General features: G+C 38.5%; 2 protein-coding genes across 2 annotated transcripts; one reads left to right on the forward strand and one right to left on the reverse strand.

Annotated features, from left to right (window-relative positions):
• Window positions 1-28,819: 28,819 nt before the first annotated feature.
• Window positions 28,820-91,804, reverse strand: PDHX (pyruvate dehydrogenase complex component X; the record flags this gene model as incomplete). Its single annotated transcript, XM_082000759.1, has 11 exons — window positions 91,562-91,804; window positions 79,621-79,704; window positions 73,544-73,644; window positions 61,337-61,542; window positions 59,741-59,839; window positions 54,706-54,889; window positions 52,280-52,427; window positions 43,379-43,437; window positions 38,979-39,137; window positions 35,334-35,398; window positions 28,820-29,084 (listed from the first exon to the last, which is right to left on the reverse strand). The coding sequence occupies exons 1-11, from the start codon at window positions 91,701-91,703 to the stop codon at window positions 28,820-28,822; spliced, it is 1,512 nt and encodes a 503-aa protein (XP_081856885.1). The 5' UTR covers window positions 91,704-91,804.
• Window positions 91,805-92,284: 480 nt separating this feature from the next.
• APIP (APAF1 interacting protein) lies at window positions 92,285-107,690 on the forward strand (the record flags this gene model as incomplete). Its single annotated transcript, XM_082000923.1, has 7 exons — window positions 92,285-92,320; window positions 98,514-98,614; window positions 101,462-101,510; window positions 102,830-102,947; window positions 104,111-104,246; window positions 106,811-106,978; window positions 107,510-107,690. 7 exons carry the CDS (start codon window positions 92,285-92,287, stop codon window positions 107,607-107,609), a joined length of 708 nt encoding a protein of 235 aa, XP_081857049.1. The 3' UTR covers window positions 107,610-107,690.
• Window positions 107,691-144,179: the final 36,489 nt, after the last annotated feature.

Raw genomic sequence — 144,179 nt, forward strand, 5'->3', positions numbered from 1 at the left:
GGAAGACCTGCAGAAAGTGGGATCAATCATTTAGAAGACAGCACTTTCACCTTCTCCCACCAAACATTATGCCTGCAAAGAAGAAAATAACATATTTATACCTTTCATTTGTAGGAGACATCACTTCCTTCTGCAAAACATGCTGCAGGCAGGAGGGTTATGTCTACTTTCACTGATAAATATTGGTCCAAGACTTGAAAAGGCAGAGCACTGATTCATTGTGAAACAGCAAAACCAAGAAATGAACGCCTACAAAGAACCAGCCCAAAACATAGGCTCATATTTGCCTCAAGGACAAACCAGGAAGGATGCAGGTAGTCTCAGCTCAAGGCTGTGATCGTCAACAATCTTATCTCAACATGTGATTCCATGTCGACCTATGGTTTGTGTCAGTAAAATAATTTTGATTTCTGCTACTAAATATATTCAGAAAACCCAAATGCAAAATTCACTGAGATCACAAGAGCTAAGAAGTGTGATCAGATTTCTTATCATTGATGGGAAATATTGATTACTGTTCCCCTAACACTGAACAGTAAGATAACCTTTATTAAATGGGAAGTAATTAATAAGGCATAGACTTACTCCTGAGAACCATGACTCTAGGACACCCTTCCACACTAGCCTCTCTGGCTGACTGTCTATGTTTTTGAATGTTGTGTTCTTGACTACATAGTGGCTCACTCTCATGATATAGGGAAAGATAACCAGGTGCCAGTTTACCCTCTGGTCTATCTATGGCTTTTTTCATGGAAGGATGAACTCTTGTCAGAGGCAAGCACTGAACCAGGGCCTTCTACTTTCTGAGCAAGTCTAAGCGTCAGACTTCCTTTCAGAGGAATGCGTGCTAAACACCCCACCATGATTGAACCAGCATCCTGACTGAAAGGACAAATTGGCCTCTGAACTCTAGAAGGGTGTTTCTTACTGGGAATTTCAGGTTTTCATATACCTCAGGTCATGACTAAAGTAAAATTCCAAGCCCAGGAAAAAGGCCAGATTTAAGAATTACTTCTCTACTGGCCTCTATCAGTCTGCCTTGAACAACCAGGTTGGCTTCTAGACCAATCCCCCATGCACTGCAAGACACAACATCCATAGGTTCCTTTTTTCATCTGAGATTTCTGTCATTGCCTTCCAAGCTTTTCAGTAATTCTGACAGCCTAAAAGACTCAGAAATCCTAGAGCATGAATTAGGAATATAAATGCTGGCACTGGGACAGCTGTGTGCAAAAGATATGTGGGAAAATCTCTTTTAAAATCATGCACCAAAGTCTTTCAGTCTCTCTCTTCCTTCTGAAAGAGAGAATGAATTGGATTGGCCTGTTTGGAATTGCATATTCTCTCAAAATCTGTAAGACAGAGTGTTGCAAGTCAAGAGGTGCTTCATTTGCCTCTTCAAAATGTTCAGATTCTGGCTGCCAAGAAAAAATTACTTCTGAATGCAAAGTTCACTGGGCAAGACCATTACAGTCATAGTAAGAACCTGATGAAAACCTGTATTCTTCCATCATCTGTAGCTAACATTTAGTCCACAAGATTTCATTGGCATTAGAAACCTCCTTGCATACAGCTCTGATCACAGAGTCTGTGAAGCCTCACATCCTGTTCTCCTCATGAGGGCTTCTTCTTCTTTATGTCTTTGAGAGGGAAAAAACCCAGAGTTTCTGAGCTTTGTCAGCTCCTATGCAATATTCTATTTCCCTCTTCGGTTCATACCCACATCAACCAGCAGCTTCAGGTGAGAAATCAGATAACATTGCTAGATGTTATCTGATCTCCTGATTATGACCTTATAGATCTAATATGGCAGCAGGAAGCACAATATACATGCAGACAGACATCAGCAAACATTGCATTACTGTCCGTGGCTACTATTTAGTAGGTGAACTTAGGCAGCATATCTCATCCTTTAAATGTAAAAGTTCTGTTTGTTTAAATGCAGCTAGTCCAGCATGACATTAAGCCAGTGGAAGTATTAACTCATCTCTATTTCTATGCCCATGTTAATACTGAGCTGCAGTCAACATTTCAAGTAGTTACTTTCAAAGGAGGTGTGATATGCATAAAGAGGAACTATTAATGTTCTGCTTTCTTTGCTTATAGCAAAACTTACTGGTTTCACTCAGCTTCCCTTCCTACCTAATTTTCGTGCCATGCCAGGGTGAGGCCTTTGCTTTCAAAAAAATAAAAGATTCTTCCATTAAGTCTTTAGAAATGTGTATGGATGATCAAAACAATCACCAAAAAAAGAAAGTTCTGAAAATTACCAAAGACATGTCACACTAACTGACCTGTAGAGTTTGGTGTTGTCAACTGATGACCTATTCTGTGTACAGAACAACTTATAGGCTAGATCACCATGCATGAAGACTACAATTTGCTGAATCGTTAAAAGAACAAAACCAAATTTAGATAACAATCCAAATAATTTCTATACAAAAAGGACACACTGGTATTCCAAAGAGTTTTCACCATTTAAACTAGTGATTGTGATAATTCTGTCTTTTCTTATACACTGCTAGAGATTTGCATAGATAAATTATGGAATGAGGTGTCACATCTGAATGAGTTTACTCTCAAAAAGGAGTACGTTAAAATACTATGGCATAGGCTGAAGTGTGAGCTAGCAACTTGTACAAGGTATGTATTGAAAAGGAGAAATTCACTCCTGTAGCAGATGCAGCCATTAAACCATTTCAGATTGAAAAGTCAGTTGCTGAATGGAATTTGATTCTCAGAGCCAGCTGCATTTAGGGAAATATGACGTTATTCACCTCTGGAAGAAAATTACACAAGAAACTCCCTGAAGTAGAAAGCGAGCCACACACCTCCCCAGAACTAATCAGGAGAGTTTGCTATGCAAAAAAATTGTATTAGTTATCAGACTTTTGAATAATTAAGTCTCATGGGCCAGGGTGTAATCACTGGAAGATTCCCACCCTCTCCCCACCTCTGTGTATAACTTTGAATTGATTCCTCATGTGTCTCATTCCTGTTTTACTTCAGCTCATCTATCATACCACACTACTGAAAACAGGATGCAGAGGTGAATTGTTATTTCCCAGGTTAAGGTGTTAGACTATAAAGAAGAGACTGGAGCTCCTGTCTTACTGAACTTAAGCTCTCTGTGCCTGAATATTTTTGTACCCTGAAAAGACTCTGCAAAGATAACTTAATTTAACTTTATGCTCAGAGTCTGGGAGCCACAGAAGAAACTAGACAGAATACCAGTCTAGTGTCATGTAGGTGAAGGTCACAGTTTTTGATCAGTCTGCAGACCTGCCAGCAGACCAGCAGGTAGGTCATTGGCATCAGACTTTTAACTGAGACCATTGGGTGAGCTGTAACACAATGGAAGGATGATAACCATTTCCTGTGGATCAGAATTAGGAAAACAGTGCTTTGAATGAGAACAGCTTTGCAGGTTTAGAAACAGACACAGTTGTCAGGAACTGAAGACAGGTGTCAGAAAAGAAGGTAGTGGAGAGAACATAAAACAATAACCACAGACTTGCATGATTGACTAGATAGAGAAAAACCTGAAGATGCTGTAGTGTTACTGTGGCTAACTTCAAGGCAGCTGCATTCACAGCAAGCTGAAAAAACTTATTCATCTTGCACCTGCTAATGGGCTCAGGTGAAAGAGAATGTAGGCCTGAACTTGGGACTTTGCCATTATCACATTTGTATTTGAAAAAAATCCATAATTAAAAAGAAAGCTTGAAACATTTGGCTTTATAAAAATATGCCTTAACAACAGAAAATCAGTGAAGGGAAAATCCCACTATGAGTTGTAGCATTGTCTAATAATGCATAAAAAAAAAAAGACATCCTACTCTAGGCTAAAGCCACCCTGCCATATAAATATGGAAAAAAAAAAAGAATGCAGACTCTAAAGTAGATGCACCACTAGAAATATTTTTTCCAAAGTATGGTTGTGATGTTAGATCACTACTAGCAGATATGTCAACCGTCCCATCAGGGAGAAAAGAACAGTATGAGCAATTCTTGCCTGTTCTTTATCCAAAAAAATCCTCTCTCAGCATTATTAATTTTGCAGAAATGTTTTGGTTAAAACAGAGAAGAAGAAAAAAAACCACAACAGGCTAGAAATTGTACAGCTTGATAGCTGAGAAACTCAGGACCAAAGATATGCTCCCTTTATTTTTATCTTATTTGTTTATTATTTTCATTTATTTTCTAAGAAAACTTACACGGCAAAAGTAAGCATCCTTGACATGGTGGCCTTGTTTCTATTATTGAAATAAATATTACACTACATTTCTGGTAAATCATACAGCTATAATTGACTTGTATTGCAATAAGCATGTTCCTTATGCCTCTCTATATCATTGTCTATAGCACATCCCCAGGATTAACAGACTTTGTGAGTTGTAGGAAAGTCAGTTCAGACACTGATGGTTCTTCATGAAACAGCTCAGACTTTCAAGCAGTGTAGAGGAGTCCAATAAAAGAATGTCTTGCCTGGGGAAATACAGTACTTTTTCTAACGGCAGCTGCCATTGAGTCATCAAGCAAAACTAGTTAGAGAGAACCTCCTTCCCAATGCCTTGAACTTCAATGATTCAAACACACCAAGAACATAACGTATTGCTTCTTTTCAAAAATTAACCACAAAGCCCAAAGAATATTATGAAAAGAAAGAATGTAGCTAGAAACTGTATCTAGGGGTGAAAAACCAGATGGACTTGTGATGGACCAGCTGATGCATAAAAAATGCAAAATAGCTAAAATATTTCCCTTTTTATAATAATATTTTTGTATGTCATAATAAGTTAAAAGTCCTTTTTTACTTAGAGCATTCTAGAAAACATATTTTGGGCAAAACCTCCATAAACCTACTAGCTAATGAGAATGCTATTTAAATTGATTCTTCAACAAAGTCTTTTTACTACATATTGCTGAATATGTAATTAGAACAAAAATTTAGGCTGAAAGCTCCCAGATGAAGTCAATGGAGATGCGCAGGCTGAGACCAGTGGAGAACCAATCCTTTGTGAGACTGTAAAAAGGGAGTTAAACACAACAGCTCAAGGAGTGCCTCAACCTAGTGTAGACAAACTGTATTATCTACTTCAACAAGTCTAAAAAATAGTAAAAATAATTAGTGTAAAAAAGAGATCATAATATGCTTCCTATATAATGAGATCACAGCAGTGACTGGATACTACTATCTTGTTGTTATAGTAATGAGCGTTTTCAAAATGCATAGTTTCTATGTTGCAGTCCACACCCAGCAGCTTTACCAAGAAATATCCAAAACTATATTTTCATGCTAATAAATAGCATGCAAGCAAATATCTGTTTGGAGAAGAGGGGAGGGTTTGCTTTGGTTTGTTTTTTTAAGTGCAGTATCCTCCAAGATGATTCTCAGAAGCTGCTCAACAGCGTGCAGTAACATGGCACAGTAATTTGAAACAATCTAAACTGAAGTTGTGTAAGGAGCTTTCTAGGGAGGCTGGAGGCAATTAGTCAACCTGGAACGTTTCCCACAGTTCACTATACATTCCTTTCCCAATCTTCTGCTTTTTCCACTATTCTGCTGTGACCATCTTTGTTAACTTTCCAGCACAGTCTTAAATCCAGTCAATGTAGTATATTATACAGGCTTTGAAACTATTCAATGCTACTATTTGCACTGTGCAGAGAGACAGAACGTTGCCTCTCCTTTCAGATGGGACACTGTAGTTAAAATCTTGGTCAGATGTTCAACTTGGAAGAGAATTAAAATTAACATTCAAGTGTGAAAGACCTAATAACCCATGGAAACAACTGGATAAAAAAAATACCATTACTAAAATGGCAGAAAAGCCAAGGATAACTACTTATTTTTGACATGAGCGAAAGGTCACTTGCTTCTATTCAAATGCTCTCATATTTCATACAAACTATAAATTTGAATAGGTGGTACTTGACTAATGGTAAAGCTGAAGCCTAAAATAAGAGTGGGAAAAGAGACTTAAAAAATTAAAACAGAAGAAAATGAGAATGGAAAATTGAGAGGCACACAAAACAGAATGATGGGAGAACCAGTGGAAGTGAGTGTGCTGGGAGACAAAATTGAAGAACAGAGAAAGAAAAGAAGATAAATGAGACACACTAAGGGGAAGAGCAAGAGGAGGAAAAATAAAGAAAAGAGATCAAAAGATGAAAGCAAGACCATGAGGAAAGAAAAGCACAAGATAAGGCATTGGGACTGAATAAGACAAAGCAAACATCACCTGGAAGACCCTGGTCTTCCTAATGGGTCACCTGCCAGTTTTGTGAACACTAATAGCTTTATATGTTCTACTAAAGGTGCAAAAACTTCTACTAAATCTACATTTTTTTTTCCAAATTAATAAGTTAGCTGGCTGATTACCAAGTGAATCTGCCATTGTAAAACTGCTGTCACCGTAAAACACGTTAATCTCTACAACAGTGAAGATGTGCAGTCTACTAACTAAATTACTGTAAATACTTTATATACTGTCTATTGTTGACTAGCAAGTAAATACTGTATACAATGTATGAATATACATGGCTACATAGTACACCCTCTCTCAAGGGTTACCCTCACTTTAGCACTGACTGTCACTCTAAATCTGTACCAATTTTGCAATGGCTTTGTGCAATAAAAAGCTTTTCAAAGTTAAATTTCCAGAGGCTGCCCTAATCATGTCAGAATTGAATAAAATCGCTGGAGAAGGTAAAGGCAGAGAATCCTTAAGTACAGTGTTCTCATGGTGAATACAAGTGCACAGCAGACTACACTACAGCAAACAACTTTTGATCAAGACCACCTGGGCAGGTATCTTTTCTGTTAAAGTCAGGTTAGATGGGTTGCTAGCATTTAGCATTGGCATCAACATGTGATACTATGAGCAGAAACTCATTTCTCATTTAGGTTCAGTAGCTGTTGGAAATGGAAAGGGAACAATGAAGATAAACCATGGTGGTGGTGTCTATAGCTTGTTAAAAAGGATTGCAAGCAATGATCACTTGGAAGAATCTTTGTTTCTTAAACCATGCACAATTGCGTATCAGAGAAAGAAGTATATCTGCCTTTGCAGGTTTAACAGGCTTAATAAACCCGTATCACTCATATCTTTCTAAAACGTTTCATCCAAATGATAAAGGCAAAGAAAAGTTCTTGTATCTCTTGAATATGTCTGAGGCATAAACATGTGGTCTGATTCTTCTGGGATTTTAAATAATCACAGAATCACAGAATCACTAAGGTTGGAAAGGACCTTCAAGATCATCAAGTCCAACCATTAATCCAGCACCACCATGTCCCCTAAATCATGTCCTGAAGTGCCACATCCACATGTTTTTTGAACACTTCCAGAGATGGCGACTCTGCCACCTCCCTGGGCAGCCTGTTCCAATGCTTGACCACCGTCTCGGTGAAGAAATTTTTCCTAATATCCAATCTAAACTCCCCTGGCACAACTTGAGGCCATGTCCTTCTTGTAGTGAGGGGCCCAAAACTGAACACAGGATTCAAGGTGCGGCCTCACCAGTGCCGAGTACAGGGGCATGATCACTTCCGTACTCCTGCTGGCCACACCATTTCTGATACAGGCCAGGACGCTGTTGGCCTTCTTGGCCACCTGGGCACACTGCCGGCTCATGTTCAGCTGGCTGTCAACCAGCACCCCCAGGTCCCTTTCCACTGGGCAGCTCTCTAGCCACTCCTCCCCAAGCCTGGAGCATTGCATGGGGTTGTTGTGGCCAAAGTGCAGGACTTGGCAATTGGCCTTATTAAACCTCATACAGTTGATCTCTGCCCATTGATCCAGCCTGTCCAGATCCCTCTGCAGAGCCCTCCTACCCTCCAGCAGATCAACACTCCCACCCAACTTGGTGTCATCTGCAAACTTACTGAGGGAGCACTCAATCCCCTCATCCAGATCATCATGAAGGGTATTGAACAAGACCGGCCCCAGAACCGAGCCCTGGGGAACACTACTTGTGATCAGCCGCCAGCCGGATTTAACACCATTCATCACAACTCTCTGGGCTCGGCTGTCCAGCCAGTTCCTCACCCAGCGAAGAGTAAACCTGTCTAAGCCACGAGCCGCCAGTTTCTCCAGGAGAATGCTGTGGGAGACGCTGTCAAAGGCTTTACTAAAGTCCAGGTAGACAACATCCACAGTCTTTCCTTCATTCACTAGGCGGGTCACCTGGTCATAGAAGGAAATCAGGTTGGTCAAGCAGGACCTGCCTTTCATGAACCCATGCTGGCTGGGCCTGATCCATTGGTTGTCCTGCACATGCCCTGTGAGCACTCTCAAGACGAACCGCTCCATGATGTTCCCCGGTACGGAGGTTAGGCTGACAGGCCTGTAGTTCCCGGGATCCTCCTTCCGGCCTATCTTGAGATGGGTGTCACACTGGCAAGCCTCTAGTCATCTGGGACCTCCCCTGTTAACCAGGACTGCTGATAAATGATGGAGAGGGGCTTGGCAAGTGCCTCCGCCAGCTCCCTCAGTACTCTTGGGTGGATCCCATCAGGCCCCATAGACTTGTGGGTGTCCAGGTGGCTTAACAGGTCCTTAACTGCTTCCTCCTGGATTATGGGGGGGGAGGTATTCTGCTCTCCATCCCCATCTTCCAGCTCAGGTGGCTGAATACCCTGCAGATACCTGGACTGGCTATAAAGACAGAGGCAAAGAAGGCATTAAGTACCTCAACCTTGTCCTCGTCCTTGGAGATAATGTTCCCCGCCATATCCAGTAAGGGATGGAGATTCTCCTTGCCTCTCTTTTTGTTGTTAATATATTTGTAGAAGCATTTTTGGTTATCCTTTACAACTGTGGCCAGACTGAGCTCTAGCTGGGCTTTTGCCTTTCTAATTTTGTCCCTGCTTGACCTAACAAGATCTCTGTACTCTTCGTGAGTTGCCTGCCCCTTCTTCCAGAGGTGATAAACTCTCCTCTTTTCCCTGAGGCCCAGCAAAATCTCCCTGTTCAGCCAGGCCGGTCACCTTCCCCACCAGCTTGTCTTGCAGCACATGGGGACCGTCTGCTCCTGCGCCTTTAAGATTTCCTTCTTGAAGACTCTCCAGCCTTCCTGGACCCCTTTGCCCTTCAGGACTGTTTCCCAAGGGACTCTCTCAACCAGTGACCTGAACAGGCCAAAGTCTGCCCTCCGGAAGTCCATGGTAGCAGTTTTGCTGACCCCTCTCCTTACTTTGCTCAGAATTGAGAATTCTATCATGTCGTGGTCGCTAAGCCCAAGACGGCCTCCAACCACCACATCTCCCACCAGTCCTTCTCTGTTTGTAAACAGCAGGTCAAGCGGAGCACCTCCCCTGGTGGGCTCCCTCACCAGCTGTGTCAGGAAGTTATCCTCCACACACTCCAGAAACCTCCCAGATTGTTTCCTCTCTGCCGTGTTATAGTTCCAGCAGATGTCTGGTAGATTGAAGTCCCCCACAAGAACAAGGGCCAGCGAATGTGAGACTTCTGCCAGTCGCTTATAGAATGTCTCATCTGTCTCTTTGTCCTGGTTGGGTGGTCTGTAACAGAAAGACATTTCCGAACAGACACTAAAATGCTTTGGAAATATTTTCTGTTCATTTACCCACAGAAACAGGCCCATAACCTCTGGAATGAGTACCATATATTCATGGCGGTGTTCAGAGGACAAGGCATCTCAGGAAGTTCTCCACTGATTCCTGGAGGAAGTTACCGTTTACCCAATACAATACTTACTGCTAATGCATTACACAGAAGGCAACAAAAGAGCTGAATTATATCAGCAGCCAAAAAAGAAAAACTGCAAAATAGCAAACCATTCAGTCTAGATTTGGTATCTGCACTTAATAACTTGTTGCTTTCCTCTGAGCCACGTCAAAATAACCTCTCATAATGCTCTACAATGTGATGACAGAGGGCTACAACACTCACAGAGTGACACCATTTTATGGAGCAGAAAAGAGGTGCAGAATTTTCTTTGGAATTGAAATGGTTTTATTTTTATTAAGTACACTGTAGTCAAGGAGACATAGTTTCCCATCATCACCTGGCTGGCATCCAGTGCACAGATTGTCTTTGCTGGATACTTGAACTAGGCCAGACAAGCCACTGAATAACTTCATCTTTATCCTGCTGATAACATATGCACCCAATATAGTCCACATAAGAAATCCCAAAGACTTGTTGCATTATATACTCACAATGGCTGGAGCGAAGGCAGCTGTATAAATGTTAACCTTTACTGTGGATAAAACCCATGATGCAGAAGAGGCATGGAAGGTAAGTGCCCTGTTCTGCAGCTTCACTGAACAGTTACTGAAACAGACAGACAAGGTTGGCTGTGAGTCACTGGACAACTCACTTCTTCCTCCATTCACCAGACTTGCTCTGCTTGCTACACTGCCAGCAGACCTGCATCTCTAGTCTCTAGTATATATTCCTCTTCTAGGAAACTCTGTAACCTACTTCAGCATGTTTTTTTTTTGTGACCTTCTATCTCACCTGCCAGCTCTCCAGACATGTACTCCCTCTCCAGACAATTTTTCTTCCTTGGAATATAATAGGAATTGCATGCCTATCTATTCTAAAATGAGGCCTAATTACAAACTTAATTACATGACTGTTTGTTTGAATTACAATTATGTTAATTAATTGTTAATTCTTACTCCAACTAATCAGCCGCAACAGTACTGGGAAAAATACAGCATACGGCCTTTTATAGCAATTCATTTGCCTTGGTGTTTGAGATCAAAGTCATTTTTTTGATATGTCATGCTCTTGGTTTAAGACAACAAGCCCAGTGTGTTGTAATCAGCATCAACATGTACTGGCATCTCTTGCTTTTTTCCCTACTGTTTTCCTGCTGTAGCATCAGCCTACTATTCACTAAGGAAATGTTTTATTGTGTATGTGCAAAGTATTTAGAAGATGTCTAGCTAATTATTCTTAGGTTTTGGAAAGTTATGTATGCTGGGAAAGGTCCATGTCCTTATAGCAGGATTTTCTTCTTTGTTTATGTCTAGGTTGAGGGCTTTTTCATTTAAAAAAAATCAAAACATGCATACAGAGGAAGTAACTATATTTCATATTAATTTACTGTGCAATACAGTTATCCTTAGGAGCACTACTTAATTTTTATTTCCACTCTAAACACTCAATAAAGGAGTCCAGTTGTCTTCTTGGCTGGATGTGTTGGATATGAAATCAGAGCACACTTCTAATTTACTGTTTACACACTTCTTATCCAGTTTTAGTGGCAGTTACGTGTTTCTCGGTTACTGATTTTAAAAAGTTTCTGTATTTTCTTTCATATGTCTCACTAAATCAGTTGGTAAGAACCTGGTAAGCAGGCAGTCCTTGGAAATCTGGGGTGAGACTGTGTCTGCAATTTGGAGTTTCCTTAAAACGCTTAAAACTCAACAGTCATCTGTAAATATTTAGCTTTGTGCCAGGAGTTACTAGACAGAACTTTCCTCCTCTTTGATTCATGATCCAAATCTCCAAATTATAGATAACAGTAGTTGATGCTGAAGATTGGATCAGATTTAATTAAAAGTGAAGACTGAACTTCAGTTCACTGCTAGAAATTATATGAAATCTATCAGAAAGATAATCAAATCAAGCTATTCTCCAGCAAGTCCTTTGTTTCTCACTTTGAGGGTAGCTTGCAAGCTGATTTCTCTACCTGTGTATAAGGCAGCTCTCTGTCAGGAATGCAGAAGTTGTATGTAGCATCTGTATCTTTGTCTTCAGGACATGCACAGCTACTGATGTTATTAGAAATATGTCTCCAAGTCTAAGGAAGAATTGATTCAATATATCATACATTGCAGTGAAAGTACAAAAGGTCCTGTCAAAACACAAACATTCAGTTAAAAAAAAAATCATTCAAGTCCATTCTCTAGGGAAACAAGAAACAGCAAGTAAAAACCTAGCAGTGGTTTCTCTCCAAGCTTACTCAATGATGTAACTCAGTCATGAGAGTTTGTTGTTTACATGCAGCCTCAGTGTTATTTTACACACCTTTGGATATCCTACCTGGTCTCTAGCTGCCACTCCTGAAGAGCAGCTATTGTCCCCTATTGTTTTAGCTTTTTTTTTTTAAAACCATGTGTAAAGGGCCACCAACATGCAACTTGGGGGTAAAAAAAATTAAATCAGTAAAATCAAATTATTAACCATGCTAGCTTCAACAATCATGTATTTTATATATCTCTCAGTAAACAGCTTCTAACAAAGTGATTTGGCAACAGTTACAGGTACCCTGCTCTAAACTGTAAAACACAATAAGTGCTTTACATTAATGAGTCCTGCTTTAGTGAATCTTGAAGAATTAAAACAGTTTAGAGACGGACAACGGAATTCTTTAGAGTGGGTGGCAAATCCTGCTGGATTACAGTGGACAGCGAATAGTTTACAAAGGAGGAAATAAAGCAATCTTAATTAAATACTTCCTCATGCTTCACAGGTTTTCAATAGTTAGCTCAAAAGAAACCATTCAAAGATTTTTCTGGATAGGCAAATGAATACAACATTCACAAATATATGTATATAATAGTCACAAATTTTTACTTAAAGCCTCTGCTTTTCTCTTTTTGCAGAATCTGTGAAAATAAATTTTAACCAGTTCCTGACATGGGGCAGGTAAGCAGAGAAGAGAGATTCAAGGGAAGCAGCACTAGAGCAGGGATTATTCAAAGCCAGCGGGAAGATGAGCTAATAGCTGAGAAAGGATGGCAATCCAAGCTTACAGAAATGGAGGCATCAGGGCTGTGTTTTTTTTGCCTTAAGGATATGATTCACAAATTGGCTGAGATTTCAAGACTTGTAACAAACAAGAGCAAAGTGCCTCTAGAACACCTCTACCACAGTCAGAATAAGCTCCACACCAGGAATACCCAGCCTTCACTTTTATGGTGGTGGAGAAACTGTTACCTTAAATGTACAGGGACAACTGAAATCATCACAAGGAAAACGTAAATCTACTTCTCTGGTAAAATTTCTCTCACCTTTAATCTCTGGAATCTTTATAATGTCCTCAAGAAGATAAACTAGATCACAGAATAATAGAATCATTTATATTGGAAAAGACCCTTACAATCATCAAGTCTAACTGTAAACGTACCACTGCAAAGTCCACCACTAAACCATGTCCCTAAGCACCATGTCTACATGTCTTTTAAATACCTCCAGGGATGGTGACTCAACCACTTCCCTGGGCAGCCTGTTCCAATGCTTGACCACCCTCTTGGTGAAGAAATTTTTCCTAATATCCAATCTAAACCACCCCTGGTGCAACTTGAGGCCATTTCCTCTCGTCCTATCACTAGTTACTTGGGAGAAGAGACCAACACCCTTATTGCCACAACCCCCTTTCAGGTAATTGTAGAGAGCGATAAGGTCTCCCCTCAGCCTCCTCCAGACTAAACAACCCCAGTTCCCTCAGCTGCTCCTCATAAGATTTGTGCTCCAGACCCCTCACCAGCTTCGCTGCCCTTCTCTGGACACGCTCCAGCACCTCAACATCCTTCTTGTACTGAGGGGCCCAAAACTGAACACAGTATTCGAGGTGTGGCCTCACCAGTGCTGAGTAGAGGGGGATGATCACCTCCCTCCTGCTGGCCACACTATTTCTGATACAAGCCAGAAAGCTATTTGCCACCTTGGCCACCTGGGCACACTGCTAGCTCACATTCAGCCAGCTGTCAACCAGCACCTCCAGGTCCTTTTCTGCTGAGCAGCTCCCCAGCCACTCCTCCTCAAGCCTGTAGCATTGCATGGGGTTGTTGTGACCCAAGTGCAGGACCTGGCACTTGGCCTTGTTGAAGCTCATATGATGGGCTTCAGCCCATCGATCCAGTCTGTCCAGATCCCTCTGCAGAGCCTTCTTACCCTCAAACAGATCAACAACCCCACCCAACTTGGTGTTGTCTGCAGACTTACTGAGGATCACTTGATCCCCTCATCCAGATCACTGATAAAGATATTAAACAGAACCAGTCCCAATACCAAGCCCTGGGGAACACCGCTTGTGACTGGCCACCAACTGGATTTAACTCCGTTCACCACAGTTCTTTGGGCCCAGCCATCCAGCCAGCTTTGTAGCCAGCAAAGAGTACACTCACCCAAGGCATGAGCAGCCAGTTTCTCCAGAAGAATGCTGTGGGAAACGGTGTCAAAGGCTTTACTAAAGTCTAGGTAGACTAACATTCGCAGCCTTTCCCTCATCTACTAGGTGGGTCACCTTGTCATAGAAGGAGGTCCAGTTGGTCAAGCCGGACCTGCCTTTCATAAACCCGTGCTGACTGGGCCTGATCACCTGTTGGTCCTGTACATGCTGTGTGATGGCACTCAGGATGGTCTGCTCCACAACCTTCCCTGGCACTGAAGTCAGACTGACAGGCCTGTAGTTCTCCAGATCCTCCTTCCAGCTCTTCCTGCAGATGGGCATCACATTTGCTAACCTCCATTCAGCTGGGACCTCCCCTGTTAGCCAGGACTGCTGATAAATGACAAAAATATGCTTCATCTTTCTGCTGTATGGTCAGTTATTTTCTTTGTTTTCTCACAATTTGATTGCTTGAAAGAGATGAGACTGAGCGCCAGGAGACCCAAGACACCTGAACCCAAAGGGCATATGCTTCCTCACTGATATTTCACAGTATCACTGAAAGCCAAAGGCAGCTTTTTAAGATGTAGCTGGAGTTGCTATCCTAATCTTTTCAGTCTCTTGACACCTCTGTGGACAGTCCAGCTAGTATTTTCATTTCACAATTATGGATTCTATTTACATGTAAGCAAGAAGAGTTACTAAGGAAAGGATAGTTAGAAATTTAAAACTTTTAACTCTTTCTGATAAAGTTTAGTCCTCACAGACTTCAAAAAAGATGGAGTTTCCTTTCAAGTCTAAATATGCTTTCACTGTAATCAAAAAGATTTTAAAAATTATTCTATTCAAACTTACAGGATCCTTAAAAAGGTCTTTTTGTAAAGGAATTTCAGAGATAACATAAGTTCTTCGCAATTCATGGTGAGGTGAGCCAAGGCTTTCTGGGATTACTGAAAAAAAATGATTAAGCATTGCCAGACAAGAAATTCTTCAAATTTTTTAAACTGACACATAAATGACTTCTCATTTTAAAAAGTGGTGGTCAGTACTAAAATAATCTTGAGATATATTTTATATAAATCTACATCTAAATTAAAACTTCTGCAAATGAACTTCTTTGAAACGTTCATAGCAATTCTAATGAAAACATTTTAAACTATAGATATACATCCACAGTTTTGTGAAAACATCAGCATATTTGTAAATGTTTTTGTTTAACTAGGCCACTAATTCTTTCAGTACATTGAAACTAATTATTTTAAATGAAAAAATAAACTAATTATTTTAAATGAAAAAATTAGGTGCTGTTCTCACCCAGTTGAGAGTCTAGAAAAAGGCCATCTCTACATTTCCTACCATGTCCTTCAGTGCCATGAGGATCTACTCCAGAATACTTATCTAGCAGTTGCTCACCTTAAGCAAAAAAATTGCAATCTATAATTGTTTGCTCTGCTGTTCACATATGAAACTACAGTCAAGCATTCTGAATAACCACAAGAATAACAGCAAACCACAAGAAAACATTTATTTGTAATATCACAAAAACTTCAGAAGAACCCCCTAAAACTTCCAGAGTCAGAAAAACATATTCTAGAGTTTGTAATTAGAACTAGTGGTTGGTATGGCAAAGAATTCCCACTTAACAAGACAAAGCTAAAATTTTCTGTGTTCAATTAATCTGAAAACTGAAAAAAACCCAAAACCAAACAAACATCTCCCCCAGACTTTAGGTATGTAAGAATCCAGAGTTATTTTGCCACTGAGTACTCTACAGAGTTTCTGTTTTCCTGTCCTAATCTTTCTTGTTTCTGTCACTAGTTAAGCAAACTGTTATCTCAGTGGAGCAAGCATTACTAATACGGCTATTGAGGTTTTTTTCAAAAAAAGATGGCATTTCCTGTGGCATTGATGTCTGTCTAGTCAATTCTGAAATTAAAAGCAGATTGGTAATTACCATCCACAACTAGTTACTTTGTTATAAATGGTATACACACACACACTACTGAGTCAGGTATAGTGCACATCCACAAGCAGACAATCACCACATTAAACAGCTTAAAAATTAAATAGGGCTGAAGTTTATAAAAGTGCAGAGAAAATAATGGCTTAACCTATGCCTCAATCAGTCCTAATACCATGTGATTTCTAGAATATCCCTTTCTGGATTTCATAGATTTATCAACAAACTTAATAAAGTACTCTGCAACAGTTGCAGGTTTTGCTTGTTTAGTTGATTGTCTTTTTATTTTTTAACAAAAATAGATGTTTAAAACCTCCCCAAGAGCACTAGACACATTATGCCCACACAGGAATATTCTTTCCACCACCACATCCCCTCAAATACTCTGAAGAGGTATGTATGAGGGAAAGCTGCCTTCTCACACAAAGACTGCCTCATAGATTCTCCACGGTATCTCTCTTGAGCCAAGAGTATTAGCTCCCAGCTATCATTTCAACTGTCTCATCACTTGTGTTTGAGCAACAGACGCAATGTTGCAATTACTTTCTTTAAATGTAATCAGGGCAGGTTTCTCATAGGCCTTCCCTAATGTTGTACACACATACATTGACACACAGACATTAAAGCAGAAATGTTGAAGTCTCAGCAGGGGAGTTCAGAAGCCTGTCTCTCTGTTCATCCTGTAGCCCAAATCTGAAAGGCTTTGACAAATGTGGTTGAAATAGCAGCTGGCCCTCTTTATCAGTCCATCTCGGCACACACAGAGATATACATGTGCACATGCACACATGCAAAGTATACTCACATGTTTTAAAAGGACGTCCAAGAAGTCAAATTCCCTTTCTTAAATATGTTATGGAATATTAAAGTGTTTAAATATTATTTCCTTCAGAGTTTGCTTAAGACAATCACATGGACAGAGATCATCTTCTTATACATTATGGTTTAAAAAAAAATCCAGGCATTCTTTGATAATCAATAAAATAGATATAATGCTATACAGAGAAAGATGTTCAAGTACAGGTGAAAAAGGCTACTTTCTTTTGACTTTCTTTCATCTTTTCTACACTGCACAATAGGGACTGTCTTCCAAAATAAAGATGTCTTCCTGCAATTGATGAAATGCAGTCTTTTGCCAAAACACCTCTCTCTCTCGGCTCAGATCTTATATGAATTGTGTTTAAGACAGTCCTGATAGGTCAATTGAGTTTTATAAGTCTGTAGCAGCATCGGTGCTACTGATAAAAATGTAATTGCTAATCTCCAGGTAAACAGTGAGTATTGACCTTCATAAGCAACGTTCTTCCCTCCTAATACAGATAAGGGTGTCACAGACTAAAGATTAACATAGTCATTATGTCAACACACAGCAGGGAAAAGCTGTCTTAACACAGTGATAGTTCTGTTGTGGTAAAACTGAACCCTTTCCTTTGACTTACAGTCAATTAAACCAGCTGCATTGTGGCAAAAGTCATTGGAATGGAACTATTAACAAAAATCTTGTGAAAGGAGCCAATAATTGCTTTTCTTGTCTTTTATTAGTATTAGCTATTTCAGTAAGAGGGCCTAGACCTTCTGTTTGTGGCCTTCCTCTGCAGCTGTCAGAGTGGTTGAAGCCTGTCAGATAGCGTAAAAATATATAGGAAAAGCAGCAAAGGAGGTGCCTTAGAGCATTGTGTAGGATAATTTAACACATCCCAAAATGTCTCTTCTGCTCAAGGCTGGGAGTCACTCAGAATCATCAGTCATTTTTATGAGCTTGAGTAAAACATCACCTGCTTTGAAGACTATGATAGCTAGATTAGGTTCAAAATAAGAATGGACAGAGGAAGGACACCTAATTGGCCTGAAAAAGCTGTAACTCTTCTATACCTGTCAACAGGGAAATGCAAGATGTTACAACATCTGATAAATTTCTGTAGGCACAACCAATTAATTTGTGAATTGACTCCAAAATATCTCTGTACTTAACTTGTCTCTCTAAATACTCTTGGGGGAGGGGAGGAGTGTGAATATTATTTTCATTTGAATCTGTGTATTGATTGTACTATAAAGTGAATAATAAAGGTGCTCTAGAATCCTTGCCAAAATGAGCAAGTGAGTAAGCAATGTATTGCATTCAGAATATTTGGTTGAAATTTACACTATAAGCCATAAGTTTCACACTTCAGAAGAGATTAAGAAGAGTTTCTTTCTTGAACAACCAAGGGGTGTTACAGGTCTTATTTTCCATGCAAGGAAGAGGAAACGGCATGATGCTGTCTGCTGAAACCTAGAGAAACTCAGTGCACGCTGCTAATGGAGACTGGGACATGATACAGCAAGTATAAGCATCTGCACTAGCAAACAGCCTCTGTGGATATTTAAGCTTATAATTTATTTGGCAGGGAAGAAATTAAAAGTGCACTAAAATTGCAAAATGAAACATAATTACATATATTTTCTTAAGATAGGCAGCTGAAACAGGAATTGGTTGATGACTAGGTTGACAGAGATTATCCTACAAGGTTCAACTGCTTGGATCCCTGCAAAGTAAAGTGAACAGCATGGTGTAATGAATGTTACATAGACAATGCAAAAATCATGAAATTGTAGGAGAGAGATCTGCTGCAATTCAGTATATTCTTCATACAACAGTGAGCAGAAATAAAAATGTTCACAGCTGCCCTTTCTTCCTATCTAGGCATAGGCCACATGAGAGGAACTTCTAGGTATGAATGAGACTCTTCATCTCTAATCTTTAAGTAGATAAATAGTGGTATTCATTAACACAGCATGAATCATTTTCCTTAGTACAGGTAACGAACAAACAGAAAAGTCTGTCATTTTCCAGCTAGTTATTTCTCATAATGACACAAATGTTTATCTTGCCAGGTAGGACAATTACTGTGGATAGAGAGAAGAACAATATAGTTATTGTATCTGCATTATTTTCCACTGTGATATCTACAAGTCAAAGCAAAACTGATGTCAAAGGGAAGGAGTGCAAACTGAATTCAAGCGAACCGTGATGGCTTTTCACTGATATGGGTCAGGCAGATTTTGTACAGTAACCATGCAAAGTAGCCAGTCAAGCTTCCTGCAAATGATTTGCACCCCAGTTTAATCCACACATGGGTCTTCACCGAAATCCTGAGTTTCTGAGTTTCTTGGAACATTACTGGTTAGCATGTTTCTACAAATCTCTAGGAGGCTACCATGAACATCCTCCTACTTTACTCAAGCATGATTACAAAGAAAGAAATCACAAGAGGTTATAAGTTTAAAACTTATGGTTAACTAAGAACATATTGAAAGGTACTTTCAACTGATCAGTTTTTTCTCCATTTAATCTATTACAGATGTAATTGCCATACCAACTTACAGGAATGTGCTCTCTATGCCTTGAACATTTTAGGGACAAATGGAATAAAAGATCATTGAATATGAGTCAGCAGTGTGCACCCAAAAGGGCCAACTGTATCCTGGGGTGCATCAAGCACATCATAGCTAGCTGGTCAAGGGAGCTGATTGTCCCACTCTACACTGCACTGGTGTGGCCGCACCTGAAATACTGTGTGCAGTTTTGCGCGCCTCCATATAAGAAGGACATTGAACTATGAGAGTGTGTCCAGAGGAGGGTGACCAGGATGGTGAAAGGTCTCAAGGGTAAGACTTATGAAGAGTGGCTGTGGTCACTGGATCAGCTTAGAGAAGAGAAGGCTGAGGGGTGACCTCATCAAACTCTACAACTTCCTCAAGTAGGGCAGTGGAGGGGGAGGTACTGATCTCCTCTCTCTGGTGACTAGCAATAGGACACAAGGAAATGGAATGAAGCTGCATGAGGCGAAGTTCAGACTGAATATTAGGAAAAGGTTATTCACTGAGAGGGTGGTTGGACACTGAAACAGGCTCCCCAGGGAAGCACCAATCCTGTGTCTGGACAAGGAGTGTCTGGACGAAGCTCTTAGTCATATGGTTTAGTGTTAGGTAGTTCTGCGAGTAGCAGGGAGTTGGACTAGATGATCCTTATAAGTCCCTTCCAACTTGAGATATTCTATGATTCCGTGATCCAGTTCTGCAGGAAGTGCCATACAATGACCAAGGTTTCTGTCTGATCCTAATTCCAACAGATCAAGGCAAGTTAGTGTTTACTAGTCCTTTTTTATCCATGTCAGGTTCTTTCTGAAATACTTCAAAACCAAACACCAAGCCATCAAGCTGTAGTTTAAATTCAAGAATATCTACATACTAAAATAGTTCGGTGACTATATTTGTGTTTAAAGAGATCCAGAATGTCAGAAAACCAGGCTGCTCTGTCTGCCCTCTGCGGGCAGAGGGTTTGCATGGCAAGGTTTTGGTAGCGGGAGGGGCTGCAAGCGTGGCTTCTCTGAGAAGCTGCTAGAAGCTTCCCCTGTGTCCGATAAGAGCCAGTGCCAGCCGGCTCCAAGACGGACCTGCCTCTGGCCAAGGCCGCGGTGGTAGCGCCTCTGGGATAACATATTTAAGAAGCGGGTCGGGGTGGGGGGGAAGGGCGCAATGGCAACTTCAGCCGGAGAGAGGAGTGAGAATATGTGTAAGAAACAGCTCTTGCAGACACCAAGGTCACTGAAGGAGGATGGGGAGGACGTGCTCCAGGCACCGGAGCAGATTTCTCAGCAGCCAGTGGTGAAGACCATGATGAGGTAGGCTGTCCCCCTGCAGCCCATGGACCTTCATGGTGGAGCAGATATCCACCTGCAGCCCATGGAGGATCCCATGTTGGAGCAGGTGGATGCCCAAAGGAGGCTGTGCCCATGCTGGAGCAGGCTCCTGGCAGGACCTGTGGACTTGTGGAGAGAGGAGCCCACACTGGAGCAGATTTGCTGGCAGGACTTGTGACCCTGCAGGGGACCCATGCTGGAGCACTTCATGAAGAATGGCAGCCCGTGGGAAGGCTTCATGTTGGAGAAGTTCATGGAGAACTGGCTCCTGTGGGAAAGACCCCACACTGCAGCAGGGGAAGAGTGTGAGGAGTCCTCCCCCTGAGGAAGAAGGCACAGCAGAGATAACGTGTGATGAACTGACTGCAACCCCCATTCCCCATCCCCCTGTGCCGCTGTAGGGGAAGGAGGTGAGAAAATCAGGAATAAAGATAAGCCTGACAAGAAGGGAGGGGTGGGGTCAGAAGGTGTTTTTAAGCTTTGGTTTTATTTCTCATTAACCCAGCTCTCATTTGATTGGTAGTAAATTAAACTAATTGCCCCAAGTCAAGTTGGTTTTTCCCGTGACAGTAACTGGTGAGTGATCTCTCCCTGTCCTTATCTTGACGCACAAACCTTTTGTTACGTTTTCTTTCCCCTGTCCAGTTGAGGAAGGGGAGTGATAGAGTGGATTTGGTGGGCACCTGGCGTCCAGCCAAGGTCAACCCACCACATGGCTCTTCTGTATTTCAGTTTTCTCCTTACAACAAGTCTTTCATTGACTGAAATGATCGAAAACAGTGGCACCATCAAGGCTTATACTAAGCAAATCTACCAGTGAGAAGTACATCAGTACCTTGAATCTCGTTTCTGAAGAATGATTCAGTAAACAGCATTATGTACAGAGATTAATAGGCTGATTAATACACTTTCTTGGAAACAAATTTTGGATAAATATGCATATTTCCATTAATTTACTAAATATAGGAAAAGAAAAAAGAATATTTCATGCACTTTCCTGTAGAACAATGTTTCATTTTTCATGCTACATTACTATAGTCAGAAAGGAAAATGACAGGAGGCACACTGAAGACACCTCTCTATTGTGCTAACATCCTTTAAAGCTACTGCAGCAATGCTCATCTTCCTTGCATCTTGAGATCAATGTCTTGCGCATCTTAGATACACTCCTCTTTTCTGCAAGAACAATATCTAGCTGGCATATTTTTTAAATGATTGCTAGGACTTTAATTAAAATGACACATTCTCAAAGGATTTGGCCTTGCCTTTTAAAACCAACAGAAATCTCTACTAAACTCTGTCATTTGTCTGAATTAAAAAAGGAATCATTTGTAAATTAGAAGTTTCTAAAACCTAACCTAGTACACAAAGACTAAAAGGGAAGGAACACTACATTTACATTACTTAGGAAGGGTTATCAAAACAATCTTATTTTATTGGACTATCATTTAGCTAATACTTGGAAACTAAGGAAAATTAAAAGCCATCATCATCATAAGCATATGAACAAGAACATACACTTAACAAGCATATTTTTCCATCTTTCTTACTTACAAGCACTATGTGACTATTCACATATAATTCAATACCTCTTTAAACAAATGAAAGGAAATTCAGACAGCAGTCTTCAAACAGGTATTGGGGAACAGGAAATTGTAGGTGCTAGGACGCTTCTTAAATGATAATGCTTGATTGCTTATTAGCAAAATTCAGGATAAAGGAAATAATAGCTATTTATTCCTTATAGCTAGCCAAAATCTACCCTCTTTTAGTCTAAAACCATTACGCCTTGTCCTATCACAACAGGCCCTACTAAAAAGTCTGTCCCCATCTTTCTTATAAGCCCCCTTTAAGTATTAAGACCACAATCAGGTCTCCCCAGAGCCTTCTCTTCTCCAGGCTGAACAACCCCAACTCTCTCAGCCTTTCTGCACAGCAGAGGTGTTCCATGCCTCTGATCATTTTTGTGGCGCTCCTCTGGACCCTCTTCAACAGGTCCATGTCTTTCCTGTGCTGAGGGATCCAGAGCTGGATACAGTACTGCAGGTGGGGTCTCACCAGAGCAGAGAGGCAGAATCACCTCCCTCCACCTGCTGGCCATGGTTCTTTTCATGCAGCCCAAGATACAGTTGGCCTTCTGGGCTGTGAGTGGACATTGCCGGCTCATGTCCAGCTTTTCATCCACCAGTATCCCCAAGTCCTTCCTGGCAGGGCTGCTCTCAATGCCTCCATCCCCCAGCTAATATTGATACCAGCAGTTGTCCCGACCCAGGTGCAGGACCCTGCACTTGGCCTTGTTGAACCTCATAAGGTTCACATGGCCCCACTTTGTCAAGCTCATCCACGTCCCTCTGGATGGCATCCCATCCCTCAGGTATGTCAACCGTACCACACAGCTTGGTGTCATCTGCAAACTTGATGAGGCTGCACTCAATCCCACTATGTCATTGATGAAGATATTAAAGAGAACTGGTCGCAACACAGACCCCTGAGGGACACCACTTGTCACCTATCTCCATCTGGACATTGAGCCGTTGACCCTTACCCTCTGAATATGACCATCCAACCAACTCCTCATCCACCCAACAGTCCACCCATCAAATCAATCTCTCTCCAATTTAGAGAGAAGGATGTTGTGGGAAATTGTGTTAAAGGCCTTACAGAAGTCCAGATAGATGACAACATGTGTCCTAATCCTATGAAGGATGGTCTTTTGCTATGCTATGCACTTGGAAATCACTTGAGAGTCACAGTATTTTCATTAGAATTCCCTCCATGGTCTGCATCCTAATAATTTTTTTCTAAAAAAGAGCACTTAAATTGCAATAACATTCAGTTTACAATCCTGCACTCAAATTATATAGGATCATCCAACTGTGTGAGACGGAGGGCCATCGTATATATTAGTCTGAAAATGACACCACCATCACTACTACATGTTTCAAAGAATGCTTGCTGTTGACCTAGCACTACTGCAACAAACAGTTTTGTGGGTTATAGAAAGGGGTAGCTTGGTTAAATACCAGAAGAAAGCCTGTCTCTCATGACAATCCATTTCCTGAATTCTTTTCTAGCTTAAGCAGCTGTATGGACTGCATGGCGTCTGGAAACAAATCAGAGGATTTTGAACACATAGGCATTACGCTCCTTGAAAAACACGTCAATGATGTGCATTCTTGTGAATTCTTAAGACCATACTTTTACATTTTAGGAAAAGAGGGGAAAAGTCATCACCAACAAACTAGACCCAAGAGACCTAATTAAAAACAAAGATAAAAACAGTAGAATTAAAAAATAAATCATAGTACGAGCTACCAGTTCAGTAACCTATACATTTTTTAGTGTCATGTAACCTGCTTGATTATGGAAGACTACCTCTTTGGGAAGAGGACTCTGTGGCATGGCTTCCTGCTGCAGTAAGACAACTTTGGGATATGTTTCAGCTCTTCAGTCACCAAAGCTTTTAAATGTGTATGCTGGCATGTTTGCTGCATCTCAGCTGTGCCTTTTCCTATGCAAAGTTTTTAATTCTATGCTACAGATTTTCATATCCTTGAAGCAGTGGTTGTGAAAGATACTGGACTGTCTACTTACAAGAGCAAGATTATTCTCCATAAAAGTCTGCAGCAAAAATTACAGAAACTAAGCTTCCCAGTGGCTGCTCCTTCACCTTGCCCATTTTTGGTTAATGTACAAGTAGATTAACCTTTCTCCTATTAACCCATATCTGAATCTGCCAGGACAAACTCAGTGGTACTGAAAGGGGCTTGCAGTAAGTACTTCTGACAGAAAGAGACCAACTCTTCTGACCACTTTGTCATTGTACAACGTTGTTTACTATGTGCTTTATTTTCACTGCTTTCAAAGAAATTACAATAATGCACAACATTTTCAGTGGATTTTAGGGAGGAAAAGTATTTGTTATGGTCTGATGTAAGTCAGGACAAAAGCTCAGTGAAAAAATGTTAAATCATACAAGAAAAGCCAAATAAGTAAAAAAAAAAAAAAAAATCAGTTTCACACATATAGGTCATCATAAGAAGATTATTACGTGATCAATCCTAACAGCATCTTTATTTTCCATCACCTTCTGGCACAAATTATTGCATATGAAAAACACATCAAGCATGACATTTAGTTCCAGCAATTCTGTATTAGTTTCCCTCTAACTCACTCTGCAATTGCATATACTTCAATGTGATCAATATGCAACTTTCCATGCAATACAGCACATAAAAGCATGCGTTCAGATTTTGTTCCTTGGACTGTTTGTCATATTTATGGCTTCCTACTCAACTTTAGAATTGTATTGTAACCAGTGGGACTAATCATTAGCTGAAATAAGAGCATCCACCATATTTTACACGGATGGAGATGAGAACGTGGACAAAAGGATTAGGTGAAAACAGCACTGAGCATTCACTTTGCAGGACTGAAGCTCTTTCAGTGATTATGTGTAGGAAGATTAATTACAGAAATTCTATTTCATAAGGAATACATTGCAGGAAAAAAAGGTCCAAAAGTCAAATATTTTTACAGTGTAATTAGGTATTAAAGTGTGACACATAGTTCAGTATTTGCCAACAATCACAAAGTCCATAGTAGCTACCCTTAATTTTTTTCCTAACTATGCCTCTTGCAAAGGCAAATGATATGAAGAAAGTATTTTTCCTCAAGCATATCCTAAAGGCAGACATTTCCAGCAGATGTTAGCATACTCCTTAAATTTTTTTTTTTTTTTTTTTTACTTCTTCTAGAAAGTGTCTTCATGATATTTCTTGCTTAGGTATGTAAAAAAGATATTGACAAAGATATTGGAAAGAATAAAACATGAAAAGTTGTATTTTTCACCTGTGAAATTTTTACTTGAAGGCAAATTTGCTTCAAACGTAAGTAAATCATTTCATATGGTTCACTTTCTAGGCTATTTTATCCACTGCTTGCATCCCCAAATCCCTAAATTTTTCAGGAAGATATTCAATGTTTTATTTTAATCTGTATGGGCAACTGTTTGTTGCCTTACTTCTGCTGAAGTGGTAGATGATGTCAAATGGTATGATTACGCTGAATTAAGGAGATCTGACTGCTATCACATGTCTGAAATCCAGAGATTTCCTTTGGAAGCTGATGACTGACAATCACATACATCCATCTTTACGTCAAATGACAATGCTGGCAAGCAGGCAGGTGTAAAGAAATTGGAATTAAAGCTTGTATTAGCTTTACTGAGATTTGCCTAGTTCAAAAGTTGTAAAGGTTTAAGCTGGAGAAAAAGTTGCACTGTTTTCACTTGCTTGTGTTGAATGGGGAAAGTATAATGGATGTTTTAGTAACCATATGAATGAAACATGATAAACATCCTATACGTACATACAATAGCACTTTCCAGTGGCTCCGAAGGCAAAAGTAAAACATGCTGACTCATACTAAATGAACACACAGAGGCAAAACTATAGTTGTACGCATCATTCATGCAGCCCTTAACTGTGACCAGCTGAAGAGTAGAATACACAAATGCAGTGGAGCAACGACAACACTAGAGCACTAAGTACAAAAATGAAGAACAGTGTATCAGATTTTAAATTAGTCTGCAAATTCTCTTAGTCAGAAAAGACTTAGCTATGCAAAAATGATATAGCTACACAAACAATGAGAACTTTTGGTACATTATTAAGGACAATATATAAGGGTTTTTTCCCTTCAAAGTCATATGGGATTGACAAACAACTTTGGAAAAATTCATGGTTAACCATTTAAGATTGCAAATCAAGCTTCAGCACCCAACCTTGAATATTGTTCAACAGTGAGAAACTCCTGGAAATACAGAATGGATATGTCCATTATTGCACAGTAAACTAGATTTGGTAATGAAAATCTCTCCCTACTGTTAGATTAATAGTTTATGAAATTTATGATATCAGAACAAGCCAAAGAAACAAACTCATAACTACAGGTTTTGTCTTGTAATTAGCTTTTTATTATGTCAGCAGCTCAACAAACAAGTCATCCAAATCTTTAAAAAAGTACCTGCACAAACTAGAATATGACAAACTCCCATAATTCTAGTGACAATTTATATTCTCACCAGGTCATGTAAATGCAGTTATTTCATTAAACACACACAATACATGGTTTCATATTTATATACAAGAAAAAACCCAATTTACTTCTGTTAATTTAAACTTCAGACCATTGCACTTAAGTCTCCAAGTTACACTTTCTACTTAAATCTTTATTCTCTCCATGCAAAGAACAGCATTAATCAGCAAATATTCAGTGTGCAAAATCTGACCTTTCATACTGGAACCTCTATGAGATTATGAGATCAAAGCTAGTTTTTCATCACAATACTGCTGGGCACAATTAACTTAAAACCCAAGTTAACCACAATATATCACAGAGCACCTGAAAAAAGTATTTTTTTAATATTTTGTGGTACTGAAGAAGACATCCGAGCTGGGACAATGTCTAACTGTAAAAAATGTAATTGTCTCCGAAGTAAAAAAAACCCTATTATTAATATATTTTTTAACACAAAATGTTGTTTTCATTAAATGTTGGTTCTATCAAAAACTAAAAATCAACGATGCTGAGATTTCTATCCTTTATGGAAAATGCATTTACTCAGAGAAGTTTGTCCTCCTCTCTACCCCTCTGCAGGGCATTAGACAAGGCAGTTATCTTCAAATACTGGAAAAAACAGATGCACCTACAATTTAAATGGGTTTTAATGACTTCTAATTATACTAATGAAACTGTGGATTTCACCAGATTACTTAATATTTTGACAAATTACTTTTCATCTGTAATCTAATTTAGTCTCTCAGAATTTCCTGTAATTTATTTTCCCCATTCATATCTACAGTCATCTAGTTTTCTTCAGTGTAGATTAAGGGAGAAGACAAAGAACAGTTAAATCTGTGATGTAAATGAAATTAAACCAAAATTTTTTTGGTTTGTAATGTCTTTTCTCTTATGTAGAAGGTCACTGAAGTATCTGTCAAAATGTTATAAACCTTCTTTTAATCTAATTTGGATGGCACAATATGCCAGAAAAGTCTTTTGAAAATGGAAAAACTTTCTACTGCAGCAATATAATTTAACTACACATTTATCTCAGTATTGACAAGGATTCATAGGAGCACTTTGCTCAGTTATGATCCTTGCTTTCCTCACTCCAAAATCTAGATATTTTGCCCTCTAAAGGAACCCATCTCAGCACAGGAAAGATCCCACCTGGAGTACTGCATCCAGCTCTGGAGCCCTAAGCACAGGAAAGACATGGACCTGTTGAAGAGGGACCAGAGGAGCGCCACAAAAATGATCAGAGGGATGGAACACCTCCCCCATCAGGAAAGGCTGAGAGTTGGGGTTGTGCAGCCTAGAGAAAAGAAGGCTTTGGGGACACCTTACTGCAGCCTTTCAGTACACAAAGGGGGCTTATAAGAAAGATGGGGACAGACTTTTTAGCAGGGCCTGTTGCAACAGGACAAGCAGTAATGGTTTTAAACTGAAAGTGGGTACATTTAGACTAGACACCAGGAAGAAGTTCTTTACAATGAGGCTGGTGAAACATTGCAACAAGCTGCCCAGGGAGGGGGTGGCTGCCCCATCCCTGGAAACATTCAAGGTCAGTTTGGACAGGGCTCTGAGCAACCTGATCCAGTTGAAGATGTCCCTGCTCATTGCAGAGGGGTTGGACTAGATGACCTTTACAGGTCCCTTCCAACCCAAACTATTCTATGACTCTATGATTCCCTTTTAAATTTCATAAAGTTTTCTTGAATTTTCCTTTACAGAGGAGACTGACTTTTCTATGCAAACATTACATGCCATTAGTACTAATTATTTAAAGAAATGTAGTACGTTAACTTCACAAGTCTTTTAGCTGTACAGTATAAAACCTGGCCATTGCAAAAAACTAAGAGCATGAGAATTAATAGGTTTTCACAGTAACACAATAAATTAAATATTTTATCTATCCATCTCACAGCAACTATTTATTCCTCTATACAGAAAAATAACCCAGGTGCATAACAGTTATCTATGTTGACAAAACAAGAAGCAATCTTCACCACGTTTAACACAAGGCAAGTCGCATTGGATTCTCTATGTTGGCTTTCAAGGTCTCCAGAAACTTTGAAGCCAGTTCATCATCTACCACCCGACCATCACTTGAAAGAGTCACTGTCATGAGTTGATGCTGCTTAAGTTTCTCATTCCCTTCTTCATCTTCCACAATTTTGAGTTCTGGTCTTGCTCGGCCCACAGCTAGGATGCAGGCCTGTGGAGGGTTTATGACTGCAGTGAAATCATTGACGCCAAACATGCCCAGATTGGAAATACTAAATGAAAGAGAAAAGAGTTAACAGTAATGGCAGAAATTATATATCCCCTAGAAGAAATAATCTATATTCAATGACTGCGATGACCTATATCCTCTCCCAAGGCCAAACCCATTAACTTTAAAATAGATCTGAACTGGATTTCAGCTGGACACATTCAGATTCTCAAGAGTTTGGGATTTTTGCAATTACAAATAATGCACATTTTTAAAGAGTCCCATTTCTTTACAGTAAAATATATCCTTGCATTGCACACACTAAAAACAAAGTAGGACAGGAAAGTGGTATCTTCAAATAAACTTCGGCTGTTGCTGTTCCAAGCTGACTGTCTTTTAGATTGAACCTCACAACCTCAAGTTACACTGGCTGCTGATAACGAAGTGATACAATTTAGGCACCTATATATCACTCAGGCACAGGAAAGCCTCATCATGGCTTTCTCCCTTGAACATTTTTGTCTGTATCACCAACCGGGAAGTGGTATATTAGAAAAGGCTTGGACTCTTGTGAATCATGGAATCGAAGAGTTATTAAGGTTGGAAAAGACCTCTAAGATCATCAAGTCCAACCATCAATGCAACACGATCATGCCCACTAAACCATGTCCGTAAGTGCCACGTCTACACGTTTTTTGAATACTCCACCACTTCCCTGGGCAGCCTGTTCCAATGCTTGACCACCCTCTCGGTGAAATTTTTCCTAATATCTAATCTAAACTTCCCCTGGCGCAACTTGAGGCCATTTCCTCTCATCCTATCACTAGTTACTTGGGAGAAGAGACCAACACTCACCTCACCGCAACCTCCTTTCAGGTAGTTGTAGAGAGCAACGAGGTCTCCCCTCAGCCTCCTCTTCTCCAGACTAAACAACCTCAGTTCCCTCAGCCGCTCCTCGTCAGACTTGTTCTCCAGACCCCTCACCAGCTTTGTTGCCCTTCTTTGGACACACTCGAGCACCAAAATGTCCTTCTTGTAGTGAGAGGCCCAAAACTGAACACAGTATTCGAGGTGTGGCCTCACCAGTGCCGAGTACAGGGGCATCACTTCTGTAGTCCTGCTGGCCACACTATTTCTGATACAGGCTAGGATGCTATTGGACGCCTTAGCCACCTGGGCACATCATGTTCAGCTGGCTGTCAGCCAGCACCCCCAGGTCCTTCTCTGCCAAGTAGCTTTCTAAGAATGATTGTCTATACAGAAAGCCAGCTGACCATCTCCTCCCTTTTGTTCTAGCTAACTGAAAAGAGTGGAAAAAAGATTAATCTGTACAGAATCACAGAATAGTTTGGGTTGGAAGGCACCTTTAAAGGTTGTCTAGTCCAACTCCCTGCAATGAGCAACGAGATCAGGTTGCTCAGAGACCTGTCCAAACTGACCTTGAATGTTTCCAGGGATGGGGCATCTAACCCCTCTCTGGGCAACCTGTGACAGTGCTTCACCACCCTCATTTTAAAAAATTTCTTCCTTATATCTAGTCTAAATCTACCCTCTTACAGTAAAAAAGCATTATCCCTTGTCTCCTATCGCAACAGGCCCTACTAAAAAGTTTATCCCCATCTTTCTTATAGGCCCCCTTTGAGTACTGAAAGGCTGCAGTAAGGTGTCCCCAGAGCCTTATCTTCTCCAGGCTGAACACCCCCAACTCTCTCAGCCTGTACTCATACAAGAAGTGCTCCAGCCCCCACTCAACTTCACAGCCGTCCTCTGGACTTGCTCCAACAGGTCCATGTCTCTCCTGTGCTGAGGGCTCCAGAGCTGGACACAGTACTCCAGGTGGGGTCTCACCAGAGAGGAGTAGAGGCGCAGAATCACCTCCCTCCACCTGCTGGCCACGCTTCTTTTGATGTCACCCAGAATTATGGCTTTCTGGGCTGCAAGCGCACCTTGCCAACTCATACCCAGCTCTTCATCCACCAGTACCCCTAAGACCTTCTCAGCAGGGCTGCTCTCAATCCATCCGTCCCCCAGCCTGTATTGATACCAGTGGTTGTCCCAACCCAGATGCGAGGTTCACATGTTCATCCAAGTACCTTTGGATGGCATCCCATCCCTCAGGTGTGTTAACCACACCACTCAGCTTGGTGTCATCTGCAAACTTGATGAGGCTGCACTCGATCCCACTGTCTATGTCACTGATGAAGATACTAAAGAGTACTGGTCCCAACACGGACCCCTGAGGGACACCACTCATCACCGATCTCCACCTGGACATTGAGCCATTGACCCCTACCCTCTGGATGCAACCATCCAACCAATTCCTCATCAACCCAACAGTCTACCCATCAAATCTATACCTCTCCAATTTAGAGAGAAGGATGTGTGGGGGACAGTGTCAAAAGCCTTACAGAAATCCAGACAGAGGACATGAGTAGTTCTTCCCCTGTCCACTGACGTGGTCACTATCATAGAAGGCCACTAGGGTGGTCAGACAGGGAAGCCATGCTGACTGTCTCAAATGACCTCCCTGTCCTCCATGTGCCTTAGCATAGCTTCTAGGAGGATCTGTTCCATGATCTTCCCAGGATCCTCCTTGCTACCTTTTTTAAAAATGGGTGCTAAGTTTCCCTTTTTCCAGTCTCCAGGGACTTCACCTGAATGCCAGGACTTTTCAAATATCATGGAGAGTGGCTTGGCAACTACATCAGCCAGTTCCCTCAGGACTCTGGGATGATCTCTTCAGGTCCCATAGACTTATGCAATATTCATGTTCCTCAGGTGGTCTCGAACCTGATCTTGCTCTTACAGTGGGACAGACTTTGCTCCCCCAGTCCCTTCCTTGAGGTCCATCCCCTTGAGAGGTGTGGGAAGAGACACTGCCAGTGAAGAGTGAAGCAAAGAAGTTGTTCAGTGCCTCAGCCTTCTCCTCATCCATTCCTACCAATCTGCCTGTCTTACTGATCAAAGGTGTGGGGGGGTATGCGTTGTTTGACCTTCCTTTTCTAGCTAACATCCCTGTAGAGGCCCTTCTTGTTATTCTTTGCATCCTTTGCCAAATTCAGCTCCAGCCACGCCTTGGCCTTCCTGATGCCATCCCTATACAACTGAGCAATATATCTGTACTTATCCCAGGATACCTGTCCCTCCTTTCACTGCCTGAGCACTTCCTTCTTGCCCTTTAGTTTGACCAGCAGGTCTTGACTCATCCATGCCAGTCTCTTGCCTTCCTTTCCTGATTTCTTACACTTGGGAATTGAGAGCTCTTGCACTCTGTGGAAAGCATCCTTAAAGATCTGCCAGCTCTGTTCTGCTCTCTCATCCCTGAGGGCAGTTTCCCAGGGGGTCCTATTCACTAACTTCTTAAAGAACTCGAAGTTTGCTTTCTTAAAATTCAGGGTCCTGACTTCACTCTTTGCCTGACCCATATCCCTCAGGACTGCAAACTCCACCAGTGCATGATCACTGCAGCCCAGGCTGCCTCCAGTCTTGACGTCACCGATTAGCTCACTTGCTTTGTTGATGAACAGGTCCAGTATGGCATCTCCTCTGGTAGGGCTACCTTACTACCTGGCTTAAGGCGGCTTCATCAACAGGTTCCCCTTGATCGGGCATCCTGTAGTAGACACCAATCACAAAGTTCCCTTTGTTGCCTCAGTCTCTGATTTTTACCTGTAAGCTTTCAACCTGCTCATGGCTATTTTTCAGAGACAGCTCTTCACACTCCATTCATTCCTCTGCCCCTCCTTCCTCACCTGTCCTTTCTGAACAGCCTGTAGCTGTCAACAGCCTCATTCCAGTCATGGGATTCATCCCACCAACTTTCAGTAATAGCCACTAGGTCATAGCTTTCTAGCAGCACAGTGGCTTCCAACTCCTCCTGCTTGTTGCTCATGCTGCATGCATTGGAGTAGAGGCACTTGAGCTGGGCTGTTGGCCATGTCACCTTCTTGGAAATACACCGCTTAATTCCTTTGAGGTATATCACTGGTGTTTCCCTCATGGCTGCTATTACCTCAGGAGGCCCCGGCTCATCTCCGTAAGACTTCAAGTGTGTTCCAGTGTAGCCAACATGTCTCAGAGCAACAGGCTGAGGGCCCTCACCAGCACCCTGTCCCTCTAAGCTTAGCGTGTCATCCCAGAGCTTGTCATAGACAAGCCTGATATTATCCCCTCCTTCTTCAACTCTAGTTTAAAGCTCTGTCAATGAGCCCCACTAGGTCATGACCAAAGACCCTCCTCCTCCTATGAGAAAGGTGAATCCCATCTGACACCAACAGGTCTGGTCATGGAGCCATGCATTGATAGACTGGGTGCATCTGTTTCTTCCAATGTTACTGACTGCAACTGGAAGGATAGAGGAAAAAATAACCCGTGCTCCAGATTCCCTTACCAACCATACCAAGGCCCTGAAGTCTCTTTTGATTGCCCTTGGACTATGTGTTGTAGGTTCCTCGCCACCCACATGGAAGAGCAGTAATGGGTAATAGTCCAAGGGCTGTATCAGGCTAGGAAGTTTCCTAGTGATACCCTTAACTCGGGCCTCAGGGAGGCAGCAGACTTTAAGAGTGTCTGTCCAGCATATTGGACCCTCTGTTCCCCTCAGAAGGAAATCACTGACAACTCTTAACCTGTCTTTTTCTCCTTGTGGAGGTGGCTGTGATGTGGGGGTAGGGCTTTCTGACCTTGGCAATACCTCTAGGGTAGATGGACTATCATCCACAGCATCCATTGACTGGCCTCATACCTGTTGTAGAGAAGCACCTGGGAAGGCAAGGCGGGCTGCCGCCTCCAGCATGGAATTGCCTCTATCCACTCCCTTCCTTTAAGCAACGGCCTTCAGCCTGGCAGGGGGAGGATATAGATCCCCTTGATCTTGTATTTTTTCTGGTGGCTGTTCCTGTTCCTGTCTCAGGGAGAGCAGAGAGCATGGTTCCACCAGTCTCTCTCAGATTCCCTGATGCTCCTTAACCTTTCTACTTCCTCTCATAGCTCTGCCACCAGGCTGAGCAGATTATCTACCAGGTCACCCTGCACACAGCTGTTCTCACTACTGCCATCTGTAATCAGTGAAATACCCACAGTTACTCACACTCGGGGGCCATTTGTGTTGATTAAGACATCCAAGACCCCACTGCTGCATTTCCATATATTTTTTTTGCTGAAAGGCTTAGAGATTTTTTTGACCTCTCCTCTAGCATGAGTGACACATATTCCAGACAGTTGCAACCCAGGCATGTTAATATACATTACAGCAATGTTTCTGCGGAAGTCTGTAGTATTACTCTCATCACAAATTATCTACTCAAGAAGATCACAGAATCACCAAGGTTGGAAAGGACCTTCAAGATCATCAAGTCCAACCGTTAATCCAACGCCACCAAGCCCTCTAAACCATGTCCTGAAGCGCCACATCCACACGTTTTTTGAATACTTCCAGAGATGGTGACTCCACCACCTCCCTGGGCAGCCTGTTCCAATGCTTGACCACTCTCTCAGTGAAGAAATTTTTCCTAATATCCAATCTAAACCTCCCCTGGCGCAACTTGAGGCCATTTCCTCTCGTCCTATCGCTGGTTACTTGGGAGAAGAGGCCAACACCCTCGTCGCCACAACCCCCTTTCCGGTAGTTGTAGAGAGAGATAAGGTCTCCCTTCAGCCTCCTCTTCTCCAGACTAAACAACCCCAGTTCCCTCAGCTGCTCCTCATAAGACTTGTTCTCCAGATCCCTCACCAGCTTTGTTGCCCTTCTTTACTAAATATATGCTACTATTTAAATTGTTCTACCCAGTTTTTAATGTTTCAGTTGAAAGTAAACCGTAAGAGTTAGCACCATATTTTTGCTGTAACTTTTTATTGGCCCTCTAGAGACATTGCTCTGAAGAGTGAATAGAAGATGAACTGGACATCACTGTCTGCTGCAATACCTCTGCCAAACATCTCCTTTTAAAGTATTTATTTTAAAACTATTATCAATCCGTTTTCCTAACTACAGAATGCAATTTAAAAAACAAAGAAACAAAAAAACATTCTTCTGCAATTGGGAAAAATGAGGTGCAAAAATAAAAGTCAGATCAGTCTTGGTATGAAAAAACATGAATTTTACAGCAGGTTCAGATGAAATAAAACCTGTACCAAGATAATTGTTTCCCCCTGATACAAGGGACAGCCTAGGTTTGGCCCTCAGAATCATCACATGGAGTTTCATCCTAAATGGAGCAGGATTTTAAAAGGCAATTCATTAACACACAGTGGAATAGCTGAAATTAAAACGGTTCTGAACCCATATGTATTCAATGCTGCTAGAGAGTTTTACCTAAAAGAGCCTCCCTGGTACTCTTCTGGTAACAGTTTTCCATCTCTTGCTTTCTTTGCTAGAGCCTAAGGAAAACGAAAGAAGAAAAACAGGAGGAGAGGAAAGAAATTAACGCATTGTAATAGACTAATTCTTTTTACTTCAGTAAGACATTATAAGTACCATACAGCCATTAAAAAATCATCTGCTTTTGGATTTGGAGAAGCACCTCAGCAACATCACTGTCGTAGCTGCAATGATTTGGCAAAGAGACTAGAACACAAAACTTCATTTTCCCAACAATACTGGCTGTTCAATAAAAGCCGTTCTCTCACCTTACGAACCTCGGTCCAGTTTGCACAATGGAACCACCAGTCTCCCTAGTGTTTTTAGATGACAAAAACATCTAGCAAAATATTGATGAGACAAATTCACAGTATTCTTAACATATCTGATTAAGGAAACTGCCATGTACCACCTCAGAACTTTCTAGAAGATAGAGAGAATGCATTTCTTCCAGCTTAGCATTCAACTACCTTAAAGACCACCCTTCCTGTGACCTCCATTTCATTTGTGAGACTTTTGTGCTTCTAAATATAACAGAAGAAACTGTCCACAAATATTTTTTTCAAATACAGCCCAAGAAGTTCATACTATGTTCTAAGATAAGATCACAGAAAAAGAACCTTATCCCCACCTAGGATGTTTCTAGCTCAGAGATCTTCTTAGATGGAAGCAGTGGGAATCAGGATGAATAATTCTTACAAGTAGCTGTCACATAAGGAAGAAAGGACTGTGTGGACCTCAAGAGAAATGGCACTCACTGGTGGTTCAAGAGCCAGTTAATCAGCCACCAACCCATTCTTAACATCCTGTGAATACCCAACGGAAAAGGTGATGACTGGAAACGTGTCAGACAACTTCTCCATTAGTAGCAACCTTTTCAAAATGAGGAGCTCTTCAACTGACAGCAAAGACCAAAGTGGGAATACATGCAGGACAGATGATCTATCCTATTAATACAGAATATATTTAGTGTTTTTGGCTTGTATCATATTTATTCCACAGGTGGAAAAGTGCATGGAAAATGTCACATTGTGACGATTGCAGCATTATGATATTTTAAGACAAAAATAAGTGTTTCCAAAAGCACAGTCAGGGAAATAGACTCAGATCTGCTTCTGGGAACACTGATAAAACCCACACAGTCTGTTTATATTTTCCTCCTTCTGGTAAAAATAAAACATAATGATAGTTTCCAGTCATTTAATTATGTTAGGGAAATTTTGGTGGAAATGAACAAAACCCAAAAAAGTCTACTTTATGACAACATGGAAAAAAATGATATATCACATTTGTAAAACTTTCTTGGAGAAAGATTATTCCATGAATGCCCTCTGTTTTCTTGGAATTTTCCACTCCCTTTTTAGGCATTCTACCGCTGTCTTCTAGGATTTTTTTCCATGTTCTTTCCAGGAATTGACCTTTTTTCCTTTTTATTTATTTATTTTTTTAAATTCTAGACTGCCTGACAGGAATTGCCCATTCTGCTTTCCATGGATTTTCTACATGCATTCTATGACTAGCCTGTTAAGCACTCAATTCAATCTACCAAGAGGTAATTTCTATGAAACCTTACCCCTGCCTTTTAGGACCAGAGTAAGTAAGTGGAAACTAGGATTGAATTGACTTCCTTTTGTTTGCATGTGGGTGGAAGTAGAATCATTACAAGATAAACTTCTGCACAGAGAATGAGTTGGTTAGTAGTTACAGTTGTGACATGGATTAATATCCTTTCATGTTGTAATAGAACTCTGTTGGTCATGGTAAACAACTGTCTTCCCTGTATACATTTCTAAACATCTTTCAGGCAAGGGTTCTGAAAGGCCACAGTAGTTTAATGACTGCAGTGACTTCAGCTTAGAAATAAACACCAAGAAGTTTAAGAGACTCTCATTCTAATGAATCGCCCACCAAATAATTCAAGCTTACACCAAGTTTTACAAAACTTTGACACCCTTATTATCAATTTAAAAGTTAAAAGGATACACCGAATTTTATTTTAGGCCTTTATTAATCTCTGAATAATTAATGAACCAGAAGACAATAGCCATGGGAATAGCATTCACACAACAGGGTCAATATAAGCGTAATGCATATGGACAATTGCATTATTTAAGTGATGACAATATGGTGCTAGGATTCACATGACCTGGAAAGAAGTTAAAATTACGTGGAGCAGAAAGGGATGTATAAGCAATCTACACAAAGAAAGCGCCTGCCCTACTACAGGGAGACTGGCAGAGAAGCAGCTGCAGCTTCAGTCTGTGCCTCCCACATGCACACGTCAGGTACACGCTTATTTTGATAATTCAGTGAAGAAGTTGAAAAGCAAATTATGTTGGTGTGGATACCTCCAATCTATGTGACCCAATGACCTTCATATTGAGTAGTGTGACCTGTTACACACATTCCATTTGAAATGAAAGGGGAATGCTTACTTTATCATAGCCCTATTAAACATAATGCAAGTGTATATTCCCATGATGGGAACTGCAGGACACTAATTTCTGGTAAAAGAGGTTTGTAATACTGCATCACAGTATTATAGGTATTGAGGATGATAATGAAAGCACAACCTATACTTCACTTCTCATAATGCTTTTCTTACCATTCTATCACTAATCACAGAATAATGTAACAACATCAGCTGGCCTTCCTCCTTGGCTGGCTATTATATTAGTGAAAGTATTTGCCTTCACAACACATTCAACATGAAATAAGCAATATGGACTGGAAAAACCTTAAAAACAGATGTTTTGTGGCATGACACCCCTTTTCTGATACAACTTTGTTGGTTGATCCCCTTTGCCAACACAGACTATTATGATTTCTGTGTTTTTTGGTAAAAGACAAAAATTTACAAAGTGCAGCTTGTGTCTAGTTTTGGGACAGTTTTATGCCCTAGCAGCTACTTCCATTGCATTCCTCAGATACAGGCCTTTGATTAGCACTCATTAAATGATAAAAAAAGGCTTGTGTTGGGGCATTTCATCATTTATGGTATTTCTGCCTACCACAAAACACTGCTGCTGTGGCTGGCATCAACTGCCACAGACTCAAGTCACTCTAACTGGCACCTGGTCTATGCAAAATACTGCTCATTACTCTGAGAAGTTCAATGTTACCTTTTGGGTGACATTCTCAACTGAACCGTATATTGAGAAAATGCAGACAGAAATAAGTGCCATAATATAACCGCACAGAGAGTAACACAAGCAGCTACAAGCAAATTTCTGTGAAAGGGGGAAAAAACCCTCCCAAAGATCGAAAAATACTAAAGGAATTAACATTATCTAGTCTTCTCATGAGGATTAAAGAAATACAGTTATATTAAATTGCAGAAGTCTGTTCAGGTTTATTTTTCAAACAGTCTAGCCAGCATTCAACTAAATAACATGATGGCTAAGTTACTGTTAATTAAAAATGAACAGAGTTGCAAAATTGATAATAATTTTGAAGTCTAAGGAATGCTGAAACTGCTTTAGATCCATTTTGAAACTGCCTTTTTTATTACTGATGTGTACCTGGGCCATGCTACATTTTCTGCTACAAAAAACTACATAGCTACTATGTTCCCCAGCCTACTGTACATTTAAGTCCTACCTTTGAAGAGGCAGCAATTTCCTTTATTCCCTTGGCAGCAACATCTTTCATGATCGGTGTAATAAGACCTCGGTCTGTTGCCACAGCAATAGAAATGTCAATGGACTGAAGCTGCCTGCAGACTTCTCCATCCCAGGTTACATTCACATCTGGCATTTGCTAGAAGAGAAAGAGAGGAAAAAAAGACAGCTGTTAAAAGAACAATGGTGCAATCAATTATCAAGAGAAAGGAAAATCCTTTAAGACACATAGCTACATACAGGCATTCACCAAATTAATTTGTGCATCACAGACTGCTGTCTGTAAATGAATGCAAAAAACATCTGTCATCACATGTGACAAGAAAAAAAAAATCACTGTGAGGGTCTAAGAATAGACAAATGTACATGATTAGCTTGCATTTATTTTATTTAAACTTTGTCAAAAAGCATAGGTGTATGCTCCAGGAACTCAAAATGGCAGGGCAGACAGAAGGTTTTTTAGAGTTGCTGAAAAAAAAATTAACAAAAGCCTACAAATTCCTCCAGAAGTCATTGTTTACTGATAATTTCAATGAGGTTTTTGAGTTTACCATATAAAGCTGATACAGCTCGGGGAAAAAAACCCAACCCAACATACAGGTGAAATCTCAGGTAACTGGTCATAGATGCTGTGAAGATGCTTTCTAACAAATGCGAGATTAGTATTTAGTGACCTTCATGAAGTTAGGAAGTTTGACTTCACAGTGGAGAAGGTATTCCAGAAAAAAGTATGGGAGGGACACATTATCTCCACCTAAACTAAGTTCCCTATCCATCTCTACCTAAACTAACTCCACTCCTAGAAAAAGCAGTGTAACATTAGTCTCGGTTCCTGTTCTTCAGCATCAGAATATAGTACTCCTCTTTGCAAGTTAAATAAACTTCAGGAAAGTCCCACTGTATACACAGTTGTAAGATGCCTGTAAGTGGTTGTGTTGTGCAAGCATGACTGTCTATATAAGGTATCCAAAAGAGATAAGGACAAGGAGTTTTTCCTATCAACTTCAATATCATTAGAACAGTCTTAATTTTGACATAGACCCAGACAGTGTTATTTCTCCCAACACTTCAGCAATGAAAGACTATTTATTTTTAAAGGATGGCTGCTATAGCAGCTGTTGTTACTAAGCCCAACCACTTGTGGATATAAGCCTGGAAGCTTTCATTCCTTCCTCCAGCCTTACTCCTCCCTCCTTGTTCCAGAAAGCCAGAATTGTTCTAATGGGCTATCATCTGATGAGCCCACTGGCACATTCGCAAACCTCTGGCTGTCAAATGGCGAGACCAAGCCGAAAAGCAGAATTCATAATTGGACCTGTGTTCCTAAGAACTGTGAAGGAGAAATTTAGCATATTAAAGAACTGATGCAAGCAGTATCTTGAGGTGTTTGCCAACCAATCACAAACTGGCAACAGCTGCTGTCAGTTCATTCAAGCTAGAAGAGCATTTGTCTTGCGTGTTCAGAAAGAAAATATTAAGAAAAAATTATTTGAACAGTACCCAGAAAAAAAATCAATAAACTGCCTTGAATCTAAACTTGCAAATGTAGTCATACCACTGAATTTTGGGGTGGGGAGGAGCAGACAGAGGTGAGTTTTCTTTTTTAAACTAGTAGTCCACGTTTTCCTGAAATACTGACAGAAATAGTTGAGACATGAGTCTGAGCATGAACTTACTTGCTGGTATACCAAGTTAAATGTGGTTTTGTGTTTTGTTTTTTTTTCAATTTATTATTTTAATAGTCAAACAAATACTAGCATAGATATGTAACAAAGCAATAGGATAGGACAGAATAGTTTAATGATATAAATTATATAAATCCATACAAATGCAATATTAATATCCCATTAAAAAAGCAACCAAACAAAAAACACAGAAAACAAGACACATCAATTTCTTCTAACCCAATGCACAAGAAGTCCAGCTTTTCAGAATCAGACCTGGATCATAACCAAAAATACACTGATTTTACAAAGCTGTATGCATTATCATTTACTAGATTTGTCTATTGAATATCCTGTAAGAAAGTTAAAAATGACAGGCTACAGCTGACTTTCTCATGTTCACGACATAGAACTATCTAATCTTTAAGTTCAAGATTCAAATCCTGTATTATAAGTGTCAGCTGAAAATACTAGGAAAAAGAACACAAATCTAATCAGACTAAATATTTTTTATTGTATATCAGAAGAGAAATCATATTTACGGAATTCACTGGTTGGATCATTTTGTGATGGCAGATAAGGAAACCTTGTTTTAAATAATGGCAACAAACAACATGCATAATACACGTGTGCTCCTTCAAAGTACAGTAAAGCAGCCTAATAGGTAAATGGACAGGAAGCTACTCCTCTTTTAAGTTTTAGGCAGCAATTTAAAAAAACCCACAAAAACCAACAAACAACTTTTATTATATACGCAGTAGTAATAAAAAGTACATTGAATGCTCGTATTCAAGTAATTATTTCACATATACACAAGTTGTAAACTAGGATTAAATCCCATTATCTTTCTTGACTGGCCTTTTTTGTGTAGAAGAGAAAACACAAAACCTAATCTTTCCTTCCTCTCTCTGTCTCCTGTTCCTTTCACCTGCTCTCTGGTACAGAGATTTGTTATTGCACGCTTGCATTTAGCAGTTCACAGTAATTTTTGGATGTCACCATTTCCTTGCATAAGGTCTCATTAGGCCACAAAAAGAAACTTCTTGCTATGTTTACATGTAACAAATGCAAAGCAAGCATATTTAGCTCCTTCTGTTTCTGGTATGGAATAACTTGGGAAGTTTTTTCCAGTCTATCTAATGCCCAGAATTTCTCTCAGGCTCTTGCTTATGAAACTGCCTAGAATCCTGTCAAAATCTACAGCTCTTGCAGTTATACATTAATGTTTAGAACATGTTTGGCTAGAAATTTCTCAGGCCCATTCCAGTGCAGTGTTCTCTCAATTCCATACATCCATGGGAAGAGTTCCCCGACTTAAATGTAACTTCCTCCTTCAGCTTTTGAATAGTTAAAATAATCCTTGCAAATGGGAAAAATGGCTCTCACTCCCTTTCTGATGTTTTTGTATTGTTGTGAGGTAGTGCAACTAGTCTGAATCCTTGTTCTGCTTTATCTTGTCTGTTTGTAGCTTTTAGAACCCACTGCTCAAATGATGCAATGATATCAGAAAAGTTCAGCTTTCCTAGGCATTTACTGTAGAGCTAGAAGGTGTGATCACTATGCAATCAAGAAGGTATAGGTGACAAATCCATGGCAACACCAAACTGCTTCAAAATTGCATTCATTCATTGCCACACATAACATTGCCTTGATGACAAGGGCAAACTCCATAAGATAGTTTGAAGGATCAAGTGTGTGTCCCTCTTAATTATCTTTCTACATGATAAGAGATCTTTTCCAGCTGTTAGTGATCACTAAAAAGACACTATTTCCTCCTGAACCTTAAAAATACTGGCCTTCAGGCTGGTCAGAGATCCCACCTATGACTTACTCTAAAATTAAGTGCAAACTGAATTTAAACCAAAACAACTCCACATCTAAGTGAAACCATCACAGTTCTTCCGTTTCACAAGATTGGAAATAATATTAATTTCACATTATGTTTTCCAAGTCATCATATTTGAGACACTCTGGACTAAGAGGAGACAGTTCCAAAGCATGGGAGTTCTCCTAAAGATGGATCTCTGAAATGTTTGTTTCAGGAAATTGGGAGTATTTTCCAAGCAGAGCAATGGACACAAATTGGAAGACAATGTATCCAGTTCAACCCAGACAGCACGGTAATAGCTTATGGAGACTGTGAAGCCTCTGTAGTTTGGCATGGAGTAAGTAGACCCTAATGAAATTTAAGATCTTAACTTCAGGATGTATTGCAATTGTTTAACTTTTACACTAACAAGGGAACAATGACAATTCTTAGCAATGAGCAAAGATTGGTTGCCTGAAGAATTTTTAATTCAAAGCAGAGGTCGCTGAATATGCTATCAGAATACATGCGAGGTAATATACAAGATTGGTATAATACTTGGATAAATATTTATAACTGTAAGAGAAAATAACATGCAACAGCAAAGAATAGAAGACTTATCTTGCCAATTGCTTTAGTCTGCTGAGAAAGCATTTACTGTTATGTGCAGATGAGAACTGCAGTAAGTGAATCTTTACTAAGAAGTTCTCATTTTTACAGTCCACAGCATAGACAGTGTAGAGAATTTTACCTGGAGAACTTAAAAAAAACCCTGACAATAAGTGATAAAGAATTACAAGCTTTGCAATGATTGCATTCACATCTCCATATAGGCTCATAAAGAACTTCTGTTGTCTCCTTGGCTGTTTACCATAAAACATAGTTTTTTAAAGTCAATTATTCACTTACCTGCAGAGTAATGGCAGTTGCCTTGATAATAAAATCATTTACAGATACTTTAATGTCATCTGCAAAAAAAAAAAAAAAAAAAAAAATCATTGCTCATAAGATTTGTTTATCAGCATTTGTGTGATGACAAGATTCCAGTGATTCAGCAGATTTGCTTCTTTGAAACAATGCCAGAAAGTAAGACATCTTCAAACTACAATCACAAAATCAAGAAAACTTTTCTTACCCCTTGGGAAAGAGGGGATCATCAACAAAAAGTCTCCCAGGCAGAGACATTCTTGCTAGCTGTTACTAGAAGGTCAAAAAAGCTGCAAACTTGAGTATTACTCCTCATTCTTATAAGTAGCAGCCCATATATGCTTTACATATTTACTGTTGATGTAGAAATCTATTGTAGGATCTAAGTATACAGAGACAATACTGTGGACTACTATTCTTTATGTAGTGTGATGCATTGACTGCAATAATTGCAGAAATCAGCTTTTACTCGGCTATAAATCAGAAATACGTTACTCTCCAGTGAGCTTTGTGGCCTTATAATCTAAGAACTGGCCAGGTGAGGGCATCTGTCAATCCTTAAAATGGGTTAACAACACATTCTAAAGCAGACTGCAAAATAATATGAGCGACAAAGTTGTCAAATTAAAAGCAAAGCTACACACAAAAAAGGCAGCATTAGCCAGAAACAGCTAAAATAACCTTGAGAGGACTGGATTTTTTCTGATGTGAGCCTAAGAAATACTGTGTAACACTCAGTACATTTGCTTCCTTTCCCCAAAAGCTCAGGAGAAAGGAGGGATGGGAACAATGGCTATATTTGCTCTGCATTATTTTTTTCCAAATTTTAGGAGACTGAAAGTACTGACTAAAAACAGGACTAGCAGCAGAAGCAAAGACTATAGATACAATTGCAGAATATGCCACTGTTGCTACAAGATTATCCTGAAGATGCATGATATTTACAGAAGATTAAATGCATCATTCTCATAACTGAAAAAGCTATATTACTCCGCTACCATCATCACTGCTGTCAGCTAAACAGCAAAACTACTTCATTTTCAAGTCTGATTTATGACATGTAATACAGATACCTTTAGAAATGCTTTTGTAACAGGAAACTTATTTATAGATCATTATATCAAGTGATCATAGATTTAGAGGAATGAACCAAGTATCTACTTACCACATAACTTACCTTCAACGCTTGCCATGATTAGAAATCTATGTATAAGAAGAGAGCCAGAATTCTAATGTAACACAATGATATTTGCAAGTACTATGTTGCACTGACAGGATTTCACATCAGACAAACCTGTATCTTGGTCATCAAATGTATTCTGGTATTTTGTATTTTGATTTGTATATTACATTCCTAACCCTTGGCAAATATGTCATTGTCCACTAGCGAGGCAGGAATTCAGTGAAAATATTGGGAGTACAGTTAAAGGAAGTATGTCCTTTTTATATTTTACCCTCAATCATTGAAGTTTACAGGAGGGATAATTGCTATATTTTATCTCCAAAACAAAGACACTTACAGTAGAGAATGCTACATGAAACTTCCACATTAAGTCTCATCATGTAGTAGAAACCACCATCATTTCCATGAGGGAGGAAAAAGAAAAATCTACTAGGACCATCTCTGCAATTCAATTTTACGCAAAGACATACATTTTAAAAAACTATTCATTAAGAATCCACAGCAGCAGGACAGATGTTAAAAATTTTAAGTGAGCATTCCTAAGACAATTTTTTACTTAATTTCTTATGACCTGCTGCTGTTTACTGAAAATATCGACATCATCAATTGTCTTTGACATCATCTTATTCATAAGATACCATTTAAATTAAAAAAAAGGTAGAAAAATGACCTGGGGTACTCTTGCATTAAAAAATAGCAATTCAAAACTCCAGTGAAAGGAGAAGGAGCTCCTGCATCATCAACTAGAAAATCTGAATATACCAGTCCAATTTTATTTAGGACCTCACAAATGGATAAACAAGCATGGGCTACTCACCAGTACATAACAGTAGCCCTCCAATGTCAGCATTCTAGTTCCTAGGTGTACAGCTCTGTGAGACTAAGCTGGGAGAAAATTCACTCACAGGTAAAATTCACTCATAAAGCCTTGGGAACAGCAAGTGACTATGAAGTACCCTAACACTCCTGAAGGGCTTATGTCTTGTGCTATAATGTGACATCAAAAGATGTCTATATTGGGATATCCAGGAAAAACAAAACAGTCTAAATTGCTAGCAATACCTGGTTGCAAGCAGATCTTTTGTTATATCAACAAAAACATAGGTCAAGGAGAGAGAAAAGAGTATCAACTTCTTTGTCAAACAGGCATATCAGCACATAACACTTACCTGTGTCTAAAATCTAGCTGGTGCCTCTGTATACAGAACCTTAGAAGGCTAACTTCATTAGGTTAACCTTGAAAACCCTTTCTACACATCCATGCAATAACCAATTCACACAAAGAACTTTAACTTGGCCTTGAAGATACTTTCTGATGATGCACTGTGATAACAACAAAGCCCTTTTTCAACCTTGCCCCAGAGGCAACGCTTTCAGTAAATCAAAAATCCTTCTACTGTTGAGCAGTAGCACCTAGACGACACAAGTGAGGGAACCCTATTAAAGGTTAAGCTGGAAGAGATGCCACATATAAGAGCTATAGCATCAGATGACACCAAGCTGAGTGGGAGTGTTGATCTGCTGGAGGGTAGGAGGGCTCTGCAGAGGGATCTGGACAGGCTGGATCGATGGGCAGAGGCCAACTGTATGAGGTTTAATAAGGTCAAGTGCAGGGTCCTGCACTTTGGCCACAACAACCCCATGCAATGCTACAGGCTTGGGGAGGAGTGGCTGGAGAGCAGCCCGGTGGAAAGGGACCTGGGGGTGCTGGTTGACAGCCGGCTGAATATGAGCCGGCAGTGTGCCCAGGTGGCCAAGAAGGCCAACAGCGTCCTGGCCTGTATCAGCAATAGTGTGGCCAGCAGGAGCAGGGAAGTGATTGTGCCCCTGTACTCGGCACTGGTGAGGCCGCACCTTGAATCCTGTGTTCAGTTTTGGGCCCCTCACTACAAGAAGGATGTTGAGGTGCTGGAGCGTGTCCAGAGAAGGGCAACGAAGCTGGTGAGGGGTCTGGAGCACATGTCTTATGAGGAGCGGCTGAGGGAACTGGGGTTGTTTAGTCTGGAGAAGAGGAGGCTGAGGGGAGACCTTATCGCTCTCTACGACTACCTGAAAGGGGGTTGTGGCGATGAGGGTGTTGGTCTCTTCTCCCAAGTAACTAGTGATAGGACGAGAGGAAATGGCCTCAAGTTGCGCCAGGGGAGGTTTAGATTGGATATTAGGAAAAATTTCTTCACTGAGAGGGTGGTCAGGCATTGGAACAGGCTGCCCAGGGAGGTGGTGGAGTCGCCATCCCTGGAAGTGTTCAAAAAACGTGTGGATGTGGCGCTTCAGGACATGGTTTAGGGGACATGGTGGTTCTGGATTAATGGTTGGACTTGATGATCTTAAAGGTCCTTTCCAACCTAGTGATTCTGTGATTCTGTGATTCTTGGGGGGACAGGACCAACCAAAAAAACCCCACCTACCTACAGCTGTATCTGGAATAATATACAGTGAGTTCTGGATTGCTAATGTGCGCCTGCCTTTCCCCGAAGACAAGAAAATTACTCATTTGAGTTATGTCGGTCTTGTCATACAAAACATTTACAGATGGGACCAAGAAAGCTTCTGAAGACACAGGTACTCTGTCCAGGGCAACTACAACACCATTTTTTCAGAAAACAAACTAAAAAATCCCTACAAAAAACTTAAAGAATAAAGATATCTTTCAACTCTTGTTCTACTGCTTCTCCTTCATCATGCTAGAGAAACCCCAAGAAACAAACGAAAAACTCGTAAGAAGAAATAAAGACGGGTAAACCGCACCAAGAACGTTCTGGTCAAATCACTGAAAGATTTTGTCAGAATTTGCTTGAAGAACAACTAATTGAGGATCATCAAAGCTACAGTAATAAAAATATTACTTTTAGATTACCAGTTCACAATGTGTCCCTGGTTAGAAGTATTTATGTGACTTTGAAGTCTGTATTTGATTGACTTAAAACTGACAGTTGTCTCCTGAGTGAAAGAGAACCATATTTTGCTCTTCTCTATTTATTATAGAGAAGTTATTTAATGCACATTGTGCAATGAGTACTTTGCACCTAAGAATAAAGAGGCACACATAAGTGTATATGTCCCTGGGATACCAAGAAATGCCAACTCTTACCTCTCTGTGCATTTGTACAAATGCCTTATCAGTGAAAGATTCACACCCATCCGTTTTCCGAAGTTCAGTACCCAGTTCTTGTCTTTCAAGAACTAAAAAGGGATGTGACATCAGGATCTCTACTCACACAACCACTGTTTTATTTACTGATACTTGCTAGCTAGAAAAAACTCCACCCTTTCCCTTTCTTCTCTTATTTGACATCCGTTCAAACTGATTCTTCTACCTCTAGGATGCTCAAATACATGTCAAGTTGCAGATAGCCCAAAAGATCACCTAAACCACTATTTAGAATCATAATTTCTGTGAAACCAATATGTTTTCTTTCAGATTTGCTTTAATTCATTTCAATTACCAGTAAAATGTTATTTTTACAAATCATATTGACTAAAATACTGTTTCCAATTATGTATAAAAGAATGAACTTCAAAAAAAATTATAAAGTTTTAAATATACATGATACACATTTTTTTCCAAGCTGTCATTTAAGATTTCTCTAAGACATTGCTTAGCTACTGCAATTTGACAGAACCACACCTCAGGGGGACCACCCTCTAGAAGACCTCAAGAACTGATTTGTGGGACTCGGATTTATTCTCCCAACTCCAGAACTACTTAAATTGAGAGCTCTCCAAGCTGACATGTTTTTTTCCTTTAGTCTTATTTCCTTCTCATTCTTATTTTCAAGAAATGCAGCCTTCAGATGTACAGTAATACACTGTAACAACTTGTATTTCCTCCCCTGTCAATGTGAATGCTGAAGATAATTTAGAATTCTAAATGGTACATCTATCCTTGCTATTACTATCACATGCAGCCTCTGAAAAAAATTGTTCAGTAAAAGGTTATGATTCAAGTTGAATGAATGTGCAGTAACTGATGATTAACAATGTTTTTTACAGCCTAAGATTTCTTGTGATTTGGAGTTAGTTTTCTTGGATAGTGTTTAGAGTCCTCTAAATGGCTTGTACAAGTGTGGCCTGATTCTGTGAGTAAAAGTCTCTAGGTTTCACAGACTTCAGTTAAACCTTAGAACATGCAGCATTTCTCAGAACTGGACCTGATTTGTACAGGTTAAATAAAGTCACAGCAATGACAGCAATAGGTGGCCCCAGCTTTCACGCTTTTCTCTAAATGCTTCAATAAAGGAGAAGAAAGCACTCTGTTTCTCAATAAGTACAGCAATAAAAATGTAAATTAAAACTATCCTGCTATCATCTGAACCTGAATTAATAAGCTTTCAAACCATGATAGCAGTGATGAAGCTTTAGAACAAAACTTGAAGTGCCACATGTCTCTGCCTTAGACCTAAAAATACTCACTTTTCATTTTTGTGGTAATGTTTAAAACAGCATACACTATTAATTCTATTTCTACTACTTCATGAAATAATGAGCATACACATTTATAAGCAGAACTATTAAGAACAAAATAGTTAAATGGTACCAGAAAAAAAGGGACTAATTCAATGACACCAAAAAGAATCCATGTAAGTTTATGTACCTTCCTCCTGTGTAGACAGCTGTACTGTCCCATGAATGTCTTTAGTCTTTAGAAACAAACTTCTGTCTTTTTTAAAAAAAAAAGTATAGTAGGAGGAAAAAAATGTACTGTTTCTCCTCATTATAAAATTATGGGCCTTCAGAATTTTTTACCCAAGTAACAGATTTGGTACCAGGCTATGAGGTGTAATGTGTGCACGTCTCCTTCAGCAAACAGAACTTCGCTACTTGCTTTTGCAGCTTGAACAGTGTGCAAAAATGACATTACATAAAATGGAATGAATAATGAATTAAGATTAAATTTATTAAGTGGCAGAGATTAACCTGTGTGCCTGGAACAGTATCCAAACTTTGTAGGTATTGAAAAGTCAAGTTTTGTAAACAAATATTCTTTCACCAGCATAATGAGCTAAACCTATCAAAAGGAAAAGTAATCAATATTTTCCCAATTTGATTTGAAAAGGGATCTAAAGGAATGAAAATTAATTTAGAAGCTATGTCTAATTAGTTTGGCTGCAATTGATAAATTGATGTCTACTTTATCTCAACTGATTCCAGCAGATGAATACAACAGATGCTATGTCATTTTAGGCAGAGATAAGATATTGCCTATTCAATGAACAATACTGCTAACCTCAGACGCTAGAAATGATATGTATTCTTTGCGAAGAATATTCCACATTTTATAGAAACTTAAGACCAGAAGTATCATTTACAGATATTGTGGTCAATCACACTACAATCTAATTTATCAAGTTCTGTCTTAAAACCAAATAGATTTCCTAAGAAGGCTACTCTTCCTGGACAGCTGCACGCAAATCTCATTTCTCAATGTATTAGAATTAGTTAGAACTCCACGGACAAGCAGGAAATTGAAGGCAGGCATTGCCCCCACCCAGACCTGTCTTCCTTCCCCTCAGCTACTGCTTCCTACTTTGCAACATCTCCTCAACTGTGCTTGTATATCTGTTTTACAGCTCTGATGCCAACATGTGTCAGTGGATTGGGACAGTTTAAAGTAACTCAAGTTTTGGCATCAGAGGGAATGAAGATACCAGAGGCAGAAACATGCAGCACAGGTTTTCAACTGTTTAATCCAGCTTTTCTGTGAAGAAAAAAAAATCTCCAAAACTCTATAACCTCTGCAAGTAGCTTAGGAGATAAGTAAAGATGGAAAGTGGAACTGAAAAAGGACAGCGAATTTATTCATTAATTGGTGACAGACACATGACCTTGCTGAGAAAAAAATACAGTCTTATAGTGCAACTGCTTAACAATTCTCTCTGATTTTATTTCATTACAGTCCTTTAAATTCTTGTTCAAGATGTGTATTTAATGGAAAGTAGTCTTATAACTGTAATGGGAAAAAAATTTACAAAATAAATTTTTCCTCAAGCTTAAATATCTCTGAGTCAAAAGATACAATTTTTAGAAAATCTTCTAACTTAAGGTGAGTTCGTGAAGAGCAAGATGCCCTACAGTAATGTTAAGTCTAACTACTCAGCTGTAAATCTGGCTTGATCAAATTAACTTACAGATGTCAAAGCTTTATGAAAACATTTGTTTCCGTATTTATAAATATTGGTATTTATAAATAGACTGCACTGTGTTCGTGTCCTCTTTAATATTCTGTAGGAAATAAAACCAGCCACCAAATTAAAAAAAAAAAAAGAAAAAAGAAGGAAAAATGCTAGTAACTGCAGGCAATTGCAAGAACTGACCTAATACAAAAAAATGCTTCCCTAAAGAGTTTCCACAGGTTTTGGTTTAATACCTTCATGAACCATTAAACTGGAGCCAATTCCTGTAGACAACATTAAAATCAGTATATAGACCAAATATTTCTAAACATAATACAATTTTTTAAAATTAAGAAGATTATGATGTTACAGTAGTAAAAAATTTCATTCAGGTTTTTTACCCAACTAAGTAGAAGTCCTTAAATAAAAAGACACTAAGCAAACAACACTTTTGTGATATTTTTCATGATACCTGCCTGAAGAGTGTTCTATTGAAAAATCTTCATTTTTTTAAATGCATGTCATATATACTTTGTTGAACTGAGATTTAGGGAAGAAGATTCTAGTCTGCATAGCTAATTTTGAAACTATTAAAACATCCTATTGCACAGTACACTCAGCTGATTTTAGCAAAAACAGTTATAGCAAAACCAAAGAAATCTTTGATTACAACCTTAAACTTCAAGAACAAGTAAATAAGTCACTTCAGTGAATACAAGTTGAGACAAAAAGGGAAAATTTAATTTCTTAATCATATACATAAACATTTCTGTATCAATAAGACACAATGGACACATTATGAAAACTGGGATTTATATATATATAGAGAGAGATTTATAGCTTTTGAACCAATTCTCAATGTATATTTTAAAGTTATCCATTTTTCTGGGGGACAAATCTCTATTCCAACAGCTTAACATATCTTTAAGCATATATATAAATTTCAGTCAGAGATAACCTTGACTCCTCCACATTAATACCATTACTTTGCCTTCAGAAGGCATCTACCATGCATCGGCTGGCCTGTGCTAAAAACTCACTTTCTTTCCTCACCATGGATAAAGCCATTCTCACCCAGAATTTAAGAGGCTGCACTAGTTTTCCTTTTCCAGTAAATTCAACAAAGAGGCCAGTAAAACTAAATTTTAACATTGTATCTAGAAGGACAGAGCATGAGTATATTTTAATTTGAAGTTTCCTCTATTATTTTTCACATGAATAATTTGAGATGTTAACCGTCAATAAGCTAAATATTGCTGCATCTGGATAGAAGGAAACAAAAACCTACTGGACAATGCATAGTCCTATGTTAAATTGCAGATACCTACAGAGTGTTGTGTTAGTTGGCAAAGTAACACCTCTGTTTTCCTGTATCTTGATGAGTTGTCCAATTCAATGATCACAGGGAACTACACCCAGAGAATACCATAAATACATAAAAGCTGTAAATACAGAATACCATAAAAGATTATTTGAATGCATAGTGTTCTGCCTATACAAAAATCTACACCTCCTGGGCAAGATTATGGTAAACAAGACAAACTATGCATTAGTACCACGTTATGGTAAATCAGTTTAATCACTAACCTTTGGCCAATTCTTTTCTTAATTTCAAAACAGCATCAATGTCACAGTCAGCAGCAGCATATGCATGGGGTACAGTAGTTTTAGACTCTGTTAATCTCTTAGCAATAACTCTTCGGATGTTGCTAGCTGGGATTTCTGTGAATGTGCCCTGAAAGAAATCATATGCTGAATATTAAATATCAAGAGAGCAAACACACTTCCCCTTTGCTGAAACAGGACTCCGGTATTGATGCATCATCATCAGTAAATCCTGCTCACTTCAAATACAATTCAATACATTCCAACTACTGAAATTAATATGATTAAGACCACTGAGTGTTCTGATCTATTCCACTTAACTTGGATCAACACAAGAGGTTTTATAGAATAAAGATAGTTTCGATTTACAGTATAGAATTAATCCTGCTATTCTAGCAGACTGCTTAAAAAAAAAAATTTCCAAATCTTCAGGCATTAATACTCAGTCAGAGCATATACTCAGTCAGAGTGTTACATACTGAGTAGTACTCAACACACAACAAACTGCAATATTGTCCTGGTTTCAGCCAGGATTGAGCTGGTTTTCTTCACAGAAGCTAGCGTGAGGATATGTTTTGGATTTGGGCTGAGAAAATGTTGATAAGGTGCTGATGTTTTGAGTTGTTGTTAAGTAGTCAAGGACAGTCCAGCTTTTCATGCTCACCTGCTAGCAAGAAGGCTGGGGGTGCACAGGAAGCTGGGAGGGGACACAGCCAGGAGAGCTGACCCAGGCTGGCCAAAGAGATATTCCCTACCATACAACGTCATGGCCAGTACATAAACTGGAGTTAGTCACAGGGCGGAACTGCTGCTCGGGGACAGGCTATCGATCACCGGGTGGTGAGTAATTGCTGTATTGGGCATCACTTGTTCTTGTACATTCCTTTGTTGGTATTATTATTGTTGTTTCCTTCTCTCTTGCTGTCCTATTAAACTCTTTTTATCTCAACCCATGAGTTTTTTCCCAATTCTCTCCCCCATCCCACTGGGGGTGGGGGGAATGAGTGAGCGGCTGCATGGTGCTTAGTTGCTGGCTGGGGATAAACCACAACAAATATGTATGTCCTGGTGCAATCATAGTAATATTTTTTTTCCTGTAATGGAAAAATACGTAAGTTTGAGCTTTCTGTGCTTTGTTTGGTTCTTTGTACAGTGCTAAAAAAACCAGCATGTTCTGAATATTATGAATTGTAGTTACATTGTAAACTTCAGCCTGTAAAGATACTTCAAGTTTAGTTCTAGAACCAGAAAGGTTTTTCCTCCCATTTTTCACAAAAGCTTTTCAACTTCTGCTAATATGCACTTTAGCACAGGCATTTATTCTTTAAAAAATAATTTCTGTTTTTTCTAACATTTCAAATTAACATAGAAACAGTATTTAGGTGCTAGGGTTTGCAAAATTACTCTTCAAAGCAGCCACTAAGCCCTTCCCCTATAATAGAATCATAGAATCTTTGAGTTGGAAGAGATGTTTAAAGGTCATCTAGTCCAACCCCCCTGCAGTGAGCAGGGACATCTTCAACTAGATCAGGCGGTTGCTCAGAGCCCTTGTCCAACCTGACCTTGAATGTTTCCAGGGATGGGGCATCTACCACCTCTCTGGGCAATCTGTGACAGTGTTTCACTATCCTCATTGTGAAAAATTTCCTCCTTATATCCAGTCTGAATCTACCCTCTTCTAGTTTAAAAACATTACCTCTTGTCCTATTGCTATAGGCCCTGCTAAAAAGTCTGTCCCCATCTTCCTTATAGGCTCCGTTTAAGTACAGAAAGGCTGCAATAAGGTCTCCCCAGAGCCTTCTCTTCTGCTGGCTGAACAACCCCAACCCTCTCAGCCTGTCCTCATAGGAGAGATGTTCCATTCCTCTGATCATTTTTGTGGCCCTTCTCTGGACCCTCTCCAACAGGTCCATTCCTCGCTTCTCAACAACTCATCAATGGACATTTACGTATACTTATATTGCAGGAAAGCCAACAAATTAAGAACAGTAAAAATAAATAGGGATTCAAGTTCCTCTGAGTTTGGAAATACACACAATATACTGATCCTGCAGGGATTGAGGGAAAGGGTGTATTATTCATTTCCAAACTAGTGGCCTCTTGTTTGGCAACTGAAATAAAACTGCCACCTCTCTGACTTTGCCCTTTCCAAGTCCTGCAATGTAAATTTTTCATGGTTTCAATTTGCAAGTCGCATAAAATAGCATGCAAACCGTAATTTCAAGACCTCTGCAGTTTGAATTACACTGCTTGAGAATCACTCAAATATACTAAAAACTGACTGGGCTTCGCATCTGCATGGCCTTAGTTTCCTTTGTCTCTCCGCTTCTGGAAATCTCATACAGCTACTTAAGTAGCCAAAGCAATATTTAGCTGTAGCAATGTTGAGGACTTAACAGAAACATTACCAGTGCAGCAGGTTGTCCTGGTGTGGAAATTGGTGGAACTGATGGCCTTGGATAAGCAGAAGTCACAGCTGTTGTTTGCAAAATAGTAGGCACTGCAGTAGGCTGGGGAGGAGCTGGAGAAACCACAGGTTTCAATTCACTGCGTTTGCCCTTCTGCTTCTCTTGCAGAAGTTTGAGAGCATCCCTGGTGAGTAAACACAGTGAAATACTGACAACAAAGAAATTATTTTTAAAATTCCCTAAGTACTACTATTCCATCACTTATTTTAATTAATTAGCCACTTCTGTGCATTTAAGTTTCTGTTGTCACACCAAATATTAAGGTGATTATTAACTGATACGCATTTTGTGTCTCTTTTGTGATATCTTTTTAGTAAATTCTCATTAAATTCTGTGAATAAAAGGGCTTGAATATGCAGTAATCAAAACAATTTGTGTTAAAGCGTAACATCCAACATCACTGTAAGTGTACAAGGTAATTTGTGAGTTGCACTAACAATTCTTCTGAGTAAGATACCAGAGTACACTTACTCAGGCTATAAAGTCTCAAATAAAAGACGTTTAATCTGTTATATTTGTAATCATTTGAATTTAATGTTATTAACCAGTGCTCACAGAAAATTGAGTAGCACATTTATCATTCATTTCTCTGTGCATACTTATGTCAGAAAGGTACAAACAGGTATAGATAGTATACAAGTCCACGGTTTATATGCACTTTGAAAGATAGCACCACATTAAAGAACCAAAGCCAAAAACTGTGGAACATCTAACAGTCCCAGGTGTGGTTGAACCTCATCTACACTATAAGCATTCTCCTGGGGTCTTTATATTGGTATAATTATTATCACAAAACTTCCCTCCTGTGGGCACATGACAGACGTATGTAAACTCCCATCTTTAAGCTATAATACTACATCTACCCTAGGTGCATTGTATTTATGAAGAAACATGCTAAAGATCAGCACCTACAAGGATAAACAGAAAAGACTGCATTTACACCACCACTGTCAATTGCAAGTGAAATAAGCTATAGTAAAATTTCTGTTTTGCGGTTGTAACTGAACCCATACTAGCAACTTGCTAGAAGAGCTGTATCAGTCATAGATCTCCTTTCTTTATGCTCCAGTTCTAATCTCTATCATTTCATACAGACGTCACCACAGCATGTACACAAAGATTTATGTACACAAAATTTTATTACATAAACTCACAGAGGAAATAAAAAATAAATGTAAAAATCAGACTACTTACAACCATACCATGGCTTTGAAACATAAGCCATCAACACTAAGCAAAGCTATCTAGTTTCTTTAGATTACTGCTTGAGTGAGAGTATTCTTGAGTGTGAGTCAATGTTTACATGTTATTAAATTTTTGTAGAAAGGACAAAATCTCAGAACAACATTATGTGTTCTTAGGTCTTCCTAACAAAGTAGCACTTCAGAACCAAGAACTGAAAACTGAAAAGCTCTGTATGTTCTATATAATGCCTTTTACTGATGGCTGACTTGCTTCAATTTATTTTTAGCTTCAACACATACTTCAGCAAATGATATTAAAAATAAAAAAAGTGACTGAGCTCAGGATGTAAATTTGTCATTATTAAAGTTGTTACTTGTTTTCCCAAATTAACATGTTAGCCAAAATTTGGTTTAAAAGTATGTGTTTAGTATTTAACAGATCTACCTATTGGGGAAACAATTAGATGTCATTAAATGAAGATCCCCTCGTATTACAATTTGAGACAAAAAAAGTAACTGTATGACATAATGCAACTTTCCTAATTAATATATTAGAAGCTACCAAAAATTACTTAAGGGCTTTAACTGGGCAGTCATAAGACAGACCATCTGCTCATTATGTTCCATAATACATAAAATAAAGTTTTTATAGTTTCTTATCTATTTTAAAGCTAAGGAAATGCTTTAAAATTACTTCCATATATTTATGCAAGTGACAAAAAACAGATGGTCCTACCTATCATACCCAAGTCAAAATGCTTTAATAATTTTGGTGTTAATATATTAACTGAAAAATGTATTGCCAGAATTGAGCTTATTTTTAGATTGGAAGATTCACTCCAGAGCTTTTGAAACTCATGCGTATGAGATATAGATGTATAAAAATATACATATATAAAATAATATTTCATATATTAATGTATTATATAAATATTTGTTATATGTAGATATAAAAATAATCCCCCCTCTCCAATTTCACATGATTTAACTGCTTAAAAAGAAAAAGGTACAGCAATGTTATGATTGTCATGGGTGCAAGACTGTGAGTCTGCATTTATGTAGAGTTGGAGGAGGCACCAAAACGAACCAAATTAAACATCTCATTACAAGTCAGGCAAGGAAATATTTTATTAGAACTGGAAAAGGAAGGGTTGGATACGTCTTTACAACTACCCGATAAACCTCCAGCAACACAGGATAATAATGGAGAAAGATGAGAAAGATGGGTAACAAACATGAAAGAGAGCAGCCTGCTCCCCAAAAAGACACCAGAGCCTGGTAAACAAATATATGCATTACCACTGTTGTTATTACAAGTATGCAGATTCTGGCAACTCCGTTACACTTCAGTTTACTACTACTACAGAGTGTATATTCTTTCTATGCCCTGTTAGCCAAAAAACAAAGAATGGTGAAAGTAAACTGAGTATTTTGTGCTCAAAATATACTTTGCTTGAAATGGACAAGTTAGAGGTTACACACACACCTAAAAATCACTAAGAATTCAGTTGTGCAACAGGAGATGCACAGATTGACACTAGCTTCCTCTGGTGGCAGTTATTGTTACTAAATTCTCTCAATCCCCTTTCATCTGAACATCTGATTACTCAATTCATAGAAGATTTCCTGGAAGAAGGAAAAAGGTGAACAGAGAATGTTACACATCAGAAACTTCTACGTATCAGACTTACTGCACTATCAACAGTATAGAAGGAACTAATTCCTCCATAATGGCAGCTGACAAATTGCATACAGCATAGATCCCACTGTAAGTCTGCACTCAATACATACACATGAACAATGACTCCAACATTACACATGTGCTCTGTGCCTTATTTGCAAGCTGAAAATGCAAATGCTTGAGCAGCTCCAAGATGCCAAATGACACTTAGCGACAGCTGCTAGGAAGGTACAGATGACAGGAACATGACCTCAGCATAACACAGTTATTATTGGCAATTAGGCCCCCACCTTTTTATGGTCGCATTTATAAATCCCTAGATCAGTAGTAAATAGGATGAGAAAGGACAGAAGTAGTCTGAACAATTGTAACATAGCTCTCTGAAACACAGTGTCTGTGCTGATGACTAGGAACATGGTGCAATCTTTGACCAAAATTGTGAGTTACTTTGTACTGACACATAAGTTTTCTAGTATATTTCTGAAGAAAGCAGAGGATATTGCTTAAAAATAAAAAAAAAAGCTGCCACACCATAAAATAAAAACAAGCAAGAAGAAGACAACAGTAACTCAGCCTTACACACATACATAAGAGAAATGAGTGTTTAAAAGTGAAAAGTGAACTTGCAACACTCCCTCAAAGAATCAATTGTTAGTCTACTTGGAAAAGAGACTATGAGTCACTCAGCTATAAAAAAGCATGGCATGTATTTTAACAGTAATCTCAAGTTAGCAAAATAAAATACTTTACTGAAATCCTGTAGCAGCTCTCTACAAAAGTCAGCAAAGATTTCATTTCAAAATGAACATAATAGCAGAACCTCTAGGCATCTGGAAGATTAACACCACTTCAAAAGAATGGTTAAAAAACCCTAGACCATCTGTACCTTAATATGACATTTCAAAGTCAAATTTTCTGTATGGAAGAAAGCAGTTTTGAAAAAAGAAGATTTTTTGTTAGACAATTCTCATAGCTACATAAAAATCTTTGCTACATCTCCTGGATGTAAGTTAATTAGGTAGCTCAAAGTCCTAGAGGGTTTCCACCTGCCATAGCCTAGTAACACACCATAAATTACCATTACACTTACATAATTTAGAAAAAAAAAATCTCTGATAATTTGCTGTTACATAGGATATTATATCTATTCAACTCAGCCAAAGAACATGGGAAAAAGAGTTTTGAAAAAACAGCAGACTTCCACTGTCTGCTTCTCCAGGTTCAATTCCAAGTTATGCTGACCTGATTGTCTTCTAATGGAACTAAAATTACAGCAACTAACAAGGTCTCTGTAAGTGAATGATGGCATTTGTCAAAAGGAATAATTTTACTGAGAACAAAAATAAGTATTCCTGCCAAAATCCTCATCTTCAATAACATACATGCTAATGTGAAGATAATGCACCATTTCAAGGCTAAGGGCTCTGGACCTACCACAACATGCTTTTACGCGTAAGTTCCTCAACTCCAAGGTTTGAGTGCCAATCATTACAACGGAATACTCAAAAAGTATAGTAAACTACTAGAAGCCTGATCATAACAAATCACAGGTTTGTAAACAAACATTCTTTAAATAAAAGATGAGTGAAAAAACAAAGATGGGAGAAAAATAGAACTCTGGATTTTTTACCATTAGACTTCATTGCTCTCCCCAGCCTAATAAAAAAGGGAACAAATTAAATCCTGACAAGACTTCATAACTGAACTTCAGTGAAAGAAGCAGAAGATCTGAACTCCCCAAAGAAAAGGAGTTGAAGAAAACAGGCCACTGGTATTTTATTTTGGCTACGAATACATCTCTGAGTAGCAAACAGCCTAGGAGTTGATAGCCACCATTAGGCTGAGCTGCATGAGATGCGATAGCAGTACCAGACAACTCAGATGGGATATAAAAACATTAAGATTTTTTTTTTTAATTAAAGGCTTCTTACAGTATTTCCTAACCTATTCTCCGTATCTTCTCAACAGGTTTTTCAAACTTAATTAAGCCATTCCTCCATAGAAAAAACTAGAACAAAAATGAACTTTTCAAGTTCACAGAGATTGCTCTAGGTTCAAAGAAAGAAATAAAGGAATATCAGATTGTAGCTTTACTGAAATATCTACATACTCTTTAGTGAAGATTCCTCGAGGCCCAGAAGGTGTAACATTGCTTGGATCTAGTCCATGCGTCTCCAGAATGTTGCGAGCTGCAGGACTTAAGCGAACCCTAAATAAATAAGAAGAAAAATAAACTATTTAAATAGTAAGATTAACTTATTTCATTTAATGTTTATCAAGAGAAACTGCACAGTATATGCTCTATTTCAGAAGCAACAGCTGGGGAAGAAAAGAGAGTTCTGTACAAAGGCTGTGATCTTAACACTGAAGTCAGACTCTGTGCCCCTTCACCAAACTTTAATGCAAGGTTGAGTTTAAAAACATAACAATGACCTTAAAGAGATCAAAATAAAGAGTAGAAGACTCATCTCCGAATTTTCCTTAGAGCAGCAATGCAATATACTTATGAATTCTTCTGGAAAAGGGCCATCAGTGAAGAAACAAATACATTTTTTAAGACCAGCTTGTTATAGTAACATTAAAAAATGAGCTTTAGGAGCTCAGACAAGAGGGTTTCTCATGTCTATTAATTGTTTGGCTACCTGTATTTGCATCACTAATGCAGCTTAATTCTAATTAAGGCCTCTGCCCTAACTTCAATTTTATTTTATAGGATTGATTTAATGAAATGGCTATTTTTTCAGAAACCAAAAACCATACAGGTGTAGTTGCATAATTCAGTATGAATAATAATTAGGAATTATTATGAATTTGCTGACAGCAAAAGTAAACATATAGCAAACCAGATAGAAAAGGCAATGAGGTTTTTAAAAACAAATAAACAAACACCACCACCCAGAAAACAAAAAAACCCCACGGAACCAAACAACCAAAACCAAACAGTTTGTGTAGCACATGCTATCAAAATTAGTTTCCTATTCTCTTCATTAATAGGCTAAAAGTGGTAATTTTACCACTTTTGTGCTATCACAATTCACTCCATATAAGAAGTGATACCTCCAAATAAGGTACATCCTGCAACGCAAACCAGTGATTTATAGGTTATTGTTACTTGACTAACACTTTGGGGTTAATTTACTCCACCTCCAAGATGTTTGCAATGCTTAGAGTACCCTAACAGATCAAGACAAAACTAACAAAAAGCACGTAAACCCGCAGTTTTGAGTTTTTCGCACTCCACTGTCATGAAAATAGGAAGAAATTTTTTCTAATATTAAAAGTGCAAGAGCTTAAAAGAGTTTTGGATTGTGCCATTTGTTTGCTTGTTTTTTCTCCTAAAAAAGAAACTGAAAACAAGTTATAGGTATACTGAACATCTGATGCATAAGAATTAGTGTCCATCACATATAAACACAACTTCTTCCTAATCTAAGCTTAGAATCCTTCATAAAGCAATTGTATGTCAGGATGAAAACACATCCATAGAAGGTGTTCTACTAAAACTATGTTGTTCAAATTCACTTATTGGGCTTACAAGCAAAGAAATATTCTGGTCAGGCAAGCTTTATCACCTCACACATACTGAAACACTTTCTTAAACTAACAGCTTAATACTAGGTAAAAAGGGACAAAAGAGCCTTCTTGGTTCAGCTCTACTGATTTAACTAAATAAGAGTTCCATTTCGTAACAAACATAGTAACTTACTGCAATTTTCCAGGTCGATGTTCCAGTTTAGGAGGGACTGAAATTGAAGGACCTGCAGGAGCTGAGGTAAGCACAGGTGCTGGTGGAGCCAGAGAAGATTGATCACTACCATCAGCTGGTATTTCAACTTGCTTCCAGTCCTGTCCTTCCTCTACCAGCAGAGCAATTAGGGAGCCCAAGCGTATATTTTTGCTTCCTTCTTCCACCTAAATTTAAGGCAATGAGAACATTAAGTTACATATTGAGCTGTCTGGACTAATATGACTAAAAATCATGGATGTGAAAATTTCAAACATATTAATGACGTTTCATCAGGAAAATATATCCCATTTTATTCCTACTATTAATAAGATTACTTGTGACTGAAATTAATTACAGCTGCTATTATAAGGTGAGGAATATTAACTTACATCCTGTACATCTAAAGTTAGCACTCAGAAATCAAAGTAAGCAAGTTACAGACTACTGAGTATCTCCAAGAATAAAGTCAAATTAGCTACTGAAAACACATGTGGATGCCTAATCTTTCCAAACAGAGCCTGAAAATTTTGCTTGACACATTGAGCAGATGTACTTTGAGGTGTCTACCCTGTATCCAGCAGTGTTACTTTTTAAAACAAGCTTGTAAATTCAGAAACTAAGGAAACATGAAGAGACCAAAACCCCACAACAATACTGCCCCATTACTTCTTTTTTTAAAACAAACAAACAAAAGATAACATTTGCTTTCCACTAACTTCCACCTCTAAGTTTGTCTATTTTAATGTAACTGGTGTCAAATAACAAGTCTGTCCACCAAGAAAGTGTTACCAAAAAAGTTGGCAAGAAAACATGCTAACACTTAGTTTTAGAAGGCAGGCATTCTTTATTGCAGCGCTGGATGCACGGGGGATCACTCCACCTAACGTGCATACCCTGAAACAAAAGTTCATCCTTCATATATTTAAAGACATGAATATTCACACATTTTCGAAGAAATCTCCACCTCCCTGCCTATCTACTACATTTACATAATGCTGGCATTGCAAAACTACACTATGCATGCATGCGGGTCTTGGGTGGTTGTCGGTGGTCGCTTGGGGAGTTAGCCCCCTACTCCTTTTTCCCTTTTATGGTCACGGGTCTCCTGAGGATAGTTTCTTCTCCTTGGATGTTTGCCCCTTCCGTTGTACAGCCAAGCAATTCTTTCTTATCATCCTTGTTTGGGCACTCCTGCTAGGATGTTTCTATTCTCAAGGTTAAGATGTCTTCTCTGTACTCATTAATTTCTCAGTCCTTGCTCTTAACTCTTCTTTGTTTTGATTTCATGAGGCCTCTTGGTTAGCATTGAAGCAACTATAGCCTAAGAACTATGACAGTAGGCTGTTAAACGTAATCACACAGTTATTAGGCTAAAGAAATCTGTACAAGAGTTAAACTAATCATGTAATCAATAACCCTCCAAAAAGTACATAAATGTATCAAAAGTGATAGCACTTATATGATATGTAAATCACTATTTCAAAGAACATCTGAACAGACATCTTACAGAAAGATAATCTAATTAGAATGGATAAGGCCAATCTATTCTAGATGTTCCTTTTAAAACAAAAAGATATCTGTATCACAGTCAAAATATCTCTCTGATGCTTTGGCAGATAAAGGCATGGCAGTCATGTTAACTTAATAATCTAACGAAGGGCTCCTCCTACAGCTTCTGAAATGGCTGCAGCAATATAACTCTTCAGGTTCTCAAAAGCAATATCATTTCCAAGGCATCAGTCCAAACATAAAGATAGCCCTTTAAGACCACAGGTAGTCAAATGCAACTTAGACTGTACCAGCCCAAATAGAGTTGATTTCCTAACAAAGGAAATGGACATTGTATTTCCACCATAACACCATATTGCACATACATTTGCCTCAAATGAAGCTGGAATATATCTGCATTGATGACATTTTACCCCAATAAATGCAAATCACTATAATTTAAAAAGGCCAAAGACAGACACACAAAAATACACATAGTGGGTATCACGCTGTTCTTACTACTTTAATTGTTTTTGGGGTTTTTTTCCCCACTTAAACACTAATAAATAAAATAGAATGCTGTAAAGACTGTACTAGACAGATGGATGTACTAGAATGTTATTACTCCAGTAAGATTGTTGTCTGCACACTGTTAACTCCAGTGACAGAATGTATCAGATTTCACAGGATTACCCAGCTCTCCCGCTAGAAGGACCAACACTAGACCTAAGAAGAAACAGCAAAGGCAGTTTGTTCTCAGTATGTTCCGATAAGATATCTCACATTTACAATTTTGTCAGTTCACTTTTCCCCCCCATGAACACCAGGTAAATTCTAGTGTAATACTTCTTAGAGAGTATTTATGACATGAAAAAATATTTAAGACTTAGTTCAATTATTTCTTTTTCTGACTCTTGATGTATTCTTCTCCACTAATATTCTGAAAAGCTTCATTTGAGAGAAGAAAGCCTGAAAAGTCTATGAAGACTTGATCATATTTTATTTTTATCGAGATGGCTTTAAAGTACTTGGGGATGGCAGAATGCCAACCAAAAGTCCTGAACTGATTTGTCAAAGGCTGAGAGATTCTATCACAGAAAGGCCCACTGATAAACAGGTTTGTAAAATTATGTATAATTGCAGTATTACTACCACTCATGATCAAATAAAAACAGCAGCTTGAAGACAGTACAAACACAACCTACCTAACCTAGTTACCAAAACACAAAAACTGGCAAAACCAAAAGAAAACAAAACTATAAACATATGAAATACTGAAGTTATTCACTCTAATAATTTTACAGCATTATCATACTTAGCACTGAACAAGGTATTTAGGAAAACTATGTTTATCAGCATAATACTTAGATGCTCGATCCATACCAATGACGATGCAAAACAATATCCCCCAAGTTCAAAATACTCCCTATAACATATTAATATGCAGCAATCAACATTTTTTTCCAATATAAGAATAAATCAAATTTTTTCATGTCTTCTCTTTCCTTTACAAAAGCTTGAACATACAACAGATAACACTTATTTTTATAAGCAGTCTACATATTGTAACTGAACAGATCAAGAAGCACTGTGACACGCTCGTGGTGTCAAGCCCTAACCACAATTTTGGTGTCAGAGTGCTTTAATGGTGCTATGATAACACATGCAGAAATCCAACAGGGATTGTTGAGCCTTCAGAAACATAACACAACACTTATACTAGTTAGGCTTTGTTTGTAACCCAGCATCATATGAGCATTCAAAGCCATCAACGCTGTCAACTCTCACTCTTCAGAGCAAGCCCACTGTGTTTTTCCTCATGTTCACCACTCCAAGACAGTTATGTAAAAACTCCAGCATTCCTTATTTTCCAATGCAAGTTTCCAGCCCAGTTTACTGCATAGTTTATACTTTTCAAAAGTGTACACATCTGTTTTAAAAACCTGTTTTTAAACACACAGCCTTTGCAGCTCAGAACTAGAAGAAAAAATACTGTTTTGCTTAACTTTTCATCTCCTGAATTTTTGAGTCACTTCCACATTTTCCTAATTCACGCTACCAGAAAACCTCTCCGCATAAATCTCAATGAACCCCAGAATCTGAGATGTAGAAAGAGCTGAAATAAGTAGCTTCACAATACTTCTGTTTCTGCGTGTACACATAGCCAAGAAGAGTCAAAAAGATCCTAACTTTGCTGACAAACCAGCAAGTCACAGGTGAGCCATGACAGGGAGAAGAAATTGGAGGAGATTAAGTGCACAGAGGAATAAAGTTCCCTCGGAGCTGTTGCCACTGCAGCACAGCGCTTTAGTCACTAACACACATATACCAAAGTAGATGTTTATTTCCTACACTACAAAGAAAGGTGGACAGAACTTCTGCTGGCTCACTCTGCAGTGGAAGTTTTATACTAAGTAGTTTCAGTTCACACCAATTCTCATTTAGGTCATAAATGAGAAAATGGTAATGGATATTAAATATAGTTCTTAAACAATAATTCATGATCTGGATTTGGTCCAAATTGAACTAGTAAGTATTTTAAGCAAAAAAAGTCAGTGTATTATAATTTAAAAAGCAACTCTACTGAAAGAATAATCACCATTCTGAAATTACTCTTCTAATACTTTCATTCAGTCATGTCATGTTTTACTGCATTTACACTGAATCAGATGTGATCATTAACAGGCCTATACAGACAGAAAAGGAATATATGCATGAGTATCTACTTTACTGTTAGCCTGCTCTTTCTTAAACCATACATACTCATACAGTCAAGAAAAAACAAGAAGGGTTACAGAAGTTGAATTCATTCGATCTAATGAACCTTCCATCTTCAAAGGTAAAAACCAGGCAGAGAGTGTGTTTATTTGACTCCATTTTCTATACTGAACTCAGTCAAAATGGTGCAGAATTGTAGTTGGCATCAAAAAACATAAAATTGTATGAGGTTTAATAAGGCCAAGTGCTGGGTCCTGCACTTCGGTCACAACTCCACGCAATGCTACAGGCTTGGGGAGGAGTGCCTGGAAAGCTGCCCAGCAGAAAAGGACCTGCGGGTGCTGGTTGACAGCCGGCTGAATATGAGCCGGCAGTGTGCCCAGGTGGCCAAGAAGGCCAAGACCATCCTGCCCTGTATCAGAAATAGTGTGGCCAGCAGGACTACGAAAGTGATCATGCCCCTATACTTGGTACTGGTGAGGCCACACCTTGAATACAGTTTTGGGCCCCTCACTACAAGAAGGATGTTGAGGTGCTGGAGCGTGTCCAGAGAAGGGCAACGAAGCTGGTGAGGGGCCTGGAGCACATGTCTTATGAGGAGCGGCTGAGGGAACTGGGGTTGTTTAGTCTGGAGAAGAGGAGGCTGAGGGGAGACCTTATTGCTCTCTACGACTACCTGAAAGGGGGTTGTGGCAAGGTGGGTGTTGGTCTCTTCTCCCAAGTAACTAGTGATAGGACGAGAGGAAATGGCCTCAAGTTGCGCCAGGGGAGGTTTAGATTGGATATTAGGAAAAATTTCTTCACCGAGAGAGTGGTCAAGCATTGGAACAGCTGCCTAGGGAGGTGGTAGAGTCACCATCTCTGAAGTGTTCAAAAAAATGTGTGGATGTGGCACTTCAGGACATGGTTTAGGGGGCTTGGTGGCATTGGGTTAATGGTTGGACTTGATGATCTTGAAGGTCCTTTCCAACCTTAGTGATTCTGTGATTATTGCCCCCCCAGGAGTGAGTAAACTTCAGCCAGATGCTGATAACTCAGATGCATCAAACATTCTTAATTTCCCATCAACTACACCACATCTGAAACTTCTGAGTGGCCTTTAGAAGGACAGTCTTTTCAGTAAGAAATCATATCTCCATCCACAAACCTGAGACAGCTTAATGTTATAAACCTTACACAAACACCTACTGAATACCCAATATAGTGCAGAAATATTCACAGGATACTGCAGAAAGACTACGAAGGATCATACTTGAGCTAGGAGAAAAAACACTCAGAAAATTATAGCTCCCCTACTAATTCATTTTCCAAAACATCAGGTTTCTTCTGTACTTTTTAGGAGACCGGAATAAAAGCCTATTTTCGTATCTATTCTGTACTCTAATACTTAAACCCACCATTTCTAGATTCCAAAAAGGGGGATTAAAAGAATCCATTAAAGATTGTGTTTGCATAATAATCTGTTCATGTCACTCCATTAAAGCTGCTTCTCTTCCCTTAATATGAAAGATGTTATGGCTGTACGTATGCTATAATTCTATAGAAAGACATATACATATATGGCATCTGCTTCTCAGACTCAGCTCTTGGTGTATGACTATTATTGGATGATGTGGGTATCTTGGCTAAGGCTGAGTGTCACTGCCCCTTAACACTGATTATCATCATGTAGTTGCTGGAGGGTCTAGTTTTGATCTATCAAAAACCATGCCACAACAACAATACAGGCAAAGAAATTTTGTAATTTGGAATGCATTTGGAATACAAGACAGGAAACACACCATTTCTGAAATACTAATGTTACTTGTAGTCATCATGAATTACTATTAAAGCAACTTGAAAAATAAATACTGGAGTCTGCTATTCTTTTCTTAATGTCTCTCTGGGAATCGTTCTTTAATACTTTTGACAGAGTTAGTCCCCATATCACCTATTCACATAACCTAACAAAGAAGTGTCTGTAAAAGCAGAATAGGTACTTCATATTAAAAAAAAAAAATGAAGAGGCTGCCCAAGTTTTGTCAAGGCTATTAGATGCAAAATAATTTTCAGAAACATTCAAAATTGAAAAGGAGAAAATTTTAAGAAATGAAAGCATTACTCACCCAGTAATTATTAAAATAACTATATGGAGACTAAGAACGCATTTAAAAAACGTCTGATGTGAGATTTTGTCCTGGGATAGCAGAATAGATTTTCTGAAACTTATTAGATATGTTGCTCCACAGTTGAACACAAAAACTCCTAAGTTTCAGGGCGATACAAAAAAATTGAACTTTTGGGAAAAATTACTATTTAGCAATGTAAATTAAAAGAAGGAAAAGATTTTCAAAACTTACTTGTTTATATAAAACTAGCATTTAAAATGCAAGTTATCCTATAGAAATGAAACACTATTGTCAATTTCTTGTAAGCCCTGGTAAGACTTCACTTGCAGCTGAGTTCCATCTTACATCACCTCTCCTCCCCACCCAGCCCTCTACCTATGTTAATGCTTTCATTTTTGCAAAGGATGTTCCCTTTGCTTATACAAAGAAGGAAGATACAAAACAGACCATCACTTCTTAAATGCTGCCACCCAGGAGGCTACTCTCCCTTTTTTTGCAATGGTTATCTATGCAAATACATGCTGTTGTAAGAAAATGCAACTGTAGCAGGGACAACCTAATAAACCAACCCAAACAGCTTTTGTAATAGCAGCAGAAACATGCAACTCACTGTGCGTAAGGTAGAATTTTCTCTTGAACACTGATGGCTCCAGTAACTAGTTTGTATCTATGTGCCTTCTGCTGTTTTCTAAGTAGCTGGATTGCAAATAATACCAGTATGCCTGTATATAATTACGCAATCCACACCTCTTGTGGTGTGGATGATTTTGTTCATTCCCTAGATGAGACCTCGCTGACCAAATTACATAAATCTTTACTATAAATGTTTGCCTTCAACAGCACTTTCTTTCAGAGTACAATCTTAGTTCTTAATAATTGTACGAATGTTAGTAGAATAACACTGTTTTAGTTAAGCAGAAAAGGCTCCAAGATTATACAGGTTTACTAGCTAAACATGAGTCAATATACATGCTGCTGCAAAAAAGGAAGGGTGAGAGAAGCATAGCTTATTTCATTTGGGAAATGTTCCATTAAATACTTCAGAATTATTTCACTCTATAAAGTTGTGTTTAACCCTAGCTGGCAACTAAGCACCACACAGCTGCTCACTCTCCCCACTTCCCTCCCTCCTGCAGCAGGATGAGGGAGAGAATCAGAAGAGCAAAAGTGAGAAAACTTGTGGGTTCAGATAAAGACACTTTAATAGGTAAAACAAAAGCCACACACACAAGCAAAGCAAAATAACCAATTCATTCACTACTTCCCATCAGCAGGCAGGTGTTCAGCCATCTCCAGGAGAGCAGGGGTCCATCACACATAATGGTTACTTGGGAAGACATATGTTAGGTTGGTTTTTTTCTCAGGTTTTTGCAATTAACTAATTAAATTAATACCCACCCTGTTTAGAACTACAAATATAGCTAAGACCAAAAACTGCAATATACTTCTGGAGAAATTTTACTAGCAACAGTTTGGTCACAACAAGATTTAGTAACTGCAGCTTTCAGAAACAGTGTAAGATTTCTGTGGAAAGCCAGCCCCCCAATTTTTAATTTTTCTTCCCACTTTGTACATAAAAATTTGATTGTGAAATGTTTGTATCAAATACAGTGAAACAAGGGTACATAGCAAACATTAAGGAACAAAACAAACATCAAGGAAAAAGACGTTTAAATTTCATTCCTATTTCATTTTTCAGACAGTAGTATCTCTTCACAAATCCTTTTAAATTCTGACTGAATGACATTAAGCTTTAAATAGTTTAATTATTATCAAGTACATGCATATAAATCAACATTTGCAGGGCAACATCTGAGACACTTTGTTTAGTGTGGAACTATAAAAGCAGTCACATCTTTTAGATAAAGTCCAACAGCTCCACGGACTTGTTAAGATAAGCATTCATGCTCAGAAGCGTGACTGAAATAATGGATATCATCTCCATAAAGGGATTTACAGTACAGTCAGAAAAATTTCAGAGTTCTTATTTATTGACCAGAAGATATAATCACATGGATCTAAAATGGATAGAGAGCAACTTTTTTTCCAGAAGAGGTATGGATTAGTTGAAATCTTAATTTAAGCTTCAAGAAATCATTGCTTTGTGCTTACAGAAATTTGCACACTAAAACTAGAAATATTTTTAATTTCATTTCACCCTAAATACAGTGGAATTCTTATTATTTCTTCCTGCATTTCAGATGCACTGCAGTGTACAAAATACTTCTAATCTGGTATTTGACCCCTCTATGTTGGGAAGGGGAAAGATTTTATAGCTTAAAAGGAATCTCACATTTAATTTTGAAATAATATTTTCTAATTATCAACTGGTTCTGAAAAACTGTTTTAAGAAAACACTTACAAAATTGGTATGCATATTATGAGCTAATAACCCTTTAAACAGATCATGCAAAACAAAAAAAAACCCCAAAACATTAGGAGTATTACCCTTCATATTACCAGATTAAAATGGTAAAAATATTTCTACTGTACAACATAAAGGATCTCAGTGAAGAGACGTCAACAAAGCAGTGTCTCCCTAGTTCATGTTAATGAGCATTCAGTTAACGAAAACCTATATAGTAATTTCAATTTTATTTATAGTATCATAAAAATTACTTTTGTCAATTTAAGTTTCAAATTGAAGGCTGGATCCCTCAGTCAGGTCTTACTGTTGATGCAAGAGGGGTTTCTTTTTTTGTTCTGTTTTGGGATTGTGGGGTTTTTTTGGTGGTTTTTTTTCTCTCCCCTTCTTCCTATCACAGAAGGATTTTGTTCAACACAGCTTTTCACTGAGGTCTTGGATCTGTTCTCCTGTGGAAAATTCTGTAACTGCAGTATCTTCACTCTAAGCCACCACTTTTATTCAGCCAAAAATTTTTTATTTCATGTTCATTCCACCCATCCTGTTACATTTTATGTCTCAATCTCTACATTCTTTTCCCACTCCCTTCTCTCCCAATATACCAGTTTGAACTAAACATTTTGACAAAGGGTTTCATAATCTATTACACATATGGCAAAAAAATTTCTCGGAATTTTTTATTTTATTCAAAGTTCTTCCAATTCACCCTAGTGTTTAATTATTGTGGAGGGAGGGAAGAAACAGCTGCAATACTCCACCAGCATGGAAATGAGACTGTTATGAAAGTTTCAAGAAGTGACAAGTTTAGAAGAGAAAAGCATAAGAAATTAAGAAACAAAATGTTAGTCCTTCCAAGCAAACCACAAGGATGGAGTCTTGTGAGGGTAAGGAACACAGACTATAATTTACATGGGTTCTTTTCTTTCAAATGAGGCATAGACTAGCCTATAAGCACCATGAAAGTTTGGAAAATGCAGTTTGCAACAAAAGGTATATTACAGCTTTATTAATGAGTTCCACACACAAGAGCAGCAAAACACCATTATTGTATTGCTGGAAAGCCAAACATTCAATCAGCACAATTTCTGTATATTTATCATTTAGTCTTTAATAACATGCTTAGTTGTATTCTTTCCATTTTCTATGAGGCTATATCAAGATTGTACACAGAGATGGAGTTTCGTCTCTAAGACATTCCTGCTTCATCATTTTTTGCAGCCTTTTATTTATGGTTGGGGTTTTTTTATGATATAAAAGGAATGAGGCAACAAACTGAATGGGAAGTATCAAAGACAACTGAATCTTCTTCTGGAGAACTGAAATATAGTCCTTTCTGTTACAAAGTTCCTACACAATGCAGGGCGCAAGTAATTTAAAAACATACTTTTCATATGAACATTAATGGCACATTCTTTGTATCTTGAATGCAGGAGTTGAAACTCTGATGTACAAGTTGAAGTATGAAAACTTGCAGTTGGAGTTACAACACTATTTAAATACAAAGCCCAACCAAGACAAAAGCCCTCACTGTTCACTGTAAGAGTATAGTGGTAAAAGAGTGACACCACACAGCTGCATAGTCATGCATCCCCTCTCCACCAAATCATGCTGGGCTGTGCCTAAGTAAAGGCAAATATCCATGCCTGCTGCATGGTGTTCATTTCACAGCAGGTTCAACAGCACTTTGTAGATGCAACTGGTTAGCCAAGCAACTGACTTCTATGCAAGGGTAAGGAGCCAGGTAAAGGCAAATACTACAATGCTGGAAACAAGAGTTATTAAGCAATGTTTCAAGAAACAAAGGATCCTTTGACAGAAAGAATATAAGCTAAATTAATAATGCTGGAACAACCAAACCTGACATACTGCGTACCAAGACAATCAAAGTGTCTGTCAAACACTCTTAGAGTTAAGACAAAATAACAGTACTAATACTCACTTTGACATATCTACCACCAAAAAAAGCCAAGAAGTTGCACAGTGATTCAAGTAGATTTCTTCAGTATCCTATGGTTCGAACATTACAAGGTGTTTCATAACTTTTCTTGGAGACACTGTCTCATAGGTAGGATGTTTAAGTGTGGTAAGAAGCTCTTTCTATATCAGTATATGCATGAAACCTGAGAAATACTATGCTGCAGAACCTTGTTTCCCCATTTAGCTGCCTATTTGACTGCCCAACTAGATTTTCTACAATTGTGATTGAACAAGTTGTTTTATGTTAACCAAACTGCAAATTCATTGCAAAATCATATTTAAGATTATCCATGTTTACCTACCCAATTTCTAAAAGGGAAAAAGAAAATATATCAGTGTTCTTGTTGGAAGTACTAGAGGCTAGCTGACAGTTTAAGCCTTCACAGGATAAATAAAAGAACTCTACAGATTTGGATATTGTTTGGGGAAAATTTTAGAAAAAGTGGTGAATACTGAAAGAGAGGGAAAATCCTTTCTGTCTTTATACTCAATTAGTAACAACTTTCATTCCCCTCCCTAAAGATAAAAAACCTCTAAAATAGATTTCCCTTTATAAACATTTAGTGGACAAGAAAAATATAGTTTCCCTTAATTTTTAAGCATCAAACATGACCTTTCAGAAAATTTAATATTTACTTTCAGAAGAAGCAGCAACAGAATGCCTCAGAATTACCACAACCCGCCCCCCCCCCCCCCCCTTCTAAATTCTGGTAAGAATTAACATCAGGTCATTTTGAAATAAGCATTCTTCAAAAATGTTAGAAAAGGAGGAGAGAGGAAAAGATACAGAATTTGACTGTCTCTTTTAGAATACAGTATATAAAGAATAGCACAGGACTTGCAAGCAGACCTTAAGCAATGCCCTGTTAGAATTAAGTCCTTCATTCTGATCTCTGTAGTCCAGTTGTTGTTTCTACATTGGTACAGAACAGAATTTAAAGCCAAACAAACAAGGAACTGAAACAAACTGAGCATTATCACTTATATATGCACATACACACAAATACTCCAAAATTATGTTCAGAGAACTTCACATTCATCTAAGTTCTCATTCTTTATATTAAATCAGTCTAATTTTAAGAATACCAGAAATTAATAATTCTACTGGGTCAGCCCATCTTCTATAATGTTCCATCTTCAATGGCCAGCACAAAATAATCTAGCACAGAGATCGCACAACCTGAGTAAACTACTATCAAAAATTCCATATTCCAACTAACTGATTGTAACTTGTTTTTGTACAACTCAGAGTAAGAGATGTCATAAACCGCAATATTTCACAAGTGTAATTCATAAGGTGCAAAACATACAAAAAAATGTAATTCAATCAGGTTAATTGAAAATCCATTAAACCTGTAGTCTGGTACATGTATGAAATGAATAGAGCAATTATTTCTCATTAAGAATGCAAGTGCATTATTCTGAAATCTGAGCAGATCTGAGCTACCTAAACTAGTTTTTGAGGCAATATGCTAAATGACACTCTTAAGAGAAGTTCTATTATCCTACTCAGAAAGGCAGAATCCCTACCAGTATTTTAGCCAATATGCCATCATCACTTGATTCCATGGTAATCACTGCTTTGTCTGTTTCAATTTCACACAATCCATCTCCAGCATTCACTGTTTCACCTGCAAAATATAACAGAATTTAAGAATACTTAGCCTAAGCTTTCTTTCAGTCTATTTAGCCATGGAAGATAGATATTTATCCATATAATACAGCCATTTTACATTCTCTAGTATATTCTACAGCTATTATTTATCATACTGTGTCTTTCATTTCCAAATAAAAACACTAAGATTCAGAGACACAAACTGCTGCAGCAGAACAGTAACATACTCCAAATGCTGATGTTTACAGTAGGTTTTTCAAGAGAAAATACACACACAATTAAATTTATTTCACAGAATCACAGAATCAAGATCATCAAGTCCAACCATTAAACCAGTGCCACCATGTTCCCTAAACCATCTCCTGAAGTGCCACATCCACACGTTTTTTGAACACTTCCCGAGATGGCGACTCCACCACCTCCCTGGGCAGCTGTTCCAATGCCTGACCACTCTCTCGGTGAAGAAATTTTTCCTAATATCCAATCTAAACCTCCCCTGGCGCAACTTGAGGCCATTTCCTCTCGTCCTATCACTAGTTACTTGGGAGAAGAGGCCAACACCCACGTCGCCACAACCCCCTTTCAGGTAGTTGTAGAGAGCGATAAGGTCTCCCCTCAGCCTCCTCTTCTCCAGACTAAACAACCCCAGTTCCCTCAGCCGCTCCTCATAAGATTTGTGCTCCAGCCCCCTCACCAGCTTCGTTGCCCTTCTCTGGACACGCTCCAGCACCTCAACATCCTTCTTGTAGAGAGGGGCCCAAAACTGAACACAGGATTCAAGCTGCGGCCTCACCAGTGCCGAGTACATTTCCACAAGTGCCAAGTATTTCCACAAGACCATCACTCAGTAACACTGCCATGATTAAAATCCTGAGCCTTCCATATTCATTGCTAGCCATAAGTCAAAGCAAGATATTTAAAACTGTAATTTTTTTAAATACAATGGTCACAGGTAACAACATCTTTAACTAAGTATCACAATTCTCTAGTTTGTATCTATACTATTAAAGATATTCAAATAAAAACCTAAGGAACTTTAGTCTCTTTGGAAAGCATGTCTGCAAGCTTGTTTCCTCAATCTCCTATATAGTTAAAAAAGGTCCTTTAGAAACATACTTATTCTGTGAAGTAAAAATACGCACAAGTGTTAGAAGTTGCTTTTGCTATATGACATGAATAATTTTGACATATATTCTTCCTCTGCTTTTGAGGAATATCTATGCATGAAAAAGATGATATGGTTCTGGATTCTTTCAACAGATCAATACTGCCTAGACAGACAATGCTGAAAGTGAAATTACATTGAAAAACTTTGAGGTAGTTGAATGTTTTGGCCTCAGACAAAATACGACAACCTTTTCCTTACAGAGCACTGAAAAATAGGGACAATACATACAAGCCTTCACAATATTTTTGTGAAGTAAAATTTTAATATTTCCCCGGTACCAGAAATGCTGCAACAGCATTATCTGTCTAAGCATTTACTTTAATTCCTGCTATCACTCTCTGTTGTACTTAACCATCAGAATAAAACTAAATACAGGTGGTAACCTGCACTAGGTGAGAGAGAAACACTTTCTAAAAAAATTATTTCCTGTTTCAGGACTACCTGAATTAGGAGCGGAAGATAAAGTTTTGCATGTTCCTTGTGATCTCTGCAGTAGTAAACACCAGAAACATTCAAAGCTCAGTCACTTACATAATCTTGTAAGTCATAAATGTTCCTATTATGGAACTTGGCAAGGGAGTACACAAAGTAGCACCTGATCTTTTTAATTTAGTAATGTAATTGCCACACTGCACTTTGTGATAACTAGAACATAAACAGTTTATAACAGGAAGTCAAAATTCCAGGCTCCATACTAGTGTTGGATCAACTGGATCATTAATTCAAGTAGCCCATATATCAGATCACTAGGTAAGTACTTCATAGATGTTAAGAAATCAAATTGTTGAGCAAATTCTGTAACCTACAGAGCTAAGGTAGGCAAGCAGAAAGGAGCTTAACTCTGTATCTTAATTATTCTCTTCTCCCAAAATGCAATCAGACTGTAAGTGTTCTGCACCATTAAAAAAAAAAAATCTCAGTGCTAAGCAACCTGCAGCAGTAACTCCAACAGTGCAAGCTAGCCAAAGCAAATACCTTCATACATGTGTTTGTCACACATGACATATCTCTTATCTTGGGTATGTGAGGCTGTTCATAGAAAGCTAAGGATTCCCTTGCACACAGAAGGCAAGAGGAAGAGTCTTCAGAAAACTGAGCAAACCACTTTTCCACTACTTTTTGTTTTCCTTTCACTGCTGCAGCCAAGAAGTGGCCATAAGTTTGGAAGACAATTGATTAAATGCAATTTTAAGAAGAATATTTCATAGAAGTATTCAAAAATCTCATGTGTGTTTCAGTACTCAAAAGCAATAGAAAGGATCATAGTTATTTTCATTAGAGATTGCAAAATTTGTGATAGATCCTAACTGATGCCCACTTTAATGTCAATTACAAATCAGCTTTCCCAATAAACAGGACTGGAAAGAACACTTCTGCAGAGCATACCTTTGCTCTTACACCTTCTAATGAGACAGCAGTATTTGCAATAGAAGTTGCCTGAATGGCAGCGCTCTCAGATTATATATAGTGCCCTTGAAAAATCTTGGGTGGAGTTTGTCTGTTTTCTAAATTATTAAATTCTTATAGCTAGGCTCTAGGCTGTTCTAGCCTATGTGCTCTGTTTAACTACTGATTGACAAGTATCCAAATCACAAGATACAAACTTCATTCCTTGATGTACTACTTGCAAATCAAATCGAAGTTGACTAGGCATAGAGACTGGAGTCCCTGGAGGTGATGTCTCAACAAGCAGTAGTTATACTGCATGAGGAAACTGCTAGCACTATTGCCTATTCGGTTTCCTGACCACAACAAAACAAGTATTTAGGTCTCCTGGGCTGTCAATCCATCATCTTTCATCAACATTAAATTCATACATAATAAATAGAGTTTTTACACAGTTTTATTTTTATGAGAATTACTTTATTATCAAAGGAATCAACATGAAACTGCAATAACAACAAGAAGGAAATAATAAGGCTGTCAATTAAATTCAGCATTTTTCCTTCTGCAGTACTGAAATCATCTGTCCATCCTGTGAAACTCTAAAATTAAAAGAATTAAGCTACACAAAGAGCAGAAAACTTATCAAAATAGGATTCTACTGACCCCTGCTGGTTATACAGTGGGAAAAACACTTCATATGCAATCATCAGCTTTCTTCTGTCAATTGCTTTAAAAAATTCATTTTCTTATATGTAAGATTATCAAACACTTATATTCAGTAATGCCACTATATTTAGATGGGCAACTCATTGGAGGATTATCTAGTTATAAGTATCCCTTGCAGGCAGAGGAGTATAAGCATTAAATCACTTCTTCCTTCAAAATTTATCTTCACTTTTTTTAATGTTGTCATTATGTTTATTTTCCAGACTGTCAGAGGAAAAAAAAAATCCATAGGAACTAATTATGGTCACAGATGCACCAAATAAGACAATATACTATATTCAGTTTTGGTCTTGTTTCTCAACAGAAACTAGAACAATAAAAATCCTAAAATAGTTTTCTCTCGAAGTCCAACCATCAATTAATATTTGATGTAAATATTATACTATAAAATTAGATAATATGGTAACTATATAAACTATAAATACAATATATAATATAAAATAATATGACATAAAAACTGTAATATAAATAATATTAAAATTATATTATAAATTAAAATAGGTGGAAAATTAGTTTTAATTAAAATAGGTTTTCCCTTTTGTGCTGGGGTGGAAATGTAGTGGGAAGACTGTAAAAAAAAAAAAACTGTATAGCTGTTGCATCCTAAGACCTTTTTATTAGGAAAACTGATTCATTTGTGTTGTGGAGCAAACTGAAATCCATTTCAACTCCTATGGCACTCTCGTTTGCTTTCTCTTGCAAATTTGAATGCTATACGTATTGTAAAACAGACTACTGTTGATTTTTCATGTCTTGCAGTTATTCATAGCTAATGAATAGAAAAAGGACTTTAGATCATTCCTTTCTCTCTGCATAATCTTGGACTTGATACTTGACTGACTGAAGCTGCAAGTTTCAAGAACACTGGTGCAATTACCTTTTACAAACATAGACTGCCATATTGTTCTGTCCTGGTTTTGGCTGGGATAGAGTTGATTTTTCTTCCTGTTAGCTGGTATAGTGCTGTGTTTTGGATTTGGTACGAGAATAATGTTGGTAACACTGATGTTTTTAGTTGCTGCTAAGTAGTTGTACTGCTTATACTAAGTCAAGGACTTTTCAGATTTCCACACTCTGCCAGCGCAGAGGTGTACAAGAAGCTGGGAGGGGGCACAACCAGGACAGCTGAGACAGACTGGCCAAAGAGATGTTCCCTACCATATAACATCATGCTCAGTATAGAAACTGGAGTTGGCTGGAGCATGGGAATCACTACTTGGGGACAGGCTATCAATCACCAGGTGGTTAACAATTGCTGCACTGTGCATCACTTGATTTTGTACATTCCTTTATCAGTAATATTATTCTTATCATGATTGTCTCCTCTTCTCTTGCTGTCCTATTCAACTGTTTTTATCTCAACCCACGGAGTTTTTTTTCCCCAATTCTCTCCTCTGTCCCACCTGGTAGGGGGAGGTGAGTGAGCAGCTGTGTGGTGCTTAGTTGCTGGCTAGGGCAAAGCACATGTTCCTCGTAAATTCTGCAGAAATTCTTACTAGAAGTTTTACAAGGAAAAGGTCATGTCCACTACTGGAGCAGTAAGTTTCCTTCTGGCCAGCTCTCAAAATGTATTCAAATATATATAAAAGCAAAGTACTCCAGTAACACAACGATGGAGGCCGTATCAACACTTAGTGGGTAAACCAATGAAATGGCTTATCTATATAGAATAGTCAAAACACACGTTTAACTCATGAAATTGTGTCTGTCAAAGATACTATGCTTTAAGACATTTTCTTTTCTCCAAACATGTTCATCTCCTTAGCAAAACTAAAAATGTCTGAGAACCAGATATATTCCTACAGTTATCTAAAACTCTGCAATGCATCCTATGCCAACAGACAACTGCTACCTGGAATCCAAAACTACAGTAAAAAAACAGTTTTAATATTAAATTGGAGAGAGGAAAGGGTAGGATGAGAAGGGAGAAAGGTCTCCTGACAGAACAGGGACTGACAATTCTTCTGCAGATCATTTTTCATTTGCATACAACCAATGTGAAGACAAAACATACACCCAGAATATTTATCTAGCTGCTCGAACACACTTTAACAGAAGAACATTACTTCTCAGTTTTCAGAGCACAGAGACCATCAGATAACCAAGGTTGTTAGTGTTCTTTTGGAGGAGTAGTTTGGTTTTTGGTGGTTTGTTTGTTTTTTTTGTTTTGGGGTTTTTTTTGGTTGTGGGTTTTTTTTTTTTTTTTTAAATGATTTCCCCATTTGGAATTCAGGTTATGAAAGTAATTTAATTTTTTCTATCAGCTTTAATTGTAGACTCTAACTTAGATAGTAAGAAAAATTAAGCCCTGAATAGCAACTATAAAAATATCGTATCTTTCAAGTTACTCTGTAATGCAGCAGAAAAATGAAACAGAGACCCTCACCAAAGTCAAGGCCTCTCAGAACTCCAAAGTTACTGATCAGCACGACAACACTGGGAACTAAAACCAGCACACACACCGTTCCAGTTCACACGCTGGAACAGCCTAATGGAAATTTTTCAAAAATATGATCAATGCAACCTTTTGGAAGGCAACTAAAGGAAAAATGTTTCAAGAACTTCAAATCAGGTATTGTTCAAGATGACAACATCCATATACCAAACATTTTGCTTCAAAATACTAAGGCACAACCAGAAAGAATGATCTTATTCTTACAGAATAGATTCATAGAATTACAACAAATGTCGCCACAGAAAATTCTATCTTACCTTCCTTTTTTAACCATTTCACAATATTTCCTTCTTCCATTGTAGGAGAAAGTGCAGGCATGAGAACTTTAATACCAGGCGTACCTGTAAAACAAGCACATGAGACTAAAACACTAGACTAAACACTTTTTCAGCATAATTATTTTCTCCGTTAACAGCTTAACACAAATGAAACAAGGTGCATGAATCTGAAAGACAGTTGCACAAAAGATTCACAATGATGCTCTTTTTAAGCTTACATATAAGCATGCACTCCCGAGAGCACCAAGGAAAACAAGGGACTAAATATAGAACCTATATGTTACACAGAGTGCCAACTTGAGTATGAAGTCATAAATAATACAAAATACTAAGCAAATTAAACTCTGTCTTAAGTAAAAATATGATACAGAAACTTTGGATCTCATGACAACGACTTTAGATACTCACACTGTTTCAGTTTTGTTTCAATTCATCTTTAATGGAAACTTTCTCCATGACCAAGTCTTAGTGCATTATTAAAAACAGACAAACTAGTATTTCAAGTACCCTTCAGTTCAGCCTGATATACTGAACAATCCTACAGTGGATACAAGTGAAACAAGGTCATATAGCTTTTGTCCAACAGAAATGTAAACAGAAAAAAAAAAATCTACAGTTTGCTTAGAGCTCCAACTGCAGACAAGTTGTCATGTGTAGAATAAAAAAAGCAGCTATAAAATACAAACATACATTACAAAAAAAAAACCCCAGCAGCTAACATGAAGCTGTGATTTCATTTTTTTTTATTCCCCCCACACCCCCAAAATGTCATAAATTTCAAAGCTGAGCCAGCTAATACCCCCTGCCTTTCTTGTATTAGGGGCATATGTACTAAACCAAACCACATTTCCATTTTTGGGGGCTTTCCACACATGGCCCTTCATATGCTTAATTCTGCCCCTGTCAGGGTGTCTTTGAGCAAAACCTTGGTTGAAATGCTGTGCCACAGACTCTCATTTACTCCAGGATACAAGTGAATGAGGCGAGTCTCAAAGACTTGTCCTCTCATTTCTTGCTTGCTTGGCAGGAAAGGAAGTCTGAACTTAAGACTTGTCAGATATAAGAAAGCTCAGAGGAAAGAACACGCACACAGACACATGCATGCACACATATCTCAGTCCTGAAGAGAGGCCAAAACTGCTGCAATCACGAGAAATTGGCTGAGAGGTATTGATATGTTCCTTGCTGATGAACCATGATATGCTCCACCCACAAATTCCTCAGTGGTATTTACCATAATTTTCTTCCTAGTTATGAAGAATGTCAGCAGTATGATTATGAATGTATGACCAGAGTACCAGCCATGCAGGTATCTTCTCTTCTGTCTCAGGGTCTTATTCACCCTCAGGCTTCTAGTATGGGCATTCAAGTGTGAGGACAGTGGGGTGTAAATGTGCAGAACATATCTAGCCAATTGTTAGAATCCTTTCCGACTCTTAACCAAAGGCTAGATACTTATATCTTGACTATGACCTCTGCTTTAATGCTGAACGGTAATATTAAGAGCACACCAAGACAAAGCATGTAATCCCATTGCCCTGAAGTTCAAACGTTAAAAAAAGAAATTCAGAGTACTGAATTCCTAGACCAAAAGTTTTGTTGGTCTTCTCAAAATCCACCACAAACACTACATCCTCCTTTCTCCTCTTGTTCTCCTCTTTGCCACAGGCTGTGGAATTTTTTTCCAGATGACAGATTAAATCATACCTTTTAAATTAATAAAGCCCCCTGATCCTACTAGCCCAAACGCTGATTATCCACCTCTTTCACTCATAAGCCTGCCTCAGGTTTATTTGTCCTTTCTGCTAGGAAACTATATCTACTTTGCAGACTGAAATTGCTTAATTTCAAGTTTCAGTGATTGGATTTTATGTCTCTGTTAGAAAGCTTGAAAGATTTCTCATTACAGAGATCCTTCTCATGGTTAAGTGTCTATATACAACATACCAGGTAAATTCTTAGCCTTTTCCTTCCTTTGACAAGCCAAGTAAAAAAATCTGAATAGTCCAATGTATTTACGCAACACAACAACACAACTTCTCTGGCCCTGCCATACTGTGTACTAGACACAGTTAGCTAGCAGATCATGCCAGTCTGTCAATTGACTGAGTCTGCTTAGTAAACCCATTCACAAAGAGAAGTGGCACTGCACAGCAACAAGCTGCGTGCTACATAAGTGGGATTCTTCTGAGGACAGGGCTCATGATACACCACATTCCTTGCCTTCACAGCAGACTACATCTCTTGTTGTTTGATCCAGTATACCAAAAGTAGCATTCTGACACACAGCTTGTAATACAAGAGATACTATCTTTCTGAACTCTTAAGGATAGTCAGGAGGCCAAATGAATGTGTCTTTTTAGATACTGTTTTGTAAGAGTAGTTTACCAACATCTGACTGGTTTTTGAGGCACTTTCTTGAACTATTACATCTGAGTCTGTATTCTTTTATAGAACAGAAATAGACACATAGAACATACATTGTATACAATAGCAAGAATTAATTCTGCTTCATATTCCCATTTCTCTAATATCCAGCATTAAGGCTTATTCAATAGGAAATCACCACATTTCTCCCAGTTGCTGTATTGCTTAGAGTAAGCAGGAATAGCTTTAAAAAAACTGGAAATTAATCCTAAAAGAATTCTGAGCTGAAAAGGACACGTCATCTAGAGTGATGTTTCTCATCCTTACTTCCAAGTCCTAAGAGTTACCATGGTTAAGATCTCAGAGAAGACAAAGACAGAAGTGAAACTCAATTAATACACAATGATTTAAGGGAATTAAAAGTGTCCACCATGTGCTGTATTTCATTAATGTTAATAACACCCAATAAATCTGACCTTGTCTTTCTCATTGCTGCAGGATTATGAAAGAATAAAACATTACACTCTTGTAAAAGTGTAATGTTTTAAAGTGTAAAGAGCCACTCTCCATGATATTTGAAGAGTCATGGCAAGTCAGGTGAAGTGCCTGGTGACTGGAAAAAGGGAAACATTGCACCCATTTTTTAAAAAGGTAGAAAGGAGGACCTTGGGAACTACCAACCCATCAGCCTCATCTCTGTGCCTGGGGAAGATTGTGAAGCAGATCCTTCTAGAAGCTATGCTAAGGCACATGAAGGACAGGGAGGTGATTCGAGATAGCCAGCATAGCTTCACCAAGGGCAAGTCCTGCCTGACCACCCTAGTGGCCTTCCATCATGGAGTGACCACATCAGCAAACAAGGGAAGAGCTACAGATGTCATCTACCTGGACTCCTTTAAGGCCTTTGACACAGTCCCCCATAACATACTTCTCTCTAAATTGGAGATATGGGTTTGATGGATGGACTACTTCGTGAACAAGGAATTGGCTGGATGGTTGCATTCAGAAAGTAAACAGCTCAATGTCCAGGTGGAGATCAGTGATGAGTAGTGTCCCTCAGGGGTCCATGTTGGGACCAGTACTATCTTCATCAACAACATAGACAGTGGGATCGAGTGCACCCTCAGCAAGTTTCCAGATGACACCAAGCTGAGTGATGTGGTTAACACATGCGAGGGATGGGATGCCATCCAGAGGGATTTGGATGAGCTTGTGAAGTGGGCCCATGTGAACCTGTGGCTGACAAATATGTGGTTTCCGTCTTAAACATTTTGCGGTTACGAGGAACACACACCTTTCTTGGTAGTTGTACCAAACATGTCTTGGTACGGAGTGGACCCCAGGGAAGAATGAGATCCTGCAGAGCAGAGATACGGTGCAGGCACAATGACCAGTTCCTGCAGAACAGAGATACAGGTGAGAGGAGACACCAAGGCCTGCAGTTGTCCCGTTGCCTGTTGCATATGCATGAAGTTTCTTGGAATACGGAGATTTTGGGACTCTGACTGTATAAAAACGACACCATCAGAAGCGAAAAGGGGGACTCCCACCACCAAGGAACATCAAGAGGACCAATGGGACGCCGCTGGATCCACGGGTGGTGATATCTTCTTTGCTCCGCCCCCCTCCCCCCCCCCCCCTTGTCGAAGTGTAAAAGACATGTTGCACAGGACTTGTTTTAGTTGACCGAGAGATAATCCTACAGACAGGTGTTTGGCGACAGGAGGGAAACAGGCTAATGTTCTCCCAACGAATCTGACTGTTGGGACACCACAGCTCCGTGGTGGTAGCTATTGCAACTAATTCTTTCTTTCTTTTCTCTTTCTCTTGCATTTGTGAACCTGCTGTTGGGCAAATAAAGTTACCTGACACTTGACTACATTTTGAGTCTTAATTCTGTTCCCAAAAATACGAACAAAACCTCGCTCCAGCCTATGACCAGCACGCAACAGAACCTTATGAGGTTCAACAAGGCCAAGTGCAGGGTCCTGCACCTGCGTCAGGGCAACCCTTGGTATCAATACAGGCTGGGGGATGAAGGGATTGAGAGCAGCGCTGCTGAGAAGGACTGGTGGATGAAAAACCAGACATGAGCCGGCAATGTGCACTTGCAGCCCAGAAAGCCAACCATATCCTTGGCTGCATGAAAAGAACCGTGGCCAGCAGGTGGAGGGAGGTGATTCTGCCCCTCTACTCTGCTCTGGTGAGACCCTACCTGGAATACTGCATCCAGCTCTGGAGCCCTCAGCACAGGAAAGACATGGACCTGTTGGAGCCTGTCCAGAGGAGGACCACAAAAACAATCAGAGGGATGGAACACCTTTCCTATGAAGAAAGGCTGAGAGAGTTGAGGTTGTTCAGCCTGGAGAAGAGAAGGCTTTGGGGAGACCTTACTGCAGCCTTTCAATACTTAAAAGAGGCTTATAGGAAAGACAGGGACAGACTTTTTAGCAGGGCCTATAGCGATAGAACAAGGGGTAATGTTTTTAAACTAAAAGAGGGTAGATTCAGACTGGATATAAGGAAGAAATTTTTCACAATGAGGGTAGTGAAACACTGGAACAGGTTGCAGATGGCCCATCCCTGGAAACATGCAAGGTCATTCTGGATGAGGCTCTGAGCAACCTGATCTAGTTGAAGATGTCCCTGCTCACTGCAGAGGGGTTGGACTAGATGACCTTTAAAGGTCCCTTCCAACCCAAACCATTCTATGATTTTTTTTAAATGTGAAACGGAAACACTGTAGAAAACCTCTAATAACCTCATCAGCCATCAATGACCTTGACATTTTAAAATGCATGAAGAGCAGAAAGTGAGTTAGGTATTCTCCAGAGTCCCCAGGAGAGTAACACAAGCATGCTCCCCAAAAACACTTGAACTGTGGAAATGAGTCCAGTGTATGCATGGTTCACATTCCCAGAAGACTGCATGAGGAAATCTATGTGTTTGTCTCAGCCTTCTATTCCCAGGTTAAATTTTCCTTTTCCAAATCAGTCCTACGAATTGATCTATTCTTTTCATGGTTCTTAAATGCTTGTCAGTTTAATATTACTCATTACCGTAATGCTTAGAAATGTATCCAGACAATGTTCCCCGTAACACTGGCAATTCCCATCTAAATTACCTCCAAGGATTTTTTTTTAAAAGATTCTTCATGCAACCTCTCATCTTGGACCAATACACAGTAAAATGTACTACGTTAAGAATATGTCTTCTGTGAAGGCCCATCTGTTTTCATTTACCAAATCATATTTTGTCTATGATATATTTTTCAAATACTACAAATTAAAGCATGACTTCACAGTTTTCTTATATAGTATATATGTTCACCCAAAATAAATATTTACAGGTAACAGCAAGTAGAAAATAATGCATTAGAGAATGCAAAGAAGTGTTCTCCATTTCATTTGTCTAACTTGACAAGTCAACTTTGACAATCAAAACATGATTTTGACATCATAACCCACAAATATCTAACACTATCTAGAACCAGTGGACATATTTCACCAAAAGAAGTGAAAGCATTCCACATTTCTAATGAGAAAAAAAAAAATTTAAGCATGGTGGTTCACATGTTTCACTTCAGTAAAGAGTCACGTGATCCACCTCCCACAACATGCTCCACACTTTGGAATAAATACAAAATTGTATAACAAATTTGTGCCACTGCAACATTTTCCCTTTCATGTTATAAGCAACTACCACAAAATACACAGACCATTCTGGTTCTTTGATTGAGTTTGGAGAGAAGATCCAGCAGCAAGTACACAGGAATTGTGTAAAAAAAAAAAAAAAAAAGTTAAAATAAACAGGACACAAAGCAGAAGAAAGAATCAAAAAATGTCAAATCTGAAAATAAGAAACTGCCATTTTCTCTACCATTGTGTCTCACTGCAGGAATGGTAACCATAATTGAGGAGCAACACTCAAACTCACCTTAGAAGATATATGACTATTCTTTTAATAGCCGATACAGCAGGTTAACAGTTTTTTCAGGCACTTAACTTACTACTAACAGCCACACTAAAACAAAACCACACCACACAGAATAAACACACTTGTCACTAGATAAAAAAACTTTGCAAAACCTCTATTAAGTGGGAGATCAGACAAATACTCACAGTGGTAACTAAAAAAAAATTCTTTCCTTCATCCTTCCCCAGCTTTCCACCAGGTACACAGAATATTTGACTTTTAAGGCCTAGGCAACATTAATAAAGGCTTGTTGTTATTATTATATAGAGGAACTTTGCTGCTGCCAGAGAAAGGCCAATATATCATATCGCTCAAATGAAAATTCTTTTTTGGGAAAAAAACCCTACAGCATTCTGCTATGCCTATTCGGTAAGACATAGGGAGCTGAGGGCTGCTCACCAGCTTCAGCAGGCAAGAGAATATAAACCTTCTTAATGAAACAATATTATCTCCATATGACTGATGCAAATCCAAGTGTTAGCAGAATAGTTCACTCTGTATCACAAAGCAAAAAAAAAAAAAAATATCCATCTTTCCACTTCTAGTCCCATGCTTTACGTTGAAAATAGAGTATTATAATGCAAATAGCCTTCTTTCTGTTCTCAATCTATGGAAACACTTTAGTGTAATTCTGTCCTCACGTATCTGCAAGTATATTTGGAAACTGTAAGAAGAATAAAGTTTGGAAACTGTAAGAAGAATAAAGTTTGGAAACTGTAAGAAGAATAAAGTTTGGAAACTGTAAGAAGAATAAAGTTTGGAAACTGTAAGAAGAATAAAGTTTGGAAACTGTAAGAAGAATAAAGTTTGGAAACTGTAACAAGAATAAAGTTTGGAAACTAGCCCTATGCTCCACCTTCTTGCGAAGAACACAAGACCTTGCAAGTTACAGGTAACAAAGTTTACTATCTGGAAGGCTGTTAACATTTTACATCAAAACATAATTGCATATAAATATTATACTATTCCATGTGCTGATTTCATTCAGAAAAAGAAGTATCTGGCTGTAAAGTTCTGTGAGTTCTCCCTTCAAACTTAAAACATTGCAAGTTATCGCTGATATCATAGATGTTTTCTTTTAAACTGTTCACTGAAAGTTCAACATACTGCTTAAATTACAAAATAGTTAGCATATGGAAACATTTTGTTTCCCAAATAGATTAAAACAAAAAAGAATTTAAACAGATACCTCATAGGTTTTAATTTAAAAATGAAATATCAGTTTACTTCTAGTTGCCAAGTGTTAGCATTTGAAATTCTGCTGTATTCTCCCATATGAGTTACATACATATTTAATCTATTTTATTGTTTGTGGTAATTACAGCTGAATGATGATTGTTAAATAGCAACTAAGGTATACAGCATAAAGCTAACATGATTTATTTGGAAAATCATTGCAAACCTCTAGTCACTTGCAGCAAGTTGCTCAGAAAAAACACACATAAAAACTGAATCAGGAGAGAACTGAGATTTTAACCCTACACTGGAATAAAACCATATGCAGGGTTGTTGTTTTTTCCCCTCTCCCAACTCCTAGACTCCAGCAAAACTTAAGATCTATTTCTAAGCTGCTTTTGTTGGCATATCAAAGAAAGAAACGTATTCCTGACACTGAGAAAATTTTGGGGGTAGAGGACTTGAGAGAACACAACAGTAAAAAAAAAGGAATAAATTATCTCAAGTCATTTTTAAATTTGACTATCTAGGGAAGAAATTTTTCTTTAGAAATAATGTTTATAACATGGATAGCCATGGCAGCAAAAAAGTGCACAAAGTATACCAAATTGCTTTGCTTCTGTTACTTCACTTTGCACAGAACTTCCTTTTACTCCACACTTATATGCGGCCTGATCTAAACTATGCATAATTATACAAAAAATTATAACAGTTACAGCATCCATTACAGTAACGAGCAAGAAAAGACTTCAACAGAAGACTTGTCAATGCTGCAGCACTGATTTTAATTCAAAGTGGTTTTTAAATAAGAAAAGTATTTCTTCCCTCTACAATATAACAAATCTAATTTTGCAAGGCAGCACAATGATTTTGAATGTGGCCAATTCGGGGAAAAACGTTTTAAACCATGCATGACTGCCCCTTGTTCCACATTAACTTAATACAAATCGATGATAGAGTCAAAAGGAGCTGATCAGTCTTCTTCCCCAGTTGTTCATGTTCACACCTTTATTCATACTACCAGTAGTACTAATACTCATGCTGCTGCCCAGTTATCCAGATTAGGGAATGGATCTTGCCAGAAGTTAACCTGATCACAAAAATAAACACAATTTCAGTCAGGTTAGCTTCCTGATCTGGCTTATCATACAGCACTATGAGCAATACTGACATCCAAAATGAGCAGTGGGAACTAGGATAGAATTTACGTTGAGTTAAAGCAACTGTGGAACTACCATCCAATTGCTTATGCAAAGGAAAGGAAAAAATGAAGTGTACTTCAGCTCCATTTTCGCCATTCCTTTCTCATCCTCCAAGTTCACCAACCTATCCAATCCTTGTGCATTCATTTAATGCTCATCCATAGAGATGCCTATGTTCAGAGAAGTTCAGTAGTGTTGCAATTACGAGCCTTGTCCAGCAGAATGGTCTCCTTCCAAAGCTATTTTAGTCACTTTCCAGTTAATGACCATACACATCAAAAAATAGGCTTAAACGTGTCTCAAAAAAAAAAAAAAAGCTAAGAATTCCCTTCACCAAATAATGTTTTCCCTCATTAAATAGAAACATGCTAATAAAAGGAGTTGTTGCATTCACGTAGGTTAGTTGCACTGTACAGGTAGTCCTTACAAGCACTCTTGGAAGTAAATATTGTTGCTTTTTCATTATGGGTAAGCAAAAAGTTCTGTCAATTCACGCAGAATCTCAGAATTCATCAGCATAATAGAATTTCAAGCCATAAGCATATGAAACTTTTGAACTCCCAGTCACCATCCATTAATTTTACTGCTATCAACAGTAACTGTGTTATTACATATCAATTATCAGAATAGAAAAGAAGGAAGACTTAAAAAAACTTCACAAACAGTAGCTGGTATTTTAAAGAAAACCTTCTGTGTATCCAAGAGAATTTGTTCCTGGTGACACATTTTTTGAACCAAGTTGAGTCTGGGCACAACATTTCTGCCTCCTTCCTTCTCCATGAAGGGATTCAATGCATATTTAGGCATTGTATGAAACAGAATGAAGAGCGGGGATTTAAGAGAAGAGTAGACCGGTAGGCCTTTATAATATCCTACTAACTACAATGTAAGAATACCATCAACAGTGAATTTCATACTTAAACGTATGCAGCATAACACAGGTTCATTGCCTCTTTTTGACCTCCTTTGGTATGGAAACAGCTTCAGCACTGTCGAAAAAAAACCTGCAATGAACTGAAGACAAATGCTTTAATGTGCCCCACTGGAGAGATATTTCATAAATCCCTACGCCATACTCTGTTAATAAGTAGAGAATTGAAAGATTTACTCCAACTTGACATCAATGATAAGATTAAGAAATATTAAAAACCAAGAAAAATTGACAGGTCTCTAGCATAAAGGTTCATTCTACTTTTTTTTTCTTTCCTTGTAACCAACTAACTAGGAATTCAATTCCGAATTAACCATTTTGACTATGCAAAATAACTTTCTCTACCACCACAGAAAGGGACAGAAACATATAGAGAAGCAAAAAACTAAAGCAACACAATAAAAGGAGATCCACATGAACCAATGCTTCAAGTGGTGGCATTTTCAGAAACAGAAAAGTGGAGAAATAAAACTAATGCTAAAATAGAACTGACTTAACTTTAAATTACCAAACTAGGAACCAAGAGTGAGTTTTATGTCCAAAAGAGCTGTATTTTACCAGATAAATTATGTCTTTTCTCCTTGTTTTCATTTTAGAGGCTACAATAAACATTTAAGAAAAACGGTGTCACTGAGATATGTGCCACCTTAAAAAGCAGTAAGGAATACTAAGATGGTTCAAAGAAATAAGTCAATGAGGAAAGCCTGAACAATCAAATGTGATATATCCACCTCAATACATAAAATCTTACTGTAAGGAAGAAAAAAAACTCCTCTCATTTCCACATCCAAAATTTATGGTGAGAAAGGTTTATTTAATATACAGCTGGAATTAAAGATATAAAGTACCACAATAGATTGCCTGAGAGGACTATAGACAAGAGGTCTTTAAGGAGTTACATAATAAGACTAATGTAGAGGTAGCTAATCCTGCATTGGACAAAAAGACAAATGTATTATTTTATGAAGAAAATTTTTTTCTAATGAAATTTGAAAATAAGTAACATTTGTTTCAAGAACAGCGATAGTCTTCCCTATACCATAAATAGCAGGTTTTGCAAAGGAAAAGATCTTCATACTGCAAAGCAGCAAAGACAACTAGTGCTGGAAAGAAGAGTATACTGAGCTGTAAGATAAAACGATTAAGAAGTCTCTAAACTACTACTGAGTTTTAATGTAAAATGCACATAGTTTTATTACACTAGGTTAGCAAGAGCTCACTTAAAAAACAGAGAGTTCAGGTATTCCATGCTCAGTATCACACCTGTACCTAATAACAATGCACTTGATTATTGTTTAAATATTTTACAAGTTGTAACTAACAGATCAAGTAGGGAAAGAAAAGATCACATTTCATTTGGGCATCCAAAACTCTTCCCACATCTCTTAGACACAGTAGAAAATATGGAAGGTAAGTAGAAGATCTCCCTGGTAATTCTGTAACAATGAACTCCTGAGAAGAGAACAAGTATCTTAAAAGGCTGTTGCCATAACCTCATAGGTTGACTTCTATGTAGCGATGTATGCTAGACATGCAATGAATAAATTCAATCTTGATTTTTCCATTAAAAAAATATAAAACATATAAATATAAAATATAGCTTCCATGCCCTTCTCCAGCTACTTGAAACATTACTTGTAAGAATAAAAGTATGACAGAAAAGTGATGAAATCTCCAAACATAAAAAAACCCCAAAACTTTCTCTTTCAGTACTTAACTATTCTTACACCTAGAAAATACTCAAGTATTTTCAATTGTAAGCACTTTTTCCTTATCCACAAGAGAATATTTACATATTTGAAGGTCTAATCTTCCATTAATCCATCTTCCTCTCTAGACTCCAATTCCTTGAGTTTGTTCTCTGTGATCACATTTTCTAGACCTTTAATAATTCTCACGCCGCTTTCAGAATTCTCTCCCACTAGCCTATACCCTTTCTGATATATTTCCAGTAGCTCCAGAGACAAATCAAACAGCACTGTGCCAAACTGAGCCATCTCCATAGCCTGCCATCCACTTCCCAATCGGTCAGTCTCTCTTGCTCAGTACACCAACTTGGCGTACTGAGTGGCTCGGCCTTGCCACTCTACACACCTACCTAGTAACACCAAACACTCACACCACTCCCCACCACTTTTACTTCTCCCCCAGTACCACCTACCCTCACCTCTTACTTAACGTCGCAGCTCCTCCACACACACCTGCAGCAGGCCAACGGCACAGGCACCCGACTAACAAAGAAGGGTGCAGGATCCATCCCATCACTCACCCAGTAACTCTCGGGTCCCGTGCAGACGCCTCCAGCCTCCTCGAGCAGGGAAAGACACGCTAGCGCCCAAAGCTCGCTGCCCCCCCAGAAGCAGCCCCGCCACCCCCTTGCCGCCACAGTTCAGCCACAAGGAAGCTGCCATCTTGCTTCTTCTAGCTTCCCTGCCCACCCCAGCACCAGGGCTGTCTCTCTCATTGCCTGAGCAGAAAAAAAGCGGCACACCACCACCCTGCGGCCAAGCCGCCTCAGTGCGGAGGAGCGCCTTCACCAGCGCCCCATGCCCTGCTGATGGCCACCAGCCTGCACCTGGCACAGCGGCAAGCCCTCCCGCAGTACCAGCCGTGGGCGCTCAGCCATTCGCCTGCTCGGGCCTGACTACCTCTATCGCCCCAGGTACGAACAAATGCCTACCACAGGCGCACCCGCACCTCTGTCAACCCTGCCTACATGCCCGCCTGCCGGGGTGCACCTGTATCTGCTCTCCAGTTTCTCCCGCTACTGACCCTTTCCCACCCTCCCCACCTGCGGCAGGTGGGACTGGCCTTTCCATCCCACCCTGGCCAGTCCGCCTGCGCCCCGGGGCAGGGCCCGCACCGCCCAGTAGAATATCACTCGGGTCGATGCCACACCACCAGTGGCAGGCAAGCGCTCGGCAGGCGCCCGCTCAACCCCTGACAAAAGCCCCCGACGAAGGACCCCTACCCGCGCCGTCCGATTGGCGCTATGGCGGCTGCCGCCAACGACCGCGACGCGGCGCAGGTAACAAGAGGCTACGCGCAGGCCCCACACGCGCCGCTTGCCCCTAAGGATGCGTGGGCTTTAAAGAGGCTCAGAACTCGGCAGCGGCGCGGACGGGCGCGCGCGCGCACGCTTGTCGCTGCAGCGTCCCCTTTAAGCAGTTCGGCGGCGCGCGATGTGGGGTTGGCCACCCCCTGCCTGCCGGCGGGGCTCGGCGCGCAGGGTCTTATTCTCCGGCTGGGAGGAACAGCGAGCCAGCAGCTGCCCTGTCGGCGTGCCCGGGCCTTGTCGTGGTCGCTTGCACCACCCCTGATGCTGCTGGCGGCCCGGCGCTCTGCCCGCCGCCTGGCTAGGGGCACATTGCGTCAGCGGGTGCTCCAGTATAGCAGTTCGCAATTGCAGTGGTTGAGACTATTTTTGTAACGTTAGTAATTAGCTAGTAGTTACCAATTAGCAGTGAATATAAAGATGTTATGAAATTTACTACACTTCCAGAAATGTTGCTAGATGATAGTCTGGCTGCAGTTACAGGACTTTTGGCCCTTTTTATTTATTTATGGTAACTCTGGGGTTTTTTTATGTTTGTTTTGAGTTTGTTTCTGTGTTTGATTTCTTTACAGTTTTTTGTAGTTTGGTAATTGTTCATTACTGTAAGTCATCAAAACCTGAACATGAGTTGGCAGTGCTGTGCTTCATCAAACAAAGCAAACAGCATGCTAAAACGTATGGGAGCATTACCTGGATGAGGCTTGAAATACCTGTTCTCTGTTTGTATGTGGAACTTTTCAAGAGACCAGCCCAAGCGTCAAGAACAGTGTGAACTGGCAGCTGGGAGGTGGGAATCATCGTCAGCCTAGATAATGTGGCCTGTCAGCAAAGAGGGAAAGAATTGACTTAGTCAAAAACAAAAACCAAAAAACAAACAAACAAACAAAAAAAAACCACAACCAAAAAAAAGAGGAGCAAATGGAGTTGTTGTCCTAATATGTAAAATTGTTTGTAATATGTAAATGTTGTTCTTCCTTTTCATCTCTGTAACATCTTCTTTATGTCCTAACTGTTTGGTAAGAGACAACAAGCTTAAGTTTCAGTAAGCAAGGTTTAGGTGAGGCATTAGGAAAATATTTCTAAGCTGGGACAGTTAAACATTGCCAGAGGAGTTTGTGACTCGCTGTCACTGGACGTTTTAAAAATGAGGTTAAAGTAGGAGTTTCCAAAACTTGTGAAACTTGCCCCAGGCTTCTGTCTCCATCACTTCACCTTCACCCTTTCAGAACCACAGTGGCTGTCATGCATCCGTGCCAGCTTCTCCCTGCCACTGCCTCTCCACACCTGGTTCTGCAAGTCCAACTGGAAGCATTATTCGGTGGCATGCAGCCCCCTGTAGCAACTGCAACAAGGTGCAAGGGGTCTGTCTGTTCAAAGGGGCTGTGTTAAGCAAAGTCTGTTTGCTGTGATTCTAAGGGCCAAGAGACAATCTTGAGGGACTCACAAAATCGCAGTTCCTCTTTGCTTAAGTCTTGCAGTCTTACTTTAGACCATCAAGGATCACTCAGTCTTCAATTTTAGAGTCACTGTGGTACTGGATTGGGTGGAGAGAACAGTGACAACAGTACTTTTAATGTTTCAGCAAAGGCATTGGTACTAAGTAACTACCTGCCTACCAGTTTTGGTATGTGCTACTTACTTTTTGCTTTTGTTCTTTTTATTCTGTGGTTGTTAACAGAATAGCCCCATAATGTGGGTTCCTGCTGCTAAACAAATGTTTCTCTTGGAAATGTCTTGTCATGACAGAGCAGTAGAGCTGCTCATCACTTACCCTTTTTTTTTTAATAAAGCTTCTAATTACTGCAACAAAAAACAAAATATAAAAAAGGCGCACCATAAATTTTTGCTATAAAATTGACAGGTTGAGGTGAAAGCGTTGAATACCTGACAATCACTGGCTAAGACCTTAAACATATAACTTCTTGCCTGACAAGATTCAACTGACCTTGAGCAATCTCGTTAGGCTTCCTGATAACAGGAGCTCAGGACCTTTGGGCCAAGATAAAGCACCAAAGAACTAGTTTAAATTGACCTCCTTGCACTTTTCTGAGGCCGAAAGACTGATTAACTAATTCAATGACTATATATGGACAAAGGAAGCCCAAAGTTCAACTAGCGGACAGTGTGAGGAAGACTATGGACGACCACCTGAGGGTGAAAAGACCCTAATCCTAATTTTACTGTGCATGCTTGGACTCTGTAAATGAATTCTGGGAACTCATCACCATAAGACTGCCCTTTCCAGGAAATCTGATAAATATGTATGATTTTTCTGTATATGAACTGATGTTCTTTACTAACCCGTTGGAGCACTCATGGTGGAGCAATCCCCAGTGCTGCCCAGCGCTGCAATAAAGAATGCTTGCCTTCTAAAACTTCAGACTAAGTCTTAGAGGGTTTCTTGCTGACTTTTCAGTATCAGAGGCTTTTGAGCAGAGTAGGAATCCTTACCACGTTGCTTTCCTATCCTTTACAATTATTTTTTTTTTGCACCTAAAAAACTCCCTTTTGCATCCTTATATGATACTTTGAATCCTTATATGGTACTGAAGGTGGTGTAGAAAATAAACGTTTTGAAAGGGTCATGACATTATTTTTGCTACTTTGGTATATTTTATCCATTTCTATGCTAAAGACATATTTTAAACAGAAATCTACAGGCTTATTGATGGTACTTTTCCCACTGTATGTATACAGTGTAGCACAAATCTGTTTTACCACATCGAACCTAATCACTACGTGGCTATTCAAAGAAACCTCATCATGATTTACTACCTGTCAGTATGAAATATCAATGGTATGATTTAATCTATGCAGTCTGTGCTTATTTCTGAGGAAAGTATATTATTTCTAAGCAATTTATGAAAGGGAGATGCATAGTTCAGGCACTGTTTATTTACTATAATATCTTAAAATATCCACATTGTAGTTCAGTTTTACTCCTTTTGAAAAATATCCCCAAAACCTTTACAAATGTTTTTGTTCCACAAATAGCTGGGAATCCACCTTGATTTCCATTATGTTAGATCCACATTGTTTTCTGGGTTTTTGGGTTGGGAAGGCAGGTTTGTTTTGTTTTTTAAATCATATTAGGAACAGTTGAATAAAATAGGAAAAAGCCAATTTTTCTTGAGCAACCACAGTCTTTCAGTAATAATTTTTTGAAAAGATTTGACTGCTGGAAATAAGTTTTCAGTGAATACTTTCAGTCACTTTCTGTTTAGAAATTTACCAGCAAATTTGTTTTCAAAACAATAATTTAATGGATTGAAAAATTAGTCACTTCTTTTAGTTCATGGAAATTTGTGGAGTTTTCTCTCATATCTAACAGCATGTAGAAACTTAAGCTAAGATGGTAACAGTGGAGCAGCAAAGAAACAAAATTGTTTAGGTTAGCTATATCAGACAACTAGTGGGCCAGATCCTGAGCTGGAAATATGAAGGAAGGGATAACCAATGGCATCTGTACTTCAACTTAAGAGTCGAATTTAAAAGTACGGCTAATTGAGATTTGACAAAGAGTAATTACGTTGAATTGCCTATTGCTTTCACTCACAAGCTTATTACAGCAAGTACCCTTTTTTATTTATGGAAAGAACTGTCATTTTTATTATTGGTAATTTTAAACATGAATTACAGTAGTATTTTTGTTCAGATAGTTTATGGTTATAATCAGTATCCACTGATCCTAGAAAAATACTGTTAAACTCTGAGGATTGAGTTGTAATGCTGTAATTCTTCAAAAAATAGTTAAAATTCCTTGATTATATTTGTTTTCATATGTTCTTGATGAAAGTAGCTTCTGAATTTGAACTTTAAAAAATTCTTTTTGGTGATTTAAAGTGGTCAAAAGCGCTCATGTTCTCCCATGAATATGAATTTTGCAGTAAATATCTAGATTCATCAAACATAACACTCCTACAGTTGTTTCATATTTTCTAATCTAGTTTTTTTATGGCTATGTACATTCAGTAAATAATAGCAATATAAAACTGTTTAATGTAAGCTTATTCCATCAAAAGTAGAAGAGGCATGATTTTTCTTTCAAATGAAAAATACTGGTATAGTACATAGGTTAGAAATACACAGTGACGTCACTTTGAATAAGAGTCAAAACAAGATACTGTGGGACTCAGTTTTGTGACAGGTGAATAGATAAAAATTATGTACAGCTATTAATTCTGTATAAATAAATCAGAACAACAAAACAGGGACCCATAATTTACACATACTACGTGCTTGGTTTTTATTTATAAACATGACACATGCGTGAATGTTTTCAGATTCACAGTACATTTCAGAGTCACTAGTATTTGAGGAATGTTTAGTCACAGTATACTTGATGTATATTACGCTTTTCAGTGGCAAAGAACTGGAAAGGAGTGGTTTCATTTTCAGCTGTGTGAATGAGGAAGATTTCAGATTTTTTTCACTGTAAATGTCGAAGTTTGCTTATTTGGGCTGGGGTCTTTCTCCTTCATGTGCTCTTGTATATGCTGTTCTGTTTACTTCAGATAATGTGAACTGATGAAAGTTCATGGTGCTTTAAAAATCTTAACTTCTTACATAAGTTTCTAGGAGTGCTGGTTACAGTCTTGTTTCCATCACTTGAAATGAATGAACAGATGATTTTTTAATATATTAAAAGAGACATTGAATAACAGAAATCAAATCAGAGCAGGGAGGAATAGCATCTGAACTGAATCCCAGTTCTTTAAAGATAACCACTTCAGAAACAAGTGCCATTGAAGAATATGGTGCTATGCTATTAAGTTGAAGTTTGAAGTGCTGTTCAGGCTTAATGCATATATAAAAAGAATTATGTGAGAGTTGGCTGCAGTAGCAGGGGACTGTATTTGGTGACCTAAGTGTTTAGCCTTCCAAAAACTAATCCATTTTTCTGTTGAAAACAATGCAAGGAGCACATCTGTTGTACTTAATTGCTGATTTCTGTCATACCCGTATAAGAAACAAAACCAGCTGTATTACTGTGGTAATGTATGTCAAAATCTTATCCCATCCCAGGGACATAAATAAGATTAATGCTCTGTTTCTCTACTGCTTAATTCCTTACTTGATGAGTTCAGCTGTATCAGGATCTTTGTGAAAGCATGTACTATTTTTATACTGGTAAATGGGGGAAGACTTTGGCTTTTTGTTCTCTCGGATAAGCTAAAAGAAATACTCAAGACCACAGGCAAATGCATAAATTCAAGCACACAGCATGGATTAAAGTAGAATCTCACAGTTTTCTCTGTGTATACTGGCTACATTTCTCATGTAATTGATTCCAGCATTCAAAATTTTTAATTTTCCAATGTCCAATATCAAAAGACTGCTACCTATTAGGTACAGCTTTCTTACTTTTATATGTTCAATGCAGAGTAATCTTTAGGGTTGCCAGTAAATAGATTTGGCTTGTATTGTAATGCCATTCTGTTTTAGATTAACTATGAATAAATCTCTGACACTACAGATACCTTTGGTTAATAGATAGATACAGATATATTTATTGATATAATAAACAATGGAATATGGAAAAATTTAAGAACTTTTTTTCCTTCTGAAAGAAATATTAAAATAATGCAATTTGCCTTCTGGCTAAACTACATGTGAAGTAACCTCACATTGTGAAAATGTAGGAATGTGAAGTTCATCAAATAATTTTCCTATGTTCTCTATGGTATTTTTGACTGCTATATAAAAATATTATATAACAGAACTAATAAAGTCTGTTTTATTGAAATTTGTAAATGAAGCAAAATAAACCTACAGAAGCTGATTCAATGGGAAAAGTTACTAGTTGAGCTTTTCAAAATGGATAATGTTAGATGCATTTATTTTTCTTTTTTTATGGCAATAGTCTATGACTTAATCTTGCTGGTGTAATATCTGTGGGCCGCTGCACCTGAATAAATTTGAGATGAGACCTTTCCTGTGAAGGAAGACATGCATTTTATTTGGGGGTTTTGTCTGTTCATTTCAAGGTGCAAATGGCCCCTGCAAAATGTAAAGGACATTGTGCAAACATTTTGTAACAGTTCATAAGCATAAATTAGACTGTCATACTGCTGTTCTACCCCTTTAAATTCAGTTTCAGCATTGAAATTCTAAGGTTTATGTTGCTTCTGATGGGTTGTAATTTATTTCTTTAATTTATTTTTAGGAGAAATTACATCCAAGAAATCTTATCCCAGAGCTTTGTAGACTGTTTTATGGTTTAGGCTGGGTAACAGGAACTGGTGGTGGTATCAGCGTGAAACATGGGTAAGTAAAGACGGAAGACAAAGAATGTGATGGTTAGAGAGAGAGAGGGTGGCTGTGTTTAGTAGCTGGCGAGGACATTTCAATTCCATGAAGAATGTTTGAAAGTCAAGAGTAAGCAAGCAGGTAGAGGGGGAAATGAACACTATGCCAAATTTAACCATATAGAAGGGAGGTGGGTAGTCTGAATCATTGAAGTCCCTTCAATAGAGACAGCCAACTTCAGAGAGTGACTTTTTCTGTCCTTTTCCTATCTTTGTTTAAGGTAGATGAATTGTCTTTAAGGCACAATGCATTCCCCTTTTTTTCATTTTATTGACTATGGAATTTAGAGTGTGTTACACCCGGCACATGGCTTTCAAATGCCTATGGTTAGATGAGATTAATCCCACCCTACACATTTTGTAGGCAACACATTTCCTTTGAGGAGGAGATTACTGTTCTACTGAGATAATTTCTAAGGATATATTCTTAACATATAATTAAAACAGGACAGGTAACAGCAAAACAATTTTTGGTGTGTATCCACTACTAAGGAGCACCACTTTGCTTTTTAATTCATACTTTCCAAGCTCTTAATGGAGACAGAGCTCCTCTCAGTGGTCACTGAAAAAAAGAGACATCCTCATTCTGCAAAACACCTTGCACAGTGCCTGCAAGTCTGTCCCCAGTCACAGGGTGTTGTGACACTCTATCTTGAAACTGTCTGACCTCTCATTTTTCTGACGTACACTTGCATGCAGACACAAACAGCCATTGCTATTCAAATATGTGAGAGATATATATACCTGAAGTAAAGGCTCTAAATGCTAGTGTTTGTGCTGTTCTAATGGCTTTGTGCAGGTCATTTCACTTCCCTGCTTGATTTTGCAAGCAAAGCAACAGCAATAATAATGAGAGGAACGATAAGAGGGTTAATTCTTTATTTAAAGTTCCTTGTCTATGGAAAGATCTTTCCAGTGCTAATTTCTCATCAGTAGCTAAATGTAGCCTATTTTCTTCATCATTTCAGTGCAATTCATGTTGGCTGTGGCAAGACAAATGGTGTCAACAGAGACTAACATACTAGTACAGTTTTCCTCAGCAGTGCTATAACTTGGTTGCTCAGACTATACCAAAATACATATTTGAGTTGGTACCAATATAGGAATCATTACATGGGAAATAGTGAAAGAACAATTGAAATGATTGAAATTCTAACAACTGGTCTTAGCAGCTAATCCTAATCGGCATTCCTCACTGTGCAGTTTGTATCAACTGGTCAGAATAAGAATGCCAATTTGGACATATGGGATAGCATATTAAAAATGTATCTAGAATTCTTTGTCAGGTGTCCTATATTTCAAAGGCTGTATTTCATCGTGATTTTCCCTTTGTGATTAATTTCTAAAAAATTTTTTTTTTTTTAAGAAAAAATGCCTATCTTTCATTAGTAACTTAATTACCATGGTTTCTTAGCCTGTTGTGTTCTAAGTCATGTTGCTCATGCAAAGGACTTAAGACTAAATTAATGCAATGTTGGCAGTGTTAATTCATGTATGTTAAAAATGACAAATATGATAAAGCCACATTTTTATGTGCTTCACAACTGTTTTACCACTATGAAGTGTACATCATCTTAAAAGTTCTATTTTTGGAAGACTTGGAATCATAGAATCATAGAATCGTTTAGTTTGGAAAAGACCTTTAAGATCATCATAAACCTAACACTGCCAAGTTCAACACTAAACCATGTCTAAGCACCATGCCTAAACGTCTTTTCAGTACCTCCAGGGATGGTTACTCAGCCACTTGCTTGATAACCCTTTCAGTGAAGAAATTTTTCCTAATATCCAACCTAAACCTCCCCTGGTTCAACTTGAGGCCATTTCCTCTTGTCCTATGCTTTTCTCCAGCCTCCTTTTCACCAGACTAAGCAACCCCAGTTCCCTCAGGCACTCCTCATAAGACTTGTTCTCTAGACCCTTCACCAGCTTCATTGCTCTTGTAAGTGCTCTTGTCCAGAAATACAAACATACAAACATCTTGTGGTCCTTAGGAAATGTATCTGTAACTTGACAAATTATTCACTAGATGTCTCTGTGCTCCTGAATTTAGTATGTTACTGTTGAAACCAAATAGTGATTACAATTCAGAGGTAATCTGATTTTTTTTTTTCTATATTGAAAATATTTCAGATACCATCTTAAAATAATTGTAATTTAAATTAGATTTTTATAGTCTTTGTTCATATAAACCTTGCAAGAAATGATGCACTGCTACTTGAATTTCAGTCATTTAATTACACTAAATTAGTGTTATCTTTTTATTGATACAAATAAATTTATAAATGCATCAAAAACCTACACTACACAGTTATAGCAAAACTCAAAAGTATTTGTATTGTAGAATACTACAGATAATTAATATTTGTTTTAGTTAGTCTGTGGATTTTTAAGTAATAGTTTTGTCACCTGATTTGGTGACAGATCAGTATCTGCTTACAATTTCTCTTGTTCCATTTTTATTATGAATTCTGGAGATTTGAGTTTGGAGTTATTGCAGGGAGAGGCTGTATGTTTTTCTTTGTAGGAAAAATAAGGCTGCACTTCCTACATGTGTTTCAGATCTCTGCTCAAGTTGAAAGCACAGTTTTATACCCCTGGCAGTTAAAGATTTCATATGCCCTTGTATGATTCATTTCTATTTTGAAAACGATCTACATGTCAATCTATGAAAGGAGCAAGAAAGTTATTGAATTATGAGGGGCTAGATTTGCTATTTCCTTTTCAGTGGATTGAGAGCTCTAATACCGATGCAGTTGAACAACCCTGTGTTTACTGATTTTTCATTGTCTGTAACTTTTCTTAGGAATGAAATCTACATCGCTCCTTCAGCAGTCCAAAAGGAAAGAATACAGGTACGTTGAACTGTATTTTTACCTCAGAGCTCATCTTGAGATGGGTGAAAGTAGCTTTGTTCAGAGTTTCATTTTTCCTTATGTAAAGTTAGAAACTTGTTATACAATTGACTGCCATATTGGAACAGCTGAGGATTTTGCTTAGTACTCCCCTAGCATAGCAAGTCAGCATGTGTTTCAGTGGCCAGTGTAGATGAGTCCTGATGATCACTTTGCTTTAAATTAACACAGAAGACTGTAAAATTCGAACGTTACTCAAGTCCAGCTTTATTCTTTGTCAAGCTTGAATGGCTTTATAGCTGTCTGGCTATAGTTTCAAGTCACTGTGGCACATATGTAATTAAGCATTAACACCTGACCTCTCTTTGTTTTCATTTGAGTGATTACAAATCTTTGTCCTGATATTCTCAATAAACAGATGGGCTTTCCCCATGAAAAGGTGACCTTGTCTATCTGTCTCCTTTCCAACAAAACCACAAAATATAAGTGGAGGGGAAAATGGCAAATTATAACTATTTTATGACAGCAAGAACTCCCCCAGAATAGAATAATATGTGGAAAGGATTTGTTGTTTTATAGATGTGAGGGTAAACACAATAAGAAGTGAAAGGAATATCTTCACTCATAGAAACTTGGGGTTTCGCAGCAGTGCTCCCTAGGGATGTTAGCAAGTAAGGCAGGCAAAGGCATGAACCATAGCAAGACTGTGATGGTCTGTTCTTTGCTAGCAGTAGCAGTGGATTGAGCACAGTGAGTAAGGAGATCTCTTGCAGCTGTATTTCCTGCTGATTTTTAAAATAACATTAAAGGAGAAAGTTTTATTGCTGCCCTGAACAATTCTTTGTACTATTATGAGTAGCTGACTGATGCAAAGGTAACATTAATGTAAAACTGGTAAAAGCAAGGTTTAAAAAAGTAGTTCTGAAAGTTAAATATATTATATGTAGGTTTAATTCGTGTCCTTAGCTTGTTCTTTAAGGGGGGAAGGAAAAGTACGTCTATATTTCTTTTTTTGAATCAGTTATTACTTTTCCTTTTGACCTATTCTCTGTTATTTAGCTATAGTCTGTTTCCTTTCTGAGAAAATTTTAGTTTTAGAAATATCTGCTTGGCAGCCATCTAAATAGAGTACCTAATTCACATTACACAATGCCAGTAAAGAGTATTAGAAGCTACAATAAACGTGGTGTGTTACAGCACTTTTACAAAGTTAAAATCACATTCTATATTAAATATATGGTGTATATATTTGTCTACCTAGGAGGAAAACAGAACTATTTGGGTCATCACAGGTCAAAATAATTTATTCTTTCTTACAGCCAGAAGATATGTTTGTTTGTGACATGAACGAACAGGACATCAGCAGTCCTCCACCACACAAGAAACTAAAGAAAAGCCAGTGCACACCTCTCTTTATGAATGCCTACACTATGAGAGGTGTGTAGCAGATGTTTTTAGTTCAGTGATGACTGAAACACTGTATATACACATCCACAAAATTGAAATTCAATACCATATTCTTTATACATGGAAGTTACAGTGAAATGAACATGAAACTATAAAATAAATGGATTTGCAAAGCAATATGTACCATGGAAGTTATCATCTTTTCTGCACTCATTTTTAGTGCAGTATGTTGTATATATAGTATTGTATATTGTAGTGTCTATATAGTATTGTAGTGTATATATAGTGTTGTAGTGTCTATATAGTCTTATATATTGTATATATAATATTGTATATATAGTATATACAATATTGTATATATAGTATAGTGCAGTAGGTTGCAGGAGGAGCTGGGGGATTTACAGCAGTTTTATACCAGTAGTTTTGCCTATTCAGCAGCTATGTTTTATATTGTTTTACAACCACTGGCTGTGACCAAAGGTTCTAAGTTATGAATAGGTGAAAAAAGTATGAAACTTTTCTTTTGCAGGTGGACAGTAATAGAGAGCTTTTGCTGTTGTGTAAGATTTACATCTGTTACTGTTGAAAGAATTTAGGGAGTCTCTTCTGATCTTCCCTCACAAGAAACTTACACGTGTATTGAGGAAAACTCATTTCATATTTTTGGCAACATTGCAACTTTATAAGTAAATTTTAATTATTGTCTACCTATCTTTCCATCATAACACAATAAGATAACAGTATTTTTTTCAGAGAATCAGTGTATAATCAAAGAAGAGCACTAGCATAAAAAGAAAGTAAAAGTCTTTAAACTTTAATCTCACAAATAAGTTTGGAAATTCTTTAGAATCTCAGAGCCCTGATAAAATTAATAGAGTATTTCAGTCATGACAATATGTAAGAAATGGACAAGTAGTGTTTCTCCTTGAATATGTGCAAGTAGTTTGTCTCCTGGAATTTGTCACTAACTAAAACTTAACACTAGTGTCCTAAAACAATCCATAATTACCTTTTATAGATGAGTAATTATCTCATAACATTTATTTAGGTTGCTCTATATTTTTTCCTCTAATACAGTGGATCACCATTTGCTAAGATACCCAGACAAAACAAATGTCAATAAAATTTTCTTAATAGATGCATTTTAAAATTAACTCTAAAAATACATTTTTTTCTTCTTTTTCTGTTCTTAGGGGCAGGCGCAGTGATCCATACTCATTCCAAGGCTGCTGTTATGGCTACCCTTCTTTACCCAGGGACTGAGTTCAGTATTACCCATCAGGAGATGATAAAAGGAATCCAGAAGTGTACTTCAGGAGGCTATTACCGGTACTTCTCTATATTTAAGAGAGGCATGCTATTTGATTGTTTTTTTCAGCAATATACATAGATGACAAGTCATTTGAGTTGTGTGTGTAATATAATGTATTAGGAATAAGAAGTAAAAAGAACTCTGGAATAAATGAGTCATTGGCTTTCCCTAAGAAGGTCTTAAGCCTATGGAAGAGATCTGTGATAAAATCTTGTAATGTCAAGGCTACTGTGGTCTGAGCTACAGAAACAAACCAAATAAAGAGCTATGTCCTAACAAATATCTCAAGAACAGAGATGTTAACGCATCTATACAATATTAAACTGAAACCGGAGCCATCCAATGTTAAGTTGGATTGATAACACACAAACTACGTGTGGGTGGACTTCACATATCACTGCCTGTGCTAGTTTAGGGTGTGTTAGTAGAAAATTTCAGATTTTATTTGACAGACTTTGAAAGAAAATTCAGAATAAACAGCTCATTAAAGATAATATTATTACTTTTCAAGGATGAGCTCTGAGGTAAGTGCTGAGTTATTCCAAATTATGTGTGATGGCTTGTTTTGAGGACTCCACCCACAGATTGTTGAATTGGGATCTGCAAACAACATTTATGTAATGTATGACAATTAGATGAAAAATGGAAATGCTAAATTCTTTCCACTTTTTGATGTTAATTTTTGTAACTAACTATTGCCCTTTGGCAAAGGAGCAAGCCATATGTCTGGCATGTGTTTTTATGCCTGGGTATATTTTATTCAGTTTTGGTAGACTTGCCAGCTTTACCTTCTTGTCAGCATTAGCATTTGTATTTTTAATGTGGCAAAGGACATCCCTTATATTGTCTAACAACACTGGTTTTAAAAAAACAAACAATTTTCTTTTTTGGATATGCATTTTGAATTCTCAAACATTCCTAAATGTGAGGAGATATTGTATTTATTGAGTTCCATACCTCTGAGTGACAACTGTGTCGTCCTGTTAATTTACCAGAAAATCTAAAGAAATCAAAGCTCCAGATTACATGGTTCCTAAGTACACATTCGTCCATACTAGACTGATACCACTGTCTTGCCTCACACAAGGCTCCCCATTGAACTCAAAAGAAATTCAATAATACAGAATGGGGTCTTTCAAAAAAGAGATTGACAATATGTTGTTTCTAATTACATAAACCTTTCTGGAAACTATCCAGGAAAATGCTACAGATAGGATAATCAGAAGTATTTGTTGGCCTAAATATGCTCCCAGTGATGCCAGAATAGTTTTACCTTTGACTTCAGTAGAAGGAGAACTAGATCTCTAGTAAATAGCTTTGAAAGTCTTAGACTGTCCCAAGATATTTTACATGAAGGTTTGGCTATACATAGGGTGCTTATATTTCAGTAAAACTAAAAAGATATCCAGTATTTAACTCACTCCGAATCTTCTTGGGATTTTATAGATATAGTTCTTGATAAAAAGCTTATGGTTATGATTAGGAATCACTCACAGTATTTATACCTGCTTCCAAACTCACATCCAGGTAGAAAGCAGAACCTAGGAAACCAATCCCTTAGCTCATTTGGCCTCACCTAGGAGCAAACACTCCAAATCTAATTTTAATGATCAGAATATGTAAGAGGCAAAGTAAACCTACAAAACCCACTTAATTTTCTTAATTGACTATTTTTATAGACTCCCTTGGGAAAGCATCAGGATTGAAAACTGTAAGGGATGAGACTTCTTAATTTTCTGAATATCTGATTTGAAGTACTAGCTGTATTATTTTTACTATTGCTTTCTCTGTGTTTTATAAAAGTAAGTACTACTAGCATCCACTCATGAAATACCTATGTGATCTCAATGATAAATCTAAACCTGAACTGGGGACTTATTAAAACTACTTAAACAAGTTTCTGCCAGTGTTAATTAAGGTTCAAACAATGCCAAATATCCCGGTCCTCCTTCAGAAGAAACTCTTAGGCAAGTTCCACTGAGTAACATGCATCATCTTGTCTTTGGAACTGGGGTTCTCAGGCTCTCTTAAGATCACATATAGCCCACCAATGACTCCATCACAGAGTATTTATTTTTCACATGTTGACTCCACTTTCTATATATATGCCTTAGCAGGACAATCTTATTTCCAGGGGCTTTTTGGACTAAATTTTTTTTTTTCTGCTCTCCAGCAAACAGCTTCATTTCCTTCTTCATGATGTGATTCTTTTAAATAATTTATTCTGAGATAAAGCTTGTAGGTGTTGCCAATACAGGATAAAGAGAGTCTGAAAAACTTGTAAAGGGATGCAACTACAAAGTGATATGTGAACAGCTACACCTAATATCTTAAAGTGTTATTTTCTTTTTGTGCCTCGAGTGTAGCTCAGGTATTGCCAGCATAGCATATGTTTGGGAGTGAGAGATGTTCCCGAGAGTTCTTATGTTACAGCGTGACTCACAAGACAAAAGTGTAAAATCACTAGCATTGACAATTTGTTAACGTCTTTACACAGTCAAAGGACAATCTCTTAGAGAAAAGCTTCATACATCCAAACATAGCATTTTTTTAAATACACAAACATTCATTTTTCTTTTAGATATGATGATACACTAGTCGTTCCCATTATTGAGAACACACCAGAAGAGAAAGATCTCAAGGAGAGAATGGCACGTGCAATGGAAAAATACCCAGACTCTTGTGCTGTATTGGTCAGGCGTCACGGAGTTTACGTATGGGGAGAAACATGGGAAAAAGCCAAAACAATGTGAGTACAATTTAGGAACATGGTATCTTTTGCCATAATACCTCAAAATCTTAATGATCTTAATGTCATGTGTATTTCTAACCCATGGACAATGATTCAAAACATTAAGTTCTGGTGTCACTGGGAATGGGTTCATCCATGATTCCACGGCTTATTTTTCCTTTCATATCAGTGCTGGCTGATAGGGTTCTCAGCATTTTCCTTTGATACGGACAAGTTCCCCCTCATATGAAACCTGAAACTCTGCTTTTATATGACACCTGCTGATACTGTTTGTGTAGTCTTCCCTAGTACCATTTTTTGAATTTACTTCTTCATTTGCTGATGGAAATGCAAGTCAGGATCATGTAGCAAAAATGCTGGGCACTTTCCATACCACAGTAATGGAAGTAAATGATGATAGAGCTGTCCAGTCGGACCATCACATTGGCGATGAAAGATTGGCTCAAGGAAGGAAATTATTAATTTTCATAAAACATCATAAGACTTGAGCCTTACTTTACATTTCACTTCTTTTTCTTTTCATTTTAGGTGTGAGTGTTATGATTACTTGTTTGATATCGCAGTGCAGATGAAGCAGCATGGGCTAGATCCTTCAAAATGTCCAGCAGGAGAAAACGGGATCTTGTAAATGACAACAACATTTATATTCAGGTGTGAATTTATCTGTAGGGATGATCTGTTTGGAGGAAGAGACTAGAGATGACAACTTCACTTCAGTCTGCTTTCCCACTCAGGAAACTTCAGTATTGCACATCTCCCGCACTCCACTCCATTACCATTGCAATTGTATCTATGCCTGAAATAGTGCTCCTTTACCACACAATGCAATAAAAAGATACGTATTAATAATTAAGTATGTCCTGTGCATATTTTAGCACCTATGTACAGCATGGAGTGCAATTGCTTTTTAAAACTAAATTGTATCAAGCATTACCAGAAAAAGCCAATGGAGAAAAAAGACCCCAGCCTAGTAAGGTAATCTATATAGAGATGCTGAACACCCACTTTTGTTATTCAGCTTGCAGGATCAGGTTTGTTTTCAGTCCATCTCAGTGGTATTACTTATATGGTGGGTTAGTTTTGGGGTGTTTTCCTTGAGCAGAAATGGCTGGTTGCAATTTGATTTAAGTTTCATTGATTAATGTCACCTGTTCACCTCATACAGCATATTGCCATGACTTTCTGTTTTCTGATGTAGCAATGATCAATGTTTTGAAAGTTTTCATAACAAATATTTTAAAGTAAAAGCACATAGATACATGATCAGGCAGTACTTTACATGAAGGATCCCTGAAACAATTCTCACGTAAGCAATATACAGCTTGGTATGACAAAACACCATGGTAGTGAGATGTTTCAGAGTCTGGGACACTTCTTCCTGAAAATCTAAGCAAATGTAAAGATAACCAGTACTGAGATTATAAAGGAGTTGCTAGGCGAAAGCGGTGGTCTAATTAAACAGGGTGGGCTAACTTGTTGCACAGAGTTGGCTCATCAGATAACTGTCTCCACCCACTGCATTTGCATCAGAAGAGATGACAAATAGCTGCTCAGGCAGCATGAGCCCAGAACAGAGAGATACTTGGATCATTAGCCTTTATGCCCACACTAGAGGAGGAAGCAGTGGGACAGGAGGCTTGCTATTAAGTGGTCCCTGCATGAACAGGTATTTGGAGTGCTGCCACCACATACAGCAATGAAGATACGCTGGCTACCAGACATGGACAGAGCTACCTCACAGCCCACAAGAACTGTTCTAAAATTGCTCCTCAGCCACTGCAGTTGAATAGGTTGGACTAATGCAGTGGCATATTCCTTTGTCTATTTCTTATTACTAATACCTAGTTTTAGAATATTTTCACTTTTACCTTGTTTCTCCTATACAGGTTTCTGACATGATGATGGGAGTTCCAGATTCCACCTCACACTGTTAAAACCAGAAGGGGGTGCTGTTATACTCGGCTGATTGACATATGTTAGCAGTCAGTTTTGACTGTTAAACACATCCAAGAAGAACAGGAGAGTTAAAACAAAAAAAAACCAAACAAAAACAAATGCTGAACAATCATTGCTATTTATGATTCCTGTCAAATCCTACAGTAAGAGGAATGAAAATTCAGATGCAAAAAAAGATTTTGAAAAAAGCTGTGGAGAATTAATGTGATGTTTTGTTTGCATGCTTTAAAAATTAATATTTCAACAATGTGTATTTGTTGATCCTGCTCTAATGCTGTATCATTTAACTTGTTGTAGGTCTCCATTTCTGAAAGCTGTAGTAGCCTTTATTGTTGGGGAAAAAATGTGAGGATGACCCCTTAATTAGAAGTTAGGTATAAAGTTTTGGTTCAAAGCATTGTTTGAACTGTTGATTCATTCATATTGTGTTCATAGTTTGTTTGTTTTTTTTTTAAATTAAGCCTGTAGCATTATATATTTTTAAATTCTCTTAATTGTCATTATAATTAGTAGGAAACATAATTTTATAGTGTGCATTTGGAAGTTATTACTGAGAGACTGCTATGAGTCTTGTCTGGTTTTTCTCTCTTCAAATTCATTCACTTTCAATTAGATTTTGTGTATTACAACTTTAAAACAGCTTTTTATGACCTATGATTAGACAGCCTAAGGCAGATTTAATCAAACTGCTCATTAAAATATTGTCTCACAAATTTATGTATCTTAGTGCCTTCTTTCAAAATCTGGAATGCCCCAGTGGCATCAGTCTAAGCCTTGATTGACCAACTTTCTGATTGAGTATTGAGACTCTAGTCCCAAGGGTGAATTGAGACAGGGTAAGCGCCAATTGACCTTGTTTTCTGCTAGGGGCCATGCATTCCCACCACTTCCCCTTGCATCATCTCTGGCACTTTTTTGACCTTCTGTGAGCTTAACTTTTTTGAGCTTAACTCTTCAGCCTAGGAGAAAACTACTGCGGGAGTGGGAGGAAGAAAAATATTATATAATTCCTAATAAGCCACTGGTAAAACATTGAATCAACTTAGAGGTGGGTTGAAAGAGAACCAGAGAACAAAGAGAACCAGAGCTTGGGCAAAAGAGGAGATGGCTGAAGCCAGGGGTAGCAGACACCGCTTCTCCCATTTCATGGGGGTGACTACTTAGTCGGCTGTTTGTGGACAGGCATTCACTGTGAAGAGTTTAGAAATAACTGAAATCTGTGGAAAGTATTCTGCTAAACTTAGAAGTCATGAAGAAACTTCTTATATTTTTCACCCATTAATGAGCATTGACTTTTCTTTAGTTATGTATGTCAGACTACTGATTATAGCACAACATGCCATTAGTCTCTCTAGTTACTGCTAATTGCATTGTGCTGAACTTGCACAAAAACCATCCTGCTTTGGCTTGGTGGGTATTTGTGTCCCCATGTAACAGTAACAAAATTTATTTGCAGTAAATCATCATGGTATAAGCCAAGTGCCTGCTGACCTGGTCCAACCTGCTAGGTACCAGCTGTTTCTAAGCAGTAAATTGTGGTCACCTGTGCCATGACAGCCTGGAGTAGCCACCAGAGTTGTTGCAGTTATGATGCCAGTTTGTCAGCACCCAGAACCATCTTATCTCCACATTCTCATAGCAGCTACAGCCTACCTTTCTGTGCTGCACAAGAGAGCATGTTCGGTACCAGACCAAGAGCAGCTGTCAAAGATGACATCAAGACCTCAACTGGTGAAGTTACCACTACACAGGAATGATTCATTATAGAATGATCTGCCATCAGAAACTTGCTGAGTATTCATTTATCAAGATAACATACCCTCAACTTTCTGAGATGCTCCAAATTTTCTCAACAGGAAATACCTAAACCCTGTTCTCAAATTTTCCTGTCACTGTCAGTCACCTATCAAGCAACTAAAGAGTTGTTAAAGGAATTGCCATATAGTTCAGATTGGCCTCTTTTTTACCCTGTGATGATTGGACTGCAAGACTCACTAGCATCGATTACATGAACTTAATTGTACAAAATCTTTGCCATTCTATTGTTACAGTAAAAGAATAACCATATTTAGTTCTTTTCTGGGTTTCCTTACACGTTAGGAACATAAGAATAGCACTGACTGCTTTGTGGTATATGCCATTGACTTTATTTCTGAACTCCCTTCCCAAACACTTGTGTTACCTGATTCTTAAAATTTGTAAAGCGTAGTGGTTCTATGGTGACAGATTGGCAGGTTTCATTAAGATGGATGTCTTGTGACCATTAGGCACGTTTGTGCTTCGCTACTGTAAGTAGTGCCATACCTGCAGTGTGCAACCTTTAAATCTTAGGGGGAAGGTGACCTTAATTATTGTGAAATAGTGGTTATTGCTAAATTACTGCAGGTTGTTGACTATAAGTTTATTGATACATTTTTTTGTTATTAGACACTTGTTTGTCAGTGGCAAATATTTTGTAGTGACTGCAAATCTTGTGAGTGTATGTGGATTGCAGTAAGAACTTGGGTGAAAATGTTATTTTTTACATCAGAGAGTGTCTTTGGGTCGGCTGCATACTCCTCTGCTCCACTTAAGCACAAAATACATCTGTAAGTATTTTCAAGACTTCAGAGGTGCAACTGACATGTAGGGAAAGCAGATTGTATTTCTCTTAGCTTTTCTTCCCTATGGGCATGCTAACAAAAATACTTCTTGATGTGACAATCCACTTAATCTTGAAATCTAGTTGCTGTCTATTGATTGTGACTTTTAATTCTTTATTTAAACTGCTAGATTTCTGCAAAAAGTGAATTCCTGTGATATTCTGATGATGCTGTCAGAATAGGACATAATTGTATCATTCCATAATACTGATGTTTTGTACAGATAAAGATGATTTTACTCCTGGTGGTGTTTTGTTCTGCATGTATAATGACAAACTACAAAGGAACACTCAAAAGGAAAGATATTTTTTGGCAAATATATTCCTCTGGGGTCATGTAAATTACAAATATTCACTTGTTCATCGAGCTACAATTTGCTACTCTGTAGCCTTTCTAAAATCTGTGTGAAATACCTAATTTCTATAGTAGTAGTAGTAAAGTTCTTTCATACAGGATTCCAAGATGCTGAGAGTCCCATTCAGTGGTACGGAAATGAGCTAAATATGCTCTTCTCATGTCTGTTCATGTGTGAACTCTCAACAAAGAAACCAATGACTTCACTGCTTTGGTGGCTTCATAAACTTGTGAAATGATTACTGTTTCCCAGTGTTCAGAAAACTCTTACAGTTCAGCTGCAATTATGTAGAACAAAAATACAAAAATCTCCCATATGATTTAAAGCTTCTAAACTACTGTAATTTTTAAGTCTAGATCATTTTCTGATGTGAATTTTAGGCTAATAAGCCAGCTAGATATTTTTATACATTTGCAGCAAAAACTTGATCTCCATCAAAGCAAATTATCTAGGTTTAATATCACCAGATAGGCTTATGTAAAAATGACATAATTCCCATTTCAAGTGGGTCATCCAACTAATTAAGTTCCAGTATTTCCCAATAAAAGTAATCTCCTAGCAAACATCCTACTTGCTTTCCAAGAAGGAAATAAAACTGGAGAATACAGCATCTTGACACATTAAGAGATAGAGCTCTAACTCACAGTAAGCAGTTATGATGCTAATATAGGTCCTCTAGTGAATGCTGTAATGCCTGAACAACAGACATCCTATATCCTTTAACTCTGAAATCATCATTTAAAAATTAACATCTAAGAAAGCCCACTGACTAGTGGAACAATACAAATAAACCAGTAGCCTTCCTCTAAATTCTTTTTTGCCACACTTTTGGCAAAGATGTCTGTAACAATTTTTTGCCATTTTACAGAAGATGGCGAATTGGCAAAAAAACCCTGGAGTGCTTTAGGTTGCTTCTGTATCAAGGAGCAGAAGAAAATATATAGTTTGATATTAATGCTTCTTAATTTCAAATTGTTAAAAAACCTCTGAGCTGATATAAGTATAGGTATCCTACTAAAGGGATTTATCGGTCATGTACTCTACAGATTCATAAGCAATGAAGAAATTAGGAGAATGCTTTGTTTCTGAAGCCACTTTGGATTTTTGGTTCCCTTTTGTTATAAGGGGAGGTGAACCTTTGCAGGCCTTGTTTTTATTTTCTGTCCCTATGTGTAAGGTGAAATAAAAGTTGGGCTTTACAGACCCAGGTTGTGTCCAAGGACAGCCCTCTGAGCTGAGGTAGCCTTTTGTAACAGAATAGAGGTGCCTGTGACTACACTTTGCTACCAGGTAATCAAAGCTTTCATAGAAGTCAGTCAATCTGTATGTTTGGTATTATTTAAGTCTGCTTAATGTTAAAAGCTTAATGTTACTCCATAAGAATGCTACCTGACATGAATTTTAAAAGAACAAATTTCTAAGAAGTCCTTGAGTCTGAAAAAAAGCTCTCAAGCATTTATCCTGGTACTACCCAAGGGTTCACTACGTAAATCAGATGGTAAATAAAATCTCACTATTTTTTGGTTGACATCATTAGCACAGGGACCTGCTTTGGTTAAATTTGAATGCTAGTGGTTCAGCATACTGAGTGCACCATTGCAAAATTATTTTGGATGTGAAACCTCTAGTGGAACCACAACAGTTGGCTATTTCTTAGGATTTTAATATATTGAAAACAAAATCAATTCCAAGCAGTAATTATTTTAATTTTTCTGTATGTCTTCAGACTTAATCTAGCATCTGCTAGATTTTGCTAGAGCAGTCAGAAAAAAACTAGTGCTCAAAACCAAAAATGGACTGAGCATATTTGACTAGGTGAGATTTAATGGGGAATCATGGAAATTAATATTGCCTGAATAGCATTTGAAAACACCTGCTCTCTCTGTACCTACGTATATGTGTTGGGTTTTTTTATGCTAAGACACTGTGCTATTGTACTAGCAAGTTTCTCCCATCTATGACAGATAAAATTACAGAGTTTAATCTCCAGAAACCAGATCAACAAGAATTTATTTAAATAGTTCAGCAAAAATTCACGCTCCTTAATGTGCCTCAGATTAGCTCTGATTTCTCTAATGGTAATTTCTGGTAATTACAAACAGAATACACTGGATGTAGAAGAAAGAATAGGTCTTACATTTAAAGCAAAGAGCTGGAAGTCTGAATATTGTGGCTGATTCAAGTGTTACCTTAAGGTCATGCGTTGAACAGTTCTCTTTGATGGGAGTTTCAAAGGAGCTTGAATGAATCAGATACTACCCTAAATCCCACTGGAAAGTTAGGTGCTTAGTTTCATTAGGCTCCCCTGTAACTCTGAGGATTTAGCTGTGTTTGAATCAGAGGGGCAAAAAAGAAAAGAGGGGTGAGAGGCACCTCAGGTACTAGCTGCCAATTTATCACTGGTGTACCCCAGATTGACATCAAATGCTTAAGTGATATTTTTTTCCTAAAAAGAAAGATGACCTCTTATACTAGAAACCTTTAGTTTAAGAAAAATGTTACCTAAGATAATTTCACCTAGCAGAGATTTACAAAAACAAGAAATGAACAACTGAACTTTGGTGCTTACTCAGAGATGTACATTAATACTACTGTAAGTAACACAACACAATTTTTGTGACTTCAATTCCGCCCCTCCCAAAGGATATTAGCCATCTCTGTCTTTCCAGATGAAACATCTGATTCCCATTCTTAAGTTCCTGTTCTCCAGACAAAGCAGGCTACCCTCACAGTTACCATTTTCATGCATTTCCTGAAAACATCGCTGCTATAAATTTAAGTACATCTGTGTGTGTGAATGATGATGTCAGACTACCTGGGCTTAGCAGGTTGCTGTGCATTTAATGCTAATGATTGATTACATTTCTTTTGTCTGTATGCTTTGTCTTGTTTCCATGTTTTATTCAGTTTTAATCCTGCTTTTCTGTAAGATTTTTCTCCCTCCCCTGTTTTCCTTACTATTTTTGAAACCAAATGTAAACTTAATACCATTTGCATTCCAGTTGAACTTTCAAACCCAGGAATATTTTTGTGTTAGGTAACTTACCTCTTTCCTGATTCATCTGCCACATCCCTGACATATCCAAGCATGTCCTGTTATTTGCATGTTTGCAAAATTTTGGTACTTAAAGGGTTAATGTGCTTTTTGTACCTCAGACACACTAAGATTTTGCAAGCAAATGTCTGTTGGTTGCAAGAGCATATGAGCAGGTATGAGACTAATTTCCTGTTAAGGAGTCGCTACATTAAAAGGATATTTGCATAATCATAGACTAAGATAATGTAGGGAAAACCCCAGAGATCATTCTGATGCCAGGATTAAGCCAAGCCCAACGTGTAATTTATCTGAATGCATGAAAGCTGCTTCTTATCGTTCATTTCTATCTATCTCAAGTCCCCAAGCACTTTAGTTGGCAGCAGCAGGCTCTAACTCCTCCTGGCTAATTCATTATCCTCAACAACTTTTAAAAGGGTTATTTTAAGTTTAACTTAACAGTCCCTGCAATTTAATTCATACAATAAAAAAAAATATTCCTTTTATGACTTGTGTCACATGTTCAAAATCAAGCTACCACATCTTCTTGGGTCATCATTTTATTTAATGCCCTTGCCTTCAGGTTATGATAACTTCTGAAATATCACATGTACCACAAAAACAAGGGTTCAGGACTACACCTATGGAAAACATCACCAAAACCAGTGAGATTTCATAATGCAGGCAGTTTTTTCAACTTGTATATAAATAAAGGAGTGTCCACATAGGAGTTTAGCAGAAGGGCCTCAAGAGAAAGAGCATTACTGATTAAAAATCAAGGCACTTTTACTTAAATTTTTCTGAACAGATTAATACTTAATCAGGGCTGGAGGTCTCTGACTTCCATTTTAAGTCCAGTTGCATCCTTTACGTTTTTATTTGGAGAATATAAATTTTTATTTATTTGGAGAATCCCATTGGCAAAGTAAAGAATTTGTCACACTCGTCACCTGATGCTTCCTCCATGTAAATATCCTTAGAGCCTTATGGCAGGGGTGCAGTAGAGGTGTCTGAAAGGTTATTTATTTTTTATTCATCTTGGGTAAATAAGTTATTTGAACCCGAAAATCCAGTTGCCAGAAAAAAGGAAAAAAAAAACAAACAAAAAACCCCCAAGGCTCCTGTCATGCTTGCTTGCCATAGTTGAAATGAATGAGGATACAAAGAGATGTGTAGGAGTAGGAAGAGGGCAGCTACTGTTTCTCAAAAGCGATACAAGAAAGAAAACATACTCAACAGCATTTCAGTGACATCTCAGTCTATCAAGCGTCAAGCTAGAGCATAAGAGGGGAATAATGTTTCAAGTGAGGGAAGGACAAACATTATGATAATAAATTATTTAGTTGCAGTAAAGGCAAGAGGAGAGAATATAAATAAAGTCTCAGACACCTAAATAAGAAAGCATTTAGTAGTAATGGTAGCAATATTAGTAGATAAGCACAGTTAAATGAATTGGACAATGAGCAGTCTCTTGCAATTGAAGGATTAACGTAACACTTTCACTGTACTATAAAATAGTACCAGGTTTTACTATACTTTAAATATGATTAAAACAGCACAACCCTAGTAGCCTGAATAGTTAGTCCAATATTATTAATTAAAAAGTCATATACTAACCTGCATTAAGATGTATTGTCCTGTTTGAAATTTCTAGTCCTCAATAAGGAAGACTGCTGTATTTGAAAGAGCGGATCTAGACATTTTAGGTAGTTAATACAACACAGATTCCTCCTAAATTTTGTAAATGTTAAAACCAAAACTATCATCACATACTGAAGATGAGGAACTAATTCTAAATAGACCAGAAGAGAACAATGGCCAATCAAGTGGACAATACTCAATAACTTAGTGTAACCCAAAACTCACATTGCACAAAATTAATTACCAAATAAGATGAAATTACAATACATTGCAACCTGTTACCAAGACTGTCATCCCAGCTATATTTAAGTTTAAAGTCTCTCCATAATATATATTCCATGTTTAACTCTGACTTACTAAAGGTTCCCAGGCAGCAACACTTGAGACCAAAGTTGTGGCATTATGCCATGTAACAGCATTACACAAGTAATGATCTTTCCCTAATCATGTTTCTATGTATGTGGAAATCTATGCAGAAATCTACATGAAGAAATTTATCAGAAGGCTTAAATTCTGGGACAAAAAAAAATCCCAAAACTACTTTGCTTACTTCCTTTATTCTTTCCATTCGTAGCTTCAGTTCCGAAAATCCTCCAAAGCTCAATAAATCTCTGCAACATTCCTATCTGCCTTAACTATCTTTACAGGTCTCTCTTTTTTTTTTCCTCATTTCATTTTCAGAATTGGTCCTAACAACACAAAGGACAGTTTTACAAAGATTTTCCCATGGAAGAGGTGTCCACACATGGGAACAACTTTAGGATGAAAGAAGAAATACAGAATATTCATATGCAATAAAAGGTTTCCATTGTGAGCACAAGGAATGAGCACAGGATTCCTGAACAGAGGAATATGGTGTGGATTAACAGGAAGGAGAAAGCTAAAAACCATAGGGAATGAGTGTTAAAATCCCAGAAAATGAAAAAGTAATACACCAAGAGTGTAACATAAAAATAATCTTACACATGAAAAAAAGAGAAAACAAGCATTAGAGAAAAGCAGTCATGAAGAGTTCAGAAGTGTCATGAAGCTGACAAAGTTAAATAGCTAAGTGGCCAAACTTAGCCTTGTGCTACAGATGTCAGCTAGGTCAAAAGAAGATTTCCCATTACAGGATTAAGTTTATCACACAATAAACTGTAAGACATAGATGCAAGTTTAATGTGCTCAGAAGCTCATAGAGACATCAAGAACTTTATGGTCCATCCTATGAACATCAGCTTAGTTACAGTTGTAACTATCCTCTCCTTTAAAAAAGATACTAATAATTGATTCAGGATATTTCTCATTTGCATATTTTGTTAAAATCCTTAAGCTACTATTTAGAATTACAATTGACTGAGACAGATTCATTTTTATCTTTGTGTATTTTTTTTGAGGGAATGTTTTCATCCTGCTTCATCCTGAAGTATCAGTCCAGTGGTAATGATAGAACTCAAATTCTGCAAATAAGAGAATAAACTTGTTTTCAAAGAAATAGACAAAAACCAGACAGCTGAAGTGCAACAGAGATTACTGAAATACCCAGGAGAGGTTAAAGCCAGGATATTTTCACGAGTTGTATTTTTACACCTTCTCAGCTGTGCACTGAAACTGTACTTTTTAATATTACTAATGTTTATAGACAAAAATCTCACCGTCTTCTATGCTCTTTACATTGGTAGAAAGACTAAAATGTCAAAAAGGCTAAGAACAGGCCAGAGATAATTTCACCAGGATGGAGAATAATGTAAGCAACTGAAGCCTTCCTTGCAGAACTTAAAACCATTATTTCAGCAGCAGAGGGTACAACACTTCTCATGATTTGTAGACATCCTTGGGAATTAGCTTCTATAAACCAAACACGCTCTTGAGACTATCTAAAATGCCCTATTTGGCCATTTCAACTTCAAGTGAGCACAACAGCAGTATAAAATCACAACATCCTCCCCCAAACTATGACTTCCAAGCTTGAGTTCTCAGAGGATAAAGGTGGTATTTCCCAGCTGGGTAAAAATTGCTGTTCATAGTAATAATATCAGGTCTTTGACTCATCTGTGATCCATGTATGCTTTGTAAAGGTTTTGTACTTCCTTATGCATCTTTCAAGCACTTATAACTTGAAAGTGCTATCCATAAAAAGAGGTAGGTTTGTCGTACTTGTAATGGACTTCCTTGTAAAAAACTTTTGTATTCAAAGGTATAAGAAGATTTACTTTTTTAAAATGCAATCTGTATGTGAAGTAGAATAAGCAATCAGTAGCAAACAACATGAACAGTAGGTTTTCAATCTGAGTGTTAGACTGAACACAGCAGACAGAGCCCTCCTTCTCTTTGAGAAAACAGCCTAGAATCTGTTCCTAAAGATGGATGCCTAAGCACTGTCTTTGAAAAAAATGTGACCAGGGATTATTAATTTATTTCTGAGAAGGAAGTACTGGCTCCTCCTTCAGAATGATGAAAACCTGGCACCTTTTCATAATGTGAAGCTGCAACCAAGTTTGTCCCATCTCCATGAAGAGAGCTAAAACTTCAGCTACTCTAAATTTGGAAGGACTACATTCATTCCTTTTTGCTGAAAATGCTGTGAAACTATTCATTGGCTCAGAAAGAGATAGCAGTGGGCACCTATTAATCCTCAAGCAACCAATAGATCATTTACATAGGGAAGTTTTGAATTCTAATCAGTGTTTAGTTTATAGATAGATACTTGAATCTGTGTCCCACTTTTTTTAATCTTGAACCAGAGAAAGATGAGTCAGCAGAAGGAAGTTAAAGTACTGTCACTCAGCAAAGTTCTTGTCATGGGAGATGCAGGTATGAAGACCCTAAAGCAGAAGATTTTTGAATGAGTGGGATTTATATAATATGGGATATAAAAAGCTGATTTTTATGTCACTTAGTTATGAGAAATATTTTATTCAGAGCCTGACCCAGAGGTGCTCACATCTTCCAAAAATATATCAAGACTGGTTCCTGGAAGAGGTTAGGTGTGATGTAGGTGCTTGGTTACTCGAAGCTTTTGGTGACTGTACACAATCCTAGGAGAAATTTAGATGACAAGGGAAAAACTTATGTGTTAGATACCACTAATATAAATACTTAAGATGCTTGAGAACAGTCCTTGATGCTTGAAATGGGGGCTTGAACAGGCACTTTAGAACAAATCTAAAGAAATGAGAAATTACAGCTTCCAGACCTCCCTTTTAACAAAAAAATTTTTTGTTGTCCGTGATTTTTATAATCTTCTTTTGGTGCTGAAGTGGATGACAGATACTTTACTAATCATTCATCTCAGCAACTTCTTCATTTTTCAAATTAGTAACCTTTAATAAACACACCCCTGTAATTTGCATTGATAATCCTTTTCCCTAGAAGAGTGGGTGTTGCTGCAGGAACATGTCCAAAGGTTGCTCTCCAACCAGTTACTACTGAAAAAAGCACCATGCCAGTAGCTATTATGACTCAGTAATAGATTGAAATCTCTTGTTATGCATTAATATGGGATAACAGCTCCCTTAGAATTTCCATTTAATAATGAAGCACCTTAACAAAATACAGACAGAACAACAGTTGCTGTGAACTTCTAGTTGATACTATTTCTGCAAGATCTCTGTATTACATTAGCACTCAAGACACTGCATCCCAATCTTCCAGGCACCCAGGAAAAATGATAACAGACCACATTCAAATGCTGACATGCCTACAAATGAGTAAATCTTATTTCAATACAATACAGTAGCACAGATATATTCTGCCTTTGTGAATATGGTAATATTACAGCATCAAATACTGCATTGTTCTGACCAGAAAGGGGTTCAGCTCAACTGAAATAAAAGCAGAAAGAGCCCCATTGAGTGTGACATACCAGAGGAAAGGAATTTGTTGTACCCATATAACAGCATCACTGTAACTGGTGGAGCCTTCTTGTCTAAAGTGACTTAACACTGGTAAGTTTTTATCTTGGAATAGGACTTGAATAAACAACCTCTTATTCATGCTCTACTTTATTTTGACGCTGAACCTTATGTAGATTGACTGTGGTTCTTTCTGTCCACATGCAAGCATGGATGCTAAAATCCATTGGGAAAACCTATTGATTCAAAACTGCTTTCAAGAGAATTGACCAAAAAATGCTTCTTTCTTTACTTTTTAAAAAGTCTAAAGTTCAGTTTTATCTTTTATCAACCAAATATTAATTTTTATGTTAAAAACTTATGAATCTAATTATTAGATGCATTGATTATTTAATTTCCGCTCCAATTAACAGATGCTGAGTCTATCTTGCTCTCAGAATTATAAGTTTAGGTTTGGTGAGAGAGGTAGTAATAACTCAAAGTGAAAGGACAGTAGTCCTTTTGCTTTGTAAATGAGATAGAGCTAAGCATATTTTTCACCATGCAACTCAAATAACATTCCCTCACCCAAATCATTTACCACAAAAGAGGAGAACAAACCCCAAAAGACTATTTGATCTTCATTTTTACATGTCAGTCAAGTACCTCTTTTCTTCCTTCTTCTCCCTGAGTTGTGCATCTTTCCCTGTTGCCCTGCAGCAGAACGTGAGTGGAATTCAATGAAGACACTTACTCTATTTTTCCCCATTTATTTTTGAATAAGCTGTGATAACTGTTATCAGTAATGTTTATAGAGGTAGTAGAAGTAACCTTTTCTTACTGTGTTAGCTTGGGATTTTATGTGCAAGCATTTTTCCAAAATGTCTTTTTGTTTGCAAACCAGTCAATTACATGATTACTGGAAAATAGCAAGCACTGAGAGCTAAGTTAAACAAGTTACTGCTATTGCTGATAGAGTCACTGAATAGTTACCATCAAATAATTAACTTTTGTTTTCTTTTTCTGCAGTAACTATGCAATTAACTTGTGTTCCTAGTGTTATTTCAGGATGGGTGTACTGTTCAACTTACTTGGGTTATGCAATACAGGCCTTCTGTAGCTGATGAAACATCCTGTAACCTGAGATAATTGCGACTGATTTGAGTGGAAAGATATCCACTCAGCAAAGTGGCCAAGGGTTATTAACCACAGAGAATAAGCTGTTCTCACTGGAAAAGTACAAAATAAAAGCAAAAAGAGAGCACACAGAGGGAAAAGATGTGTTAAAAAAAAAAAAAAGAGCTGTATGACTTACAGCCTTGTATCAGCGGGACTCCTGAAAACTCCATTTTTTCTAGATTTTATAAGGATTTTGATAATGTCCCTCACTGCATCCTTCAGGACAAATTGTCCAACTGTGAGGTGAGTAGGTTCATGGTGTGCTGGCAGAAGAACTGGCTGAGTGGCAGAGCTCAAAGGGCTCTGTAGTAAATGGGGCTACATCTGGCTTGCAACCGGTCACCAGCAGTGTTCCTCGGAGTTCAATTCTAGGACGAGTTCTGTTCAATATGTTTATCAATGATCTAGATACAGGAGATGAATGTGCCATTGACAGGTTTGCTGATGATACCAAATTGGGAGGTGCTGTTGACTCTTTTGTGGGACAAATGACCTTGCAGAGGGTTCTAGATACATTGGAGGACTGGGCAATGACTAATGGCATGAAATTTAACAAGTCCAAATGCCAGATTCTGCACCTGGGATGGAGTAACCCCAGGCACAAATATAAACTGGGAGAGGAATGGCTGGAGAGCAGCCCTGCAGAAAGGGATCTGGGGGTGCTGGTTGACAGCAGGCTCAGTATAAGTGAACAGTGTGCCCTGGCAACCAAGAGGACAAAACCACATTCTGGGGTGCATCAAACACAGTATAACCAGCTGGTCAAAAACCATGATTATCCTGCTGTATTTAGCATTGGTGTGGCCTCACTTTGAGTACTGTGTGCAGTTCTGGGCCCCACAGTTTCAGAAGTATGTTAACGTACTCAAAGGCATCTAGAGGAGAGCAACAAACCTGGTGAAAGAGCTGGAAGGACTGTCCTATGAGGAGCAGCTAAGGACTTTGGCTTTGTCTAGGTTGGAGAAAACGAGGCTGAGGGGTGACCTCATTGCTTTCTACAGCGTCCTGAGTAAGGGAAATGGCGAGGCAGGTACCGCTGGTGACCAGTTGCCATCCAGATGTAGCCACATTTACTACAACCCAGTGATAGGACACATGGGAATGGTGCAAAGCTGCGCCAGGGGAGATAAAACCTGACTTGACATTAGGAAAGCATTTCTTTACCGAGAGGGTGGTCAAACACTGGAATGGGCTTCCATGGTCAATGCCCTATGCCTGTCAGTGTTTAAGACATTTGGACAATGCCCTTAAATAATATACTTTAACTTTTGGTCAGCCCTAAAGTGGTCAGGCAGTTGGACTAAATGATCATTTTAGGTCCCTTCTAACTGAAATATTCTACTCTAAATGGTGTCAGGCCTGAAAGCACATGGTTTCCTTACATGGGTTAAGTAAAGGCATTGGCTAGAGACACATTTTCCTTATCTGTGAAAGGAGGATAAAATTCCTTTCTGCTATGCTTTGTAGATTGTGACCAACATAATAGGACCTCATGCTCAGTTGAGACTGCTCAAGTGCAGTTAATAAATAAATATAATACTCGGGAAAAGGGGGAGGAATATGCAGGAGAGAATAAAGGAAAGAAAGGAAATGAAAAAGGAAAAAGCAAGCCTATTGTAAAAGTCAAACATGACAGAGACTTAAGGATATCAAGAGGACATTAAGAGATATACACATAAAAAAAAATAGAAAAAATGCAGGATGAAGGACTTAGAACACGAGTATCTAAAGGGCAGAAAAATAGCGGAGCTTAGAAAAACATTTACTTTCTAAATATGGCTGATAACAGAAAACACTGTGGCTGTGTCATGAAATAATGAGCACCCTGTGGCAGACCATCCATTTTCCCCATGCTGGAAGAACAAGTTTCTTTCCTCTGTAATTGCTTGCATTTCTTTGTGGTATAGTCAAACATCTTGGACCCTTCTGAGATAATGAGAGCTCCACAGTGCAGAGATCCCCAAAGAGCAGAGTATGTGCCTGTCAACCCGAAATACTTGCAGAGAAGTGCTACTAATAAAAAAAGTTGCCTTGAGGGATAGTAAGTTTAGCACTAATTAAAGTGGCTCATTAGCAGCTTTGAAAAGTGTGGTTCCAGTCTTCCACAGGATGGTCAGACATTACTTTTACAGTTTGTTTCTGTGTATGTGGTACAGCTAACACATCATTCCTGATCCCCTGGAGTGAAGGTAATTATTTTTCTTCCTTTTCCCTCTCCATGGAAACTTCTGAAATTACTAGTTCAATGGTGTTCCAGGTTTTGTTGTTCTTCTCTTATTCACCTGTACTGGCCCAGGCAAACATCAGCCAGCAATGATTGAAATCATTAGTTTTGACTTTCATTCTCAACATTTGTGTTGATGTTGACTCAGTTCATTCATCCTCCCTCATATACTGTGAGCTTCATGCTATTCTAAAAAATCCAGAATAAGCACAGGGAGATGGTATCAGCTTGTCACCAGTTCCTGAGGTAGGGAATGGCCAGGGGCTTCCAGCTCAAAAAATCTGTGAGAGCTGTAGGAAGAAAGAACAAAGAGAAAAGACAGCTTTGTGAGAAAGGGCAGCAGCTGTGAGGAGAAATCTGGTGGAAAAAGTCTTTCATACCTGCCTGGGAATTAGCTACAATTCTGACATTGAATCTCAATCTCAACAGGATCTTGTTGGTTTTGATAGAAACCTGATGGCAATCCAAGGAAGTCAGGTTCAGAAGCTTTTAGAACATTGTTGGATTTGGTGTTTTTTTGGGCAAGGTTGGGGTTGTTTGGGCAGGCAATTAAATAAAAAGAAGAATCCTATTTTGCAGAAGAATAAGCAAAACCCTTGAGGATTAGCTAGCATTCCCCCTTTCTCAGGATACTGCATTATTTTGTAAAAATTATATAGACATTTTCCGCAGTGACTTCTACTTTTATCTGCCCATGTCTCATTCCACACATCTAGTGCCTCTATTAATTCACACAAATTCCTTGGTGCAACAACTATACATGTGAAGCACATGGAAAAGCTACACATGTTTTGGTTCAAAAAAGTGATTCAGTGAGGTACTGCCTCTAACAGATTTCTTGACAGCAGAATGCCAGCTTCAGTTAGCTAGATAAAAATGGTTCAGTACAAATTGCTTTGTTTCATCCCTGGGGATGGCTAATCAATAGCCTAGAAGCAAAGTCTGGATGCTGAGTTTTTAGTAAGTCCTACAAGACTACAAGATGGAGTCATTGGGCCAGCTAATTTAGAAATACTGAGTTATGGAACGGGGAAGAATGAAGATCTAGACTGGGTCTGGAAGGTTTTATTAAGTTACTGCTGCACTGTGCAAACACATCTATATCTTGCTCACTTACATCCGGTTAGGAAGAAAAGTCACTCCAAGCATTAAGAAAGTCACTGTCCTCAATTTGCACAAACTACTAATAGACACAGTCCTATAAACCAGGATATTCATCCACAGCATGCATGGATTTTTCATACAGGGCTAGTATAGAAACAAATTACGCCTTACTTGACCTAGGGAAACACCACACCCACTCTGCACACAATTACATCTTTTATGTTCTGCATGAAAGAATATACTGCAATTGAATCTTAGTATAAAGTTTAAATAAAGAATTACCAAGTAATAATTAACCCAGCTTGTCATTTATTATGATTAGACACTAAGGTAAGGTCAGTTTCCTTCAATACTTCTCAAAGAATGTACTCATTTTAGAACAGGTATGACCAGTTACAAAGAGGTCTGAAAAGACATAGTGTTCTCCCCCTGGCTTAGTGATGCACTGTGTATTCATTTTATTGCTGGTTTTGACCCAATTATCAATATCACAGCCAAGGTGACTTGTTAAAAGCCAAGTCACACTGAGGTTATGACCCAGGACTTTCACCTGTAACCTCTCCTGTAAGGTTTAACTAAGAATCTCTTCAGTTCTGTGATGAAACAGAGAAGATATGTTACTGTGGTTCAAGGATGAGGACTCCCAGGTTACATTTTATTCCTAAACTCCATTAATGTGTGAAACTTTTTGTGTGCAGATGGTCAACCAGATGTTAGGAACAACCAATAAATCAGACCTAAGTTTGGAGAAATTAATTTGCTATGTACTAAAAAACATCTTACAATGGAAATCCTTTTTGTTTTAACTTCCTAGTCTGGATGGTGTTTTGAGTACAAGCTGTGTAGTCTTGCACATGCACAGTTCCCCAAAACTATTAGTGCTCGTCCATATTACTGGGCAGGATTTGCCTGGTGACAAGATTCTGCTGTGGCACCCCAGTGCCTTCTCTGCTGCTTAGTTCCTCCCAGTACAGCACAAATCACTTACTACTGAAATCTTATTTCCAGATTTTTGGGTTAGAGATAATGCTAATCTTACAAAGTTATTATTTACTACTTATATTATAGTTGCACATAGAACCCCCAAATTAAAGGATTTAATTTAATTAGGTGTTTTGCAAACAATAATAAGAAAGAGTTCCTGCATCAGAGATCTAACAGTGTTTTTATTGGCCGGGATGAAAGTGATGGATGGAACAGATAAACCACAAGGTGGGAGTGGATTGGAAAGACTGCATAACTGTAAAGCAAACAGACTTCACTACAGCTCACTACTTGCCTAACCGATGGGAGTGGTTCATGAGCATCACAGCAGAAGAAGGTTTTGAGGAGGGATTTAGAGAAGGATAAGGCATCAGCTTTATGGATTTTGGCAAGGACAAGTGACTGCTGCTAGGTACTGCAGCAGAGAAAAGATTTAAGACTTCTGCCTATCACTGAAAGAAGAACAGCTGCTTAAGAAGTTGCACTAGGTGACCACCCCTCATTTTAATAAATTAATTGCTATAATCTATGGTGAAAGAAGATTTTGCTAATTGACTCAAGCCCATTTAAAAACTATAAACTGGAAAACAGTTGTAATTTTCATCTCCTGTGAGTACATATATATCCTCTCTTTGTTGTTGTTTATTCAGAAGTTGACTGTGCTCCAGTAGGGCTGGAGTCCATAACTGTATGTTGAAATGCAAATTGCACAATAACCATCATCATAGAAACTTAAAAGGAGAATTACGAGATTTGTTATAATCTTGTATGGCTTTACAAGACATTTTAAACCAACAAATACAAAAAATATTTTGTGACATAGAAAAAATTACTGCATTTCACAAAAATCTGAAGTCTTTTCCGTTGTGGGTTGAACAAGATTGTTTCTTTCCCACGTCTATGCTTTCAGTGGAGACAAATGCAGTGTGTTAAATACAGTTATTTGGGAGCTAATAATACCATATTATAATTAATGTTATCTGATTTATGTTGCACTAAAATAAACATCTAAATTTAAATCAAGTTAAACTCTTAAGAATATAATAATTAAGATCTCCTAAAATTTATATGTATGACATTGTCAGCTGCATATCCTTTCTCCTGCTCTGTGTACTCCCACTCACCCTCCAGGGTCCCTGCATGCTATTCCAGGTTTGACTGTTCATCCATTAGCCCTGCATCCCTAGCAGAAGCCTCCCTCTCCCACCAGTCAGGAACTTTCACTCACCCAGTCACCTTTAAACACATATTTAAATCAAGACCAGATTTGTTGTTCAAGTTCCCTTTACTGATGTAGCACAGTAATGAAGCATGATGCCGATCAAGCTTTCAAGCAGCTCAGTCAAAAATTTGTATGCAAATCTCTTTGGTCATTCCCTAGCTTTCATGTCCTTATTAAAAGACAAATTGAGACCCTTTGATGGACTATAAATAGCCTGCTAAATCACCTCCCCCCTAGCTACCCAGTCAACCTCTCAAGCACCCCATTACTTTAGTTGCACAGTTCCAATAATTGTCTCCTATTTTTTCTAGGCCTCAATTACATTGTTTTCACTGACACCTATATAAAGTCTTATTTCAGGAAACAGGAACATTAACCACAATCTTTATTTATTTACATACACATAAATTAAAACCTAGCTAGAGTTGTTAAAGCACCTGGCACAGGTTTAGAAACATAATTACAATATCATAGAATCAGTCAAAACACCATCTGTTCTTCCTCTCCTGTATCTCTTCCATCAGCTACATATCATTCACTATTTAGTGAGAAGATTCAGTAAAGATTAAAACTCATCCTAAACCATATCTATTATGCAATCATATCTTTACCTTGCTGCTATAGCTAAGCATCTCTTGTACAATCTTTGGAGAGAGGCTGTGGGGAATAAGTAAACAAATAGCTTCTAAAAAGAAGCATTATTAGTCATCTTCTATCATGAAGCCCAGATTACTGCACCCATGGCAGAGTTCTGCCACTTCTATTGCTCAAGAAACTACTTTCATGTAATTTTGAGAAATGCATTGAACAAGTCTACCCTTCCCACCAAGTTGAAGAACAAAGAATTAATCATCCAAATAAGTTCTAAAATAATTCCTACTATATACAGTTGTCTCATAGGTAGCAAAAAATATTTTTAAAGGTTAATAGAGATGTGGAATGCATAATTAAATACTGATTAATCAGGATAGGACTGGTAGTTGATACAAGAGCAAGCTAACCACCTTGTTCTGTAAATAATTACTACTCTTGTAAATTTTACATTCATGAGTACAGCAAGAGGCATATGTTCAAAAAAACTGGGCCATTTTTATATACATGGATGAAAAAGGATGCAACAGTGTTGCTCCAGGCAGTCTGTCAGACATTGGCTACTGCCCATGTAACAGTTGGGGGTATAATTCAACAGGTAGACTTACAGTTTCACCTAGGACACTTTCAGGCCAGCCAAAATATTCCTGCTGATCCAATCTGGATTTGCATCAGATTGCGTTTTGGCTGCTATATGTCCAGAAATGCAAGAAAAGTACAGCAAGATTTTAATTGTCAGTTAAATACACAAGGACTTTTCCAGAAATGCGTATTCTGTACATTCACTTTAGATGTTCTTCAGAGGGTGGGAGAATGGAAAAGAATTCCCAAATTAACATTAGCACTAGCAGGACCAAATATAGGAATGATTTATTGTGTCAAATCATATACCTGAAAAACACAAATGCAATCCAGAAACCTTAGTAAATGGGTGCCACACTAAACTTAGATTAATATGGCAATTGTCTGTGATATTTAAAAATCATCTCTTTGTGAAATACATCCAAGTATACATACTCTTATTATTTCTTTTATTAGTAACAATTTATTCTGCAGTGGGATTAGTTATGGTACTTACCTGTAGCGTACTTTCCAAACTGCCTAATCGTTCACTGCGTCAGCATAAAATATTGCTGTGTTCTCTCCCCATATGGTAGTGGAAAAATATGTGCAAACATTTCTCAGTAACATTAGTAAAATCATGAAGCCTTGATGTAACTAAGGATTGGAGTGCTAGAACAACTCTGCAGGCCTACACTCGGACTGTATGCTCCAGGTCCTCTCAAGGGACTGAGAAATTTAATTGATTGCTTGGCTCGCTGTTTACTTTCCCTCTAAATATAAAATTTAGCTACATCTCTACAAAATCCAACATTCCCCTCCCCCCCTTGTTTTTCTTTTTTAAAGCCAGCTAAAATCTGACAAATATCTGTCAACAAGCAGTTCATCAAATAGCAATGTGAAGCTTTAGTATATCAAAAGGCAAGAGATCATAGAGCAGGCATTTGTCTAAAATGTAGCCAGATTTTCCAAAGAGCTCAAGGATAATTTTTTCAAGTGCTCAGCATCCACCTCTATAGGCAAATTTTCAGAAGTGCTCAAAGCCATGCATGCTAAAATTCTCTAAGAACGCTGCTAGTTGTTTCGTTCTTAAAAAGAAGCCAAGCTTTTTGAAAAGCCTGTCCCCTTTGAAATATTCCTGCTTAAAGGATATTACAGTATCCCTCAGTTATTATTTTGGGCTCTATGTGTGTCTGTAGATCTCTACAAAATAATCTTATTGTAAACCTGTTTTTTTGTTAAATTAAAAACAAATGCAGTCACTTTAGAATATATCTCTTTCATTTTGTTATTTTTTAGATGGCTTCCTAGTCAGCCTTTTGTATTAAATACTTCATCCTTGGGTTTTGGAAACTATATCATAAGAACTATAGATGCATTTTTCCAATGCAGCTATTTATAAAGCAAGGATTCTATTTTGTTCCTTTTTCACATGTATCACCTCCTAAACTAATGCTTATTTTCCCCAGTACAAATATTGTGACTTTCACAAAACAGAATTACATCTGACATGTGTTAATCAAATTGTTCTGTTGTTTTTTGGAGTTTTTTGCAACTACATTTTACTAAACCCTTACTTCTGAATAAAATACAGAGAACATCCTTAGCAAACTGGAAGAAAAGTAGAATACAATTTAATAACAGGGTCAAGTGGAAGATGCTGCAATTACATAGATGTGTTCAACTGTACAAAAACAGAATTGTGAATGAACATACAGAAAATAGTTTTGGGTACATGGAGGCAGGGGACCTATCTGAGCACAGGCTGCACTTGGGTAAACATTGTGCTGCCACAACAGAAAAATGAGAGAGGCTACCCTTGCATGTGTAAAGCAGAGCACTGCCTGACAGACAGAGACATGAAATATGATTTCAGTGATAGTAAGACTTTAGCAGGAATACTGAGCCTAGGACTGGGAACCCCACTTCAACATATATGGCATCTGGAAGTGACATAGAGGAGAGCAAGAAGGGGCAGGCATCTTCAAAAGAGTGCAAGAACTAGAGCTTGTTAGCTAAAAATAATATAAAATAAAATAAATATTTGCTATACTTGCTGTTGCAAAAAGGATATATATTATCTTTTTATCAGTGACACCTCAAGCTGGGATGAGTACAAGGTGATAGTCAAGTCTGCCAGAACTGTAACATACATTAATATATTTCAGGGAGGGACACCAGTAGGTGACCGAATTATCCAGTGCCAAAGGAGATGAAAAAGAGGAGAAAGATTGTTCTAGTGAGATGGAGCTGGGGAAAGCTCAGTACCTGTTCAGCAGTAGGAGTGCAGAGAAAACAAAGGAGCACTAAGCAGAATTGAAGCATGTGGTTGTGGTTGTGGGTGATAGAGTTAATTGTGCCACCAGGATCTGAAAGTGAATCCCCTTAGGAGGTGATCTGATGTAGGCATCATGACCAGGAAGAAGGGTATTTCATGTGGAAGATTCCACTTTTAATATGGATAATGCAGAAAGACTGCACAGTGTGACTACCAATGGTCACGTAATGTTAGGTATTGCATTAAACAGCAGAAACTTTTCAATGTTTTATGAAATGGCTCAATATGACTACACTTTAAAGTGTTTTAGCACAAGCCCATTGTAAGCATGCCTTCTCAAAATGTTACTCCAAAGACTATTTTTTTCAGATTTGTCATTTAAACAAATTATGTGGACAGGAAAGCAAAACCCAGCGCGGGACGGTAACTTGACAACGTTCATCTGACCTAAAACTGGAGAAGTCTGTGCTGCCTTTCAAAGTTCATGAGACTACCAAGCACAAGATTAGTTTTTGACTGGGTATAAAGGAAAAAATATTTCAATGAGAAAATGAAGTGTTTGAACAGGTCACCAAGAAAGGTTTGGAAACCTGTGTCCTTGAAGGTTTTCAAGACCCAACTGGGCAAAGTCCTGTACAACATGGTCTGCATTCATAGTTCACCCTTCTCTGTGATGGGGGTCAGACCAGAGACCTCCTGGGGTTCCTTCCCACCTTTATGACTCTGTGCTGACCCTATGAATTCACCTTTCCTCAAGGCTAACGGCCTTGGAGGTGACTTTTCTTCTAACTGGAAAATAAGTCTGTTTGCAAGAGAATGCTTCATCAGTCACTGGGTTCTGTGGGGGCATTGTCTGGTGTAAGCATTTCATGAGTACACATCTCTGCACACGAGCATGTCCCTGCACAGACATATGTGTGGACACAGGACAGTGATCAGAGGCTGCATTCAAACTTGGAGGCTCTCCCAGGCCCAAACGTCCATCATTTAGACAGACTTTGATGAAAGATTAAAAGAAATACTTGTGTATTGCTTGGCTCAGAACACCCAGGAAGGAGAGGAACTATTCCAAATTGCCTGCAGGAGTTTACAACTAGGAGCAATGGGGTAAAGTCAGGTAAAGAAATACAGTTTGAACATCAGTAAAATTTCCTCACTGTTAGTGTTATTAGACTGGAATAATCTCCCCTAAGGGAAGCTATAAAAACGACATCATTTGCATCTTTGCAAACTAGACTGGACAAAGCACTGGGAAATATACTTTGGGGAATAGTCCTGTAAAATGATTGCACTAATTTTTCCCAAGTACTCTTTCTTCACAGGATTGCTTCATACCTGGAATGTGCCATACTCTTTTTCCTGTTACTTTATGCCTTTTCCCATGGCTGAGTATCATTTCCTTCACTCTAACTGAAAAGTAGCATATTAAGACAATTTACATATTTATTTTTAAAAAAAGACATCGTTCCTCTTTGAAATATAACCAGTGATAGACACAAGAGCATATTCTCTAGAATAATGACACATTTCAATAGCCTAGGCAATTAGGTTTGCCTTAAATTAATTATTGTTTGACATGCTGCTCATACAAATACTCTGTGTAACAGGAGGAAGTCAGTTTGACCTTAATTATTGCCTGTAAATAATCCCTGAGTTGTAACTAAGTAGTGCCTTTTAAAATGTAATTGTTATAATACCAGAGTTACAGAGCTCATTGATTTATAATTACTTAATTGTTTATAACCCATTAAACCACAGCTGTGATAGGTTCATCATGCCTACATGCACTTGCCTGGAGTGAATGATGAAGTATGGCCAAGAAATTTGACTAACTTTATCTCTCACACCTAAATGGCTAAATAATCATTCTGGTCTAGTCAAGGTCAGTAGTGGTTATCAGATGGCTGATAGACTGTAGGAAATCAGCTGGTGATTTCAGTACACATCCTTCAGAATAACAAGGAGGGGAGAAGGGGATGCAAAATATAGGCACCCCCAGGGTCCTGAGCTCTTACCAGCTAATTCAGACAAAAAGCTACTTCTTGTGAGTCTGATTTTACACTTTTAGGGTCATAATGTATAATGCGCTATTGGAAGTATTGGTAACTGCGCTACTGGGAAACAGAATACCCATGTAATTATGAAATTTTCTCTTCCTCCTAAACACAGGGTATGTAGTTGTTTGCACACTTGCATGCAAGGGAGAGACTATTTTGTTTCTCATGCCTTGCACCTTAACACGGTAAAATAATTTCACAGAGTGTTCAAGTCACACACATGGTTCTCTTGTCTTTAATATGTTCACTTCTTTCTCTGCCACTGTCTGGTAATCACTATCCAGACCACTCTGTTGTGTTACATGTATTTCTCCATTGTGAGTGGAAAAAAAAGGAAATATAAATAATAAAGCATTTAAAAGTAGTCAGCATGACACATTTTCACTTAAATTGTAAATCCTACCTATCAGAGGAGTGGAAAAGCCAACACCTTTCTCAAATCGTAATTCTGAGAAACAGAAATCATGCATTTTGTTGTAAAGATCCTACTATATTTTGCTCACAAGAAAGCACTAGTTAGAAATAAGCTATGTGGATTTTATAGCATTAAAGGTTTTACTTGGTTCAAATAAGCCCAGGTCCGAATCTTTTGTTGTCTTACAGTGTAGTCAAAACCATCAGCTAAGAAGCATGTGAATTCTCTGTGTTACAGAAGTAGACCTTAGAAGGAATGGTAGAACTATGAACTGACAGCTCAAATAATCATGCTAGCCATAAGAGTATTCACAAAGCAGGTCTCAGGAATGAGAGATTACGTATGTTCTCAGTATTCATACAAATTCTTACATATTTCTTAAAAATGCAATATATTTTGAAAACCTGACAAAACTTGTTCTCTATTACAGCATTTTAAAAGTTCCTACTATGAATTTCTTCAGAGTATGCCCAAGACACTTACGGTGAGAATGAAGATTATTGTGCAAGCTGTACTTATAGTTTAGGGGTTAAAACAATTAACCCTTCAAGGATTTGAAGACCCTGCTCCAATCTTAGGCTTTCCTAGTCTGTACAGTGTGGAGAAAAAAAAAAATACCATCACCATTCATCTCAATTTCTGCACTCCTAAAAAGGTAATATTAGTCATGTAGGTTCACCAGTCAGGTTACATCTAAATTCCCCATGGTAAATGAGACTAAACAAATGCAAACTATTCTAGTACTGTACAATCCAGATGGAGTGATAATGCCCTGCTTGTTATTACCAACATTCCACAGCAATTAGGGAATTGTGGCAGAATCCTAAACCAATGGGAAGAAAAATCAGATTGACTCAAAGTGTGGTCCTATCCCATCATGTGACTGAAAGTGTAGGATTAAAGGAATTGCTATCTCAGTGTTTCTTCTGCACTTTTTAGTTTATAATTGAAAGCGGTTTTTCAACTGCCAGTTATGCAACTACAACACAGGTCCTTGCCCTTCTGTGTACCCTCACCAGTCATCAAGGCTTTGCAGCCAAATTCTGTTCCCAGTTCTACCTGCACAGACCTATTCCTTTCAATTTTTCTATGATATATCAACAATAGGCAAAGAACAACTTGCTTAAATGTAGGAGCCATCCATTCCTGAGTGTTGACTCCCTTGGAAAAGTGGTAAGTTCCTCTTATCTATTCTGCTTTTTCAGACACAAAATGAAAAAAAAAGTATAAATTAAAAAATTCATTCAATCAAAAAAAGTTTCATTTATCTTCCTTAGCTGCAATGCCTACTGAAGAAAATAATGTTTACATTGCTGGCATCTTGTGATTTTCTTATTCTGTGACCTGCTGGCATTTCTTATCTCAGGCTTAGGATATAAATTCTTTAGTGCAAGCACCATCATATTGTTCTGTATTCCTCCATCATTAGAGACAGAGCAAGAATAGTAAGAAATAACTTTTTCTTTTTCTTTTTCTTTTTTTTTTTTTTTTGAGTATTTGGAAGATTAATTGCTATGTGAAGTGTATCCTGAAAAAGTAGAGTATTATATAAATAATACGGACAGCTGGACTTAGCTTCCAAATTTTTCTGTTTATTTCCTGTATTATTTTACCTTGTCAGAGTACAGCACTTATCTGAAAAAATCAAAGGAACTTTAACCAATGAAAGCAACTGTAGATCTGAAAGCACAAAATGCTAAAGGTTAAAACAGATATGAAAGTTACTCTGTGTAGGAAGTAGCAAAGACCCAAAAAGTAAGTCAAAATACTCACAATATAGACAGTAGGAGAAAAGATGCAATTGTGACGAAATGTTAATTAAATAATCACTATAATCAGGCTTACCCACCACAGGCTGTGGGATGACACACCAACATTAGAAGGACAAGGTGCTAGCAAGGCCCCTCAGCCTGTTGCAGCAGAGAAAGACCTCAGAGGAACTAAAGTGGGGTCCTCTAAGAGGGTGACAGGTCTGACAGCTCAGCTGACGTGCTTCTACACCGATGCGTGCAGCATGGGCAACAAACAGGAGAAGCTAGAAGCCACCATGCTGCTAGAAAGCTATGACCTGATTGCCGTTACTCAAACTCCGTGGGAGGAATCCCATGAGTGAAGTGTGGCTATCGATGGGTACAGGCTGTTCAGAAGGCACAGGCGAGGAAGGAAGGGTGGTGGTGTTGCCCACTACGTCAAGACATGGATAGAGCGCAAAAAGCTGTCTCTGAGGAACAGCCACGAGCAGATTGAAAGCTTATGGGTAAGAATCAGAATCAGGCAACTAAGGGAACCTTGTCGTTTGTGTCTACTACAGGCTGCCCGACCAAGGAGAGTCTATTGACAAAGCCTTCTCACTCCAGCTACAGGAGGCATGGTGCTTGCAGGCTCTCTTCCTGCTGGGGGTCTTCAACCACCCCAACATCTGCTGGAAAAGTAGCACAGCAAGCTGTAGGCAATCCGGGAGACTCCTGAAGTGCATGAAGGATAAATTCCTGTGCCAGGTAATATACAGCCCTACCAGAAGGCATGCTATACTGGACCTGTTCATCAACAAAGCAAGTGAGCTAATTGGTGACGTCAAGACTGGAGGCAGCCTGGGCTGCAGTGATCATGCACTGGTGGAGTTTGCAGTCCTGAGGGATATGGGTCAGGCAAAGAGTGAAGTCAGGACCCTGAAATTTAGGAAAGCAAAATTCCAGCTCTTCAAGGAATTAGTCAATAGGACGCCCTGGGAAACTGTCCTCAGGGACGAGGGAGCAGAACAGAGCTGGCAGATCTTTAAGGATGCTTTCCATAGAGTGCAAGAGCTCTCAATCCCCAAGTGTAAGAAATCGGGAAAGGAAGGCATGAGACCCGCCTGGCTGAGTGGAGAGCTGATAGGCAAACTAAAGGGCAAGAAGGAATGCACAGACAGTGGAAGTAGGGTCCAGAATCCTGGGATGAGTACAGGGATGCTGCCCAGTTGTGTAGGGATGGGGTCAGGAAAGCCAAGGCACATCCATGGCAAAGGATGCAAAGAGTAACAAGAAGGGCTTCTATAGATATGTCAGCCAGAAAAGAAAGGTAAAAGAAAGCATACCCCCTTGATGAGCAAGACTGGCAGACTGGCAACAATGGAAGAGGAGGAGGCTGAGGTATTCAACACCTTCTTTGCCTCAGTCTTCACTGGCAGTGTCTCATCGCACACCTCTTGAGGGGATAGCCTGCAAGATCAGGACTGAAGGAGCAAAGTCCCTCCCATTGTAAGAGAAGATCAGGTTCATGACCACCTGAGGAACCTGAATAAGTCTCTGGGACCTGATGAGACACATCCCAGAGTCCTGAGGGAATAGGCTGATGAAGTTGCCAAGCCACTCTCAATATTTCAAAAGTCTTGGCAGTCAGGTGAAGTCCCTGGAGACTGAAAAAAGGGAAACATTGAACCCATTTTTAAAAAAGGTATCAAGGAGGATGCTGGGAACTACTGAGCTGTCAGCCTCACCTCTGTGCCTGGGAAGATCATGGAACAGATCCTCCTAGAAGCTATGCTAAGGCACATGGAGGACAGGGAGGTGATTCAAGACAGTAAGCATGGCTTCACCAAGGGCAAGTCCTTGCTGACCAACCAAGTGGCCTTCTGTGATGGAGTGACCACATCAGTGGACAAGGGAAGAACTACTGATGTTGTCTATCTGGACTTCTGCAAGGCCTTTGACACAGTCCCCCACAACATCCTTCTCTCTAAATTGGAGAGATGGATTTGATGGGTGGACTGTTGGGTGGATGAAGAATTGGTTGGATGGTCTGCAGAGGGACGGCATCAACGGCTCAATGTCCAGGTGGAGATTGGTGACAAGCAGTGTCCCTCAGAGGTCTGTATTGGGACCAGTACTCTTTAATATCTTCATCAATGACATAGACAGTGGGATCGAGTGCACCCTCAGCAAGTTTGCAGATGACACCAAGCTGTGTATTACAGTTGACACGCCTGAGGGACGGGGTGTCATCCAGAGGGACTTGGATGAGCTTGAGAAAATGGGCCCATGTGAACCTCATGAGATTCAACAAGGCCAAGTGCAGGGTCCTGCACCTGGGTCAGGGCAACCCCCAATATCAGTACAGGCTGGGGGATGAAGGGATTGAGAGCAGCCTCCACAAGAAGGACTTGGGGGTACTGGTGGATGAAAAGCTAGACATGAGCCAGCAATGTGTGCTCGTAGCCCAAAAGGTCAACTGTATCCTGGGCTGCATGAAAAGAACTGTGGCCAGCAGGTGGAGGGAGGTGATTCTGTCCCTCTACTCTGCTCTGGTGAGACCCCACCTGGAGTACTGCATCCAGCTCTGGAGCCCTCAGACATGGACCTGTTAGGAGCAAGTCCAGAGGAGGACCACAGAAACGATCAGAGTGATGGAACACTTCTATGAGGACAGGCTGAGAGAGTTGGGGTTGTTCAGCCTGGAGAAAAGAAGGCTCCAGGGAGATGTTATTGCAGCCTTTCCATGCTTAAAGGGGGCCTATAAGAAGATGAACACAGACTTTTTAGCAGGGCCTATAGCGATAGGACATGGGGTAATGGTTTTAAACTAAAAGAGGGCAGTTTTAAACTAGATATAAGGAAGAAATATTTTATAAGGAGGGTGGTGAAACACTGAAAGAGGTTGCCCAGAGAGGTAGTAGATGGCCCATCCCTGGAAACATTCAAGGTCAGGTTGGATGAGGTTCTGAGCAACCTGATCTAGTTGAAGATGTCCCTGCTCACTGCAGGGGGGGTGGACTAGATGACTTTTAAAGGTCCCTTTCAAAGATTCTATGACTCTGTGATTCTCTGATAATGCAATAAAGAGTTACTTTCCTAACATTCAAAGGACCAAAGGAAGTTAAAAATAAAAACAAAGCTCCTTATTAAAAGAAGCTGACCCAATTCTATGCTGGTAACTCAGGGACTGAACTGATAAGCCTGATGACAAGAACAGCAGAGGTTATAGTTTTGAAGTATCTGGCAAGTTTACCGTATTTTTTTTTAATATTTTAGAACACTAATTACTAACAGAGGTCTGGGAGTGGTTCTTTAGCTGATCACTTGAACAGCAGTTTTGCTGGCTTGCTTTCTCCTCCTCCAGTACTGCATGAACTCACTCCATTTTCCAGCAACATTATCTGTATATAAAAATAACCTGTTCACAAAAAGCTACTAATAAAAAAAAAGAATTATAGTAGTACCAACAAGGTAGGGCCTTAGTTTTTTTAAGGTTTTGTGTACATAACAAAGAGACAGCCCCTACACCAAAAAAGCTATGATCGAAGCATAAAACTAACTTTGATAATTGACAGTCTTAATCGAGAACACCAAACACCAAATAAATAGAGACATCTCACTCTGTTTCACTCCTCACTCCCCAAAGGGGAGGTCCTGCAGACATGATGCCCTGTTCATACAGGACCTATTAATACAGGGTCTAGCACATTTTTAAGCCTCTTCTAATTGAGATCTGTAAGTAGTAAAATACAGATTGGTGTTGTTCCTAATTAAATACATCTCTTTGCACCTAGAGCTCTTTTCTGTCAGCTTGAAGGAACACCTAGGACTGGCAAAACAGACACCTTGAATTAGCACAGAAGTCATACATGCTGACATGCATAATATAAGCAGATTGTCCCACTTTTCCACCCACTGAATTCTTGTCGCTAATCTGATTAATACCCTCTGATTATTTCAGATGGTCCAAGTGACAGCAAAGATAAAATGCTCAGGTATCTTGTGACACATACCTGTTTTTTTCTGCCCCATTTCCAACACATTTTTCTTTGTTCTGTGTCTCTCCTCCTCTATCTCCCTCCTTACTGTTCACCCCTTGCAAACATGGTGCCTCTGCTTCCCAGCTTTTGGGAGAAGTATTGAGATACAAAGAACCTGGTCGAATTGGAAATCCAATGTATCTATCTCTTTCTTTTCCCTACATTTTCCAGTTTATCGCCTCTGTTCTCCTCTGTGTCCCTTCCCATTTGGCATCCTTTCTCACTTCTCCTATCTCTAATACTACCTGCTCGTCACTTGGCCTGTAAGCTTTTCATGCAGTCCTCACAAACTCATCCACCACCCACTGGTACAGTGTTGATCTAGAGACTACAGCTAGGGCTGAGGACCACACTGGGCTGGGTATATCCCACCGAGCAGGAGGACAGTCCTCACCGAGAGATCTTGCAGACTAAGTATTTGTAGACACAAGGAATGATGCAAACAAGGAGGATGCAGATTTGGTACAAGGCAAAATATTTAAGTTTATGATGTGTTTGGCCATTTTCATGTGTTCTGGGAACAAGAGGTGCCAAAGGGGTAGGGTGGTGGCTCCTTTGCTGTGCACAAAGGGAATATCTTTTCCCCTCCCAATGCTCCTACTCCTTTACCTCAGACTGAGGCCATGAATAATGGTGAAACAAACAGGGAAACTACTAAAGTTTTTGGACTTGAGATGATCTGGAAATTTTTATTTAGCATTGACATATTTTCAGTAATAAGAGCACACACCAAAAAAAGAAGGTACTTCTGCCAAAGAGCCCTCTTCCCAAGAGAAGGGATACAAAACAGCAAAACTGCAATTGTAATCCAAGAACGATAGTTAACTAGTATGTGTACAAGTGATAGATGTCACAGAAGAAGCTCTTTTAGAGGTAGTGAATGAATGGAAGCAGTGCTTTAAAAATCATAACGTTCATTTATAGGGGAAACAAGAAACACTGCACAGACGTGGGAGTGTGTGAGCAAACCAGATCGTGTCTGCAGAATGAATGGGTTCATGAAAAGCTAAGGGCATAGCAAAGGGTGGGTGGATCAGAGCTCCTTTGAAGGAAAACCTGGTGATTGTAAACCTTTTATATCCACCATTCCTGCACACACAAGTGACTCATCTTCTCCATTTAGAAAACACTGGCAGCATAAGTAACACTATTCTTATAAAACGTTTGATCCAAAATTCCACCTAACACAGCTGGAAATAAAGAAAGAAATTATGAAGACATCCCACAAACTTAAGCCAGGTCCACTAGGTGAGTGCAGGGAATAAATCCAGTTACTGTATTTTTTAACCTGAATTTCAAGTATTTACATGAAAGAAAGAAAGAAAGGTTTGTATGAAAACATAGCCCATGTGTTATAAAAAGGTCCTTATTTAAATAGGACTAGTGTAGCTGTGTATTTTCTTTCATGCAAACTCTACTCTGAGTAGAGTTCTGTAACAAAAGGGCTAGAGAGATGAAATTCAAACTGTACCAAGACCAATATTTCACAAAGCTCATATTATGTTGGAACAATTTAACATGCTTCTGGCAATAAATAAAGTAATTGCCTTCAGTCTGACAGAAAAAATAAAGACCGAGACCTGAATTCTTTATCAGCATAGGTCTTAGACTAGATCAAAAACCTTCCCTTGTTAGTTGCACCATCCTGATTTCTCTTTGGGAAGTCACTAGAGGGCATCATCACCCACTCAATCTTACCTGCAGACCAGGTCAGCGCGTCCATACCCTACACTCCAGAAGCTCACCAGGGAACAGGCTGGGTGGACCTGTGCTGCTGTCTGTAGGATTGCCCTCTGCAGAGCTCTGAAAACTCAGCTTTCCAGTTGTTTCCACAGACCTAGCAGAGGGGAAACTGCAGGGCACCATGAAAATGGCCTACTTTGGATCACAGCAGAGAGAATTCAGGGCTACTTGGCTCTCAGCACCCTTTAGCATTCAGGAAACACACTGGAGGAGCCTGGTGCATGCATGCCCTGATTAGAGCTATCATCTGCTTTACAGCCACCCCTGCACAGCAGCTTCTTCTCAACGATCTCTTAGAAATGGCACTACTAAACAGAAGTGTCCATCAACTGCCTAATACTCTCACGTCTTTGTAGGGTTATTTGTAAAAGTGCTCACATAGTGACTTTTCCAAACTGCTCTGGCAATTTGGAAACATAAAGTGCTGAATGAGAAGATGATTAACTTTGTTAGACTGAGGGCAGAAATCATCTCATCTCCCACAGATTCATCATAAATGCGTCTGCTGTTCAGCACTCATACAACAACCCAGGTTCCATTTTTACACCAGCTTTCTTACACTGAGCATGCTTGTGGAAAGATTTGGGTGTTGCATTAACTACAAACAGAGGATAGAAGGTCCAGACACTGACTCGAGTATTTGCACACAGCTGCTTTACTCCCATTCTTTATTTATCCCTTTTTCTCTTGCTTCTTGTGCTGCCTAAAAAGTCCCAGGTAGGTCATCTCCATGGCTTGGTATTCATCACCATGAGCACAATCCCCACTGTCCCAGGATTCCTTAATAACATCATTACTTGGACAGCTTTGCTGGAGGTAAAGCATGCACATACAAACTGGGAGTCAGGGAGTTTCTGAGCCCTTGAATCCTGCACATGGATTCACACACATGCAAATTCACACCAGGGTGAAATCCAGGTACATGCTGCCCCCTGCATATCACCACCATGTCCCAGTCTGACAACCTGAGAGTGATGTGGGCATGATGGGGCCACGGGACTTGCGTTCCCCTCTCTGTGCACAGGTATGGTACAGGGGGTACCTGGTCCTCGGCTAAACGCAGGACAGGAGAGTTTTGTCTCATGTCTTGCTGCCTACATTTTCCAAATTAGTTTCTTCTGTGGGTGGAGAGCTGTAATGTCTTGATAAAGGTCTTCATCCATCAGAGGACTTGGAAAGGAAGCACCCCTTTTTTCAGGAAATGACAGAGTTCAGAGAGACTGCAGACAAGTGACACAATGGCTCATTGCACGCAAAATACACCTATGTCTCACCAGGGTCTTCCAAGAGCAGCTTTGGACCATCTCCAAAACCTGGAGCAGTGCAAAAAGCACCTGAAGTTCCAGTGTCAGAAACGCCTGTTATACAAGGAACAGGTCTACAGGTCATAAAGAGTTTGTGGCATTTTGATTTTTACCTGTGATTTTCCCTTCAAAGGGTGGGTACCTGAAGCTGTTCTATCCAGGCTGACTCCCAAGTGCGTTTAGTTTGGAGGAAATAAGTAAGCAGTAGGTGTGTAGCATCCCTGCCCTGCACTATCAGCACTGGTGTACCATACCATATACTGGTGTATAATGTGCAAGAAAGCAGGTTTATCAACTCATTAGCAAAATAGATCGAATGTTGGAAGCAAACGAACTGCAGGGGGGAGCTGGAGGGGACATTGATATTTATCACTAAAAAGGTGGAGGGGCAATGCTATAAAAGGCAGGTAAGGTAAGTAGGTAGGTAGAGAAGAGAAAGAAGGGGAAAACCTTGGAACTAGATCCCAATTAAAGGGGCAATATATTCAGATTGGGACAAAAATCTGATCTTGTTAGCTGCATTGTCTGAGTCCTGGAAAAGATGACACATTTGCATTAGAAAAGTCAAAAAAGCAGACTCAAGTGGGGTCATAAATCTTAACAATTTTGGGTATCAGAAACTCCAAATCTGGTTAAAAGCTTATGTGAAAATTTAATGGAAATTTCCATGATGAAAATTGTCAATGTTTTCATGGAACACCAAGAAAAATTCACTTTAGAGAAAAAGCTTGCTTTTTCCTACATATACTGAGTGATGAAGGTTTCCCTGGACTGGAAAGAGTGGTTCTTACTTTTCTGTGTACGTACAATGGGAGGATACTTGGTGATTATTATCCACTATAGCTCCTGTACTAGGCAAAGGTACAGTCTGAGTCACTCTAACAGAAACCCACCCATTCCCAGGCCTACAGAGCTTACTCATAAGACAGCATTTAGATATGCAAATAACAACTTATTGTTATCAGCAGTTTGTCCAATAATATTTCCTTTGTTTCATCAAAAAGGCGTATCAGTTTTGTACAGTTTGCAGTGAACATGCAAAGAGGAATTTGAAAAAGCAAGACCAGCCAGAACAGCAGCCTCTGCCAGTCTGATTGCAGGCATCACTGATGTCAGATGATGCATCAGAAGCTTAGGGCGCTAATGACTTGTTGATGTGTTTGACATTATGCAGCTATCCCTTAGCAGATATTTTTACAGTAGGTATTGTTTTTACAGATGTTGTCTATTACTCATGAGCTGGAAGTTTCAAGGGAAAATTTTGAAAACAGGTTGAAAACTTGAGGGGACAGGGAAGAAGTGAGAGAGAAAGCTTGTCTGAATACTCACATATACTTAGTCCAAAACACAGAAACACGAAATAACCTTGTCTTTGGTCACAAGCCTGTTACAGAATCAGAAATATAGGATGCCAGACTTCATCTTCTCAGCTATAGTCATTTGTTTATCTTCATGTACATGTATATATAAAATCAGCTGTAGTCCTTGAACAGAAGTTAAAACATACTCTGAAAAAGAGGAGAGAATTTGAAGTAATAGATGTAACTAAATTATAATCCTGAAAGAATCTGGCTAGCTTATCTTTTTTTGTCTGTCTTTTCTTTGGAGATTTGCAAGAAAATTTTTAAAGCCTAATTAATTTTTTGCATGAAGATGCACTCCTTTCATTTTGGAGAATTAATCACATTTAATCTGCAGACACTAGCCATTATAGCAAATCTCTCTGTCCAATGTGACAGATAGATTATGAGAAAACAAATTGAAAGTGACATTCACATTAGCCTGAGAGTGTTTTTGGCAGCCATTGACTGGCTTTTCTAGTTATTATGACTTTAACCCATCATCACTTTTTCATTACAAGTACCTGATTCAGTAGGTTAGGCTGCCAGGTGGCTTTTCCAGGCTTTTATTATGACAGTAATGTTGTTTATGTTTGAAGTTATCAAACCCCTTCTGAGTGAATTGCCTTCTTAAATAGACAGTGTCTCACTGTCAGCTAGAGACTAGCTATGTGGGGCAATTCTGGAGTCAAAGCTCTTTAGGCACAAAGGAGTGCAGATGGGCCCTTCAGTACAAGAAGGACGTTGAGGTGCTGGAGCGTGAGAAGGGCAACGAAGCTGGTGAAGGGTCTGGAGCACAAGTCTTATGAGGAGCGGCTGAGGGAACTGGGGTTGTTTAGTCTGGAGAAGAGGAGGCTGAGGGGAGACCTTATCGCTCTCTACAACTACCTGAAAGAGGGTTGTGGCGACGAGGGTGTTGGTCTCTTCTCCCAAGTAACTAGTGATAGGACGAGAGGAAATGGCCTCAAGTTGCACCAGGG

This window comes from Phaethon aethereus (genome assembly GCF_964289735.1).
Source record: "Phaethon aethereus genome assembly, chromosome: 5".
NCBI lineage: Eukaryota > Metazoa > Chordata > Aves > Phaethontiformes > Phaethontidae > Phaethon > Phaethon aethereus.